The 120,870-nt window shown below is 31.5% G+C and overlaps 3 protein-coding genes across 6 annotated transcripts; all 3 read right to left on the reverse strand.

The window, feature by feature from the left end:
• Positions 1–11,468: 11,468 nt before the first annotated feature.
• LOC107452453 (carcinine transporter) lies at positions 11,469–42,515 on the reverse strand. 4 transcript variants are annotated; one of them, XM_087163666.1, is made up of 11 exons: positions 42,384–42,515; positions 36,294–36,690; positions 33,542–33,645; positions 29,868–30,022; positions 25,606–25,774; positions 24,627–24,756; positions 21,939–22,045; positions 18,903–19,117; positions 16,834–17,015; positions 13,684–13,844; positions 11,469–11,762 (listed from the first exon to the last, which is right to left on the reverse strand). In XM_087163666.1, exons 2-11 carry the CDS (start codon positions 36,657–36,659, stop codon positions 11,657–11,659), a joined length of 1,695 nt encoding a protein of 564 aa, XP_087019792.1. In that variant the 5' UTR covers positions 36,660–36,690; positions 42,384–42,515; the 3' UTR covers positions 11,469–11,656. The 4 variants fall into 4 exon arrangements, with proteins under 4 accessions (XP_087019792.1, XP_087019793.1, XP_087019794.1 ...); XM_087163667.1 differs by lacking the exon at positions 42,384–42,515 and adding an exon at positions 40,717–40,873; XM_087163668.1 differs by lacking the exon at positions 42,384–42,515 and adding an exon at positions 38,692–38,710.
• A 25,256-nt stretch (positions 42,516–67,771) lies between these two features.
• On the reverse strand, positions 67,772–68,179 carry LOC147808921 (putative CENPB DNA-binding domain-containing protein 1). Its single transcript, XM_087162737.1, has one exon. The coding sequence runs from the start codon at positions 68,177–68,179 to the stop codon at positions 67,772–67,774; it is 408 nt and encodes a 135-aa protein (XP_087018863.1).
• Positions 68,180–83,364: 15,185 nt separating this feature from the next.
• LOC107452434 (organic cation transporter protein-like) lies at positions 83,365–110,056 on the reverse strand. The gene is made up of 10 exons (XM_016068910.4): positions 109,474–110,056; positions 104,212–104,315; positions 99,561–99,712; positions 96,384–96,552; positions 94,536–94,665; positions 90,717–90,823; positions 89,270–89,484; positions 88,668–88,849; positions 88,044–88,204; positions 83,365–83,867 (listed from the first exon to the last, which is right to left on the reverse strand). The coding sequence occupies exons 1-10, from the start codon at positions 109,837–109,839 to the stop codon at positions 83,744–83,746; spliced, it is 1,710 nt and encodes a 569-aa protein (XP_015924396.3). The 5' UTR covers positions 109,840–110,056; the 3' UTR covers positions 83,365–83,743.
• Positions 110,057–120,870: the final 10,814 nt, after the last annotated feature.

Consider the following 120,870-nt stretch of genomic DNA (forward strand, 5'->3'; position numbering starts at 1 on the left):
AAAATCTTTGCTTTATTGAAAGATTTTATAAATTGGTCAGCAGCATCTTTGCATATCACACAAACGCACAGCAGGGATGAATCGCACAGGGATGCACCTTTCAGCTCCGGCAGATTTAAAGAGAGCCTCCAGTCGTTTTGTTTTCTGTCAGGATCGAACATATGGCTCCCAGTTTGAATGGCTCCTTCCTGGTAGATAAGCTTGTTTATCCAGCAGACGAAGCTAAATTTATAAGAGAAAAAAGTTAACTTTACATTGAAAACACTAAACTTAAACCTCTATATTAATTTATATTGAAAACATTAAATTAGTTAAAGTAAATTTAAAACTATTAAGCATTGAGTATTTCTTTAAAACTTAAATAATTTTATTTGAAAATGTTTACAATTTAATGGGTAGATTTCCGTAACAATACCTGCACCAAAAAATCTCAGTATCACCAAGCAAGAATAGAAAATTATTTCACTTATAACGGCTTTCAAATAATAGTTTTATTTTTTCTTAATTATTATTTTTTTAAAAAAGAAGAAATTATAAGTAAAAACGCTTAAGCTCTTTTCAATTGAAGTGAATATTCAAGTATCAGGGTTGGGTTTTTGACGTCAAAAAGTGGTTTTTGACATGACAAGGGTATAATACTGGTTTAAACCGTCAAAAACCCGTCAAAAATGTCAAAAACTAAAGTTTGCCAAGAAAATATATAAATTTCAAAACTACCAACAGTTGCCATGCATTATATTGAAATTTAATTATACTATAGGTAATCAGCAGGTTTTAAAATATTTTTTAATTAAAATTAAGGTAAAATAACAGATTTAAAATCTCAGAAATTTATATTCAAATGCATGTGCACAAAATATTGCACAAAAATTGTTTAAATATTTATATTTTTAAAAAAAAAAAATTTTTTTTTGATACTTAAGAAGATTAAAAGTTTATTACTATGCATTTTTGACATATAAGGAACAATTAACTAATATTTATAAGGAACTTACAAGTTATGTTGTATAAATACAAACTTGATATAAGTGTATAAAAAATTTGTTTTAATGTTTTACCGAATATCTTTATTATCCAGTATGTTAATTTGAATTTAAAAGTAGTTATATTTATGAATAATGATAAATGTAATTCATATTGTTTATTATATTTATTTATAATTGTTACACTTATCATTTTAAAACAATTTTTATCTCTTACTTTTTTTTTCTCCACTTGTATTAAGAATACAAATAATGCATATCTTGAAAGCAAGAAGTAATTATTCAACAGCTGAATATTTAGATATTCATCAAAACTATATCGTATTCAGCAAAATGAAATTCACAAGTATTTGGATAAACTAAATTTTCAGCACAGTAAATGAATAGGCTGAATATACTGTAAATCGACACTAACTACTCTGTGTATTTAACAGAAAGCACTTAAATTTGTATTGTCTTATGTTAAAAAGATTATTAAGAAGATTTAAAAGAATATTAAAAAGATTTTTCTTTAAAAGAAGATGTCTAATGTACAAAACTGCTAATGTTTATCTTTAAAAATGTCTAATTTTTAGTATAATCTATACTGTACACTAAATTTGGTTATAAATAAAGTTCTTAAAAATATCACTGCAAATTTTCAATAATACATGAAAATGAATACATAATATTACAAAAGATGTAAGTTTTCAAAAGTACAAGATTTTGGTTACTATTCAAAATATAAGTGTTTCTTCAAAATTTTAAATTTATTTTTTCTAGAACATTTAGAAACACCATCCTTTATAAAAAATATATAAATTTTATGTATTAATTAAATTTTACATATGAATATAGGTTTTTGACATTTTCGACATTTTTGACAGTGAGGTTTTTGACGTGACGGTTTAAACCATGGTTTAAACTGTCAAAAACTGTCACATGTCAAAAACCTGCCAACCCTGTCAAGTATATATACAGATACAAAAATATATCAAATTCAATACTTTTTAATTTTTTTAAAGATTAAGTACAATGACACTTAACTGTTAAAATATTTTTGTCCATTGTATAAGCTCATAGAGCCAATAGGAAATGTTCTCATTTTTTTTAAAAATTTCATAAATAAAAATTTTAACACCTTTTAAGCACTGTTCTTCATTTAACGTTAACACACTTTGAATAGACCATATTGTTGCTTATTTTTTAACTATTTGCTATCATTTATAAATTAATATAATTAATCATACATCAAAAACATCTGTCTATATTCATGAAATGAAAATAAAGATATTTAACTCATCATTTTACAATATATTAAACAGGAAATTCAAATAATGTAACAACAGTGTTCAACTTGTGAATAAAATTTCAAACATTCTAAAATGCAATGGTTTTAACTAAAAAGTAATTGATTAATTAATAATTATCTAAACATGGCAAACTTGTTTACAAAAAATTTATTTTTATCTCTATCGTTGCAATGAAAAAAAATTCAAACTGCAAAACTCTTTTGTGACAAGCCAACAAAAAAAGTGGCGAAAAGTGTTAAATAAACAATTGCTAATTTTTTCCATTGCTTATTTTAAAATTTGATTAATGTAAAAAGATACTATGAGAATTTAAAATCATCAATTCATGGATGAAAAAGTCATATAGAAGGAGAATTCTCTAACAATTCACATATTTCAAAGTTGTAAATATATATTAAATATAGTTCGCCCCTTCCCCAAATATTTTGACATAGCATTCTTTAAAAATCGGTATGCATACCCAACATTTGTCAAATATCTTTTTTCTTATAGTTTAACAAATTTTTACAGCATTAGATTATTTCTAATAGGAATTTATTTAAAAAATACAATTTAATCAAAGCTCTACATTCACCATAATCACCATTTTGAATAGACCATATTATTGTTTATTCTTTAATCATTTACAAATTAATATAAATAATGATGCATCAAAAACATTAAAATAAAAATCAGTCTATGTTTAAATAAAAATGTTTAATTCATTGTTGTACAATCTTTTAAACATGAAATTTTAATTAAAATTTCTTGAAGATGAAGAACTATATGTGAAATTGTAAAGGAAAATTAAATTTACAATGGAAAAACCAAATTTAAAATTATTAAACAATGAATATTTATTTTAAACTTAAATTATGTAATTTGAAAATGTTTTTAATAATAATTTATTATTATTAATATCTTTTACAATGAAATTCAATGAGTAAATTGCAGTATCAATACTTGCATCAAAAAATCTTGGTAGAGCCACACGAAAAGCAAAAAGTAACATAGTGGGAAGGAGATTAACAAAAGAGTTTAGCTCATAAACACTCTCAAGCAAACTATCATATGTTTAAAAAAAAAAAAAAAAATTCAAACTGCAAAACTCTTTAACCCCTTTTATTAGACCTGAAAATAAATACTCACTGTGTGGCAAGCTATCAACAAAAAAAGTGTGAAATAAACGATTGCTTACTTTCGTCCACTGCTTATTTTAAAAATAGTAGATTTTCTTAAAGATGAAAAGCTATATACTGAAATTTAAGAAAAAAAAAAGAAAAACAAATTTTAAACTCTTTAACATTGAATATTTATTTGAAACTTTAATTATTTAATTTGAAAATGATTTTAAGAAATTGAAATATCCTTTACAATGAAATTAAATGGTAAATTTCGGTATCGATACCAGCGTAAAAAAATTTCGTTAGTGTCACACAAAAAATAACACTGAGGGAAGGAGATCAACTAAAAGAATTTAGCTCATAAGCACTCCCAAGTAAACTCACAGATATTTAAAAATAAAATCAAATTGCAAAACCTTTTAACTTCTTTTAATTTACCAGAAAATAACTACTCGCTATGTGGCAAATCAATAAAAAGAGTCCCGAAAAATATTAAATAAACAAATGCTTATTTTAAAATTCGTATAAGTACATCAATATAAAAAGATACTATAAGAATTCAAATTCATCAATTTATGGTTGAAAAAACCATTTCGGAGAATTCTTTAACTATTCACATATTTCAAAGTTGTAATATATATATTGATTATATATTGTCCCTCCCCCCAAATATATTTACATAACATTTAAAAGTCAGTATGCATAACATTTACTTTTTTATTGTTTAATTAAATTTTTAGTCTCAGATTATATTTAATAGAAATTTATTTAAAAACTTTATTAAACAATAATTATTTAATAAATATTAATTAAACTAAAAGAAACATTACAGAATAGGACAAACTCGAAAGGTACAACCCCAGGCAAACATATACATATTTTTGTTTAAAAAAATTACAAGTTTAAAATCTATTTGGCGATTGCACTTGGTGGGACAGATCACGATACTGAAATATCCCCAAGAAATTTAAATAAAAATGTTTAGTTCTTTGTTTTACAATATTTTAGACATGAAATTTTAATACGGTAACAATATTGTTTGTATTGAACGTTAAACATTCTAGAATGTAATGGTTTAAACAGAGCTAAAAGTAGCAGATCATTAATTTTCTAATTGTTTACAGACAATTATTCTTATCTTTTTCACTGTTGCAGAAAAACTTTGTTACAGTCGAATTACTTAGCAAACGTTCTTTTACAAGCATATTTTGAACTAATTACATTACTTATTATTTATAGCTAGACAATAAGTTAACACTGAAGTTAACACTGAAGTCAACTACTATGTGCGAACAATAATGATCACAATTCATAATATAAACTGACTTTATTAGATACATGATTTTTAACTAAAGCAAAAACATTACTTACAATACTTCTTTAACGTTTCATGTAACTATCATTGAAATGTATAAAGTTTTCAAATAATTACTAAATTATAAATACCTTACGTAATTGAAAAGAAAGCAGCAATGGCGTCGTAAGCAAACGAACAGAAGAAACCAACGAGGAAGAAGGGGGACAAGATTCAACAGTTGAAAAAGTTTTTTGAGTTCAATCGTTCGCAAACTACCACTAATATTATTTTTCGCTTTCTTTGCATTGGCTAAAAATGACATTTTAAGTAATATTTAATTTATTGTTTTCTTTCATAAATAAATGTTTATCTATTAATAATATGGGATAACCTTGCGCAAAAATGTGGCGCTGTACCAAAAGTAATGAAATAGATGATTATTTTGAAAGTTCGAATGTTAGATCGAATGCTATTTAATTTTATATAATACAGGGTTCCCACGGTCCTTGAGAATTTTAAAAAGTGGTAATAAAAATAAAAGAAATTTTGACATTTTTATTTCTGTGTAGCCACCACTAAAAGTTTTTTTCTAAAAAATATATATATGCACGAAAATTTCAGCACTTTACGATAAAAAAGTATATTAAAATAAATAAGTATATTGTAGCTCCACCCTAAATTTGCTACCACTTCTTAAATTTTTCAAGGACCGCGGGAACCCTGTAATATTAGTTCTAAAATTAGAAGATAGGATTCAAGGGCATTGCGTTTTCTAGCAGGGCAGTATTATATTGCATCTTTCTAATATTAGATCATATCTTTTTGCTACCTGGGTAGGTTGGATGTCAGTTTTTTTGCGATTTCATCTTTTTGTTCAGTAGTAGGCTCTGAGCCTTTTTCTATTTCAGTCTCAGCATTGGCTGGGTACAGACTTGAGTAGTTGAGGAATAGAATTTTTTGAATAGTATGGTCTTGTAGCTCCCTCTGGCACTTCAAAATCATATAACGTTTTGTGATAATTTCTTCCAACAAGGGTAAATAATCCATATTTATCTTCATAGATAGCTCCAGGTTCTAACCCTTCAGGCCTTTGAAAGTTGGGATAAATCACTGGTTGTCTGTTAGGCGTTAAGGGGATTAAGATATAGTCTTACCTCCCCATCCGGATCTTCGAGAATACATGAGTCGCACAGAGCTAGTCACACCGCAACCGCACTCTGCAAAGGCTTGAGCTGATACGATGACTGTAAGCGAAGCAGGCCTGCCAACGCTATGCTTTTTGCAAAATATTTTGAAGTGCGATAGACAATTAAAAACCTAATTTTTCATTACTTTCAATAATTTTGTCAATATTTACAAACGTTTAACCAAAATAGAACTTGAACAAATTTGCGTTACATGTGAACTTTTAAATCATTTATATGTTGTGGTGCAAAGAAGAAGGTAAAATGAATAAAAAAATATTACATTAAAATGTAACCGTAGCTACCACTAGGTGCAAATTGAACATTTTTTTTTTCTTTAAGGAAAGTAAATGAATAAAATTGGGGAAGTTACAAAAGTCGGTCGAATTGGAAAAGCACCTTAATCAGTGATAATAATGGGTAATTTATTCTTAACTACCACTCTAGGATGCTCTTTACTATATGCAGTTTTACGGCGTGATTGAGGCCAACAAATACAAACTTTTATTGTAATTGTTAGTTTTCATCTATATCTGTCTATACATCTATCTATGATATATATAAACATACAAACAGGGAGAGGACAAAATAATGGAAAAACTTCTAAACTAATACATTTTTTCATATTTTTCACGAAATACTTAAAGAATCATTTTATATCTTAAGAAGTGTTTAGATCATGTGATTTCTCATACATATCAATGAAGAAAGTTTGTTGAAGGTTTAAGGGATTGTCAATAAATTACAAACGAAAAATTATGTTTTGTGCGCCCTATGCCAACAAACGTAGCTATAAATTTGTAACAATTATTTAGGTTCTTATATGCAAGAAGCCCAAAAAAAATCGCAATACTAGTTTAAATATACAAAGAGATATGGACACTTTTTTTTGTTATAAATAAAAAAAATCTGTAAATTTTAATATTAAGTATGTAAAAAAATTTTTGCATAATTTATTTATTTTTCCAAGCAAAAAAAAAACTTTAAATTTTTATAAATACATACATATATTAGCAAAATTCCTATTCGCTTTAAGAATAACAATATAGAGAATTGATATCTGCGCACTGTATATTTAAATATTGAAAGCATATTATAAAATTAGAATAATTTTTTTTAAATTAATTTTTATGAGAAAAATTTTGCTTGAGTCCAAAAAATTATTTCTGAAGACAGTATAATTTCTATTAATTCAAAGAAGAATAAAGTTAAGAATGGATGTGTGTATTAAATACATAATATATGTTCTGGTAATTCGTTTCTTATTCGTTGGTAATTCGTTTCAATTTATTTGTTCAATTAAATTAAAAACAAATTCAGATGTAATAAAAGAAACACTTTGAGCTGAAATAATCTCAATTAAATGACATCACATGAATACTTGAATATTGGCTTATAAATTAAGATGGTGGATAAATAAATTATTTAATCGACTGATCTGTTCTATGGCGATACTGACTGTTTGAATCATAAATCTGATATTTAGTAAACTATTCAGTCCATCTTTTTTTTTAAAATCAAATTAAATAGTTATGTGTTATAAAATATTATAATATATATGCAGTAATTTGTCTTTAAAGGCTAGATAATTGAAGAGACTTAGGCTGATTCACACAAACAGGCATTTTATTAATTGATCTTAAGTTATTTAAAGCAGTGTTCGTTGGATATTTGCATGGATTGCATTGGTGGAGTTTCCCTAGCAGGAATGTTGGGACTTGGTACAGAATTATCTAGCCATGAAAAATATGAAAAGCCACAATTTTTTTCTGTTCCTGATATTTAAACAGGGGTTCTGAAAAGGGAGTTGGTTGCAAGAGTATCCTTATCTTAATGAGACGTCATTCAAATGATAAAATTTGCAGATTTGCTTAAAGGATGGCGCTACTCTGACACTGGGGATTTTTTTGGACTATCTTAATGAGTACTTCATCTACGAATTATTGCCCATTAACTTCAGAAAATAATCTTTTTTCTGGCATCTTGACTTTTTACGGCTCTTTGTGAGGGAACGATTTCTACATCTTAAAATTGATAAGAGATATCTGTTTTAAGCTTATCATTTAATATAGAAAGACTCGTATGATGCATTCTATATATATATATATATATATATATATATATATATATATATATATATATATATATATATATATATATATATATATATATATATATATATATATATATATATATATATATATATATTTAAGTGAAATAAACTAATCATACCTTTGAGCTTTCACTCCTCTGATTTCAGGCGAAAAGAAATGCTGATTTGCTATGAAGAATTACATAATCATTTCATCCGTTATTTTTGGAACATTATCCATCCGGGCTTTTTGATAACCTTCCTTCATTTTACCCACACTTACAAAAGTGTAAATTTTATTCACAAAATTAGTATTAGTATAAATTTCAAGGTGAAAAAGAACACCGTATAAAAAACCACGTTGAAATACGCTTTAAGAAAGGAGTAGACTTACCAACCGTTGGCACTTGTGACGTCACGACCAATCAGGGATCGTTTTTGATTGCATCATCTACGAAGCCTTTTTAGAGCAATTTAAATTGTTAATAAATAAATAAATAAACATTTTTATAAATAAAAAAACTGATTTTCGAATTCGGGAGAAAATTTCCTATACGTTATGACTGAAAATTTAAAATTTTAAGAGATGCTGTAATTGTCCACGAGTCTCGGATCGGTATCGGTCCGTGTTTCAAATGGTACTGGGACACCCAAGGAACAATTCTATTGTATTTACTGTGTTGCATTGCACTTGCGTTTGAACGACTTTTCAGAGACAAGAGATTCATCAGGAGCTGAGAGACGTCATCTGAATTCGTATCAATGCTGCGTATGTAATTGTATTTTATTTTGCAGACATGTTTTAATAGAATTTAGTTAAAATTGTTAAATCAAAACAGTCAAATGTATGAACAATCGAGTCCCTCCCCCCAGTGGTTCGCGGTGAAATTATCGAACGTTAACCGATACGTGGAGATAAAAAAAAAAATCGGAAGACCTGCTGTAGAGAACAAGATATTATAGTACATTTAGTTTCCGTTGGAAATGGAGCAAATCTTGATGCACTGCCGCGAGTTAACAATTAGTCGAGTATTGGCGATCGAAATAGGCTGCAGGTGGCGTAGAGCAGAACTCTCAACCTTATGGCAACACTTCGCATGCTCTCCCCATTAGCGTGTGGAGAGTCATAGAAGAAGGGAATACGTTAATTTCTCTCTTGATTTTCATATAGATTAAAATCTTTTAAGTTGGAAAACTATAAGGAACTGAAAACTACATTAAACATAATTCTAAAGAAAGGCCTCACGGAAATTTAAAAAAATATTTTTATTTAATAAAAAAAAATTAAGAAAAGGGATAATATCGTAGTACATTCCGATACAACTAAAATGAGGAGGAGAGGGAAGGGAGAAGGACCAAAGGCATGAAACCGGTCCTTCCCCAGGTGGTGTATTTGAGCGTTGCGATTATGCAAATTCGGTTGTTGAGAATCTGAAAATAAAAAAGAAAAATCGCAGCAAGCTGTGATAAAAAATTAAAACGAAATAAGGGGCGTGGCTTCATAGATGCTGGCTGGTGATTGGCTGGTTGAGATTCGCTATGCAGAACTGAGTTCGCCATGTAGAATTGCGTTCATTTCGTTTCCACGGCTGCCAACTTTCTGCGCTTTTTGCAAAACTTTATTCTAGTGTGCAGCCGGCCTTCGTTTCACCTCTCAAGTTGGTAAGTAGTTCAAAGGTAGGAAATGTAATACTGCGCCTTTGAAAAGTAGTTTTCCGCTATTTTGGATATGGGGGATTTTCGGATGTATAATAGTATGGATGATTTTATGTTAAATCATATGGATGATTCCATCCAAATTTTTTCATAGGAGTCTACTTCTAAAATCGTACTTTTCACGTAATTTCCAAGTTGTTAACTCTTCTATAACATCATTGAAAGTTAAGTGTTTCCTTTGAAAAAAAAAGTAGCCAAATAATTATATTGACGAATAGAGAAAAATAAAATTTATTAAAAATTTGCAGTGAAGTCTTTTATTTTATTTTAGGAAATATGTTTTACTTAAGTCTACATTTAAAATGTTTCCTTATTCTTTCTTCCTGAATTAAAATTTTTTCTAAGGATTTTATATAACACTTAACGATATTTTATTTAATGAACACTTAATGTATATTATAAGATGAACACTTTAAAAAGTCTTTAAAAAAATTTAATTTTTTTTTATTCAATTATATTTATTAATTATTTTTTGAAATCATACCATAAAATTTATACCTGATTAGTAAATGCTTCAAAATTCATATCAAATTCTAATTTCTAACTAATTCTAAATTCCAATTTTAATAATACATTAGGCAATAACATCAATATATTATTTAAAATTTTAACAAAAGGGAAAACTTAGAAACCTCAACCAAGCATAGAATCTAACAAACAATTTGTTAAATAAGAATTAGGACACTTTCTAACTAAAGTTTGAAAATTTGGATCTAAATAGATAATATATGTGGTGCCAGTTCCTGTGCTATAACCTGATCTCAGTTCTCAGATCCGTCACTTAGAAGTCGCCTTAAGCTAAAAATCCCACCAGTCAATGTAAGCCGCAAGCTGATTCCTGTGCACGACTAGGAAGCAATGGGAATTTCCCTAAGATAAGAGAGCGCGGTGGACAACGAACCGAAAACGACGTGACGTATATGGACTATAAAGAGGAGTTATGATTATACAAAACATTTAAAGACGAACTCTTACTCATTTATTTACTTTTTGTTTTATTTATGTTATTGTTAATCGTCCGTCCTTATGTAAATTTAATTTTCAATATATATTTTTTGTTTTACAAACAGTGCCTATTTATTCTAAAACGACCACTCATACCGTCCCCACATACATAACATGCAGTTGCCAGCAACAATGCATTTAATTGATAAATTTATGAATTGTAACAAATAAGCAATGCTCCAATTTATCAATGCATTATTGCATGTAACAAAATAACAATATGTAAAAATACATAATTTTAGCAACCATTTATTTAATGCATTTGAATTCAATTTAGTTAGTACGTCATTTAATTATTATTTATATGCATTTTAATGAGCAATACATTTTGTTACTAATAACAATGAATTTTTCAGCAATAATGCAGTTAAGTTATTAAAACTATTAGCACGGGTTTGTTTCGTAGTATGAAAATAAGAAAAGAAAAATGCGCAAGTCAGGTAAATTTATTTTTTCTGGATTTCGGTAAAACAATTTATGAAAGATAATTAAAAATATTCTTTAAAAGTTCTCTGCAAAACTTTTAATTTTTTGAGGAGATTTTCTTTTTTTTTTTTGTTGTTGTTGTTGTTAAAATTCAAATGTTACTTTGCTTCTTCAAACTTTTATCTTTTTCATTTGCTAAATTATGATTAATCCTTATAAAATGTCAGGAGAAAAAATTTTGAAAAATGACAGCAATTATCCGCTTTATTTTGAGTTGAACTCTTTTGAGTCTAGTATATATATTGTTTGACTTATCGACTCAATTATTACTTTTTCTTTTCATTAAAACTTGAAAAAAAAACATAAGACATTGCTGAAATATACAATTTTATTACTTTGCATAATACTATTATCACAGCAATTGTTCCAAGAATCTTTAAATCTTGGTTGCGACATTGATGTTAAAAAAAGAAAGACATTTTGATGAATAAATTTTACATGAACGGATGATCTTTTTGAACATGATGCTGCACGAAAAATACGAATCAGTAATATGTACTAGCTGATGGTAAAGATATCTTTCGAACCTTCAACATCAACTTTAGTATTCTGTTCACTTATAGATAGTTTCATTTCTAAAGTAAACTTTTGACGTTTCTTTAACCTGTAAAACAAATAGCATATACGATTATAATTTTTTTTAAAAATAAAATCGAACGTTTTAAACAAACTCCAAAAAAATTGTGGATAGTTCTATGGAAAAATTCTGTACTCGAAAAATTCACCCCATTATATAAAGTTCCAAAAGGTATCGTTGTAACAAAAAAATAATTACATACATTTAACTACCACTTTAATATAAAAATAAAATTTTAATTATGAATTAAAATAATATATGTTTTTAAACTATAAAGTAACAAATACATTAAAACCAAAGATATGCCAGTTTCTTCGGAACAGTAAATAGTTATTAGATTATTCAAAGACTTAATGTGATGTGCTACTTTGTTACAGTTGAGACGCGTTAAGTCTTTTAAAATGTTGGCAAACTGAACCGAAAATCAGCAAATTTTAGTTTGTAGTCCTCTACCGTTTTTTTAAAATATTTTGTCGAATCCAGAGCAGTTGGCATTTTTGTAAAGGCACCAGTTCTATGAAACTAATAGTAAAATTATAATAATAGCCTAAGCCAGTGTTTCCCGAACTTATGAATTTTGTGTACCCTTTCTAAATTTTTCGTAACGCTGTGTACCCCTAATAAAAAAATGATTGTATATTTTACTGTAAAAAATGCACAAAAGTTAAAAATCACAACTGGCTGTTGACACCACTATTGACTGTTAACTCTGCAAAAAATAGCCAATAGAAAAATAAGTAATCGTAAATTTTCATGGCTAGTTTTGTTTTAAAATAAAATTTTTTGAAATTTTCATTTGTTGCAAGATATTTCGCATAAGAACGCGTACCCCCGCTAAACTGTTCCCGTACCACTGGAGATACGCGTACCACACTTTGGGAAACACTGGCCTAAGCAATAGTAGTATTTTGCTCACATCATGAAGTATTGGGGATTCCAAGCTTTTTTTACATCTTTCATATTACGCCAATATGCTAATACTCACCAGCTACGGACTAGACAACGTTTGATAATATCAGGGCTTTGATTTTAGATTGCTTTCATTTAATATTTTTAAATGTAATTAATCATTCCTTCGAAATAAAATACAATTACAAGCGTGGTTTTGGCGTAACCTTAGGAGACGTCTCTCAGCTACCGATTAACATCTCTTCCATGGAAAGTTGTATTAACACCCTTACATTTTCGTTGCCAAGATTTAAATTTTCAGGGGAAAACTTTCTTTAGTGGTAGGTAAATAGCAATAGAATTGGTAAATACGGTCACAAATATAATCATAGTTGTAGTGTAAACAATCAGAAAATAAGAAATAAATCTTGATTTTGTCAAACCAAAGACGAAAAACGTAGGGCGCATCACTTTCCAAAACACGAGGGATTAATTTTCGAGGCTGGTAGAAGCTCATTACGAAAGCGATGGGCCATCCTTTTTTTAATTTTTGTTCAAATAAGAATTGAATCCTTTTCTCCTTTTTAGTCTACTTGAAAAATTTAGTTCAATTTTTTTTTCCAATACAAGCAATTCTTTAGGGCCAAATCAGGGAAAGTTATCGTTGCCAACAGTCAAAACATGCGGACCACATCTGACTGCCGTTACCTTAAACAGTGAAAACGTGACCGGTCGGCCAAAACAATCTCCAACTAGGGGGGGCCAACGGGCAACCACCGCATCCTACTTAAGCATACGACGGATTTTTTTTATAGCCCGCTTCTGTTCCCTACAAAAGTGAAGGAAACCAACGGTGGCCGGATAGCGAACCGAATAATTGGAGCCGCATTTCATCATCGGCCAGATATGAACCTGCTTACTCCCAGAATAATGTTTTTTTTTTTCTACACACAATCGTGTCTGATATGAACCATAAATAGGCTGTCACAGTTTTAAGCTTTTTTTTTCTCCCATGAACTCATTATCTTGCTTTTACTTCTGCAAGAATATTCATACTTACCCACATACTAAATGGTCATTATCATCCACACATCTTTCGACATCTTCAACAGTTTGAGGAAGAACCTTATTAAGGGTCTCCGGTAGAAAACTGACGCAGAAGCAAGACATAACACAGATGACGGCGAATATCAGGTAAGGAATGTAATATCCATATTTGTTCTAGAAAAAAGTAATAAAGCATTTTAACTATATTTTCCTCATTTAAAAATGCATGGTACTTACACATACAATTTCAGGATAATTTCGATAATTAATTTAAAAAAATTATGTATGTATGTTTTTTTCTGATTTGCTCCGTGGAAATCTCTCTGAATTATCTCTCTGAATAGCTTTGTGGGAAAGGCCTAATAAATCTTCTTCGTTCTTAGTTCTCGTCCAGAGATGTATTTACAACAGAAAAAGAAAACTAGAAAGACTATTTAATTTTATTTTCCTTTTTTAGGAGTGAAGTAATAAACTATCCAAGTGCCACTTTTTATTAACTGTTATAAGTGTACATTTATTTGAAAACTTTTCTCAATTTTGCAATTTATTTTCTATAATTGAAAGGCTCAACCTCCCAAACATTGTATATAGACCAGTACGTCACGCGCGAATTTTTTCAGATTTTTTATGCATCATCTGCATTCTCCGCAAAACCCTTAAAATTTAGAACTTTTTCTAAACATAACAAATTTTTATAAATTTTCAAAAGTGGTCGGAAAGAAACAAAATACCTCTGAAACGTTTTGTATTGAATGTAATTTTTTGCTCGTGGATTTTACAAAAATTTTCCGTATTATAGAGATATACGTTGCAGATTTGTTTATATACTAGGAGGATCCGCCCCCTGCTCGCTAACGCTCGCCAACCCCCGAGAATTGCTACGCAATCCTATGTGGTTCACGCCGTGAACCATGGCTCGCTGCGCTCGCTCGCCAATGAACACAATGTTCTAGCACAAAGACATAATATATTATCATCAAAGACATAGTATTTTATCATCAAAGACATAGTATTTTATCATCAAAGACTAGGTACTATTGTACTAAGACTATTGTACTTATGTAGAAGAATTCTACCGATGTTCTTATTGGCTTTTAAAAAAGTATATTAGCTATTTAGATTGTACATGGTGAAAAAATCAAAACATTAGCTAAATAAGAAACATATTAGCAAAATAAATTATCAAATATTGCTTCACTAATATTCTGCATTTTAAAGCGTGAAAATTCAATGCATAAATAAACGCGAAATATAAAAAAATTCAATGCATTCAATACAAACACTTAAACGTTTTTTAGACGTTTAGGTAGCTCCCAGTAGAAAAATATCTATTCAACAGCGGCCTTTTAAAGCATTCTCACTTCAATTAATTAATTAATTCCTAATGGAGTTTAAATTAAATATTGTCATGTTTTTAGTGCATGAATCTGAATTGAACAACCTGATAATGCTCACTCTGGTTATTGTTATCTGGTTGCTCACTACGTGCTCTTGCGCGCCGAATCCAATCAATTAAAAATGAAAACTGTTGCCAGCGCGAGAAAAGAAATATCATCGGTTTTATTGATACATACATACGTACGTATTAGCGTTTTATATAATATAGATAGATATGTATATATATTACAAAATTATCATACGTTATTACAAAAGTATGATAATAACAAAGCTACTCTATATAATCAAATGTATTTTACCATTTTTTTCGTATCGGTGTTTTTCATAATACAGGCTACAACCATGAAAACTGTTTTTAGTTGATTTTTATATACCACTATTTTTAAATAATTCGTAGATTTATATAATTCACCACGTTATAATTCTTTTGCCTTGCTAAACTTCTTCAAAAACAAGCAAAAATAGTCAAATATTTGCAAAATTAATTTGTCCCATTTTTTAAAATTATTTTGACGGGTCCGGAGCAGTTGGCATCTCTGAATGTAGTCTTTATCTATGGAATAAAAGCGCAGCATATCAAAATTGTCCAGCAGAAGAAAAGATAAAGTTCTAAAAAGTGTTTTTTTACATTAAAAAAATTAATTTTTTTGGCCTGTTTTTTTCAAAAAATCTGTGTGTTATGGTTTAAAAATATAAAATCTTTAAAATTTACTACAAAAACAAGATCAGCAGTTTTACGCACCTGTCAAAAATTAAATTGTGTTAGCAATATTAATATAAATTTTTTGATATCATTATGTTTGTATCTACCAGGATGTTTTATTTTCTATATATTGATCCGAAAGGTATGATGATAGCTAATATTAAGAAATTTTTAGCATCGTTATAATAAATCTGATACCTGTTGTTAACTTTTTACAGGTGCGTATGAGCCCTGTTTTAATACATTGCAAGCGGGTTACATAAAAATACGTTTTTGAAATATCTACAATACATACAAAAGTATAGAAATTGGCAGTAAAACAACTTCGTTTCTTCTTTGTTTATCGAAAAAATTATCCATTCGTGATTACTACAAATATAAATGACTCAGTATCTATGTAAGCAGTGCAACACTCGCAAGCCGTAATTTTCTTTTAACTTGAAGTTGTAGCTATAGGGGCAAGTTTGCTCGAGCTTTAACCCTTTCGCGCTGACTGTCACAAATACGCGCCAGCATAAAACCGTATCAATCAGGGTAAAAAGAAAGAAATGGTAACCAAAGTAGTTCTTTAGCAGTTTATTTGTGGGCGGGGTTATAATTGTTTGATTTATTTAATTCACCATTACTTTAGTTCAAAATAAAATTATTTAGTTATACTTTGAACTAACATTATGTATATGATTTAACTAACAATAATTAAAGTAAAAGCAAAGTAAGTCTGTTAAATTAGCAACGCAAATATTTAAGCTACCTTTTTTTATTTATTCACATCCTGATTTTGTACGAATGCTTTTATGAATCTTGCCTACCACCTACCCTAACAGCTGTGATACAAATTTTAGGAAAGTTGTCTTCATTCAATGTGTCAACATCTAAATAATACCCCCTTTAATTTGCAAATACATTTTGGTAGATATGATTTCTCAGAAACAATTGGTTTCTACTAATTTCCTATACCTTTTTCTGCAATTTTTCCATCCTATATTCTAGATCTTTTCCTGTAGTACATCATTAATGTGTTAATATAATAATAACAATTATAGAAATCTAATGAATACTTACCAATCGGACTATAAAGGGAGCCAGCAATGTTGATCCTACGCCAACAGTACTTGCAAATCCCATTCCAACCCCACGCAGCGAAGTGGGAAATAATTCTGGACATAATTGATATTGACCCATAAATGCTGCACTTGCTCCAGCTTTAGCAAGTAATGTAGTAATTACTCCAATGTATGAAGACTCTAGAAAATTAATTAATCTATTAAAAGTACATTTGTTTCTGAAACTACTAAAAATTTAGTAATCTAAATAGAGCATATATAAGATACTTCTATACTAGCTCTATAATAAACACTTTTTTTTTTACTGTTCGCACAATTTCAGATATCATTTTTGAAACTTTTAGAAATGATATGAATGTAGATGATTGCAATATTTATATTGCAATTCTTTTCTTTTTTTTAATTTTAGGGGTATTGACAAAGTAATGACAACATTTCTGAAAGCTTCAAGCATGATATTGCAAACAGTTTCTAAGATTTTGTCATGTAAAATGTTCCAAAACATATGCTGCAAAAAAAGAAAATTGTGTACATAGAGTTATGATTGAAGTGTTTCGTAATTTTTACCAACCCCTGTATATCCAAGATTCACATTTGACTTAAAGAAATGTAAAAGTTGTAGTTAATTCTCTCTCATATTAGTAGGCATCTCCTATTTCTAGGATACCACATTAATGCTTACAAGTTTTCGTAGGGCAGAATCTTCATAACAACAATACTTTCTTCGAAAACTAACATCTAGCAATGGTCATAAATGTATTAAATGGACGAAATTTGTCTCATTTTCATTGCCACTATTACATTTTTCTTAACCAATAAGATATTTATCCGCAAGTGTATAAAATCTATCAGTTAATCGTTTGCACTTGAAAAGTGCCTCTCACGCAAGATTGTCACCTGTAGAATTACTTACCACTCTAAATATAAAGATTTTTTACATCTTAGCGCTAAATGCCCATTTTATTTACTGATGGAGGTTTCGTTCGTTCGTTGTTGTAGAACTGAAAGCCTCCACACGGTTTTTTATAGGTAGTCCGATCGGAATACTGCGAAGGATATTCACTTACCGAACGAGTCATTTAATATAGAATATAGTTAAAATAAGAGAGTGGTAGCAAATATATGACTAAAAATTTGTCTTATTTATGAATATTATTGGTTTGCCTTATTCACTTGTCAACCACTACAGATTCAATTCTCAACTTTATAAGATGAATTTCTCTCAATTACTTTTATAAAAGGTTTTGGGTACATGCGCACAACTGGTTCACTTTTTAAGCAGTCTGCGCGGACTACTTATAAAAGACCGTGAGGAGGCTTCTTGATGTAGGAGGTGATGATCTGATGCCTAAATGGCCCTTATCCCATTCATCATGAAATATCCCAAAGGGACATACGTAGGAAAGTTGTATTGGAGGATTTAGTGATGGGGCCTCCCTTGCCAAGCGGTATCGCTCGTCAAACGGTTTGTTAAGAGTGGAGGTGGTGGGTTCAAATCACACCGTAACATGAGATTTATTCTTTGTGATATCTTCCTCTGTATTGTGCTATCTGTCCTTCTACGTGACAAAGATTTATAAGCCTTAATTGAGAACACAAGCCTTCAAATGTATGCAGGGCCAATAAATAAAAACTATGTAGTGACTTTCGGATATTATATGGTAAGAGTGCTAATACAGATATTTATGTCTTGTAAAACTTCAGTTGCTTTTATCGATATTTTTTAATCATTGCAAAAGCCTCCAGAGCAAGGGCTTAGTTGTTGGTAAAATAGCCTAGTTTTTAGAAAGCTCTACCTACTTTAATTTTCATTCTACCACCACTGTTTATGATCTTTCCAACAACTTTACAAGTTGGCAGCTATGTATTTGTAATTGCAACTTCACAGAGTGTCTGGAATCTATACATTTTGATGTGTCTAGTATCTATACATTTTGATATTTACAAAATGTGAACCTATACATATTTTGTTTTTAAGCATTAGTATATTGTTTCGCATTTTTATGAATCATTCAACAATAAAAACACATATAAAAAATAACGAATAAATAAATATTTTAAAATTACCCCGTGGTGCGAAGGCTGGTATTAAGCAGGATAGGGCACACACTACGTATGAAATTTCAACAGTTTTCTTCCTTCCTATATTATTCAAAAGCCACCAAGTTATTAAGTGAGCTGGTACTTCTACTATCGAAACCAAGAAAAAGTTGATAAACTCATTTCCACTTAAATTAGTCACATTTGCTTGAAGTCCGTAGTAAGGTATGGAGACACCAATCCTGAAGTATAAAAGACAAAATGCTACAACCAATACAGACATGAAAATTGAAAACTGTCTTAATAATGAGGCAGAGAAAGCAAACTACATCTGAATTTATTTTACATTATGTCGAAATAAAGACATAAATAGAAGGTGATAAAGAAGTAAATTTGCTATTTCCCTAAAAAGCAAATTATTGACAAAATGCAATAAAATTTTGTATAAAGGTATTATAAGGTATGCACTCAAAAATAGTGTTAAAAATTATCATTAAGTTCTCTTAGCTATGGTTAAAGGGAAATAATTTTCAAAAATATTCAAATAAAAACACATATTTATTCCAAAGCAACGTGATTCTCCCAATAAAAAAACTTAAAGTAGAGCTGAAAGCTGGAAAAACGGCTGTTCTATAAAAGAGGAACTTAAAAAAGACGGAGGAAAAAAATTCACGTGTTAGCTTTTCTGCTCTATTTAGCGTGCTCTGAGCATCTGGTCAGAGTGTTTTCCTATTAAATTGGAAAAGAGAAAATTATTAAAAAATTGCTTTATTTCAGCTTGTTTTTGGGAGGAGAAAAAAATACGCGAGAACCAAGATTATAACATATTGTTACAATTATTACATACACACGCATGTTACCAAAATTATTATAATTAAAACATGCATATTAAACAGTTTCTTACCCGAGAATAAATATATACAAGGTTATTCATAATTCCCTCCTGTCGGCCACCGGTGACCGACTGAAATTACATTTAGGCTGCGTCTGCCACAGTTTGCTGACACTGACCTTTCACATAGGCCGCGATAAACAGCTGGCTGACAGCGTATAACACGATATAGAACTATAAAATTTACACTATTTTATGGAATTGCAGAAAATTTATTCAAAATTTACTTAATTATTGTGATTCATGGTTTAATAAATTTAATTTAGTCGATTTTTATCCACCACTATTTCTGCTTATATAAACCACATTTGTCAGATGTGTCATGATAAACCTTTAAAAAAAATAGCAAAATCCGTCTAACATTTGCAAATTTAGTTGGTAGTTATTTACCGTGGCCAAATGGGCAAGCCATGTAAAATTAGCATGGCGTTCAGCGTGTTAAGCGATGGTACAGTTACACTAATTTAACCCTTTGTTTTAGAGATTCTTACTACAGTAAAAAAAAAAAATAAATAAAGACGTACACAGCCACTAAGGGTTTACAAGACAAAACTCATTGTTGTCATACTAACCACTTAATAACCATACACTTCTAAATAAAGTGGTTACAATACATTGAAATGTAAAAATTTCAACTTCTAAAGAGGTAGGTAATAAATAATTGGCAGTAGTGGCTTGGAGTCACATCGCGAGTGCAAAGGATTAATTTCTAGACACTATTGCTGTGAAAAATATTTTCTGAAAATACGCAATTGGTTTGCATTGTTGCCAAACTTTTAAGAGTTTGGTGAAAATTTCTGATAGTACTGATTTTAAGGAAATTTTTTTTTCTTTTTAAGTTTGATTTAAAGTCGTTTCCCCAATCACTAATTGCAACTGATTCAAAAGTTTAAGTGAAGAACGCCTTTTTGTTCCAGCTCCTTCGAGGTGAGGCTTACAAAATCACAAAAAATTCTGAAAGCTTTAATTTTTGTCTTTCACTCTGTAAAATAGTTCTTAAAGAGAGTAGTAGTTGGCTGTCTTGGGATACTTGCGAGCGACTTACATGCGTGAGTCAACGAATCAGACTCGACACACATGCGCTGTGGCTTGCTGGTAATTCAATACGATCTGAAAATTGATTCAGTGTACAAATAAATCCAAACTAAAAAACTGTAACATGCCATGGACGACCACGTAATTAGACATAACATGTGACTAGTTGCAAAAACCCGATTGTCAGCTTTGAAAACTATAAAGATTCTGTTTTATTTATAAATGACGATTTTATGATTTCTTATGATTCCTTTTTTTAAAATAACTGTATAAAAATGTAAATTGTTCTATTTATCTTACCATCGTGTCACAAAGGGGAATTTTATTTTCACATTGTTTTATGTTTGCTATTATTTTACTGACCATTAACAGAAACAAAAAAAAATTTTCAGCCTACTTAACAAAGATGTTTTTCTTGTTATGTCCCTCTCTCATATCCAAATTTGTCGCACCGACCTAATCGCAAATTGCTTTTAGTAGAACAATACAGAAGACATTGTGAAAGGAAGAAAAAAATTGAGAGTAAATACTTCCACTTCAAAAAAATTTATTTTACCATTGTCAAAACTGAAAATTAAAATGTAAGAAATATAGCAGAAAATTGACTATGTTTCACTTAAAGCCGAGGTGGCTCAGGTTATAGATCGTTCGTCTCCTAATGAGATGCATAACTATATGCCTCCCAGGTACGAATCCCAGCGATGGCTGGTTGATACGAATTCCGATCCCGGCTCACATTGACTACAGTGCTAACATAAAATATCGCCAGAAGTAGACGGATCATGGGCTAGAGTCTCCTTGCTGTAAGGCTAACAATGGGAGACATTTCTGGTTTTCCTTTCCATGAAACGCAAATGCGGGTTTGTACCCTCGAAAAGTACTCCACGAAGGCTAGTTTGTTCCAATGCTTGTTCAGTCGTTCTATTGTCTTCTGGAATATGTTCAAAATTGCAAGGCTACAGAATTGAACACTGATAGTTGCAAACTCAGAATTGGGTCGGCTGTTCAACTCCAGTTAAAAAAATAAAATATATTTCTTTTACATTACTTTAGCCGCCAACTGTGTTTTGTTGTAAGAAAAAAAATCTCAGAAATTGACACAGTAAAACGCGTGATATAATAGTTTAAATTCTCACCAAGCAGCAACGGATAGTAGAAACCGTTTTCTTAGAACTGGATACTTAAGAAAATCAATAGGTGAGTTTTTTTGACGCATAGATTCCTTTTTTATTTTCCCCAGTGCCTAAAAACAAAACAAAAAAACAATTAAAGAAGCTTTAACAATAATTTACGTAAATTTTATTAAAATATCAATCATATAATATGTAATAAAAAAAATGTATTAAATTTTTTTTTTTTGATAAATACCTTTAACACGAGGTTTACGGACGTTTCTTATATACCTATTTCAACGAACACGCGTCAATTTGACGAATGAACGAATACATATAACAACACTTACAGAGATGCCAACTTGCTCCGGACAGCAAATATATATTTTAAAGTGATAGTTTATCAACTGTAATTCTTGATTTAATAAATTCAATTTAATAGATTTATATCCACCACTATTTCTAAATAATTCATAGTCTTATATAATTCATCACTTACTATTTGTAAAATTTTACTTAGTAGTTATTTACTGTTTTTTTTAAAAATTATTTTGGTATGTCCGGAGCTGTTGGCATCTCTGCACTTAGAAAGCAATGTAATTATATAAGAAAAAAGAAATAAAAATATGAGATATATATTTATGAAATATTCTCAGGGGTGAAAGCGAGACGGAAAAGAGGAAAGGCTGGTAGTAAAACCATTTCAGTTATAGCAAGTTTTGGGGAGGAGTTTACATATTCTTTTTTTAAATTTTTCAACAATATATACTTTATCTTGGAAAAGAAGCAGTTTTATATATATATACCAGAATTATAAAAGAAATCTTGATAGTTACAGATATTTCATTTTTTTTTCGAAAAAAATGCTGGAATGAAATATTTTACGTACCAGGTTTTTCTCTTTTCCGTCTTGCTATATAAGGGCTTTCACCCATGAATATTCTAGTATTATATTTTTCAATACTCGAACAAAGCAACTAAAACCTTCAAAATCTGACATCAATTGACATTCTGCATTTGTTCTTTCTATTATTGCTTATCGGCAACAGTTGTTTATCGATTGTTTCATTTGAGATAACGGATCTAAGTATTGTCAGTACATTCCTATTTTTTATTGATGTGATGCTTGCATGTTTACTCAAAATTTTGTCTAAATTACGATTGCGTGAAATTGATGCACATCCGTCGAGATAGTTATACCACTAAGAGAATTTCAATATTTCAACGCTTTTGAAAAAAATAGACTTAAATATATATTTACCTCGATCAATGGATAAAAGTCATTACAAGAGATAAAATAAAAATGCAAACAGGTTTTGTAATTTTCCTTATTAAATTCGAAATGCGTCAAAATGACGCGTCCCGTAAGCCTATTGTGAAAGATGGGATTACTTTTCAACGGAAATAATTCACTTATTTCCTCAATAGATGGCTGCACTGGTCAGCTTGGTGAGTTTTAATGATAACTTGATTTGCACCTAGGTGGCACCACAATTATAAGTATTAAATTGAATCACAATAATGATATTTGTCTTAAATTTTAATTGAACTATGTGTATTTGAGATTATTCATATTTAATTAGTATTGTTTTTTCACTTTCACTAAGTATTACTTAATTCGTGACTGTTTTTAGACTGTTTTTTGTGACGTTCACTGGTGTTGTGCTACTGCTCGTGGGAAGAAAAAGGTCAGACTACGATTCATTCGCCTTGCTAACACGTGAATAAAAGATGGTGGAGAATGGATGAAAGAGTTGATGAACGAAAGTGGCGAGCGAAGTTAGGCCGGAGCCACTAAGTAAGAATCGGATTCCCTGTCCAAGTGGTCCCGTTGCTGAAAGTCTACTGATCTACAGTTGCTAACTGCCATAATAGAATGAAGCTTGAAAAGAGTTTTGGTGTGCCGTCGATCAGAAACTGGCGTGTTGGCCTGTTCCACAAGTTCTGGCTGCAATACTGGTGAGCGTTCAAAGGATTTGGTCCATAATCTGGTTTGAAGTTAAAAACTCTAAGTTCGATTTTAGTATAGTTTCAAAAGAATAATTTACCTTTATTTTTAATTGCTTTTACTGGATTTTACGATAAATGTGCCTTTTATTTTTAATTGTTTTTACTGGATATAGAGAATGTTGTGCATTTTATTTTTAATTGCTTTTAGTAGATTTTAAGATAAATGTGCCTTTTATTTTAATTGCTTTTACTGGATTTTACGATAAATGTGCCTTTTATTTTTAATTGTTTTTACAGGAGATAGAGAATGTCGTGCATTTTGTTTTTAATTGCTTTTAGTGGTTTTTAAGATAAATGTGCCTTTTATTTTTAATAGTTTTTACTGGATTTGGAGAATATTGAACCTTATATTTCTACTTGCATTTTATTGAAAATATAATTTCGTATTGCTAAATTTTAAACCTGAAGTAACTAATAATTTGTAAATAAGTGATATCGACGTAATAGCATTTGGAAGTGATTTGAGTTTGTTTTTGTTTGGAAATATTTAATGCCAATAAAATTGTTTGTAAATGTTTGATGTTGCAAGTAATTCCTTGATTGTTTTTTTTCGAACTTGAATATACTGTTGCCAAAGTTACTATATTGATCACTAGATAACGTAAACCTAAATTTGAGAGGTAACAGTACAAATAACTGTAAAAAGGATTTTTTTTTTACCACTGAACATTGTTTCACTGGAAATTAATGTAAAGAATGTACCTGAATATTTTTTATAAGCTCTTCAAAAGGTATATGGCGTTGATTGGATATACTAATCTTTTCTAATATTCTAGCTGCGTCTTCATATCTTTCTTGAGATATTAACCAACTCGGAGATTCAGGTAATACTCTGTTGAAAAAAAAAAGTATTTTCTAATTTATCTAGCTATAAAATTTGTAGGACTATAATAAAAGAGCACGAAAGTTTCAACAATATCCAAAGACAATTGTGTAGCCCAAATGCGAAATTTTCTAACTTTTTTCTTTTTGTTTATTATTTTGATCTCCAAAGATGGGCCTCTCTCTCTCTCTCTTTTTATATATATATATATATATATATATATATATATATATCATTTCTTTTATTAAAATTAATCTCAGTGCACTCTTTTCCCGCTTTGAAATTACTCTTCATTTAAATTTTAAATAAAAAAAGATAATAAAAAAGTATAATCGTTAAAAAAGTATTACCTTTTCTTATGCACTATTTACTTTTTGCGTTTTTTCTACTAAAAAGTATTAGATCTGGTCTACAAATTTGTTACAGACTGGAATATTAAAATTTCGCACTGCGGTAAAATATGTAAAGCTGCAAAACCCAGAAGGTAATCAGTTGTTTGAGACATGAAAGAGATATATTTACAAATAAATTGGCCATAGGTTTTAAAAAGTTATTAATAAAAAATCCGCGTAAAAATAACCGTAAAAAATCATGCTTCTTGCCTATAAAAAAAAGAAAGACATGTAGTTTGTACACTCTATAATGCTGAGATAAATGTATAAAGGAATTGGCAAGGTGTACTTAAAATTGTTAAATATAAAAACCTATATATTTTTAACAATAAAGAAAGATGTTGTTTGCTAGGTAAATAATAGAAAATATGTAGCTGCTATAAACATGACATTGTTGACGTCAATGTCTCAATTACTAAGATACATAAAGGGTAAAAATAATTGTAAAAAAAATCATGATTTTTACCTGTAAAAGAATAGAAGACATGCAGCTGCTACAGACATGACAATGCTAAGGTAGACCCAACTTCTTGTAAGATAAGCTATTAAAGACAGAAGACAAAGACCGCCTGTCCAGCAATTCGTAGCGATTCCATTCACTCTCGCTCGAAGATCTGGTTTGACTAATTCCAAAACTAAACAATTTATGAGGTCTTAATTTTTCATCTATAAACAATAAATGTCGGCATTTGTCAGAAAATAATGAATAATAGGAAAAAGTGTAATCAAAACGTTTTTGTTGCACAATATTTTTAAACCACTGTTTGAATTTCAGATAAATATATCAACTTATTTTTTTTACAAATCCCTATAAACTATCTGTTTGTTTCATTTAGTGCAAGCATTTAACTGAGTATATTTATTTATTTATGTAGGATTAAAATTTATGTAATATAGGCTGCTCATTTGAAAAGTGGAGATCAATGACAGGATTGGAAATAAAATAGCGACAACAAGGCCTCCCTTTAGGGTTTACAGTTAAGACAAGAGAAATTCACCTAGACTGATTAATCAGTTCACGTGTGAGCATTTTAAGTGAATGTAAATTCGAGTAGGAATGAAGAGTCGAGAACAAACCAATACAAAGTAGTACGAATTTTAGTGATAGATGTTTATCGCCTTGTTCATTTACTCTATTTGTGTCAAATAAATACACTACACAGATGTCATGAGTCGTAACTCTTTGATTGTCCCTGATCATTTCATCAACTGGGGAAATGGATTCTTGTTAGCTCATGAAATTTGCTAGCCTAGTGTTTGGGCACATCCAATATTGATCTACACTCTTCTAGAAAACTTCTACACTGTTCACATTCATTCCTCCTAGACAATAATCGGTATAAACAGCAAACAGTATACGATGAGCCGCGTTGGCTCAGGGTATAGAGCGTTCACCTTCCAATGCGGTGAACCGGGTTCGAATCCCAGTCAATACGAATTCCGCATCCGGTTTGCACCGACCACAGTGCTGACGGGAAATATCCTCAGTGGTAGACGCATCATGGTTAGAGTCCCCTTGCCGTCAGGCTAACTGTGGGTAGTTCTTGTGGCCTTGCTCTCCATGCAACGCAAATGCGGGTTAGCTCCATCAAAAATCCTCCACGAAGGCAAATTTCTCCCAATATTCGATCTAGGAGTTCCCTTGTCTTCAGGATAGGGTTCAAAATTACGAGGCTATGGAGTTGAACATTAGTAGTCGTAAACCCATAAAATTGGGTCGGCTGTTCAACGACGGTTATAAAAAAAACAGTCTACGATAAATACCAGCATTCTGCTCATCTCCTGCGATTAAAAATCGCACTGGCCTTTCTTTTTTAGGACCAATCAATCCTTCTTAGATCGACTTTACATTCACTTAAAATACTTTCAAGTGAACTGGTAAATCCTTTATACGCAGTCTGTTGTGCAGTAATATTAGCGTAATATATAACTTCGAAGAGTGGTGCTGTTATAGCTCCTCTATTTCTAACGTTATTATTCGTGCTACTTTTCAGTTAGACAGCCTTTACATTAAATAAATATGTGCGCGCTCTAACTTGAAATTGGGTTGACACTTTTACTGTTTAAGGTTTAATTTTATAATAAACAGTAGTAAAAAAGATTGTAATTTTGTGGAATATTGACGTGGAAAGATCAATTATGATTTTCATTATTGCCATAATTATCGATTTTATTAAAATAGTGCAACAGATACATTTCGCATTCTACAGATAAATGTTTATAAGTTAGTTCTGATAGAACGTGGATCATATAAGATTTTTTTTCAAGAAAATATCGAATTATAAAGCTAATTTTTCAGCTTTATGGAATCAATTTATTTCAAAATAACGTTAAAAGAATTTATTCAGCTGAGCATTTAGTTTTTTTTTTTTATTTACAAAAATTTAAAATTGACTAAACTGATTTTCCTAATTAGAATAATTACATTTTTTTAAAATTTCCTTTCTCTTGTGTTGAAAAACTAAATTGTACAACTCAAAGAAAAAAATCAAAATTGCAAAATTCAAAAATCTCTAATTGCAATCACAGTTAAAAAAGCTTATAATCCTGAAACATTATGATTATAATATCATTTGATAGTTGCAGATATATTATTGTCAAAGTTCGTCCTCATCAAGTTATAAATTGATTTAAAGTATGAGTTGACTACTTACAATTGACAACTTAGTTTTTAAAATTTTCTTCTATCAAAATACTTAACTTAAATTAATACTTGGACTTATTAAGATTCATAGTCAAAATGAATGAAAAATAATATCTAATAAAGTAGGAAATAAAATACTGGATTTTATTTCAAAGGCGTTTATTTCTTAAAATACGACTATATATATATATATATATATATATATATATATATATATATATATATATATATATATATATATATATATATATATATATATATATATATATTCACGTGATTCAAATGTTGAAGTATAAAGAAAACACATCATATGACATAGGAGACCATAAAACGCGATCAAGTATCAATCTTTCATTTAAAGCCTAAGGAATGTAATTTTAACAACCTTAAACTTTAATAACCTTGAAAATATCAGTGTAGGGATTACCGGCCAATGACTTCATTTTAATAAACAAGAGAGTTCTGGCAATGGGTAATTTTTTCTGAAGAATAATGAAAGTGAAAATATATGTTTGAATTCCTTGTTGATGAAATATTTGTTGCTAAATATTTAAAAGCAATAAGTTTTACATTTCTCTAGTGGTTTGTAATATTTGATTAATAAGAATTTCAAGCCTAGCTAATCTGCTCCCAAAAGGGCAAGGCACATAGAAAATGCAAAACCTAATATTGTACTCTAAATGTCACATTCATGACTCCCAAGAACTAGAATTTAAATGAATTTATTTTTCAAAATTCGACTTAAAAAAGCAAAAACAATTCCAGTAGAGCATCCAAATTAAAACCGGTAATATTTATTCTTAATAACATTCACAGACCACGTAAGAACGTCGAATGCACCACAGATTGGAATATATTACCTAGGAAATGTGTAAAATGTTTATTTCATACTTGGCCGTCAGACATTATACATATAAAATGCCGATTTGCATACATTGCCGTTGATATACACTTAAATATTTTTTTATAAAACTATTTAATTTAACATCATACCTGCCAACTTTTAATCCTTTCCATTATGATTTTTCTCAGTGGTATTAAAATGGAATTAAAATTTCAATTTTAAGTGAAAAATACGTCGTATTTGAAAAAGCTTAAGCTGACAACCATGAATGGTAGAATGGTAGAAATTGCATAAATCTCGGTGCGCTGCCGCGAAGCGGCATTAACCGATCCATCTGTAGTAGTAATTCGATGATGAGGAGTAGTGAGGTGGAATGGAGATGGCGGGAAGAGGTGGTGCTTAGCACCAAAAATCGAGAGTGTATTTCGTATGCTAGGGCTACGTCATATCCCTAAGGAAAAAGGCAGTGATTGGGCTAAATTTAGTGTTGTCGTCAATTAATTCAATATCTAGGAGTGAGTTAAAGTTGCTGGTGGTACAGGTCTTTGCTTCATCGTAGAAATTTTGGTTTAAATTTTTTATATAGACGTTGATGTCATCAATTTTAAGATCTCTTTTTATACTATTATTGCTAATGCATTTAGGGGCGCCGACGAGTCTTCTTATAATCTTCCCTTCTGCCATAGAGAGTTTATTTTTTAAGTGATCACTTAGAGTGTTAATGGCGGGGCAGGCATAAGCTAGAATTGGCCTAATTGCCATTAGATAGACAGTGCGCTTGCATTTTAAGTCTAAAGATGACTTCGAGTTTAATATGGAGTTGAGGGCCCAATAGGCGCCATTCGCTTTTTCAATAATTTTGTTTATGTGTTGTTTCCAACTTAAATTAGAGGTGATGGTGACTCCTAGATATTTTGCACTCTTTGTGGGTTTAATGATCTGCTTGTATAGGACTATATCAGGAATAGTTCTACCTTTCTTTTTACTATTGAAAATAATCATTTGGCACTTATCCGGGTGTAGTTTTATTGACAACCATGATAGTAACATATATTGATATATGTGCTTAATTTTTGTTAAGAATAGTGGTGATCAAAATCATTTAAAAATAAAGTTTATAAAAGATAAAAATATATATATTTACTGCAACTTTAAATATTAAAATAAAATTTAACGCCAAATGCGTAAAAGTTGGCAGGTATGTAACATGCATGAAATATTCTATGCAAGAAATACTTACCAATAATATATCCTAGACAATACATACTAGACATAGTGCTACCGATAATTAATCGAAAGATGAGAAATAGCGTGAAATTTTGACTAAATGCTGATGCCATTTCTGTTACAGCAATTAACAGAGCAAGTCCTAAAAATGTTGGCTTGCGGCCGCATCTGAAAAAGTTAATGAACTCAACAATACCATTATTTAACTTAACTATACAAACCATGTGGTGACGGCTGCTTCAACAGTTAACAACTAAGTATTTTTTTGTTTTGTTATAAAAGTATTTAATATTAGAGAGACAAAGGTCAATTTTTTGATACTGTATTTGTCTTATCTACAACATAATGTGTCTCTCAACAAAACACAACATGTCTATTATATATTAAATATTTTTATAACAAAAATAAGGGTACAACTGTTGCACCAGCCGTCACCTTAAGGTTGAGTGAAATAATTAATTTTGTTACTGTAACTTTTGTACTCTCAACTGCAAATAATTTTTAAAATAAAACAAACATATTTCTTAAATATATATATATATATATATATATATATATATATATATATATATATATATAAAAATCTCTTGTCACAGTTTTAGTGGTTAAACTCCTCCTAAACGGCTGGATCGATTTTGATGAAATTTTATATGTATATTCAGTAGGTATGAGAATAGGTTTATAACTAATTTTTTTTTCATTTTTTGGACAGATTTAACGTATTTTTTAAATATATCTTTATTTAATCATATTCCAATCCAAACTAGACATAGAAAGATAACAATTAAAAAGTAATATTCACGCACGTTGCAACAATTCACTTTAAACTCTAATACTTATGCTCGCCCTTAAAAGAAGAGCATCAAATATATTTGCAAGTATGTGAATAAAGGCAGTGATATAGCAGTATTTCGAGTTGAAAATACCAATGTGACAGCTCTTCCAGTGAATTGGGTATAATATAAAAAAAACACAACTACTTTCACTTAGTAGGAATAACATTTACCATGACGCAATGCTAAATTCTATGCCATTATCCACATAAATGCCACTATCCACATAAATCAATTATTAATCAAAAATCGAATATCAATTACTTTTCTTTATAATGCAATAAAATCTGGCGAGCAGCTATTTAAACGATCAAACACTTCGTTTGTTTATTTGTGGCTTGAAGTTAGGCTCGCAGAAAATGCCGTTCATGGGTTAAATTTAGTAGGAATAACACAACCTGTGACGTAGGCTATAGTATACCCAATAACAACGACGAAATAACGCTGTACCAAATAGGCCGGTTCATCAGCTCCAATGAAGCTGTTTGGCGTATCTTTGGATTCCCAATTCATGAACGGGATCCAACCGTTAGTCATTTTAGCCGTTCATCTTGAAAACGGTCAGAGCGTATATTTCACGAACGAGACAGCCATTGACCGAGCTGCAAATCCACCGAAAACTACACTCGCCAAATTTTTTGAATTGGGTAATCGTACGGATGCTTTTGGTGCCGTTGCACAGACATTACTCTACTCAGAAGTACCATCCTAATTCACACGGGTTCAAAAAAATGGATAACCCGCACGCAAGGCACACCGGTTGATGCATGACCCGGTTTATTCAAATCAAACGCCTTGGGGAGAATATTTACAGTCAATTCAAGGCAGACTGAGTGCTTTTATTTTCGACTGTTGTTGGTTAATGTCACCGGCTCATTGTCATTTCAAGATATACGTAAAGTTGATGGACATCAGCATCCAACGTATAAAGATGCATGCCTTGCACTCATCTTGCTGGAAGACGACAACCAGTGGGAATGTATGATTGCTGAAACAGCATTGAACTGTACTGCAAAGCAAATTCGTCTACTATTCGCTATAGTATTAACTACATGTTTCCCGGCCTGTATAGAAACGTTATGGGATAATCACAAAGATTCGATGACTGATGATATACGGTATCAACATCGCACACGTTGCAACGATCTAACGATAACATTCAGCGATGCCATGTACAATGAAGCACTGATTGCTATTGGGGATCTTTGCATTATTATTGCCAACTTGCCACTCAGTCATTTCGGTATGCCTTCGCCAAATCGAAGTGCATCTGATTTATTAAACTGACATGAATCGTGAACTTCAATGCAATACGATAGAAATAGCAGCGATCGTTACTCGCAATGTTCCACTAATGAATGAGGAACAAAGGAACATTTATGACCGCATTATGCTCGCAGTTTCGGCAGGGCAAGGTGGATTTTTTTTCCTGATGCACCAGGTGAAACTGGCAAAACATTAATTATTTCGCGTTGGCCGTTGCATCATCTGGCATTGCTGCAACTTTATTGAACGAACCAACGAATTGAATCTGTAGATGCAACAGTTATTGCCAGGTAACTTGGTGACATATAAATCCGTTGATGCAGTTTGCGATCCCATTGAAGCTGCAAATTTTCCAACAGAGCTTTTAAACTCATTGGATTTACCTGGCATATCACCGCATAATTTAGTACTCAAAGTTGGATCTCCAGTTATTTTGCTTCGTAATTTGAACCCACCACGGTTGTGCAACGGCACGCGATTTGCCGTTAAAAAATTTATGAACAACGTCATCGAAGTCATTATTTTAAATGACAAATTCCGGGATGAAAGTATATTACTTCCACGAATCCCTATGATACCCACAGATGTGCCAATTCAATTTAAACGCATTCACTACCATATAAGACTGACATTTGCAATGACAAAGCCAAACAATGTCAGTTTGTGTCTTAGATTTGAGCACACCATGTTTTTCACACAGACAATTATACGTGGCATGCTCTCGAGAGGGCAAACCACCCAGTTTAATTGTGTTAGCTAAAGATGGAATGACAAAAAATATTGTATACTCCATTGCGCTAAGAGATTAATATTGTTGACTAATATTTTCAGAATTCGTTGTATATATAATTTATAAAGAAAAGTTACATTAAATTAAAAAAAATATTATTTGGTGTGTTGTTATTTTCACATTCCGTCATCGTTCATAGCGCTCCATGCCTCTTCCACTCATATACCACATACGCACACACTTACAATAAATAAGATATATTTTCATACTATAGAAATAATTCATGTGGCAAAACAACGTTTGCCGGGTCAGCTAGTATATATATATATATATATATATATATATATATATATATATATATATATATATATATATATATATATATATATATATATATATATATATATCAGGATAACTTGGCATACCCTCCAACTGCTACGGAATTTCCGTAGTTTCAGAAATCTTCTTTTCAGACGGTAGCAGCAAAAAAATTAAGGTCTTAATATTTAAAAAAAATTAATTTTAGTGTAACTTGTCCACTATTACTTATAAAAGTGCAGGCCATATGGCTAGATTCTTAAGTTCTGATAAAAGTTTTATGAGAGATCCATTTGCTTTAAAAATTTCTACTTTGGTTCGCTACCACTAGACAGAATTATTTTCAAAATCCTCATAAGTTGGAGGGTATGACTTGGGTCCATAATCATGAATCTTGGATCAAAATGCATTTCTATTTACTCATTGTACCATAACTTTTAGATTTTGGTTCTCTTGACATAATAGTTAAAATGTCCAAGTGTATATTAGTTTTCAACTTTAATTGAACTTTTAGCCAATTTAACATTGAAATTAGCTTACCTGTCCGAGATGAAACCATAGAGTGGGGTGAAAAATATAACTCCAACAAATACAAAGCTAACTACCATACTTTTATAATAATCATCTTCACAAACAAGATTCCACTAAAAGTAACGATAACAAAAGTTATTTTGTAAAATTTTTAAATAAGTACTTGGAAGAGAATGTATTGAAATAGAATTTGCACTAACCAATAGATAAACATCATTTGTATGAAAAATTCTTAAGGGGAAAAAAAGTTGATAAGCTAATAGTGTTCAAAAAAATGCAGGGCTGTCAACTTCTATGCTTTCTGGGAAAATTTCTTCTTGTTGCAGCGAAGTTTATGTTTTAATGTATGATTCTTTGTTTTGAAAAGTTAACTTGAAGTTATTTTCCACACCACTACACTTAAATGGCTCAAAATATCATATAAAACGCAAGTTTGCTTCAGCTATTTCGTGGTCAAAATTTTAAAAATTTTGACAAAATTACAAAAAACATTCTGATAGCTTTAGTTTTTAATGGTCTAGCACTCTATCAAATATTTTGCGAACAGCGTGGTAGTTGGCAGCCCTGAACATGCACAGACTTTCCATGCAAAGATGCAACATTTTAAACTAATGTAAAAACTCCAATCATGATAAAAAGGGATTCAGCATTTACATTTAAATTGATATTTTATAGTGTTGGGTACCATTTTGGTTTTAAAATATCACAATTGATGGGGAAGATTGGTTTTTTGCAATTTAAAAATAACAAAGGAAATAAAATCAAACCTAGCCGAAATATTATCCGATATAATACCAATATATGAGAAAACAAAAATGGCCACAGCCTGTGACCTAAATAAGGGAACCGCTAACTTGTCCAGCACAGCAGTTAACCGACTCCAAATAAGTCATTGAAAACAGGGTATATGAGTGCCTCTAACAGTTACCATAACTCTCGTATCAGCGACTTATACTGTGTAAAATAGTCTTTATCAATCTCTTTAGCAACATCACCCATTGTAGCACCCAGCCTCCTTTGAAATCACCAATGGTCAGAGCTGTTCTTCGAGATGATACAATTGAGTGTCCAAGGAAAACCCATCCGTTTTCGACTGGATTAAGGTTAGGAGACATCGCAGACCATTCCAGTCGTGCAATATGCTCCCTTTGAAGGTATTCGTTCACAAACTGATCCCTTAGTGGACGTCGATGCAGATGAAATTCGGTGTTTATGCTCAGCGGAAAAGTATCACATAGGGTGCAAGAATCTCGTTTCTGTACCACTGTTACGTCAGAGTTCCTCTATTGAACACGTAAAGATCGGTATGCCCATCAGCCATAATGCCTGCCAGGATCATTTGACCACCTCGACTATAGTGGTCTTTTTCGACAGTATTAGAGGGTCGATATCGATTCCCGGGTTCTCTCTAGAAGATAACAGGTCTCGTGTCATTACCAGATTGAATCGCGAATCATCACCAAAGAGAACCCGTTCAGAATCATCCTATCCAAGACAGTATTCTGAGTACCATGCTAGACGGTCTTTTATGTGGTTTACTGTCAAAGGAATACAGACTACACGACGCCTGGCACTTAGGCCACCTGCATTAAGTGTCTGAGTGACTGCTGTTTGTGAAATGGATGTTTCTGTTGCATTATACAGGTTTCGAAACAATTGCGTATCTTTCGCGCACCTTCTGGCTAGAAGTCTCAAATAACGATGAGTCGACGTTGTTGCCCTTCAGCAGTTTTCACCAGTTCGGCGAACCACTGTTCTTGTCTCTGAGAATTGTTTCCACAGAGTGGATATCAGATTTCTCAAAGCCCCGAGGTCTCTACAACAGGTAGTTCGTGTGTGGACCGCCCCGAGTCTTCAAACTAATGGCAATCTTATGACAATTTTTAGACGATGAATACTAACAATTAGTGTGAACAAAGAAATTCAAAAAACAAGAATTGTTTGGTACTTTAACGAATTGCTTTGATGTTTTAAAATGTCCTAGCGCTTTAAGCCTTGGTGAACTAATGAGATACCTCTACACAAACGTGATCACAGCGCCACTGCCTTGTGACGTCACAAGCAACACTGTGTGGATATGTGTCCTTGAAACGCTTAGCTATCATCTGATACCTTATTTGCAAATAAATGTTACTTATTTTTTTCGTGTTTTAAAAAAAACGTTCATCCATTTAAATGTTTTTCTTAGGGTAATTCGAGCTTATTATATTGATTTTTAAATTAATTATAAAGATATTATGCTAAACACAAATGACTTGTTTTTCCATTTGATTTTTTGATGATTTTGACTTCAGTTTTTAGTTATCGAAATATAGCTAAATGGCATTATGTTAATTTCTTAATAGCAATAATATTTTAAACAATTTGATTGACAGTGTTTCAGTTTTTAAAGTGATTAATCTTTAATGCATTCTATCAACTAACGTGTTGACTGTTTGATTGTAGCAACTTGATCCTATAAGTAATGAAAAACTAATAAATAACATTGTATTAATTTGAGTGTGCATAAAAATTTTGAGTTGTTCGAGCAAAACTATTATTTTCACTAAGGTAATGCGCCTAAATAGTTAATGTGCAGATTATCTAAGTAGATTGCCGATTACCCCGAATCTGCAGAATAATTTATATTTCCTCTATAGCCGTAACATATAGATAAAAAGTTATCAGTTTTTTCACCTTATGGTTTCGACGTTTAGGATCCCTTATTTTGTTACATCATTTTTACAAGCCGCCATCAACAACAGGCTAACATTATACTTACTTTTGTAACAGCTGTTTCATCATAATTTGTTGTATCATAATTCCAACCTAAATCACATTTTTTAACTGGCCAACCAGGATCAATGGTCAAATTCTGAGATGTAAGCAATGCAGAATAGTTTAAGTCGTATCTTGTGCAGTGAGGATCTTTCGGTGGTCTGATTAAGTATTTTTGTTCGTCGATAGAGAGAAATGATGAGGTCAGTTCGGGTACATTGCACCAGTGGTCAGGTGTACTGGATACAAACACAGCATTCAAAGATATCCATGGTATGAAAGTGAATGTTGGGATTAGAAAGACTATGATAAGAATTTTCTGGAAGGAGCCGAAGTCACCAACGTCTCTCAAAATGTCTTCAAATTCCATAGTTTAGGAGGCTCCCTGTAGATACGAACTCCTAAATATAATTTTTCAAAAGCATTATTAGGAAACTGAAATTAATGACTATAAAAAATGAATGAATGAGTCTACCAACAAATAAATATACATATATTTGGAAAGTATCTTTATTCTAAACGTTTAGGTACCTTTTTTACCCACTTACCTATTTTTACTAAATTCCAATTTATGATTTAACCCAATAATTTGGCAAAGCGCAATACTCGCATGAACTCCATTTTGTGCCCTATTAATTTAACTGCTTATCATGTATGTTTTCCTTTTTTATTTCAAGATGAATGGAAAAAGGGCCGCAAGGCCTCAGAGGCCCAGTTCCTATGCAAATGATGATGATGATGACTTTATTAGAGAGGCCTACCTAGCCGAGTGTTATCGCCCGCCAAACGCTGTGCAAAGCGTGGAGGTAGAGGGTTCAAATCCAGTTGTTACCCTGAATGTATCTTAGTGCTGCCCTTCTCTGTAATGTGCTACCTGTCCCTCTATATGACAAAGGTTTATAAGCCTAAATTGAGCACACAAGCCTGTAAATGTATGTACTTCCAATAAATCTTAATTATATTTCTAGAAAATAAAAGTCTGACAAAATCGGTAGGTATTTAAAATCGCGTTCCCACCAGAATCTGGAGCTTTTGAGAAATATATTATCAGTGAAAGCAAATTGAAGTAAATACTTTTTGATTAAACAGAATATTTAACAAAGCTTTTAGCAGGATATAAGAACATGATCAGAAGTGAAGTGTTACATATCTGTTTAAATCATTTATGTACAGTGATTTAAAATTTGTTTTGATATCTAATCTATTAAAATATTAGTACTTTCCCTCTGCTGCCACTGAGAAAAATATTTTAACTATGGAAATTATATTTAAGTTACAGGTTATGATACTGGAAATAGGTGGTTTTGGCTAGATTACTTTAGACATTTGTTAGAAATTACATGAAATAAAATTCATGAGCAAAGGTAAAGAAAAAAACATGTTTTTGGGGGTAACTCATAAAAACCAAATGAAATACTGTTTTTTCAAAACATCAAACTGTGGCACAAATATTGGTAACAAACCGATAATGGAATGAACTCTTTATCATGAATTGATAGACATCGCTGCTCAATCATCTCAAATATGATGTTATTGTTTAGCAACATACTTAAATAGTCGAAATTATGAGATCGCCTATCACAGGAGTTTGAAATAATTAAGGAAACACTTTTATACTAACTCCATGTAAACAATCTTTCTTTTACCAGCCAATGTTTTGGAAGATTTTACATGGATAAATTGTTTGCACCATTCAATTTCAAACGTCATGCTTGGAGCTTTCATAATTGGCGTCCTTTTTACGCAAGCAAAATTTGTTTCCCTCAAAATGACCATACGAAGTTAAAAGCTCATAACCTTTTTCAATACCACTAAAATTCTAAAAATTCTTCTTTCATAAATATTGCAATCCTAATGAATTTGTCCTATATTCCTGGTACTAATTTACAAGAAAAGATATTAACTTCGTCTCCTCATTTTGGTCGGTGCAAATTTTGCATAGATAAAAAAAAACATTTCTAAAAGCTTCAATCGTATTCTTTCAAATTTTGCCATATTAAGTCTTCCAAAACTTTAGCTGCTCAACCCTTTAATGGGCCATTTATTCCTACTAAAGGTAAATCAAAGTATTTTTGGAATTAAAATTGATATGAGAAAAATAATTGATACAAGAAAAAAAAACTCATTTTTTCAAAAAAAAAATTTAAATTTTAATGTCATTTCTTTTGGTGGTAAGTATATTTACCACAGCCTATTAGGAGCTTATTGACTTTTATTTTTCGTTAATTATAAAATAAATTTTATAAATGCTGCAAACTTATACTTTTATACGTTCTCTTAAACTACCAATTTTATTCAAACCCACTTCAAGAAAGCTGAAGTTATTAACAAATGGAAACCTAAATTAAAAGTGGTAAGAAAGTTCACCATGAGCTTCAAAAATTGGTGGTAAGTATACTTACCACGGTCTTCGAAAGGGTTAAAGAAAGGTTGCTTACAATGAGTCAGTACAGTATTGTCTCCCCTTACCGAATACAGAATCCCGAAAGCCTGGAAAAATTAAAGGATGGCGGCGAATATTTTCATGACTGCTTAAAATTTCATAAAATTGACTTAAAATTATTTCTATGAAATTGATTTTGCAGTTTTCACTCCACGAAAAACAAAATGAAGATAATTTCAGCAGACATGAATACTTCAAAGTATGTATTTTTTTCTCAAAATTTAGCCATCTCCTTAATACAATTTCCAGGCCATGCTTCGGGCATGCTGTATCAAGTCTGCTCAGATTAAGTGCACAAATTGAGTAAGTAGACCTAATTCAATTTTTTTAAAGTGTTTTGTCAAACGAGAGAATGAAAACAGAGATATAATATAGAACTGTGTTCATATGGTCCTTAAAAAATTTAAAAAGTTGTGTCAGAATTGTAATGAAGAAATTACAAATTTCTTTCTTATTAGCCTTCACTACGAAATTAAAAATTCAAAACCATGAAATTTCGTAACTAGATATGTTTATCTGGAATTGAGAAGTGTTTAAGTCAGTACAAATTTATAAAAATGCCTATTTTTTTTGTAATTTTGTTACAACTTTTTAAGGCTGTGCGAACTCTGTGGATCTATTCTAGGAATCCAAGCTTCTCCAGTTTGGGCCAAACCTTAAATAAAGATGCTGAAAATTTTTGTAGAATTTCGATTAAATTTGGAAATTCTTTAGATCCCTTACAACGAGATAATTGGTACAAAGTTGCATTCTATGTACATGCGTTAATTATGCGTAGTTGTGGAAAAAGTCACTCTAAATCAAATATATTAAATCAGCAATAAAATATTAATAAATAAATTTTGCTACCACCAAAAACATATAACTTACAAAATTAAATAAATTTTCATCATTAACGAGAATGTGCAACACCTCCTATAACTGAAAGCCTCCGCACGGTTTTTTGAAGGTAGTCCGATCAGACCACTATGGAAGATATCCACTTTCCGAACGAGTCACTTAATACAAAATCTAGTTAAAATAAGAAAGTGGCAGCAAATATATAACTAAAAATTTGTTTTATTTATGAATATTATTGGTTTGCCTCAGTCACTTGTCAACCACTACAGATTTAATTCTCTAATATATATGATAAATTTCTCTCAATTACTTTTATAAAAGGTTTTGGGTTCATTCGCACAACTGGTCCACTTTTTAAATAGTCTGCGCGGACTACTTATAAAAGACCGTGTGGAGGCTTTTCGATTTAGGAGGTGATGGAATGTGTCGATGATTTCTAATCTACCATTGGTTTCTCTCTACAAGCTGCAGTTTTTATACAATTCAATAATATATCCCACGGTCTGGAAACAATCTTCCAATTTTGTCAAGCACAGTGATCAAGTAACGATTCGAGTTCTTCAGCTAGCCCAAAAAAGGGTTAATATTTCAATTCACGATACACTGGAATCGGCCATGACATGACTATAAGCTCTGGTTTAAGCGATCAGACTATTAAAACTTGTGATGCCAATTAATGTAAGTTTTAAAGTGATCAGAAATTCGATTGACGATAAATTGCTGCAAAATGACGATAAATCTTGTTTGCATCGATAAGGAAACGATAGAAACTTGCATGTAGCTTTAATTAAATTTTGAGCTTTCTAATTAGTATGAAACTCGACTGCAAGATTCCATATTTACAAACACTAAAGAGAGTTAATAAAAACTTTGTAAAATATAAGTGAATTATTCTGAATATTTTATTAAATAAAAACATAGCTCTTAAAAAAGTTCTTTTTTTTTCAGATGAGATCAATAATTTTGCGGCGTCAAGTTTTACACAGTGGTTTTGAAAATCATTCAAAATGTACGTTTATTAAATTCAGTTACATAAGAAGACAGGACTAGGTTTTACCAAAATTAAGCAATTCCCTTTTCTAATTCTAATTTATTTTTATTCCCTTATTCTAATCTATTATTTATTTTTTAAAATTATACTTACAGTTATCGATTCAAAATTTCAAGACTACATTTTATGTTAATACCATCGAAATTTCGATTTTCATTAACAAAGTCACAGAAATCGCTACAGCAGGTAATGAAAGCATTGGAAAAATTCGATGCCCCAGCAAAAAATATAGAGGTTCTACAACTCACGCCATACAAATAGTGTTTACACAAGATAAACATCTTATATCATTCAAAGACAACTAAGAAAATATTTAATCAGGAAGCATTCGCAACTATTACTTTATTCTATAATTCAATTATTTCTTCGCGAAAAACTAAAAAATATTTATTTTTGTTATTGGATATGTTATGTATTTTGAGTGTTTCTGTTTAATTTCAACGTTACTAATGTAGAAAAAATGAATACTAATGGCGACAAATATGTGTATTTGAGATTGCTATTTATCAAATTTATTGAACTCAACCAACCAATAATTCTCTGTAAATTTTGAAAGAATTGCAAAATTCCTTTACAATTGTATATGAACACACTTGTTGGTTGAATAACAAAATAAAAAACAAAGGTTGCAAACAAACAAATAAACAAAATATTTAAATAATCATATCATTTAAATAATCAAAATAATCATAGTAATAACTCAAAAGAACACCTTTTAGCTTTGAAAGGGGAAAGCTATTGAAAACATCCTGGAAATCAAAAGTAACAATATAATTAATTCTATTTTGTTTCATATATTTTGAAACAAATTATTAGTAATAATCCAAGAAAAACCTTCGTTAATAGTTTTATTTAAGTAGTTAGAAAAAATGGTAACAGGTTGAATTTGGTAAGTATTAGACCCACAAGTGATTGTTTTAAATTCAATCGAAATTTTATAATGGACTGATAATTAAGTATGGAAAGTGTACATTATTAATTTAAAATTTTAACCTCGTATAGAATGCTATAATTTTTTAATGATAGTATTATTATTTAAATTACTAAGCTTAGTTTACTGATAATTAAGTATTTTTACTAATAAGTATGGAAATCGTATATTATTAATTTTAATTTTTAATCTCTTATCGAAATTTAAAATTTTATTAATCAAATTACTAAGCTTAAAGCTTTAACAATTTTTTAACTCCTTACTTAAAAGTTCAACAGAGAACTTTTTACAGAAGATGGCATAATTATTGATAGCTTTGTCTATGGAGGCAATTATGAAATTTTTTTTGTAGTTGCTTAATTGACAGATCAATTTTAAAAATAAATTTGTTGAAAAAAATAAAAATAATAATAAGTTTTATTTACTGACCCATAAGAACCCATAACAAACCCCCCAAACTCTGACAAAGTCCCCATGAAATAAATTGAAAACACAACGAAAATAAAAGAAAATATGTATAGAAAGTAAATAAGATTATGCAGCAAATAACTTTATGCAGCAAATAAGCTTAATTTACTGCGCGTAGGCTGGAAGTACAAAGACTCCATAAAATAAATTTAAAACACAAAGAAAATATATATATATATATATATATATATATATATATATATATATATATATATATATATATATATATATATATATATATATATATATATATGTGTGTGTGTGTGTTTATCAATTGATATTTTCAACAATAATTATTTACATAATAGTAAGAAAATATGATCAAACAAACAAGCAAAAAGAATGGCATATAATGACTTACAATCTAGATGGTAGAGCAAAATCCCTGTTTCCAATGGAAACGGAGTTCGCATCCAAGAGCCAAACAATATAAAAGACTTTCTGAAGTCAAAATGAGCGATTATAAATGACTTGGGTTTCTAGGAGAGCAACAAGTTTGCGCAACATTGAAACGCAATAGACAATTAAAAGTGTTCATCATCTTTTATTTTACAACCTTCTCCCGGATAAAACTGTAAATTACATTTTTGTAGGCAGTCTAGAGTCGCCTTGAAAATTTATACATTTTTGTGCTATTTTTAGTATGCTATTTATATTAATTTTAATCTGAGAAAAACTGATTTTAAAATACATTTTAAAATAAAAATACGTTAAAAATTACATTTTATTACTTTTAAATTACATTTACATTTAAAAATTACATTTTACGTTAAAAATTACATTTTTAAAATAAAGTGGTTAGCTACATACATTTTCTTAAGAAATAAGTCAAAAGTAATAACAATGTCAAGCTGAGATAAAGCAACGCCTCCTATAACTGAAAGTCTCCACACGGTTTTTTACAGGTAGTCCGATCAGACCACTGACAAAGATATCCACTTACCGATAAAAAGTTATTTTTTTTTTTTAGTTTAGTTTTAAAGTTATTTAGTTATACCGAGGAAAATATTTTACGATGTTCCTAGCCCGCAGGGCTATCTACATCTTCATCTAAGTTTGTATGTAGAATAAGGGAGTAGTGGGGGTCAGAGTCACATACCTGCCAACTCCTCCGGATTTTCCGGAAGATTTCATTTTAATATTTAAAGTGGTAGCAATTATAAACTATTTTTTCTTTTATAATCTTGATTTTTAAATGATTTTGATCACCACTATTCTTACAAAAATTAAGCACATATATTAATATGCGTTACTATCATGGTTGTCGACCACAATGTAGCAAAATTTCAAAATGTTTTTAAACACAATGTATATATGTCACGATGTATGGGACAGTTCTTTTTAAATAAAGCGAAAAGCGAAGCATGGTTGTCACCTTGTAGGGTCCCATCTGGGCAAGCTGTAGGCCTGTTAAATTCAGAACGATGAGCAACCCGGCACGAGCGGTGGACTACCGGGACGGCCGGGTCGTCGTACTAACAGAGACTCACAAATGTAAATAATGTATATGGGGCAATCCATACAAAATTTACACCTATGATACAAAAATGATATAATTTATTTTTTTTTATTGTTCTTTATTGAAAATAAATCGACACGTATTTTTGCGTTTTTGTTTAAATTGCATATTTTTGACTATACGAATTTTTGAAAATTTCGCTTTTTTGAGCACACGACTTTGCAAGTTATTTTTTAACGTATTGCCATCCAACAACAAAAATATTTAAATATACTTTTTTGAAGTGATTTTTCTCAAACTTTAAGAAAATCAACATTAAAATTTAAAATTTTTTGTTTTTGACATAAAAAAATTCATTTTTTTGAAAAAAACAACTTTTTTTGCAATTTGGACATCTTTGATTTTTTTTATATTTCGACAGTGTGAAGTATAATCAATAATGATATTAATTCCAGTTTAGTAGGTAGCGGATGAGTTCGAGAACAGTCGAGCCATATTCTACATACATACGCGGAGTACGCACCGTCACTGTTTTGTTTATATCTTTCGAACAAAGTGTCTTACCATTCCAAAAATTTGGAATTAATATCATTATTGATTATACTTCACACTGTCGAAATATTAAAAAAATCAAAGATGTCCAAATTGCAAAAAAAAGTTGTTTTTTTCAAAAAAATGAATTTTTTTATGTCAAAAACAAAAAATTTTATATTTTAATGTTGATTTCCTTAAAGTTTGAGAAAAATCACTTCAAGAAAGTGTATTTAAATATTTTTGTTGTTGGATGGCAATACGTTAAAAAATAACTTGCAAAGTCGTGTGCTCAAAAAAGCGAAATTTTCAAAAATTCGTATAGTCAAAAATATGCAATTTAAACAAAAACGCAAAAATACGTGTCGATTTATTTTCAATAAAGAACAATAAAAAAAAAAAATTATGTCATTTTTGTATCATAGGTGTAAATTTTGTATGGATTGCCCCATATATTTCCCTTCAATTTTCAGACTTGTACTAATTTTAATTGTACATATTTTTTTATTATTGTTTTCATATTCAATTGTATATTCTTTACCAATATTAATTTCATTATTCATGACTTGAGCTGCACATGCAGATACTTCGAGCCGCCAACTGCCTTGTACTCCTCCATTATCCTTTCCTATGCCAATAATACCAGTCGCCCTAGGGCAAAAATTTCAGATGAAGAGGTCAAGTGCCCGCTTTCGCGGTCAGGCACCTCACCAAATCCAGATCGTCGTCATGGTTGTCAACTTGAGTTTTCTCATATGCAACGTATTTGTTTGCTTAAAATTGAAGTTTTAATTCCATTTTAATACCACTGGGAAAAAAGATAATGGAAGGGATTAAAAGTTGGCAGGTATGGAGTAAGATACCCACTTACCGAACGAGTCCTTTAATACAAAATCTAGTTAAAATAAGAAAGTGGTAACAAATATATGACTAAAAATTTATTTTATTTATGAATATTATTGGTTTGCTTTATTCACTTGTCAACCACTACAAATTCAATTCTCAAATATATAAGATAAATTTCTCTCAATTACTTTTATAAAAGGTTTTGGGTTCATGCATACCCTCCAACTTATGAGGATTTTGAAAATAATTCTTTCTAGTGGTAGCGAACCAAAGAAGAAATTTTTAAGGCAAATGGATCTCTCATAAAACTTTTATCAGAACTTAAGAATCTACCCATATGGCCTGCACTTTTATAAGTAATAGTGGACAAGTTACGCTAAAATAAATTTTTTTTAAATATTAAGACATTAATTTTGCTACCGTCTGAAAAGAAGAATTTTGAAACTACGGAAATTCCGTAGCAGTTGGAGGGTATGGTTCATGCGCACAACTGGTTCACTTTTTAAACAGTCTGCGCTGACTACTTATAAAAGACCGTGTGGAGGCTTCTTTATGTAGGAGGTGATGGATCAAGTCATAAAGATTTATTTTCTAATTTTGGGCTTAACAAGACCTTTGAAAACAACATCATTCGCAATCGGACCTTATGTATCTGTTTAAACTATTTATTTTGTTGTGGTGGGATTTTATTAGTGAAAGTGCCAGGATTGACGTAGGATTAACTCAACGGTAATCTTCTAACATGAAGTGACGCAGCATATATGGAGCCAAAGAGCATGTGCATGCGGGGCGCGTTCATTCCAATTTCCTTAACAGGGTTATTTCCTCGGCAGGGAATTTCGTCGACTGGGTCATTTCATCGACAAGTTATTTCATCGACAGGGTCATTTCATCGACAGGGGCATTTCATCGACTGTATCATTTCTTCGACAGGGTCGTTTCGTCAACAGGGTTATTTTTGTCGACAATTTGAAGAAAAGGTTTTTTCGAAGACAAAGTCATGCATAATTTTGAAAGTACTTTTATAATTTGTTTGATTACGCGTTACGCCCTTGCACTTCTTCGTAATTTAGTATATTTGTGATGAAATTTTTTAAACCTAGCCTGATGCAAAATCCTTATAGTCTGTTGAAGTTACCAGAAACGAAGCATTTTATTTGAAAATTGCTTACTCCTTTTAATTACATCATGTTTCAAAAACGAAACCTTTTTTTACATTTGGTGTTCTAATTGTGTTTTACACCTTTAAGTTGTATTTTGCACAATTTGTTTCTAGTCATATTTAACACATTTATTTCTAATTTTAATTTTTAATGTGCATTATTGTAGATTAGTATCGCAAAAGTAATTGCGATAACTATTGTAAATGATTCTTGATGTAGGGAGTGAATGAAGGGAGAAATTAGCAAGGAAAAAAGACAGTATATAATGAGTGAAAAATTTGTAATAATCCTCTTCTTATAATTTCGTTTACCTTAAAAATAGACAACGGTAATGCAAAAAAAAAAAAAAACTGAAAATGACTCCAAATTCTCTGTGTGCGATGCAATCGTAATGATCATATAAAAAAAATGGTTCCATATGAGTTCCAAATCAGAGGAGGGAAGGAAACCTGTCTAATTGGTTTTTATCATTCTATCATTTATACAGAAAAACAAAGCAAATAATTACGATATGAAGATATTTACCCCGACCTGCCCCAATTCAGGGCATGCGGGTAAATGTTTATTGAAATCAAGTAAAAACAGTAAAGAATATAAAATACATAAAGTGCATAAAATACATAAAATACAAAAGTCATATGACAACAGCCCGTAAACTCTGCGGGCGAGCAAGACTGTTGAACAAAATTAGCTATCTACAATTAGTCAGAATATTATATCTTTAAGAAAACATGACTAATATTTCTGGCATGTATGTCATGAAAAGTTCAGATCAACAGACCCTAAAATATGGATTAAAAGCACAATTAAATTTAAAACACCAGCAATATTAGAAGCAAAATAAAATATAAATTGCTATTCTACGTCAACAGACCCTTATATTGAGGCAATCAAATGGCATAAAATTTAAAAATTAATCATAGGGCAAATTGCCTACTAAGGAAACAATTAAACGTGTTACATACTGTCAAATCACCAAAAATAGTGTTGAAATAGTAAAAGTGGATTAAAATGGTGTGAATGACTGGGACAGTTCAAATCCAACCTAAGAACACCATGAGATTTAAAAAATTTTTAAAGTCACTAAAAGTCCAGTTTAAAGGATAGTCATCAAAACCTGGCTGAGAATCAAAATCGCCGAACCAGAGTCTCCGGTAATGAGGTAATTAAAGCGAAAAAATTAGAGTTGACTCAGGAGAAATGGAAACGCTGATCCATACGGTAGTTGGACGGCCAGAGTTAGTAAATATTTACAGTGGGTTTAATGTATCTTCCAAAGTTGTTTTGATAATGTCTTTGATGATTGATCTGCAGGTCAGGTTAGAGTAAATCTGGTGTTCTGTTTTGTTGTGAAAATTGTTGCCTCGTCGTGTTTGAAATTTAGGACATTGAAAAATTAGGTGATGAATGTCTTGTTGTGAGTTGCAATAAGTACATGTTGAAGATTTCTTAAAAAATCTTGCTTGGTGTGTACCAAACACGCCGTGGCCGGTTAAGACAAGAACCGATTAATATAAAAGTTTGCCTTCATTCTTGTAGTTTTTGGATCCTTAAAGAATTCGTAAGTCTGCCGTCCTTTTGTACTGTTGGTTTGATAAGTGTACTTAAAAAGAAATGTTGCCAAAACGAAAGAAGTGGTATTTTAAATGGTGATAGAAGTTTATTGTGAAATTTTGCCCTTGAGGTTTTTGTTAAGTGTGAAAATTTTTATACATTTATTTTCTCATTCTCAGTCTACTGAACAAACTGGATTTTTTAAATATATATAAATATTTTATTTTCATTTTTTTTACATTTTAGTTTAGAGTCGCTTGGCTTTTCAGGTCGAAAATAATCACAATTTTGATTGGCGATAAATTCTGCTCATAGTGGTCAGAAAGCGTTTAAATATTGTGTTTTCATCCAGTACAGAAAATCAGCAACACATTTGCGCACTTAAACTAGAAGAAAAGTGGCAGAAGATTTAATTGCAAATTTTTTTCTTTTCTTTTTTGTAGAGTAATAGTTATTAATTCTTACGTAAAATTCTAGGTTTGATTTTATTTTTGGTTAATTTTCTTTTAAATAAATTGTGTCTAATTTAAATCCTGCAAATAAAAAGGAATTAATTCATCATTTATTTACTACTATTATTATTTTGAAAATTATCCGTAGAAAAAAATTATTTTGTGAAGAGCAAGCACGATCTTGCTTGTAACATTACGCCTGCTCTTCTGAACGTTTTTGGTCCGATTTGGAGCACTTTAAATATTGTAGGAGTCTGCAACCTCCAGCTTGGTAAATACCTAAACATCATATTTCCGTCCCTGTAGTTCTTAGAAAACTCCAATAGTGGTAGCGAAACTAAGACTAAGCATATTGATATTAATTCGAATAAGTATATTCATTCATCCTGTTAAAGGAGCTGAATAAAGAGAAGAAGAAGAAAAAGTTATAAAAATTATATAATAGTATTTTTCTAATTAATAATAAAAATATTTAGAGTAAATCCCTAAAATAAGTTTCAAAATTAGGCATGACACTGTCAATGAATGCACGCAAAATGGCCTTGTCGATAAAATGATCCTTTCGACGAAATAACCGTGTTGACATAATAACCTTGGCAACGATATCACCCTGTAGACGAAATTATCCTGTCGACTAAAGGATCATGTCGACGAAATAACTTGTTGACAAAATGAGCCTATCGGCGAAATGGCCTGTCGACAAAACAACCCTGTCAAGGAAACGGCCTGTCGATGAAATGGTCTGTCTATGAAGTGGTTTCGATGAAATGGCCAGTCGATGAAGTGATTGTCGATTAAATGAACCAAACCCGTGCATGCATATTCTAAATTATAATAAAAGTTTCCGACAGTAGTAAGCGGCACATTTGATTGTACATTTAAGGGTAAATGCTCTACCGTTTTCCCATAAGGGTACCTTTTGCATCCTTGCGTAATAAGGTGCGTTCTTTTGCGAACGGAATTTTCAGTTAGAACTAATGTTAGCTATTTGTCGGAAACTTTGTGGTCGCTGACTTCTCGTAATATACCATATTCATTATATCGCGCATTTACAGGCCTGACAACTAATGTTTTTTTTTTTTTTCTTGCTAAACATTTTAAAGAGTGGTAGAACATTTAAAAGAACCAATGCTCTCAGAATTTTTGGTGATTCACCCAAACATTTAAAGGCCTCACCATGAAAGGGTTCGTTCGTTGTGGTGGAACTGGGAGTCTGAGGCCTTACGGCCCTTTTCCCATTCAGCCTGAAATTTGACTAAGAAACATACATGACAAAAATAAAGTTTGGGGAGTAAAATGTAGTTCATGAGAGAAAAAAAAGATGACACTTTGCCATTATTAAGTAATAATAAAATTACAAGTAATGAAAAAGTATATGAAAAAAGGTAAAATTAAAGTACAATGGGAAAATAAACACTAATATTTTCAGTATTTACAGTTTGGGAGTTCATACAAAAGGGGGGCGGGTTAAAGGAATGTGAGGATGTGTGTAAGTAAGTGTGGCTCTGTTATAGTAGAGACCCGGCCGACCATGAAATGGAGCAAAGAGGTGAGGTATATAAACTTTTAAATCATTTATATGTGATTGAAGCTGACGAGGCAGACTGCCTCTTCTTTTGTGTTTATTGTCCTGTATCATGTCCTATATGTTATAATAATGTCTTTTAATTAATGTCTATAAATGTCTTTTAATTAATGTCTATAAATGTCTTTTAATTAATGTTAATAAATGTATTTTAATTTAGTTATGACCATTGCTTTTTCCCATAATATTCATATCACAATAAATTTTGATGTTTAAAAAAATTTCAGAGTATTGTCTAAAAAGGCAATGATAAACCCTATTACAAATTTAGACATAAGAATTTAGTTTCTTTTTTCCAAATTTGCTAATTAACAAATATCTATTATATCATGCAACAACATAAAGAAGTGTAACACAGCTTTGCCACACTGTTAAATTTACGTACAAATTTTGAGAGATAAATGATAGAAATATTCTAGTGTCTACTCTAGCCCCATCTCCACACTTACCCTCTTTCCCCTACATACATCAAAATTTTGTACATTATTTTTTTCTGTTCTATGTTTTGTGCACAGAAATTTCTTCTTTATCTTAGGGTATTAAGATTTTGGTTTATCTTAAACAAAATCTTACATAACCTAGCACTTTTCCTAGGCATACTTTGCCTAGACTTGGGAAACACCTTTTTTTTTTTGCTTTTCCTTTTATTTTCGTTTCAGGATCGCTATGACACACTGAATAAAACGTTGTTTGAAGAAATGTTTATCAGCAATGAGTTATATAAATCACTCTGTTATTTTAAAAGATAATGTTACTTAAGGAGAAAGATTTCACAAAATTTGAAGTTACAAAACAATCAAAATTCAAGATGATAAACGATGGTTGTAAAGAACTGATAAAATTAATTTTTTAATTTAGTGACGTAAATGTACACTGAAAGACATCAATTACAAATTTAGGGTACAAAATTCTTGACAGTTTTATGACCTCTTTCAAAGCTTAAAAGTTCTACGATAAAGAACAACAATAATGAACCAAGCGTTCGCATAGTAGTCGGAAGATTATTTGCTTAGTCCTGAAATAACGCAATTGTTTATATTTTGAAACAAATTACTCTACACAAGAATAAAATACTTAAATAAATCCATAATAAACATGCACTTTTTTTAAAAAAAAATATGGCAATCGTTTTTAATTATTGTAAAAATTCTACTCGAGATGTAAAAGGTTAAGTTACAGTTTAAATTAGAACAAGCATTAACCTCTTATCTTTGATTCAAATAAAAAAATTTTTATTAACATGTTGTATGAGTTAACAACACCTTGTCCGTTGGAAGCGAAAGAATGGTTAACCAGATAGTGACCTTTATTTCGCATTCGATGTTTTGCAAGGATATTTCGTCGCTTTGAAACTAAACCGTTGTAACTCAAAAGAGTCGAAAAATGAGATTTTTGGGTCATTTTGTGTAAAAACAGTCACTCTTTTTGAAAAACAACCTGTTATCATTATAGTTCCATAAAGTTAATTTAGAGAGCAGATAAATCGTCATCGCATTGCCGTGATTAGCATTAGCGCGGAAAGTTTGAAATCGCTCTCCTGAAAAACTTGCTTTTTTGAGTTACCACGGTTTAGTTTCAAAGCGACGATTTGAGATAACTAATTTTTAAGAAACAATTGCTCAGAATTCACTTTAAAGCGGTGAATCGGATTTATGGTACTCGTTTTTATACTCTGTGCAATTATCCGACGAATTTGATATTGATACAAGTTACGAATTTGATACAAGTTAGCAAAATATAATAAGTTAGCAAAAACTATTACCAACAGAACCAAAATTACATAAAAACACGAAACGTTTAAATTTTCAGCTAATTATTATTTGCTGAAAATTTTTGATACTAATGTTATTGTTGAACTGACTCACATATCCTTAACATTGATACATTTACCTTTTAAATTTGCTCATGATCGAAAACTGCAACAATAATTCTTAAAGCAATTAAGTTATTAAAATTTTTATCTTTAAAACCTTTGAGCGCAGCTTTATTAGTTCGTTCTTTTTTTTTTGAGAACTGGGCATCTGTGGCCAAAATATGCCCTTTTCCCATTCATCATGAAGTGATGGAAACATACATGAAGACTGGATACACTGAGAGGAGAAGTCATGGAGTAAGGAAAAAATGGCACTTTGCCATCATGCTGAGAAGTTGAAATTGTAGGTGAAGAAAAAACTGGAAGGTGATTGGAAATGAGTTGAGAGTAATCAACAAAAAATGAGATCAGCTGTACTTTAGCTTGAAGTAAACATCTCGCTTTTTGAAAGATTACTAATTTCGATGAGATAATTGGCATCACCAGTCTTCGCTACTATTTAAACCCGAAGGAATCTATCAGCCGACAGTAGAGTTTAGTCACGCAAGACCCCTACTTGTGAAACATGCTTCAACCAAACGGGTTCAAACATAACTGACCGCCATTACTGTTAGATCGGACAGGCCTAACTCAGGGGTGAAAGCGAGACGGAAAAAAGGAAAGGCTGGTAGCAAAACCATTTCAGTTATAGCTAGTTTTGGGGAGGAGTTTACTTATTCTTTTTTTAAATTTTTCAACAATATCTACTTTATCTTGCTGGATGCTGGATATTGGGGTTATCTCGGCGTTTGGCGCGAAGCGCCACTAACCGATTCATCGATTCTGTTTTGTTGTATTCTGGGAGGTCCTATATATCTTTGAAGTTGTAGTATGTTGTAACAACAAGTCAAGTCCTTAAGGAGTAAATCTTTAGTTTTGAAGGGAAAATCATCTTTGGATTGGGGAGATCCCCTTGAGTAGAGTTGTATGATAAAGTTAATAGTATTTTGATAGTATGCAGTCTGAGCATAAAAAGGCGGTAATTGGGCTGAAATTCGAATTATCACTGATTATATCAATATCGAACAATTTATTGAAATCCGATGTGGTGCATGTCCTTGCGTCGCTGTAAAATTTTGTGGTCAATTTAGCTATAAAGCAATTGATATCATCAATGTTTAAGTCTTTTCTGAGAAATCTATTGCTAATCGCCCTTGGGGCGCCAGTCATTGTGCGTAAAAATTTACCTTCAGTTGTAGATAGCTTCTACTTTATCTTGGAAAAGAAGCAGTTTTATATATATGCCAGAATTATAAAAGAAATCTTGATAGTTACAGATATTTCATTTTTTTCCAAAAAAATGCTGGAATGAAATGTTTTACGTACCAGGTTTTTCTCTTTTCCGTCTTGCTATATAAGGGCTTTCACCCATGGCGTAACTGCTACTGCTTGGTGCAACATCTCTACATCACTCCTTAAAAAACTCAAAATATGCCAGAACAAAATCCTCAGGAAAATAACAAAAGCAAGATGGTTTACCCGCAATAAAAACATACATAGCGACCTCAACATAGATTTCTTAGATCACCACATTGCAAAGCAAAACTTCAGATTTTTTGAAAAAACCAAATATTGTGACACCGCAGGATTCAACGAAATTTTTACGTTCGAAAACTTAAGAGAAGACATAAACCTCAGGCCGATTGCAGCTCATTTTTGTAGTGACATAATTTTAACCAAAATACAAAATATTTGATTTCCTCTTATTCCAGTTACCAGAAAGAACCACCTTAAAGATTAAATACAAGATGAATGGGGAAAAGGCCGCTAACGGCCCCAGGCGCCCAGTTATATTTCGATGATGATGATGATGATGACGTAACTGCTACTACCATGTGCTCGATGCAATCATCACGTTCAATGGTCAAAGCAAAACAAATTACTACTGCCAGCTTACACGATGTTTTCACGTTTACTGGATCTGGAAGTTATTAAATTTTGATGTTCTGCCTTTGAACATTGATCTGTGAACTACGTCGCAGAAGTTCTGCAGTCCTCAAACTTCAATCTAAACGGTCGCGAAGGAGGAGAAGAATCGTCAAGAGGCAAACGTTGCATGCATAACCCGCAAGGCACGCCTGTCCTCTAGGGCTTCTTGATCAGGATGCAATGCCAAATATCTTTCTGAATTTAATATATGTTTTTCAATTAATTATGTACAATTGTAGTTAAATTTCTTTTGAATCTAATTTATAAAAACATTAATAGAGGGATGTCACAGGAGACGAAAAAGGTAAAATGTGGTAGAAACTCAATTCATTTTTACTTATTTATTACTCTTCAATTATATTTAATTGCAACTACCACTATGACTTACATTTCATATTATTCATATTTTAAAAAAAAAATTAAGAATTATTCTCTGAAAGTTCCTTCTATAGAAAATTAAAATTAAGCTACCTAATGTAGCTCATTTAATAAAATTTAGAATTTTATTAATCGCTGCCTTTTCATTTTTTGTCGCCCGTGGCAACCCTATACCCAGGTCTGTACACTTTTTGCGGAGTTTCAACTAGTGGTTGCTAAGTTTACATTTTAATATGTGATCCTTCATTTTGTAAATAAATTTTATAAATTTGTTTCAAAATAATTTTCCACACCATCTCATGTAAATATTTTAAACGATCATATATATGAAACACCCACTTTTTCATACAATATTTAAAATGTTGGGAAAATGACTTAAAATACAAAAATCTTCCTCAATAACAGTAATGTTATACTCTGATACTTTATACAAAAACATAATAAATTATTTAAAATTCGGATAGAAGACAAGCAACGTGTATTCCTTATCAGCATTCACCCATTTGTGCCATTAATCCATTTTTAGAAGGTCAGTGTTTCTTTTCAAAAATGGAAGCAGTAATAATACAAAGTGTTTTATAATGAAGGAACATTTTACTTTTTAAGAAATGTGCGATAATCAGTTGTTTGTTGATTGCCTCGTGATATTTTTTGCGAATTCAATCACAAACATGACTTATAACAAGTAAAAACAAACTTGGCAAAAAAAAAGTTACTTTCCGAGAAACAGTAACCTATTTAACGTGAAAAAAGTGAACTACAATGCATTGGTGATAACGATTTTTCACGTTTCTACTAGACTGCACAAAAACATCAGATTTTCGAAGCTAACATGAACAGCAGCAAAAGTAAGTGCAGAAGCAAATTCACCTTATTCCTGAAGGAGGTTCTTTCTTTTATCAACAGATGGCAGTACAATAAGAAGCGTTTATAACTTCTTGATACCAATACATTGATTTACACTAATCTGTACTGTGATTACGTCATAGGAGGACTGCAAGAGACTGGATCAGAGAATCAGAGTATGTCTTTTCTTTAGAACTGCCAATAGTTCGCTTTCGAAAACCTGGTGAATGAAAGTGTGTTAGTGATTCCGTTACGGAAAGAAATTTCCGTCTTAAGGTGTCATTTTCTGTTAAGAAGTATTTACTATGACGGATTCCCCGGGTACGGCATGAAATCGAAACTATTAAAGGGAGGCAGATTAAATTTTGAATTTTGTTTTAAGAACTGCCTGCTAGCAAAATAATTGTGTCTGGCGTCTTCTTCTGATTTGCTCTAAGTAAACGGAGTTTGAATTTTTATATTATTTAATGAACTTTATGTAATGGTAAAGTAACATATCTCACTCAACCGAAAAAGTGCTCTTTCCATCCGAACAGATAAATTGCTGACTTCTCATTTTTCTTGAATAGTTGTCATATATCATATCATATTTTCTAAAAAAGTGAGCATGATTGGGTGATCCTCCACAAGTGCTTAAGAAGAGCTTAAGAGAGCGGTATAATTTGATCACTTTATTGTCATTTAATTGCCCTGTTTCCACTTTTGTTGAAGCTTTAACTTCGAAGAGATTAAAATATCATTTCATGGTTAAATAACGTTAGATTTTAGTTTGATTATGTTTACAATAGTAGAATGAATTAGTTTAGATATACTTTTGTCTTTAAAAAACAATCCGAATTAGCTTTTTGTATTCTGATTTTTATCTCGCGATGTTACAGTATATATCCTCGAGCCGCAAAGCACAAGATTCCTGGCTGTCTTCCTATACTTGTATTAACAAGGGAAGAGTGACCTGCTCCCTAATAATCATATGTGATGGTTATCTTAGCATCAGCCCCGCTAGGGGCTCCAACTAATTCATCTGAGTGGAAATAAATAATAAATCGCCGAAGCGCAACTGAAAGGTGAAACCTGCTCCCTAATGCTTAAGAATCAAGCCATTATAGAATCAAAAGTTTAAATGTAAGCGGTATGCAGAGATAACAATTGCTCCGCTTTCTGCAAAAGTTTTAATTTGTAGGGAAGTACTTAGTGAAAATTATAGGATAAGGATAATTACGCTTACTTTTTAAAACTGCCAAAACGAAATAACTGCATTAAAATTGCATTTCATATGATATTTTGAATTTTAGATAGATTGTGATGAAAAAAATACTTAAAATGAAAAATAAACTAAAAATAACTTAAATTTCGTTACCACTAGAAAATTTGTTTTACAAAGCTGAAAAAGTTTGTAACTCAAGGGATAATGCTGGCTGACCTTTTTAAAACCCGCAGAATATCTTCTAACCACTAAAGCTTTTGTGACTGAGACACCAACAGTTCCGGATTCAACAAAATGTTTTTTAAAGATTTTCGGTTATTTTTACCAACTTTTTAAAACTTACAACACAGCTCTATTGTTTTTTTTTGTTGGAATTACATTCATTTGCAGACTTGTGTGCTCAATTTAGTCTTATAAAGCTTTGTCAATAGAAGGATGGTGGCACAATACAGAGAAGAACAGCACGAAGACTCATCCAGGGTAACAGCGCGATTTGCACAGCGTAGCGGCCCCAACCCCATATACAGTGAATAAAACATTTTGAATTATGTAACAATCTGGTAATATTATAATAAAGTAACCATGATCAGAAGTATGTACAAACTTGATCGGAGATTTACATTAATTGCCATTGAAAAATGAATACAGCCATGATTAGATGGACAAATATAAGTTCGAAATAAACCAACTACTTACGCTTTTTTAAAAATATTTTATAGAGTGGTAGATAACAAAAAACTAAAGCTTTCAGAACTTTTGGTAGTATTGCCAACATTTAAAAAACCTATGTACGAGAGATATGGATCAAAGTTGCGTTCTGTATGAATTTCTTTTTAGATAAATTTCTTTTTAGATAAATTTGAGAAATGAAAATTTATGATATAGAACTTCATACCTGCCAACTTTCACTCTTTCCAAGAATGGAATTTCCAAGTAGTAGTAGAACAATTATCAAAAAACAATCTTACACAAAAGTATATTTTGACCAGGTTGAAATTCGTTATCGTAAAGACTAATACAGAGGTGCCAATTGCTCCATTTTCAACAAAGTTTTAATAAATTGGTAGCGAAATAGATTGTAAAACTTTCAGCATATGGATATTCACGCATACTCTTGCAACCGCAATAAAGTTGATTTTAATATTATACTTCAACCTTTCGATATGTAGTGGTGGAAAAATGCCTATTGATGAAATAAAAACGACTTAAATTTTATTACCACTATAAGATATTTCTTTTCATGGATGGCTTCACTACTAATTTGCTTTTGTCGTAATTATTTATATGCAGCGGTTGTCAATAGTTCAAAAATACCGAAACCCTACGTATAAAAATATAAAAATGTATATAAAAATACCGAATATTTTTATATAAAATTAAAAAGCTGAGTGAAATTTATTATTAAATAGACTCCCATTATACATATTACAACAATTTTAAAAAGTTAAAAAAAAATATATCAATAGAATTTCTTAGATAGTTAAAAATATGTATCAAGAGAATATTCTTAAAAAAGTTAAAAATATGTATTAAGAGGATATTCGTAAAAGGTTAAAAATATATATCAAGAGAATATATTTAAAAGAGTATAAAGATATATCAAGCGAATATCTCTCAATATTATACTTAATTGCAGTTAATATTTTGAATGTTTCATTTTTCAGAAACTGATTCTGAACCTAGAAATTTTGCGCTGTCCCCATTCATTTCCAAAAATAAAGAAAACCTTAAAATTGTGGTTTGTAACTATATAATAGTTACAAATTATTCTTATATTCAAAAATTTTCTACTATGTTATGTTTTTTTTAAATTCAAGTTATCATTCACTCGTCGATATATATATTTAATATTACAAAAGAAATTAACTGCCAGTTTTAAATCTAAACCTTTTTTATTAAATTTATTTTCTATATTATCATTACATTAAATATAAAACTTAACCTCTTAATTTAAAAAAAGTGCCAACCAAGATTGGCACGATCTTATTAATATTATACAAATATTATCTTAACCCTTTTGAAAGCCGTGGTAAGTATTCTTACCACCACGTTGGACCACTTTTAATTTAGGTTTCCATTTTTCAATAACTTCAGCTTTCTTGAAGTGAGTTTGAATAAAATTGGTAACCATTTGTCACTTTTAAAAAACGTATAAAAGTTATGAAATACATAATTCCTTTTGAAGTTTGTATCATATAAGGAATTTATTTTATAAATAAAAAAAAAAAATAAAAGTCAGTAAGTTCCTAATAGGTCATGTTAAATATATTTACCACCAAAAAATGGCATTTTTATAAACTAAATGAGTTTTTTTATTTTTTTATATCAATTACTGTTCTTAAAACAATTTCAATTCCAAAAATACTTTAATTTACCTTTACTAGAAATAAAGGGTTAAAAAAAGTTATCGATGATTGAAAATACACGTACTTTAAAGCAATTGTATCTATCATCAGTTCAGGTATTTTGATGCGGAATATATAAGAAATAAAGAGCTTTTTGTTGCCTGGTGTTACGTCACAAATCAGGCTGATTTTTATTATAAATAAAATAAAAGTGGTGACTCAAGTATTTCATTAATAATATTTATTTCGTAGAAACAATATATCAATATAATGTATTAAGAGTGTAGAAGGTAATAATTGGATATTAAATTAGAGTACAGTATTTTCTTAAGAGTCAAGTGGAAGGTATCAGGACTGCATATTCGCTTGGCATGAACGAATCAGCCCTGCCACTTTTTCATAAATTCTCTTTTTCTTAATTATTTACTGTTTGCAATTTTTACTTGTTCTCTGATGAAAAAACCAGAATATATTGCTAATAAAAAAATTTTGGTTGCCATTGATATTTTAATCTGTCTTTTAGACAGATTAAAATATCAATGACATAGTGAGATATATAGTGAAATATGACATAGTGAATGACATAGTGAAATATAGTGAGCTATAAGGACATGATTTTATTACCAGTTTCGCCTTAAGAAACATAAACTTTTAGACCTGACTGTAAGTAGGAATTCTATAATTCAAGCAGTTAATGAAATAATATTGTCAGGACTTTAGTTTTCATAGTAGTTGTAATGATCATAACATTTTATTTTGTTCGACGAAGATGAAAATAATGTATGCAATTTTTTACCACTATAAAATTGCTGGTACTGAAAGTAAAAGAAAAAAGAAGTTGATGCTCTCACATCATCTTGACTTTATGAGACGAACTTTTTTTTTTCTAATGGCAGACGCTAAACTTTTGCTTCCTTCTCCTAGGAAGATGCCGGAAGTATTACTCATTTAACGTTACCCAGTGGGCAACCAGTGGGAGGCGAGCAACATTACCCACGCCACACTACCACAGATACCCGTTTATAGGGTGGGCCACATTCACACATTATACAATAGAGAACAACACACAGAGAGAAACATCTATGCCCTGAGCCAGGGCTAAAGAGAAGAGACAAGGGCTAGTTCACTCCGCTCTCAGAGCTGAAGCTCGATTTTCCTCCTCATGACGTCACTGTGTACACAGATCTCGGAGGTCGCAAGCAAAGATATGACAACTTCGCACCATTCTCTCTGTACAAATAAGTTAGACTTTTTCTGGTTATTAGCCTTCAAACTTTACACAATTAACACAATATTTTTGTCATAAACATAGTTCAAAAACATTTTCCTGGCCGTAACATTTAAATAAATACCATTTTAAACTTATAAAAATATTTTACTAGTTGTAGTAAATGAAACTATAAATACTTTATTTTAACATTTTTAGTTTTAACTTTTACTGTTACAAAGAAGTAAAGCATATGTCAATACTTTTTTAGTTACATATTGTTCGAAAACAATAATTTGTAAAGTTTTGTTAAATTTAGAATCCTGATTTTAAAATAAGCTGTTAATGGTAATTTGTTTATACTTAATCATTAGGAAACTACAACCTTAAACCTTAATTACTGAAATAAAATAATAAATTTATTTTCATAATAGCATTGGAAATTTTACAATTGCTTATAGATGTTTATATTTTAGAGAATATAATTTTAAAAAACCATAAATATAAAGAATAACTACATTCGAAACTTATTTATCTGTTATGAAATGAGAAGAAATTTAACTATTAATACTTTTACTTTTCACTTTTCATTTAAGTTTTACTTTTCTTTGACTTTATCCATTTCTTAATTTTTTCGCCTGCCTTTCTTTTTGAAGTAACGGGTCGGTTTCTGTTTAGATGACGAATTCTTATAAAAGTTCTTAGACGACAAAATAAGCGTATTGCTGCTTTATTTACTGTAGGATATCGTTCCTCTAATTCATTTATAAGTTCCTTAATGACACCTTTTGATTTTCTGTAAAATGTCCCATGCATACTTTGAAAAATGTTCTCAAATTCCTGACACACTTCCATCCATTCTGCTGATGGAACAAATAATCCTCCCTTAGATAACAGATTTGTCCATTCCGTGTTGCTGCTCCCCTGTTGTTGGATGTACTGAGAAGATGGTTTTCCTAATTTTGAATCAATATTTTTAAGGCGAAATGCTATGTATCCGGCAATATAATTTAGACCTTCTTTTTCTTGTGAACTAATCATTTTGTTTCCCAAATTAAGTACAACATCCCAAGACATAGGAATGGAAGTTAAGTCATGCATTAAATCTTCAATGTTGTCTAAAATATTATTATTTTCGGAAATTATATTTTTTGATGTGTCTTTTTCAAACGCTTTTTCGAATAATTCCGCAGTTAAATAACAACTTATTTCTGAATTTTTTATTTCTGTGCACACCTTTGACGAAAGATTAGGTAGCTTATTGGCAATTAATAGGTGTTTAAATCTTTTAATTACTTCAGTAGGGCTTGGATGGTCATTAAACCTGCCAAGACCTCTAATTTGGCTAAATAAACTCTCTAGAGCATCTTGAGTCAATCTGGTGGTTAAAATGTATCTTGCTCCGAAGGATTTTAAATCTTCTAATAATGAAAATAATGAAGATATAGAAATAATAATTGCTTTTTGAAATGGAAGTAGACATTTTTTACCCCGCAATCTCATTTTGCTTATAACTTCTCGGACTTCATTTAGAACAAGTGATTGAGATTGAAAATAATTTAAATTTCCGAAAGCAGCTTTCATACTTTTTGCTGGAGGGGGCTCTAAGCTCTTGCTGTTCATCACATCAAAAAAATCATCGATTAATTTAAAAAAATCGTGTGCCTTTTTGTTTCCTGTAAACTTTAATATTCCCTTTGCTGTAGTGGCAGAGAATAACACCTTTGCTGGTGTAACTTTTTGTCTATCATTACCTTTGACTAATAGATATGACTCTTTTAGTTTGTGGCACAATTTTATTTCTCCGGTATCTTTTCTCAATACTTCTTCAACAATTCCTGAGTTGATAAAAGTTCCATCATCTAAAATTAATCCAGAGTCCAAAAAATGATTCCGCAGTAACTTTACGTAATGAGGCATATCAGCAAAAACAAAAATTTTTGACGATGGTCGGATAGGATTCAAAAAATAAAATGATTCAATTGTTATTTGGAGATACTTCCAGAGTGTCCCACATCCTCCTAAATCTGAAACAATTGCTTTTACATCGATTTCAATTACTTCCAAGCTTTCTATGACTTTGAAAAGTAAGACTTTATTCATTGTAACATCGAAATCGTAAAAAATTGGTTGTTTCCATTTTGAAAATAGTCCTCTAATCAAAACCAATTGAACTTTTTTGAAAGGACCTAGGATTTGATCAAGTCCAGCATCATAGCAAATATCTGAGGAGACATGCATTTCATCAAAACTAAGGACACATATTTTTTTTAATCCACATGCATTTTCTGCACAATTTTTAATCAAATTTAAAACATCTTTCTGTAAGCCTGGAGCACAAGATAATTTTGCGCACCATCGCTTTAACGTACTAGCACTTGGTAGAGGTAAGCCAATTTTAAATTTCCAAAAATCATATGCTTTTGAAGAAAGAGAACGTATAATAATACATCGGGAAATGTCCTCTGTTGTCCATTTAACATTTGAAGTACCCTTCATTAAAGATTGTATTTGACCTCTTGTAAATACTTTTTTTACACTGTTTTCTAAATTATGCATTTTTGTTCCAATTTCAACAATTCCCTTCTTTGCTCATAATTTTTTTTCAGAATTTTTTTTCTAGATGCGTTCCACCGTTTCATACGCTGAACTGATATTTTTTTAAACTTCATTTCTTCATTATTTTTATTTTTCAAATCCTTTTCTAAACTTTCAATTCTCTCTTTCAGTACTTTAACTTCTGTTTCTAATTTAAAGCATTTATCACAATTTGTACTTAAAAAATTTTCATTCCTTGTATTTAAATTGCTTTTCTTTGGGCTTAGAGTTTTTAATCTGTCCAATGCACGAACCAACACATTGCGTTTATCCAATCTTTCTTGCCGAGAAGAAATTATTGGTAAGGAAGAAAATGGCAAATTTACTCTTGGTATTGCAGAAGATTTTAAAATCATTCTAATCGGCAATCCAAGCAAACGATTTCTCATATCATCTTCATAATCTTCTTTCAAGAAATGCTTACTGCATATTCGTGCATGTTTTATATTAACTGGGTCATTTCGTTTGCAACGTTGAAGCCATTCTTTACATAGTTGTACATTTACTTTAGGGAAAGCATGGAAAATTATATTTTTTCCTTTTGCATTTCTATCAGAGTTTTTGCAAGTTGCAATCGCACAAACTGGCATTTCGTCAATAATTTTAAATTTTCACTTTAAAAGACTGAGGAAAATCATTAAAAAAACAACGAAAGTCTTGCAATATGTCTCAAAAAGGAATACTCCAATTTTAGTTGAGAGTTACTTAGACCGAACGCTCCGTTCTTGAAGTAAAAGTTCAAGTTTTGCGCCAAAGTAACGTCACAGGGGAAAATCGAAGGCTTGGCGCGGCAAGAGCTTCTTCAAAGGAAAGAACCAGCCCTTGTCTTTTCTTTAGCCCTGGCCCTGAGCGGCATTCGATCCCGCGGCCATTGGCTTCGCAGTCAGGCACGCTAACCGCTCAACAGTCTGGCCGGCTTGAGACGAATTTGAATGTAAGTAACAATCCCGTTTTTAACTAGCAGTAATAGAACGGATAATACGGTGCTAAAAATTATAAATAAATACTTAAAAATTATTTAGGTCACAATCATATCGAAAATCCCACATTTTCTACTATAATTATCAAAAGAACAAATTTTGTTTTACTTATTTCATTTATTTTTCAGTTTTTTTTCTCTCTTCTTTTAAAACAAATATCAGTGTATCAAAATATAACTTTTCAGACGGGCTTCAAAGTAAATAAGAAACATATTATTAACAAACAATAATAAAACAGAAAATATAGAACTCAAATGATTAATGAATACTTAAAATTTAGTTATATCACAATAATATCAAAAATCCTACATTTTGCTATAATTCTTATAAGAACAAATTTGAATCGGATTATGATTTATTTAATTTTACATTATTTATTTATTTTTCAATGTTTTACTACGTTTTATTTTTATTTATTTATTTTATATTATTCGTATTTCTTATTCGAAAAAAACAGCTTACATAACGGTGATAAAATATGAAATATCGCACGTGGTTTAAACATTCGTATTTTTTGGAGCTTAGAACTACTGGATAGCTGAATAAATAATAAATTTTTATGTACCATAATAAAAATATAAACCACATTTGATAAATTGGAGATAATTTAATCCTCACTTCTTTCTTTTCTTTCTCTGTGATGTTTGCAGTTTATATTTTCGCGTAGATTTATTAGCTGCAAATCAAGATCCTTCTCACCAGACAAAAAGAAAAAAAAATAGCCCCTACCCCATTCATCATGAAAATTATATATAGTGAATAAGACAATTTGAATTATGTAACAGTGTGGTAACATTATAATAAAGTAACCATGATTAGAAGGATGTTCAAACTTGATCGGAGATTTACATTAATTGCCACTGAAAAATGAATAGAGCCATAATTAGATGGATATACATGAAATACGAGCTTAATCTGTGATATTTACATTAATTGCAGTAGAAATTTGAAATTGAGCATTAAAAATTGATGATAGCATATATACACAAAATCGTGATTCAAAAACATGAAATACATGCTTAATCTGTGATATTTACATTAATTGCAGTAGAAATTTGGAATTGAGCATTAAAAATTGATAATGGCATATATACAGAAAATCGGACTTCAAAATAATGAAGATTCTACATAACTTTTGATAAGCCTTAATGGCGCCATCTAGTGCGATCAACATTCAAAAATATTAATTTGTATAGTAATAGAGATGCTAACTAAAGTTCAAAAAAAGGTTTAGTCCAAAAGTGACATTATTCAAGAGTGGACTCACGCATGATTGTTTGCAGCAGTTGTAAAACTTCTCTGCTTTTTAAAAGTTCTTTTAGTTCTTTGATGATTGAAACCAGTCTATGGGTTTGACCTGTCGTTGTAGATGGAATTGTAGCTGGAGTTGCACGAGGACCTCTCCTGGGGGGGCGGATGCTGCATCCCGTGTAGTTGGCAGTGTGTACCTCTCCACAGTTGCAGCACTTGGGTGGTGTATTTATGTTCTTGTGGCACATTTAAGACATCTTGGTTGTGAGTTGCAAATTCGCTGCGTGTGACCCTAATTTTGGCAGTTGTAGCATTGAATTGGGCTTCTCCTGCCGCGGAACCTTTCATTTTTCACCGGAAGGTCACAAATATTGGTAACTGAGAAGATTTGTTGATTTTGATCTGTTTCGATTAGTATTGCGAGAAAAAGCGGGAGGAGCCTAAAGGCTCCGCCCACTTTTCTCTTGAACTGTATAACTTTTTGTGTTTTAATGCCTGTCTTGGCCAATTCAAGGGAGATATGATCTGTATTGGTGCCAGCTGGAAGTCCACGGACTAGAACTTTAATATGTTTGATTGGTAGTTCTGTTTCTGAAGTTGTGGGTGGAGCTGCAGCTTCACTGTAATCCTCCTTGGGTTGGGCTAAGTCAGGATCTACGTTGGTTTTAGATAGTTGTAAGGAAGTGGCGACATCTAGTAGTGATGGAGGGCTGCTATTTGTAGTCTTGGAGAAATTTACTTCAGATTTCTCAAAGTTGTTTTGCTTCTTTTTTTTTTAGTTTTTTGGCAGGGGGTTCTGTGTTATTTTTGGACGAGTTTCCTGAATCGATGGACGACGCATTCCCAGTCTGTTCCAAAAGTTGGCCGCTTTCATGGATTTCCATGTCAGTGACTTCCGCTGGTGTAGTCGGTATTTCGGGCCTATTTGGCACAGGCATGAGAAACTGCTCCAAATTATTCAGTTTCTCAAGTAGTTCTTTATTTTTCATTTCAACTTCTTTAATTCTCCTTCCCATGTCTGCTAACTCTTTAGCCATTTTGGTTTCAAAATCCGAGCATTCCTCATCCGTAATTGAACCACGTGCAGGTCTTTCGGTCAATCGCTTTCCGCCACGTCCGTGGTGGTGATACGCAGCCATTGTTGCGTGATTGCAACTATTAACTTCAACAGTGATGTTAATGTAAATTGAAAGCTACAATATCGGCAGAATCGTTTAACTTAATTTGCATCTACTTATACTCTCAAGTTAATTCTTGCTAAGTCAAAGCTGTTAACCTTCTACATTGTGCGGGAAAATTTCTTCTAGTGGTTGCTAAGTTTATATTTATCATTCTTTGTTCCTTAAATGCGATTCGGAGTTTTCCGCCGCACTTGATGTGAAGGATTCAAAAGCTCAGCTCATAACAAACGCCAATTTGTTCCATATATATATATATATATATATATATATATATATATATATATATATATATATACAGGGTGATTCTAAAACGATGGGCAAAATTTTAGGAATTGATAGTACACACCCAAGCAAACAATTTTTATCAAAGAATGCATGGTCGAAAACAAAGCGCAAAGCTGCTGGCGCGTTTGGAAAGTTGTTTGATGCAAACGTCTTATGTATGAAGCTTCCACTGAATCTGCAGAAGAACTTGTCGCCAAGCTTTCGGCCGCTGCAGGAAAAGTTCGTGATGTGCCTGGTGTGTGTCAGAATGTTCGCCTATCTTTTCTTCGCCGTTGTACTGCGTGCATAGTCACTGCGGGCCACTGTTTTGAGCACTTATTGTAATCACATGCCACTAAATTTGCTTTTATAACTTAATTTCATCGTTCTTTGTGTGTTTTTGCCTCATATAAGAACATAAACTTTGACGCCCTCTAGCGGTTTTGCGTTTTGTTTTCGACTATGCATTCTTTGATGAAAATTGTTTGCTAGGGTGTGTACTATCACTTCCTAAAATTTTGCCCATCTTTTTAGAATCACCCTGTATGTATATATATATATATATATATATATATATATATATATATATATATATATATATATATATATATATATATATATATATATATATATATATATATATATATATATATATATATATATATATATATACAGTGGGTGATCGGTTAACGAACTTAATCCGTTCCAAGACTATGTTCGCTATCCGAATTGTTCGTTAACCGATCATTGAATCACCATAGACTTTTATGTGAAATCGATTAATTCGTTCTGGAGACCCTAAAAATTAAATTTTAAAAAATGTATAATAGCAAGTTTTTTAAAAAAATAATACATACATATAGACTTGCATATTAATCAGTCCTTTTCATTTTTTGCTTATGGGGCGTTGAAGAACATGTCCAATGTCGATTGCTTTTCTCTCTTTTTCAGGATTTTCCGGAAGTAATTAATAGCATTGTCGTTGTAAAGATCCCCAACCCTACTGACATCAGCTTGGTTTGGGTGCCATTCTAAGACCATTGCTCTGACATCCTCCCACTTTTTCAAAAGATCTTTAATTGCAGATGTCGGCATTGGTCCTCTTTCGTCTTCCTCCTGTTTAGAAGGAGACACATTTCGTTGTGTTTCTTGGTGTTCTTCATTCAAAATTTCTTAGAGTTCTTCTGTCGTCAGTTCATCTTCATGTCCCATTATGAGCTCTTCTATGTCATCCTCGTTCACCTCCAATTCCAGATCTCTAGCAGTTGTCAAAATTTCATCTATAATTTCAGGGGTGTCTCCCTGATCACCTCCGTCTCCTTGAGCGAAGGATGGACACAGCTTCCGCCAAGCAGAAATCAACTGTCGCTGTGTGACTTCTGACCACGCCTTTTGAATGATACGAATAGCTTCAAGAATGTCAAATTTTTCTTTCCAAAACTTTTTTAAAGTCATTGTTGAGGAGAATTGACTTGCTTCAAAACACCGACGAAACAGCACGCGAGTGTACAATTTCTTGAAAGCCGCAATAACCTCCTGATCCATCGGCTGAATCAGCAAAGTCGTATCCGGAGGTAAAAACTGAACTGTCAGCCAGGGAAAGTCTGTCAACAAATTATCTTCAAGATCCTTTGGGTGTCCTGGTGCATTGTCCAATAGCAGCAGTGCTTTCAACGGCAAGTCATTGGTATCAAGGTAGTCTTCGATGCTCGGGGCACAAACTTTAAATAGCCATTCTTTGAAAAGATACTGAGTGACCCATGCTCTCTGATTCGATCTCCACATTAATGGCAGTTTGCCTTTAATTATGGAATTTTTTTTAATGCTTTAGGATTCTCAGAGTGGTAAACGAGAAGTGGTTTTAGCTTCATATCACCACTAGCGTTAGCTCCCAAAAGTAACGTCAATCGGTCTTTCATAGGTTTATGCCCAGGAGCATTTTTCTCATCTTTCGTGATGTAGGTACGGTTCAGCATGCGCTTCCAAAACAAACCAGTTTCATCACAATTAAATATTTGTTGTGGACGATACCCTTTTGTTTCAATGAATTCTTGAAATTTGAGACAGTACTTCTCAGCTGCTTCTTTATCTGCACTAGCCGACTCACCATGCATTAATGCATGTTTAATTCCAGACCTTCTTTTCTCGGATGACGAACTCCTCGGATGACGAACCTGGAGTTTGTTCTTTTAATTTCTCAAAAATTTCTCTAGCCTTCTCTTGAATGATAGGCGTAGTAGTTACATCTCGTTTCATTTCCCGTTCATTTATACAAACTAAAAGCAACCTCTCCATTATATCATGGATGGCACTTCTTTGCTTCGCAGATGTGATTTTCGTTACTCCTTCAGCTGCTTGAATCTTCTTGATGATATCTTTCTTAGCTGATGTTGTGCATACTGTAGACCTGTTCAAGCCATACTGTTTCGCAACATCAGTCAGTTTCTGTCCACTCTCAACTTTGGCTATCATTTCTCGCTTGGTGTTTAAAGTGAGCACAGTTCTTGACACTCCATGCTTTTTGGGACCCATAAAATTGTCAGATTTTCAGTTTTTTTATAAGGGGTTCCGAAAAGCACACACGAAAATTTCAGAGGAACAGGAACCAACTAGTGTACACAATTGACAAAGTTTCGACGCACACTAGCACCGCACGTGTGTTATTACCACATTCAGGGTTGCCAGTGGCGACTAAAAGGCGATTGACTATATTTGGAAAGGAGTTTGCCGTCTGGCAATTCAAGACAATGAATGGGACGGCGAAGGAACGAGGGGGGAAAGCGCTCAAAACGAAATATTTTTCTGCTTTGAATGAAATTAAAACCGAAACTGATGGTCTAATTTGTATGAATATTGTATTGGAATTTTTTTTCAATAGAACTTTGAAAATTAATAGGTAAGCAACATAATTCAAGAGAGATGAAAAACGATTTTTAGTCCGTTTCTCATATTTCACGTATTTTTACGGCGGTAGCGCGTCATTGGCACCTTTATATTTTATAGTCTGCACTGTTCGAAAAAATTAAGAATTCGCTTAATTTATTCGCCATGTCAGCAAATCCACTCGCCCATAACTTATTTGCTGTCAGAAAATATTGATATTCATACTGAAATTGAAGTATTCAAGTGTGTATTGATCTTAATTTGTATGCAAAATTATAACAAATGTCAGGGGTGATTGTGAGCCCAAGTCAAAATTCCGGAAAATTTCTTGAGTAAAAATAAAATAAAAAAAATTTTAAATCGAAAAAAATTTAAACAAGGTTTTTTCCTTTTTCTCAATATTTCTTAGTTTACTTAAAATATATTTAAAAGTTTTCACATACCTATAATGACCTGGAGCAGTAATTGAAATTTACAAATATGTCTTTCTTTCTTGAGTTTATCATTATAATAACTATTTACAGATACAAAATGAATATTAATCTTGAATACAAACTTATAAAGTATCTTTCTGGCTCTCCCTTACAAACAAATAAAATAAACTGTGTTTTTAAGTTCCACCTTTGAAAATTTGATTTCTGGAAACTTTTGTGAACAAGGATTTTTTGAAACGTCTGAACTTTCGATCTCCGGAAACTTCCGGATCACGGTTAGCGAAAAATCCGGATCACTTTGAAACCAATCTTCTAAATTTTCTTCATCAAGAATTTCGAAAACTTAGATTTCTTTTGCTTGTTCAAGAATACTGTTACCATATTTTTCTTGAATATCTAAAAAGGGTTGTTCATCAAGCGGTATGATCCTTCTCCACGACTTTAACTTTGACCATGCTGCTGATATTCCATATACTGTATTCCAATAACGAATATTGCTTCCAAAAATTTGGTAATGTTACAACTTCATGAATCAAATTTTTTTAATCTTGAAAATGTCTCTCTTTATATTTTTTGTGTGACTCCGGAATGAGCACGGATAATCGAGAGTGTACTGTATACATACATATATATATATATATATATATATATATATATATATATATATATATATATATATATATATATATATATATATATATATATATATATATATATATATATATATATATATATATATATATATATATATATATATATATATATATAAACTCCTGTTTGTGAAAATTGCAGCACCATGAAGGAATCGTCATAATTGAATGAAATTTATTACGCAGTTGAGTGGTAGTGCTACAAATAAATGATTAAACTTTCAAAGCAAACAAACAATGACAAGAGATCGAAATTAGTATTTTGTGTAGCCACCACACTCCGCAATAAGTGCTGCTACACGACGTGGCATGGAGCCAAGCAAGCTTTGAATGTCTGTCTGAGGAAGAGAATTCCATACTGTTTGTATGCGTACCCAATGTTCGTCAGTAGAATCAACAGGACGAGGATTACGAGCGACACGCCGACCAACGAAATCCCACACATGTTCAATCGGTGACATATCCGGGGAATACGCCGGCCAAGGAAGAAGTTGTACCTGTCGCGATGCAAGGAAGGATTGAACAGTCCTAGAAATATGAGGGCTGGCATTGTCCTGTAGAAATACAGCACCTGTCAAGGCTTGAAGGAAGGGAACAGCTTAGGGCTGTAGGACTTCGCTGATGTACCGGTTGCTGTTCAGATTACCCACAATTCGTAGCAATTGAGATCGTCCATGATATGCTATGGCACCCGAGACCATAACCCCGGGTGTTCGTCCACTGTGGCGTTCGATAACGCACTCCGGAAGATCGCGCTCACCGGCATACCGTCTGACACGAATGCGGCCATGATGGTACCACAAATTGAAGTGAGATTCGTCAGAAACACGACACGCTGCCAATCAGCACGCCAGTCCCTATGCTGGTTGTCCCATTGCAGCCGCAGGCGGCGAAGGTTTAGCGTGAGGGGGATCCTGTATAAAGGAGTCCTTGCACGCCGTCCACGCTGCAGCAGACGTCTGCGAATTGATAAAGCACGCAATGAAACAACTGTAGCTATTGACCACCGTGCTGCCAGTTGTCCAGAGGGAGCCGTACGGTCTGTTAGCGCAACGCCGAACAGTTGTCTATCATTGCGAGCTGACGTGACATTTCGGGGTCCACTCCCGGATTTCCGAGTTGTCCGACACTCGTCTATCCACTGCTTTCAAACACGCATCACTGTGCTGCTGTTACGCTGCACACGAGCGGTTACTGCACGATAAGATAATCCAACTTCTCGAAGGCAGATGATTCTCCCCCGTTTAAACTCCGTAAGTTGTTGCTCTTTCGTCGAATAGGCGTAAGTAATGGCTAAGCTAACGTTTACCACTAGCAGATAACCACCGATAACCATACTCGCTTGGCAACTGCCTTCTATTTATTCAAATTTATTCGCCGTTCAGAGGGTGCTGCTCAACATACGCATGCGCTACGGGTCTGAAATTCTAATCATTTGCAAATCATGCTCTACTTTGCATTTCCTGAAAATCTCAGCTCACTCGCGTAAGTCCTTCATGGTGTTGCAATTTTCACAAACATGAGTTTATATATATATATATATATATATATATATATATATATATATATATATATATATATATATATATATATATATATATATATATATATATATATATATATATATATATATATATATATATCATAGCTGCCAACTGCTCCGGACACACCAAAATAATTAAAAAACGGTAAATAACTACAAAGTAAATTTTGCAAATATTTGACTATTTTTACTTGTTTTTTAAAAGGTATAGCATGACATTAGCACTGTAAAGTGGTGAATTATATAAATCTACGAATTATTTAGAAACAGTGGTGGATAAAAATTTAATAAACTGAATTTAATAAACCAAGAATCAAATTTGATAAACTACCACTTTAAAACATATATTTGCTGTCCGGAGAAAGTTGGCATCTCTTTTCTCTCTCTCTCTCTCTATATATATATATATATATATAGTGGTAATTGTAATTCTTTGTTTAATAAATTCAATTTATTAGATTGTTATCTACCACTTTTTTTAAATAATTTGTAGGCTTATATATTCGCCACTTTAGAATTGCAAAGTTTTGTTAAACCTGCTAAAAATTAAGCGAAATTAGTCAAATATTGACAAATTTTAGTTTATAGTTATTTACCGTTTTTAAAATTATTTTGGCGTGTCCGAAACAGTTGGCATCTCTGTGTACATATATATCATACCAGCCAACTCTTCCAGATTTTTCGGAAGATTTTATTTTCTTATTTAAAGTGGTAGTAAATATATACTATTTTTTCTTTTATAAATTTAATTTTTGAATGATTTTGATTACCATTATTCCTACAAAAATTAAGCACATATATTAATATGCGTTACTCATACCTTCCAACTGCTACGGAATTTCCGTAGTTTCAGAAATCTTCTTTTCTGAAGGTAGCAAAATTAATGTCTTAATATTTAAAAAAATTTATTTTACCGTGACTTGTCCACTATTACTCATAAAAGTGTAGGCCATATGGCTAGATTCTTAAGTTCTGATAAAAGTTTTATAAGAGATCCATTTGCTTTAAAAATTTCTACTTTGGTTCGCTACCACTAGAAAGAATTATTTTCAAAATCCTCATAAGTTGGAGGGTATGCATGGTTGTCAACTTAAATTTTCTCAAATATAACGTATTTGTTTGCTTAAAGTTGAAGTTTTAATTCCATTTTAATACCACTGAGAAAAATTATAATGGAAAGGATTGAAAGTTGGCAGGTATGATATATATTAATTTGGCTGTTCACTCTAAGTTCGAAATTTTTATTAACTCGGATGCCAAAAAGGTCAATTTTTATCTTGCTAAAACAAAACATGTCAGCTTACCGATGATATATATACAACAAAAAGCATCGAATTCAGGGTTGCCGCAGTCTGGAAAAATTTTAAAAAGTGATGACAAAAATTTTATGAGATTATCGTAAATTTTACAGCCTGTGATGTTCATATCTTTTACCTCCATTGTGCTACAGCTTTTGTGGGCACAGCATAGATGCATATAAAGGAGGGGCATGAGTACGTAGTACCTGGTCTTACCCCGAGAGTAGAAACTAGACAAAACAGTATTATTAATGTAAACAGGATATATTTAGATAAACTGTTGGACTAAATTTTTATTTTTTAAAGTAAGAATCTTTAGCTAACGTATAATAAGTTAGGCCAAAAATAAATTTCGCAACTGTATCAGCATTGGCATGTTTAATATAACCGAATTGATTTTGCTTTAACCTTAATTTCAGAATAACTAGTCGAAAACTGTTACCAGCTTTTAATAATACTTTTAGTTTATAAATAAAGTAAAAATATTTAAATAGTGTTGTGGGCTGAGGCTGATTCCTCACTTTATTAGAGTATGCTGGCGAAAGTTAGTGTATTGTTTAGATTAAAATAAGATAGTTAAGTCTACCCTATTTGTTGATATGCTTTTTCTTGGAGCTGAAGCTTGAGCACTGTACTTATTTTAATGCAAAAGTGTGCAGCGATAAACAGGCTTGTAAGTCACGCTCAAGAACGGGAAGATTAGGTCGTAGGTAGAACTACTTTTTTTCAATAATACATTCTTAACTATCATATGTAGAATGTTTCGGAATTTGCATGTAACTTCAAGTTTGAACGTCTGTTGAATTAAAAATAAACCGTTAACTAAAATTTGATTTTCTTTCTTCAAAACTTACATCGTAAAATAGTTCTTAATTTTCATATTTATTGGCATTGATGATACTTTCTCTGGTTTATTTGACAAAGAGAAAAACAATGTCATATTAAAACTCAATATCAGAAACTATGGCAGTAGAGTGCTCAAAAAATTAACGGGCCTCCCCAATAACTTTTGATCTAATGATCGGATCTTCGCGTAAAATTATAAAATTTGTTTATCCCAAGATAGTTCCATGCAACGAAAAAAAATAATAATTCGTGAGTATTTATTATTGTTTTTTATACTTGTCTAAAAATTTTGAGTTGTAAGGTGTTTAGTTTTAATATCATTTTAAATGACAAAATACAAAACTTGAGCGAAATCAGTCAAATAGTTTCTGGGAAATCATCTTTTGCAAAAGTCGTATATTTAAGATTTCTCAGGAACTATTCCATTGATTTTTCTCGAATTTTGTACTTTGCCATGTAAAAATGTATTCTTTAATTTGATGTAAAAAATTGAATGTTTTACAATTTCAAATAAACTAATAAAATAACCAGTATAAAATGAAATAATACAAAATAATAAATACTCACTAAAATATATTTTGCGCATGAAATTATCTGTGGCTAAACGAATTTTATAATTGTGTGCATAAGTTTTTCTATTCACTGAAAAATTTCTCGAAATGAGACGAAATACGAAAAAAGTCAAATTAACATTAAGGGGTCCAAAATTTGAACCGCCCTCCTGCTCTATGTAGACCATATTTCCCAGATGGCAGATCTATATTTTGGGGATCAGAAATTCGAATCCGTCGAAAAAAAGGTATGTTTATTCAAAGAAAGTAATTTTTTGTGTCTGATTTCGTAACTTAAAATATCGCCTACACTCATTAATTTTTTGAAGTCTCCCCCCCCCCACCTCAAACCATTAAGATTGAGTCCCAGAACGTGAGAATCATTAGATCAAAAGTTATCGAGGGTGGTTCGTTCTTTATTTTGCGAACTTACAAGTTTATGCTAGGTGGACATTTCTTCCTATTACCTATCATTCAAGCCTTAAGAAAATACCATAACATCACTTAAAGTCCAAATGTAGATTTTCAGATCTTAATATCATCTTTCGTTATCGATATATTAAGATAGTTTGTACTATCTTGTTTATGTGAAACAATGCCAGTAAGGAAACATTTGCACCACCAATTTTTTTTCCAAAGAAAGTAAAGTATTCCTTTAAAAGAACGCTTTGCGCAAGCTATGTACAAATAAGTTAAACAATTCCCTGTAACGTTGCATTTGTTCATTCACTGAGATGCCAACTTGCTCCGGACAGCAAATATATATTTTATGGTGCCTTTATCGTGCTATGCCTTATAAAACGCAGGCAAAAATAGTCAAATATGTGCAAAATTTACTTTGTAGTTATTAACCGTGTTTTTCATTATTTTAGCGTGTCCGGAGCAGTTGGCATCTCTGCTAAGACCTGCCAACTACGTGTTTAACATGTACAATTGTCTGCTCATTACAAAAACGTCTTACAAATCCTTGTCAAGATGAAGATCAGTTGCCACAATTGAAGAGATTAGAGGATGAAGCAGGTAAGTAACGTTTTCAGGATTATTAATGAAGGAAAATAACACAAAGTGGTTGCATCAATTTGGGTATGTTTAATGTAGCAGAATAGTTCTTATTTTCACTTTAATTTTAACATATCTATTCTCCGTCAGTTATGAGTATGCTTGCATGAATTTTATTTCAAATGAAGTAGTGGTAAATAAAGTAAAGTCAGAAACTTCTAGCCCACCTTCTTATAAATCTATAATGCAATAGCATACCCTCCAACTGCTACGGAATTTCCGTAGTTTCAGAAATCTTCTTTTCAGACGGTAGCAAAATTAATGTCTTAATATTTAAAAAAAATTATTTTAGCGTAACTTGTCCACTATTACTTATAAAAGTGCAGGCCATATGGCTAGATTCTTAAGTTCTGATAAAAGTTTTATGAGAGATCCATTTGCTTTAAAAATTTCTACTTTGCTTCGCTACCACTAGAAAGAATTATTTTCAAAATCTTCATAAGTTGGAGGGTATGCAATAGTTCGGATAATACTTTCTTAACTCTTATTCTGCTCGTAACCACTGAGAAAATGTCTCTTATCTGCAAAGATGTCAACTGCTCCGGATTGAATAAAATATGTTTAAAAATTAGTTGGGAACGACTACAAAATAAAATTTGCAGATTATTAGTTAATTTTGTAAACTTTTTAAAGGACTCAATACGATTTTACTGTCTTGTGGTTCGAGCTGGGCACCCTATCCCTATGGTTGCTGGTGACATTTGAGCACTTACTTTCTTACTTTATTTAAAAAAACAGCTGGGCACCTGGGCCGCGCAGCAGCCCCTATCCCATTCATCATGAAACTACAAAAATGAGTTAAAAACATTTTGAATATAAGCAGCTTTACAATAATATTACCATCATTAGAGAAAATACAAACTTGAACAGAGATATTTACAGTAATTGCCATGAAAAATGTACAGAAAATATAAACTTGATTAGAAAACATTACAACTTGAACAGAGATATTTACATTAATTGCCATAAATATGTACAGAAAATTGAATATGAGCATGAATAAATGATGATTATATATATACAAAAGTCGTGATTCATAGGCGTGAAGGTTTTACATAAATTTTGTCAAGCCTTAGTGGCGCCATCTAGTATGATCAACTTTAATTTGAAAGGGCAGTATGCAGTATTTATTTTAATAATCTGTATGGAAAATTAGAGTTCTGAATAATAATAAGAGTTCAAATAGAAGTTCAAATCAAGTAAAAAAAAGACGTTACTGAGCAAGAGTGGCTTCCCCCATAATCCTCTGAAGCAGTTGAAGCACTTCTTGATTTTTTAAAAGTTCTTGCAATTCTTTAATTATTGTAACCAACCTTTGAGCAAATTAGGTGGTGTATTTTCATCTTTTTGGCACTCGTATGATCGGTGTTTGGCGGCGCACTTAACACATCTTGATGGTGAATTACATTATCTTTGACTGTGTCCAAATTCTTGGCAGTTGTAACACTGGATTGGATTTTGCCCGCCTCGGAACCTTTCAATACTGACCGGGATACTTTGTATATTGGTGATAGAGAAAATTTGTCGATTAACATCTGTTTCTGTGAGAATTGTGAGAAAAAGTGGGAGGAACCTGTAGGTCCCGCCCACTTTTCTCTTAAACTGAATTATCTTTTGCGTTATGATGTCTGACTTTGCCAGTTCCTGGGAGATATGATCAGTATAGAATCCAACTGGAAGACCACGAATAAGAATTTTTATATGCTTAATTGGTTGAACTTTTGCTGGAGTTGTGGGTGGATCTACAGTTGAACTGGAATCCTCCTTGGGTGGAGCTAAGTCAGTATCAGATATAGATTCAGATGGTTGTAAGGAGGTGGCGGTATCTATCGGTGAACAATGTTTACTATTTGTGGTCATGATTAGATTTGCTTCAGCTTTTTTGACATTATTTTTCTTTTTCTTCTTCTTCAAATGGGGTTCTGCAATATTTTTGGTTGAGCTTTCTGAATCTCTGGTTGACTCATTCCCCGTCTGCTCCAAAAGTTGGCCGCCTTCATAAGTTTCCATATCAATGACATCAATTGGTGTTGTCGATATTTCGGGCCTATTTGGCACAGGCATGAGAGACTGCTCCAAATGATTTAGTTTCTCAAGTAGTTCTTTATTTTTCCTTTCATCTTCTTTAATTCTCCTTCCCATGTCTGCTAACTTTTCAGCCATTTTGGTTTCAAAATCCGAGCATTCCTCATCCGTCGTTGAACCACGTGCACGTCTTTCGGTCAGCCGCTTTCCGCCACGTCCGTGTTGGTGATACGTAGCCATTGTTGCGTGATTGCGAATATTAACTTCAGCAGTGATGTTAACGTAAATTGAAAGCTACTATATCTGGCAGAATCTTAACTTGCATCTACTCATACTCTGAAGTTAATTCAGAATTCGAAAAACATACATGATTGCAAGAGTATGAAATAGGTATTACTCACTCAAAAGACACCAATGATAATCCGAAAGTTCTACGACCTCCTCGCGTCTCGATCAAACGCTTTCCACATTTGAGCACTTTCTAGTCCTAGTCCTAGTGTTTAGATTTTACTGGGCACCTGGGCCGCGAAGCGGCTTCTATCCCATTCATCTGGAATTTTTGAACAGTTTTGGTTGAGCAATGAGGTAAGCAGGCAATGGAGTTGCTTTTATGAATGTTTCAAGCTCTTTTGCTTGAATAACTAAAAAGGAATCAAAAATAAATTGAGCAGCTTGCTCTAAACTGTGTTTGTTTGATTTTGGAGTTGTTCAGAATTGTATCAGCATGAGTAAACGTTATTTTCAGAAAGGTTGATGAAATTATTTGTTTTGATAGTTATGGTATGAGGCGTCGGAGGTGAAATGTGCAGCTATTGGTCTGTAGTTTTTATCTTTGATATAATTTTCAAATTTAAAGATTTCATTAAAATTTGCTGTTTTACATTCTATGGCTTTATCAAAAACATCTGCGTTTAGCTTGTATATATGCTGTGATAGAGTTGGTATTTTTAGGTCTGCATGTATATTGGTATTCCGGATGAACCATCTTGCACAGGTTATTTTTCTAAGGATCTTGTTTTGGCATTGGTTTAGTTTCTTCAGTAGATGTTGAGGTATCGTTGTCCAGGCAGGTGAGGTGTTTGAGCACTTTCATACCTGCCAACTTTTAATCCCTTCCAAAATGATTTCTCCCAGTGGTAGTAAAACAGAATTAAAATTTCTATTTTAAGCAAAGAAATACGTTGTATTTGAAAAAGCTTAACTTCACAACCATTTTCTTTTCTTTATTTAGCTAAAATTGGGTGCCAGGGCCGAGCAGCGGCAGCTAAACCATGCACATACCTGCCTACTCTCCCGGATTTTGCGGGAGATTTTATTTTCATATTTAAAGTGGTAGTAAATATATACTACTTTTTCTTTTATAAATTTAATTTTTAAATGATTTTGATCACCACTATTCCTACAAAAATTAAGCTTATATATTAATATGCGTTACTATCCTGGTTGTCAACTTAATTTTTTTCAAATACAACGTATTTGTTTGCTTAAAATTGAAGTTTTAACTCATTTAACTCATTTTAATACCACTGGGAAAAATGATAATGGAAGGGATTAAAAGTTGGCAGGTCTGGTAATTGATACAAGAAAAAAAAAATTTAATTTTAATGCCATTTTTTTGGTGGTAAGTATATTTACCACGGTCTATTAGGAACTTATTGACTTTTATTTTTCGTTATTATATAAAATAAATTTTATAAATGCTAAAAACTTATACTTTTATACGCTTTCTTAACCCCTTGGGGACGGGTGATTCAGAAAAGCATTCGTACAAAATCAGAATCAAGTTGTAATTAAATAAAAAGCGGTAACTGAAATGCAGTCGTTGCTAATTTGACAGACTTACATTGCTTTTACTTTAATTATTGTTAGTTTAATCATATATATAATCAATGTTAGTTCAAAGTATAACTAAATAGTTTTATTTTGAGCAAAGTAATGGTGACTTAAATAAATCAAACAATTATAACTCCGCCCACAAATAAACTGCTAAAGAAATACTTTGATTACCAGTTTTATCTTTTTACCCTGATTGATACAGTTTTATGCTGTCACGTATTTGTGACAGTCGGCGCGAAAGGGTTAAACTAACAATTTTATTCAAACCCACTTCAAGAAAGCTGAAGTTATTAACAAATGGAATTCTAAATTAAAAGTGGTAAAAAAGTCCACCATGGGCTTCAAAAATTGGTGGTAAGTATACTTACCACGGTCTTCGAAAGGGTTAAAGAAAAGTTGGTTACAATGAGTCAGTACAGTATTGTCTCCCCTTACCGAATACAGATTACATTGATTTAAAACATTTTGATTTAAGCACCATGATAGTAGGGCAATTCCACGAAAGTGTCAACTTTTAAGTGAAATTTTTTTTTTTATAAATTGCATATTTTAATTTAAAAAATATGTTCAAAAATAGCCGAAGTCTACATATTGCTGTTTAATTTTTGATAATTTTAAGTTATTTGAATCTGGCAGCATTCTAAAGTAATCACATGGTTGACAAGTGAATTCTTCACATTTGTGCTCAAATTGTTTTCTTGAAAAATACTTATAAAATAAAAGAAATGTATCTTTCGTTTGCAATAGTTTGATAAAAATATGCATATAGTACAAAATTTAAACATTTAAAACCTAGCCTTTAAGTCATTTTAAGTTTAATATATTAAATAAAAGTAACTTTTTTTTGTGTCATTCCGTCACATGTTTTAGTATATTTTTTTAAATAGCAACTGCGATTTTGAATGAAAATGTGTATATTTTGGAATATAAAGCAGATGTGGCATAAGAATCAATGAGGAATTGTAAAATTCTATGCATTTGATTATTAACTTCCAATAATTAGCGTGACGGAATGACACATCTTCAGCGATGGAATGACAAAACGAGTCCTTGAGAAGCTTAGTCAAAAACTAGGGAATTATTTTTTTTTTCCAATTAACTTAATGGCTAAAACAGCTGTTGAAAGACAGATAAAATGTTGAAAAGACCAAGATCCCCATGATATGATGAAGAAAAAAAACAGAGAAATAAAGGCAGAGAAGAAAGCTTCCGCGACAAAAGTTGGACTTAAAAAACTCAGAAGTGCAAACGCTGTTGTGCAGAGATTGTGTAAACATAGAAAAAATCAAATTCTACCAATCTCTTCACATACAAATAATTTAAATTCCCTATACAAATTTCTGCAGAGTCTTGGTAAAGCCATAAAAAAAATTGTACACTCACTTCCAAAATCACCAATAGAGGTAAAAAAATTAATTCAATCTTTATGTGAGAAGTATTTAACATCGAACTCAAAAGAAACTAAGTGAGAAAAGTAATGTTGATGAGCTGTTTAATTTGGTTAAAAAAATTTTACTGTCAAGATGATGTTAGTTACAAGCCCCCAAGTATGAAGGATTCAGTCATAATACAAACTCTGACAGAGTAACGAAGAGTGCAGATGCAATATATACTTATGGCCTTAAAAGAGGCTTTTCATAAAGAAGCATATATTGATGTAAAGTGTGTCTTATCTCATTTTTGTTCTTATTCTCATTTTTGTTAAGTGTATTTCATTAATACCTCACAGCACATGCACCTATAAATACCATGTAATTGTGATGTTGTTCCAAAAGGCCAAACAAGATGTTGGCTGCTGTAAAACGGCACATAATATGTAAAAGAATTTTATGATTTCATAAAGGCGAAGCAACAAATCATTGAAGTTTTGTTTTTGTCCAGCTATTCTATTTAAGAGAGGGTAAAGGAGAATTACTTCAGCTAGACACTTGCTACATTAGCATTGCCAGGAACAAGAGACCTGCACTAGATGCTCATGTAGTTGAGAAGCGAATCATCAAAATTGGAATGCTTTCTAATTTTAACCAAAACCAAGTGTATGATTTGAAAAGCCACTGTTTTGAAGAGGAAATGGAAAATATGATTGAGGAGTATGCGGTCGGCTCTTTAATCATTGTCCCATACTGCTAAAAAAAAGAAGGCACATTTATATGCAGCGCAAATTACTTTGATAAACAAAGACGATTTAGATGTTAAAGTATTTAAAGAACATGGGACAAAAATTGATTTATGCATAAATTTCCTGAGAACGAAGATAAGATGTGACATTGGCAAGTTAGATATAAAACCTCTTCTGAGACAACGTAATTTTCAAATTGTTGAAATTTTAACTGATTCTTACGTAAATATTAATTCTGTTTATCTGTTACATTCTGTTTATCATTTTCATATTAATAAAACATGTTTTAAATGAAGACTTTCTTCCACTAAACTTTTTGTCATTCCGTCACGGTCATTCCGTCACAGCAAATAGATGTTAATAACTGCTAGCCAACCTGAGGTTAATTTTCCAAATTCACAATTTACATTGCTTACACATTATACTAAAAGTAAAAAATAGTTCAGGAAAATAATAGTTGCAAAATTCACAGAAACTACCAGTTCTAAGCGGCATGCCGAAAGCTTGGTTGCCAAAATGTCATTCCGTCACACAAGTAAAAAGTTCATAAAATTAAAAATAAAAAAAATACAAAATTCTTTTTTTTTAGTTTATGAATCACATTATACCAATAATAATGATATGCATGAGAAAAAACCATGTTTATTTGAAATTAGATGCATAGAAACTTCAATTAATTGTCATCATGCAAGTCAAAATGTCATTCCGTCACATATGGAATTGCCCAGTACACATATGAATATATATGATAATTTTTTGAAGAATAGTGGTGATCAAAATCATTTAAAAAGTAAGTTTATAAAAGAAAAAGTAGTATATATTTACTACCACTTTAAAAATAAAAATAAAATTTTACGCCAAATGCGTAAAAGTTGGCAGGTATGCACAACACTATAAATCAAATTTACTAAACCAAGAATCATACATGAAAAGATTACCACTCGAAAATATTTATTCGTTGTCCGGTGCAAGTTGGCACCTCCGAGTCATTCATTTGTACAAAATCGATGTTAATATATGTGGAAAAGTTCTCTGACATACCTGATAGCGTTTTTTTTTCTCGCCGAGAATGATTGACCAAAGTAATAGTGTTCGTCCATCAAGAGTTCTAACTTGGCTTCGCTTTCGTCACGTAGTATTCGACGATACAATTATTCGGAAGAAAGATGTGAATGATCTCGAAAAAGATAGCCAGCTGGCGATTGTATGACAAAAAAATAGATATTTAATATTTTTTTATTTGAAGTATTTCTGGTAATATTTAGAATATATCGCAAAAACTAAGCCAATATGCATGATTATTATTTTTATTTGACCCCAAACACCTAATATTTAAGAACTTTTTCTAGTTTCATTAATGTTCTATTCCCAAAAATTTGACTGCAAGGCAGTTTTATTAAAAATAAGTTTGAAATAGCAAATTAAAAAAAAATTATAGGGGTGGGGAGGATAAGTGTAAATGAAATTAATAATTAATTTTAACTAGCGTATAGTATTTTTCATTCTATAAATAATTGAATCATTGAGTTCGAAAATCTGTCATCTCCAACAAAACTAATTTTATAGGAAACACAAAAAAAATGATTAGATAAGTATTAGCTTGATTTAGATAGTGCTTATTTCACTGCACAAAGTATACTATAACAAGTAGGTAGACATGATTTTTTTATGTCCCAGCTATGTAACCACGTCAACTAAACTTCTAGAATGACTAATATAGAATAATTCTAAGATTCTAGAACAAGAATCTCAATTTTGAAAAAAAGTGGGAATACCTGGTTTTCGACTCATCGATTCAATTTTACGTTTGCAAACAACGAATTTTATCGTATTTTTTTATTTTAAAAAGAAATTCGAATAATTTCTGATTCAACTGAAAAAAGTATAATAGAAATACAATACAGTTTTATAAAAATACTCATTAATGCAAACTTGAATAAAATACCTGGTTGCTTTTTAGCTGGTATACATCACAAACTTCATTCACTTGTGAATAAAACCAAATACATTGAGCAATTTGGTAACTGTCTTTCAAAAATAATAAAATAAATTAACAAAAATATTAGGTATTACAAACAAAAATGATAATGAAGATTTTTTTTTCTGAGAAATAAATAGATCTTTTTCACATAAAAACATAAACACTTCCTTAAATAACTCCACCAATAAAAAAATATCATTTAAAAAAATTTTTATTCTTCTAAAACCGCAATCTTTAAACTTAAAATATGTTTAACAACTTACGTAATTATGAAAGATATAACAGCAGAAGATAAAGCTAAACAAGTGAGTTATATATATATATATATATACATATATATATATATATATATATATATATACATATATATATATATATATATATATATATATATATATATATATATATATATATATATATATATATATATATACAGTTATATATATTTATAGTTATATACAGTTATATATATCAGGGTTCCCGCGGTCCTTGAAAAATTTAAAAAGTGGTAGTAAATTTAGGGTGGAGCTACAATATATTTTTTTGTTTTAATATGCTTTTTCATCGTAAAGTGCTGAGATTTTCGTGAATATATATATTTTTTAGAAAACATCTTTTAGTGGTGGCTACACAGAAATAAAAATGTCAAAATTTCTTTTATTTTTATTACCACTTTTTAAAATTCTCAAGGACCGTGGGAACCCTGTATATATACAGTTTTGAAAGATGTGTTTTTTCCTTAGTTTACAGAGACTACAATGTTTTTGTGAATTTTAAGTTTATTCTGAAATGTTAAATGAATGTTTATGAACAGATTCAGAAAATACTTTTTGATCAAAGCATCCCAAGATCATGTAAATGTAATTCTTGCTCAATTCATTGTACTGTCATAACTGATGATAAAAACATTGTTTGAAGCTGTCGAAGCAGTTTCTCCGGATTGAGGATTAGATGAAGTTTTTTCGTTAAGTTCATATTCTTCTCTCATGTTTAAACTGAAAGAGAGGAAAAAAAGATTATTTCAAGCCTTTTCATTAGAATGGAAAAACTTATATGTATATTGTGAAATTAATTTCGACAATAATATAAACATACTTAAAGACACTTTTAGATAGTTATTTCAATGAGGAATAGGTGGAAAATTGATTTAAAATTGTAGGAGCAGGACTCAAAAAAACTCAGAAATTTTACCTGTCCCCGAGGACGGCTAGTCCAACAATATACCCATCCTCCTTTGAAACTAACCAGTAGCTTCTAAGTAAATAAAAATATAATTTTCTCTTATTTATTACTAACATTTATATAAATTGCTCAATGAATTAGTAGTTACTAGGATTACATTATACAGTAGAAGAAATACTAGGTTACTAATAGTAAAACCTAGTATTTCTTTTATGAAATAGTTTAAATGACAAAGGTCAAGTTAACTGGAATGTCAATTTATACGAGGGTACTGCGTTTTCTAAATGAATCAAATAGGACGTTTGCCAGTTTCATACTCAAGCCAATGATTAACAGAGGTTTCTGCACAGAAATCTGAAAGAGGTTTTCCATTTAGGTAGATGTTCATAATTGCGTTTAACGCTTCTTGCTTAAGACTAGTACGTAATGTGTTTTTTTGTAAGTTAATTGCTGAAAAACCTCTTTCAACCACTGCAATACTCCCAGACAGAGAAAACATAGATTCCACCATGATCACTATGTTGCTCTATTTCTAGATTAGAGGGTCATTTTAGAAGTGAGGCGCTTAACTCTTGAAAGATAACAAAAATTGAAAATGTGTCACGAACATTAACGGGAAAATGGCCATCCGCGCGGACGTTGGATTCGAGAAATTTGTTGACCGCGGGGAATTTTTGACCGCCGAGAACGGGCGGTTTTTTGAGCTCTGTGTAGGAGGAATTTTTTTAATGTATATACTTCTAAATTTCAGACAAACTATCATATATTTTTCTTGTCTACTGAGCAACATACAGTTTTCATCCTCCCAAAATCGTTTTAAGTTATATTTATGAAGAACCATGAAAAAAGTCTATTTTAGAGTTCAACTAAATGCGATGGGGCGATCACGTCCAAGGGGCTACCGAGATTGCTCTCATATTAATCTATTTACTACATTATAAATATAAACACACATCTCATTGTGGTGTATTGGTTAATACAGACAGTATGTTTAACTTGAACTAAAGGAGCAGAAAGTAAAAATACAACGAGCCACGGTTTTAAATTTTGACTTGAAACTTCTGAAAGAGAAGCAAGGCTGAAGTTAAGACGGAAAAGTTAAAAAACTGGCAACCCAATTCTAGTTAAGAAAAAAGAAGTTGAAAGAAAAGAAGATTTTGAAAGGGCACAAGTACGATTCAAAACGAGGATTTGGATGCCAACTTGCTCCGGACAGCAAATAAATATTTTAGCGTGGTAGTTTATCAATTTTGATTCTTGGTTTAACAAATTCAACTTAATGGATTTTTATCCACCACTATTTCTAAATAATTCGTCGGCTTATATAATTTCCCACTTTTTAATACATTTGTCATGCTATTTCTTTTAAAAAAGCAAGCAGAAATAGTGAAATATTTGCAAAATTTACTTTGTAGTTATCTTCCGTTTTTTTTAAAAAATTATTTTGGTGTGTCCGGAGCAGTTGGCATCTCTGTATGTACTGATTTTTTTTTAATTATTTCGGCGTGTGCGGAGCAGTTGGCATCTCTGTAATTAATTCCTCATAATACTTAAATATATAATCTCAAGAGACCGAAGTGGTAAGATATAACCTGATTGAAAACTGGCTTACGACACTGTTAACGACAAACCTTGTTAACGACCTTTAGTTCTTCCCTACCTCTCCCCAACGCACGTGAATGCATTTACTTTCTATTACTAGTTCTAGTAGAATGCATTACTAGTTCTGTTTCTCACCTTTATTTTTTTCATTTTTTGTAGGCAACTTTACGTTTTTACTTCAAACAAGTGGGCTGCGCCCCCTGCTCGCTAACGCTCGCCAACCCCCAAAAATTGCTACGCAATTTTATATGGTTTGCTTCGCTCGCTACTAACTTAGGTACATTGTAAATGCACAAAATTCTAAGAATTCAAAACAATCATTCAAATCCATATAAAAACTTTTTTTAAAAAAATAATTACATCTTTTTAGTAAATTCTAAGTCATTAAAATAAATTTGAGTTCAAATAAATGACATGTAATTCGTTAAACCTATTAGAAATGTGCTATAGTATAATTCGTAATATAAATCAAAAATCGTCAAATAAATTCGTAATATATAAATTCGTGAAAAAAAGCGCTTTCGACAAAATAGAGATATATCGACAAAGATTACTCACTTCTGCCTAGCTTAATAGTATGAGATTGCCGCAGCTGATGTTCTCTGGTTATTTCAGTTTCCGTTTTTAAAAGTGCTATATGTTGAGCCACCTCAGCTAGATATGGCATATGACATTTTTAGCGGCAATCATTGGTCGATTCGCCGTGTAAGAGAAATAGTAACGTAAACAAAACAATGCAAACGTTGCCACCGGCGGAAAAGAAATACAGCCAAAATTTGGGAGCCACGTAAGAGAATTATATATATTAGATTATATTTTTTTCTTTACACTCAAGTCTTGAAAATGGAAGCTTATTTTTAATGCACTTGTAACACATTTGTATATTTTTGAAGCAAACGAAATTTTCAATGAGGTAACATCATTACGTTTGTTGGAAACCAAAATTGAGAAACCTACAACTGGTTTTTTTATAAAGTGGAAAAAGAATTTAGTGAAGCAGCTCCAGTTGGAAAAAAAATTGGAAAATGATGAGCTAAGAGAGAAAGTCAAAAATCCAGTCACGATTATCAGCAATTGGGCCTTTTAAGTTGGTACAAAAACACTTTGAAGTAGCAATTCCAGAAGATAAGTTGGAAATTGGGCTGAAGAAAGTAGAAACTAAAGAATACAAAGTCATTCACTGTTTTATGCATTCTTAGAAATTTCAGGGTGTCTCTGCTAGTTCTTCTACCGTTGCTGTCTAGTCCTGACTTCTTTTGACATTTTGTGAATGTCTGGAAAATGTTATAAATATGTAACATTCTATATTTGTATGTGCATAGATTTTTTCATTCTGTCTTGTTTAGAAATGTTTTGGTCTGCCTGGTATTTGCTATACATCTGTGATTGAATGGTGCTGCTCCCTTGTGGCTTTAGACTTTTTGCTCAGTTAAACTTTTTCTCCTTTACTTGCCTTTTTGTCCTACTCGTTCTTGACTCAGGTGCCTAGTGCCTGAAGTATCTGCATTACTCGGGCCTAATGCATGTTGTTGTTGTTGCTTATCCTCACTGTCTGACGGAGTCAGACGAGATCCACGAGCTCATTGACTGAAAGGAAGTCGAAGACTAGGAGAGGATTGCCAAAGAGATCCTCCTTAGAGAGTCCCATGCAATCCAAGAGGTGCTCAGGAGAAGCCTGATGAATTTGGCACTTGGTGCAGGTTACGAAGGTTTTCCTGCCCTCTTTGAAAGTGAGGCACTTGATGTGACCGCTAGCAAGCCTTCATAGAACAGTCCGGGTACGTCTGTCTCACGGGAGGTCAAGGGTCGAACCCGGTTTTGATCCCTTGCAGCAATTGTGGGTTGGGAGTGTTTTCCGCTCCTCTGAGATTTTTGACTTTTTCAGAGAGTTTAACTCCAAAAAGTAAGTGTGGACGAGGGAGTTGTTGTAATCCTGCAACCCTCCTTAGAGAGAATATCGGTCATTTCATTACCGTGGGAAGGTAGGCATTGCAAATGAATATCACTATTAAGTGAAATGAGCTTTAATTTAAGCAGGATAGCCTAATGCCTAAAGTATCTGCATTTCTCGGTATCTTTCGTTGTTGCGTGTCTATGCCTTCGTGTATGTGGAACAAGGTTAAAAACTTGTTAAAATGTATTTATAAATCTAAGAGCTTAAATGAGAGCCAATGTTTTGCTACAACTTTTACAAAGTTTTCGTCAAACTCTGCTGATGCAGACCACTACTTTAACAGGGATGCCACTGATTTTTTGTTAATGTCTGATAATTAAAAAAATTATAACAAATATTTGTTTATGTTAGTATCAGTTTTAGTTAGTATTGAAACTTAATACTGTATAATTTATAAAATCTATTCTATTGGACAAAAGCTAAGTATTCTTACCCTCGTCGAAAACAGTTGGTGTGTAAGACATAATTCTCAATATCATGAACTGTTTGTGGCAAATTTTTGTTCAAAGTCTCAGGTAGAAAACCAACACAAAAACAGGAAATTCCAGATATCATAGAAAAGATCAAATAAGGTGTAAAGTGGCCATATTTATCCTAGAAAAAAATTAGATAAATAAAATAGAATAAAAAAATTGTATTACCTTACAACGAAAATGTTATAAAGCTAATGTAAACAAGTAGTTAGAAATAAGAGTATCCGTATTTTTCAATCATTCCTTACCAATTTAATTCAAATTTGTGTTTTTAAAGTTAAAAAAATTATGTTAAATTAGGGGTGTCAACTCGAAAGTTCGAGCTCTTCACAATATTTATAGTGACAGAGATAAATAAACGAACAATTTATTCGTTCTGCATCCTTTTCGAATTTGTTGTGATAGAGAAAATCTTACGATATTAAATTTCTAGGATATTAAATAGGGAATTAAAATACTAATAGATTCGTCCGCAAATGAACTTTGCTTTGTGTGACACGTCCTACCAGCACAAGCGGTTAAAAACAAGGTTGGGGTTAAATAAAAGTTTTGGCAACCCTAGAAGAATAAAGAACAATACATACCAGTCTCACAATGAATGGTGCCAAAAGAGATGAACCAATCCCAACTGTACTCGTGAGTCCCATACCAATCCCACGATGTGAAGTGGGAAAAAGTTCTGGAGTATGCTGGTATTGGGCCATGAAAACTGCGCTTGAACCAGCTTTTGCAATTAAGGTGGACAAGATATTGAATTGAGTAGATTCTACAATAAAATTCGGCAAATTTTATTCTTTATCATAACTTATATATCCTTGTGATAGAAAAGAAACATTTTAAAAATATATAAAAATGAATATTCTAATAAATGAAATATAATAGAATGAAATATAATACTATAGAATGTTCCCCTAAAAAACAACTTCTCTATGCAACAACCTTTCTATTGACCTCAAAGACACTTCAAGTGTGAATAAACAATTTCATTCAACTTTAAGAGTTGATTTCTTATGATTTCTTTAGAAGTCAAATTCTAATAAACCTCGAATCAATCTTAACATCTCAAAACAACTTCAAAAATACAATAAATTTGTGTAAGGGTAAATGATTAGAGCATTCATCTCGCAGTCAAATTGATGAAAAGGAGAGTTTTCCAATGAGAAATCGATTGTAAATATCTACTTACCAGAAGAAGAAAATACTGGTCCAAGGCAGGACACGGCACAAACTATAAATCCTATTTGTATGCTTTTTTTCCTACCAACATTTCCTAAAAGCCACCAAATAGTAAAATGGGCTGGAATTTCAACAAGTGAAAGAAAGAAGAAATTAAGAAATTCATTTCCACTCAAATTGTCAACGTTGTCTTGCAATCCGTAGTAGCTAATTGAACTACCAATCCTGCAACATTAATGAAACTCAGTAAGATAATTTTATTAAAATCTAATTGAACTATCAATTCTGCAATATTATAAAATCAGTTCATTATTTTTGTCGAAAGCTAATTTAACTATTATTCCTGCAGTAATAATAAAACTTAGCTAATTAATTTTAATAAAAGGCTAATTGAACTGCAAATCCTGTAATACTAAGTTAAAAACTAATAAAAATAAGTAAGTGTTATTAAACACTAATAAAAATCCTAGTGTTTTAATATTACTGGGTCGCGAAGGTGGAATGTTTGCAGTATTTTGGTTGACAGAGATATAGTTCGTTCACCAGGAGTTGAGACTTGGCTCCTCCTCCTCGGACGCAGAGTTCATTTCAGCGCGGGAGTTAGAAGAGAAACATCTCCGTTGTTGAAATTGAGACAACCCTTAATTTGCGCCAACACAAAAAGTGAATTCTTTTTCAGTCACTTACTTTGCTTTATCATCTGCTATTATATTATATCATCTGCTAATTAAATATAGTTTAAATTTAAAAACTGCTGTTCTCCCAGCGAAATGTCTCATAAAGGACGAACTATTCACTTAAAAGAAAGAAATATCATAAAAAATGGCTCAAAATATCATCAAATTTATGAAATATTTATTGTTAAAAAAATGCAGATGAAGTTTGCGAAATAAATATTTTTGCCAAACGATCGCCAAATAGCAACATTGTTCAGGATTGCTCACAACCTTCTCCCAAAAATAGCGAAATAGTATCGTCGCATACCACGTGATGAAGGCGGAGCTAAGTGCCAACTCCTGGTGAACGAGCTATACCAAGTGTTTCGGACATGCCGAAATAATTAAAAAAAAAAACGGTAAATAACTAAAAAGTAAATTTTGCAAATATTTGACTTTTTTTTGCTTGCTCTTTAAAGAGCATAGCATAACATAAGTATTATAGAGTGGTGAATTATATAAACCTACGAATTAATTAGAAATAGCGGTGGTTTAAAATCTACTAAATTGAATTTATTAAACCAAGAATCACAATTGATAAACTACCACTTTAAAATATATAATTGTTAGTCAGAGCAAGTTGGCATATCTGAGTTGAGCATTGAAGTAAGCAGGCAGAGGGGCTGCAAACAATAATAAACATGGAGTACGGGAATTGATTTAACATTTAGAGAAATCCAAAAAAAAACTACTGTTAGAAATATACAAATTCTTTATCATTTTAAATAAAAAAATTCTTACCACACAACAACACAGAGAAAAAATCTAGACCGCAAATTTGGATAGATTAAGAAATCCATAGGAGAAATTTTTTCTAAATTCTTCTCTTTCATCTGCTTTCCTAAAAACTACAACAAAAAAAAAAAGCTGAGAAGAATTTAACAGAACATCAGGTATAATGTAAAAAGTTTTAAATATTGAAAGAATAAAATACAGGGTTCCCGCGGTCCTTGAAAAAATTAAAAAAAGGTAGCAAATTTAGGGTTTGCTTCAATATATTTCTTTAATATACCTTCTTATCGTTAAGTGCTGGAATTTCATGCCTGCCAACTTTTACGCATTTGGCGTAAAATTTAATTTCTTTATTTAAAGTGGTAGTAAAATGTATGCATTCTATATATTCCTTATATTTATAAACTTAATTTATAATCTTCTTGACCACCACTTTTTTTAAAAAAATTAAGCATATATAATAATATGTAATACTATTGTGGTAATCCATTTTCAGATATGACTGTAAGTTTCTTACAGAGGCTACATTGCCACCACTCTAACCACTTCACAACCCATGCCAATAGACACAACTACTATCATAAAGACCAGATGAAGAAGTGAGATGCCCGCTCCGCGGGCAGGTACTTCGCTCCAATTCCTATCAAGTCAAGTTGTGGTAATCCGCATAAGCTTATTCGAAATACAGCGTTTGTTTTGTCTAAAATTGTAATTTAAATGCCATTTTACTACCACTAGGGAAAATCATCCTCGAAAGGATTAAAAGTTGGCAGGTATGGAATTTTCATGCACATATATTTTTTTCAGAAAAGAATTTTTACTGGTGGGTACACTGAAATTAAAGTATCAAAATTTGTTTTATTTTTATAACCGCTTTTTAAAATTCTCAAGGACCGTGGGAACGCTGAAATGGTATTAAGCGTTTTATCTCAATCAAATATGCTTAGTTTAGAAGGAAAAAAAATAATCTTTGTACCTAACATCTTTTCGAATTAACACGTTCACACCGGGGTGACCCACCGGTGGGTCACGCTTGATTGTCTCATCTTGGCAGCGCACCAGAGTAAAAACTGGTAACAATAAATTTCATTTTTTAGTTTTTTCCGGGCATAATAAAAATCCATACCAATTTTTTTTAACGGATGCAATTTTCATATTGAATTGCTTCTTCGCCGTGATAAATTTCCTTACATTGAATTGTTATTGTTGAGAATAGATTAACTCCTCCCGACTATTATCTAATAGTGAAATAGTTCTTCTACCAGTATTTTCTCTTTTCCCGTACCAGTATTTTCACTTTTCCCGGCGTGAACGTGTTAAAAGACTATCACTCAAAATTATTTACCCACTGTCCGATACAAGTTGGTAGTAGATTTAATACAAAAGCATTGCATTTCGACTTGAGGTTCAAGTATATCAAATTACTATGGTTAACAGAACTTTCTTGTTTCTGAAAGTAAAATCCAATTTTTTTCCTTCTCTTTTGTAAAAAAAAGACTGTTTTTATAAAAAGAAGCTAGAGCAAAGGTGTTATGTGCCATAGACGCATGTCCAATTTAAGAAGTTTTTTCTCAGTGTCCAATTTGTTGCGCATTACGGAAACAATTTTTTTTAGCGATTTCAAAAATAAAGTTTTAGTGTATGATTTCTACTTTACAAACTTGATTTATGTTTTAATGTACATTTCTTAGCTTTGTAAATCTAATTCAAAGTTATTTTACACACCACTGCATGTAAATGATTCAAAAAATCATATAAAACTTCGCTATGTTTATAGCTCCCTCGTGACGAGAAAATTATCAATAACACAAAAATCTGAGAGCTTTTTGTTATTAATTTTCTCCCAGTGAAAAAACTGTTTTGCAAAAAACATAGTAGTTGGCACCCCTGTAATAATTTACATTGAAGTTAACTGAGAAAGCAATCTATCTTATATAAAACTCTAATACGTACGTACGTATGTATGTATCAATAAAACCGATGATATTTCTTTTCTCGCGCTGGCAACAGTTTTCATTTTTAATTGATTGGATTCGGCGCACAAGAGCACGTAATGAGCAACCAGATAACAATAACCAGAGTGAGCATTATCAGGTTGTTCAATTCAGATTCATGCACTAAAAACATGACAATATTTAATTTAAACTTAATTAGGAATTAATTAATTAATTGAAGTGAGAATGCTTTAAAAGGCCGCTGTTCAACTGGGAGCTACCTAAACGTCTAAAAAACGTTTAAGTGTTTGTATTGAATGCATTGAATTTTTTTATATTTCGCGTTTATTTATGCATTGAATTTTCACGCTTTAAAATGCAGAATATTAGTGAAGCAATATTTGATAATTTATTTTGCAAATATGTTTCTTATTTAGCTAATGTTTTGATTTTTTCACCATGTACAATCTAAATAGCTAATATACTTTTTAAAAGCCAATAAGAACATTGGTAGAATTCTTCTACATAAGTACAATACTATGTCTTTGATGATAAAATACTATGTCTTTGATGATAATATATTATGTCTTTGTGCTAGAACATTGTGTTCATTGGCGAGCGAGCGCAGCGAGCCATGGTTCACGGCGTGAACCACATAGGATTGCGTAGCAATTCTCAGGGGTTGGCGAGCGTTAGCGAGCAGGGGGCGGATCCTCCTAGTATTATATAAAACGCTAATACGTACGTATGTATCAATGAAACCGATGATATTTATTTTCTCGCGTTGGCAACAGTTTTCATTTTTAATTGATGGGCTTCGGCGCGCAAGACCACGTAGTGAGCATCATATGGCTAATCTATATTACATAAAACGCTAATACGTTTTAATTGATAGGCTTCGGCGCGCAAGAGCACGTAGTGAGCATCATATGTCTGATCGGGTGAATTCTCACCGAATTATCAAAAAAATTCTCACAAAACTATCTTCATCGAAGCTTTACATCCGGCGTTCAGTACTATTTCATATTGTTTTACAACACATGGTTTTAGCCCTCCGGTGTGAAAGATTTTAAAACAAAACTTACAACAGTTACTTCTCTCAACAACTGAAATTTAGAATAGTGTTATTAAGAAAAATATGTGAACTGTTTGCAATTTCAAATTAATATTGAAATGCACAGGTTTAGAATTTTCAACAGTGAAAAGTTTTCGGAACTTCAGTGTTCAAAAAAGTATACAAAAGCTAGACGTTAAGAACATATCCAATGAGCGAGCAAAGCGAGCATCGGATTGCGAAGCAATCCGAAATGAACTGCGAAAGCAGTTCCGGGGGTTGGCGAGAGCCAGCGAGCAGGGGGCGAAGTCTCATAGTTCTTTTTATTCCTTTAAGATCCTAATTATTTTCAAAACTAATTTGAATAAATAAAAAAGTAACATTCTATTTTTTTATTAACGTTTCTGTATATTGTAGTGAGATATAAAAAGTTAAAAAACAACGTTTTTTGTTTCCACAATACTGTGTTTTTACTTCATGTTGACTTTTTGTGTCATTTTCAGATATAGCATAGATGGTGCTGACTAAAAACAGGCTAAACTTGACATATCATTGAAGTTTAGCTTATATTTACTATAGCAAACTCCCATATAATATGACAGCGTTATTTCATGTAATGACAGAAATTTGACATGGCAGTCAAATTTAGTCTATTTTTATTGTTGCAAACTCCATAATAGTAGATTATTTGCAAGAAAACGTTATTAAATGTTTGACTACACCGAGACTGGACCACAACGCAGTAACGGAGAAAAAAAATCAACTATTCTATATCTGCCTGAAATCTACAGATTCATTTCATGATTACTGGGATAAGTTATAATAACTCATGAAGCATACCTGGACGTTTTCCAAAATTTGTTCGAATGAAATTTTTTTATGATTCCATCTACTTATTTGTGCAATGATTTTCGCTGCATCCTCATACCTCTCTTGCAAAATCAACCAGCTTGGAGACTCAGGGAGAATGCTTCAACAGAAAATGTAAAAATGATACAATTTTTTATGAAATGAAGTTTTAGTAGTAGTAATTACTATATTTGTGTGAATAGGCTATTACAAAGTTTCGTACTTGATTTGAAACAAAATTAAATAAGAATCACTTTTGAAAATAAATACTAATTTTTCATCTCTAACGTGCTTTGCATAATTTTCTATTCCGCAACTAGAAAAGCCTTGTAGAGTGAGAAAGAAAAATGAAAAATAAAATAGTAGTATTACTGAATAATGTCTTATCTTGTAGAAATACTAAAGATTTCACAAAGTAGAAGAGAAGTGAAATCTATAAAATTATTAATTTTTATTCTGAATTTGACAACATTTTTAACACTAGGCTATATTTGCATTCTCTCATCTCAACACTAAGTACAATTAACATGTTTTTTTTTAATATATTGAAGAATCATCAAAACCACCTGAAAAATAATAGGAAACTGTAGAAGAAAATACGATTCACGACTTACACTCCTTTGGCTAGATATTAACAAAAAGGCGAATTTACAATTTTATCGATGTGGTATAAACATACCTGCCAACTTTTAATTCTTCAGAGGAAGATTTTCCCCAGCGGCAGTAAAATGAAATTTGAATTACAATTTTAGGCAAAAACATAACATTCACTGTATTTTGAAAAAGCTTATGCTGATTTCATAAACAGTATCACTTATTATTATATATGCTTAATTATTATAACAATAGTGGTGGTCAAAAAGATTATAAATTAAGTTTATAAATGCAAGGAATATGTAAAAAGCATACATTTTATTACCACATTAAAGATAGAAATAAAATTTTACGCCAAATGCGTGAAAGTTGGCAGGTATGGGTATAAATACAGGGTTCCCACGGTCCTTGAGAATTTTAAAAAGTGGTAATAAAAATAAAAGAAATTTTGACATTTTTATTTCTGTGTAGCCACCACTAAAAGTTTTTTTCTAAAAAATATATATATGCACGAAAATTTCAGCACTTTACGATAAAAAAGTATATTAAAATAAATAAGTATATTGTAGCTCCACCCTAAATTTGCTACCACTTCTTAAATTTTTCAAGGACCGCGGGAACCCTGAAATAAGAATTTATTGATTGCATTTTACAGCAACAGTTTCTCTTCTAGACTCAATTGTATGGACAACACGAGAAAAACTCTCCCAGAGAGTTGTACCATTAAATCCTACATCAAGAAGCCTCCACACGATCTTTTATAAGTAGTCCGCGCAAACTGTTGAAAAAGTGAACCAGTTGTGTGCATGAACCCAAAACCTTTTAAAGTAATTGAGCGAAATTTATGTTATATATTTGAGAATTGAATCTGTAGTGGTTGACAAGTGAATAAGACAAATCAATAATATTCTTAAATAAAATAAATTTTTAGTCATATATTTGCAACCACTTTCTTATTTTAACTATATTCTGTATTAAATGACTCCTTCGGTAAGTGGATATCCTTCATAGTGGTCTGATCGGACTACCTATAAAAAACCGTGTGGAAGCTTTCAGTCATAGGAGGTGTTGGTTGCAAAAGCAATTTATTGTAGCTTGTTTCTGAGGGAAGCATTCAAAAAACGAAGTAGTTTTACTGCCATTTTTTTTATATTTTCCTTGTAACGGTTCTCGCGGGAGTTTTTCTCGTGATTGTAAATCGGTATCTAAACAGAAAACGAAAAAAATGACATATTTAGAACTTACAACCAATACAGAACGAAGGAAGCTGCTATAGTTGCTATTACGACTGTTAGTTTGATCCAACTCCTGGTGAGATAGGCAGCTAAGGGTAACAGGCACAAACCTAGAGTCCAGCAATTTACTGCTATTCCATTTATCCTAGTTTTTAAATCTGACCTCACTAATTCCAAAGCTTCGCAATAGAAAAAGTACAAATAATATATTATTTGTATAATTATCATTAAAAAAATATTAGCAATTTTATTAATTCATAAATAATTGGTTTAAATTCTTAAGGTTGCAAATTGAATAACAAGTTGATCATACATATACTGCCTAGAAGTGACGAAGTCAAGTGTGAAATATTGTGAATAACAGTAATTCTAGGCCACTTTCAGATGTGGAAATTTTAATCATGTTTGACCCATGTTAGTAGCGGAGTTAAACACCAGTTATCAACCAGTAATATTTCACCGAGTAAAACTTAACTCTGTGAATATTTTTGTTTATGTTTTTCTATATTTTATTTAATTTTTTATTATCCGTGTTAAACAGCCAACTGAGTTTACGAATATCAATGTTCATCTCCCTAATCTTGTACTTTTTAAACTAGACCCAGAAGACAGGGGAACTCCTGGATCACGTCTTGGGACAATGCTAGCCATCGCGGAAACTTTTTGATGTAACTAGCTCGCATTTGTGTCACATGGAGAGGAAAACTACAAAAATATCTCATGGTTAGCTCAAGGGTAACGGGATTTTAACCCGTGATCCATTTAGCATTGAGAATATTGTAAGTTAGCAATAAAGACATTTTACGTCAGAATTTGCATCAACCAACCATTGCTAGGATTCGAAACTGGGTCACTTCATTGGGAGGCAAACGCTCTAGCCTCTGACAGCTCTATCTAATTTTTTAATATTTGAAAACTTACTACAATGCTCAGAGCCTGACTAAGGCAAGGGCATACGGGGCAGTTGCCCCGGGCCACCACATCAGAGGGGAACCCCAAATCGAATAAAGGGCATATTTTACGTTTCCTTCTTTAATGAACTATTTTTTAAACAATATATCAATACAGTGTAAATCCGTCAATTTTATGTTTACTGCTTTATTAATCTATCATATGTACCCAATCCATATTTCGTAAATCCATGGCTTTCTGGTGGGAATTCAGCTAAATTTTAAATTTTCGTAATTACGGTGGATAAATTTGGTCAATCAAAAGCCTTTTTTTTAAAATATCGAAAAATGTGATATGTTTACAAAAATACAGGCTTCTGATTGCCTTAATTGAGCCATCGTAATTGCGAAACTTCAGCTGAATTCCTCACTAATGTCAGCAAGGATATGAATTTTTCGCAGCTATATGACAAAGTTAACAATCAGAAAACTTCATTCAGCTTGTTGGGCATAAAAATATCAGAAAATTAATAAAATGGACAGAACGCATACCAGGGTTGCCAGACTCTGAAAATAAAAAATACTACGACTTCATCCGAAAAAATATTACAAAATACTACATGTCTTAAGCGCTATCTACAGGACTTATTTGAAAGCTTATGCAGACGAAAACTGAGACAGACGACTATTATTATTATAATTAACATTATTTATATCGTCTGGCTAAAGTTTTTTAGAATTATATTTAAATTTATTTTAGTTGAGGATAAAATAATATTATAATTGAAAAACAATTATCCTTTAACAATTATCTTAAAACAATTATTATCCTTTTGTGCAATTATACTTCAGATATACGTGTAGTAATTAATATTTTTATCAGCAACTTTGTCTTTTGAAGAATAAACAAAGAGTTGTGTGTATCATAATAATGTCTCTTGTGTATCATAAACGATTTATTTCAAAGTTGTATAAAATTGAACCTAAATGAAAATATAAAATCTCATATTTTGTCTCACATCCTACATAGAAAAGAAAAGTAAAATATACTTAATCAACGTGCATAAGAAACAATTTATATTATAGTCTACTAGCATAAACGAACTTTTATTTTTCACAATCATCACTAGATACAGTGACTAATAGAAAATAAACTGTTGGATTATTTCAGAAATTGTTTTTTACTTCAAAACTAGAGTGGCACTTTTCTTTGTTTTAGGAAATAAAATAAATAAATAAAATTAAAAAAAACTGAAAGTACCACATTTTAAAAAAATACTACGAAAAATACCATACCCCTTTTTTTGGTGAAAAAATACTAGTGTAGTATTAAAAATACTACGTCTGGCAACCCTGACGCATACCTGCCAGCTCTTCCGGATGACTTCATTTTCATATTTAAAGTGGTAGTAAATATATACTATTTTTTCTTTTATAAATTTATTTTTAGATGATTTTGATCACCACTATTCTTACAAAAATTAAACACATATATCAATATGCGTTACTATCATGGCTGTCAATTTAAGTTTTCTCAAATACAACGTATTTGTTTGCTTAAAATTGAAGTTTTAATTCCAGGTTAATACCACTGGGAAAAATTATAATGGAAAGGATTAAAAGTTGGCAGGTATGAGAACGGTATTTCGCCTCACCATTTATAGCTATTTTAGGTTCTAGACAATTTTCTTGTTATATATCTATAATTAGGCATGGGTGAAAGCCCTTATATAGCAAGACGGAAAAGAGAAAAACCTGGTACGTAAAACATTTTATTCCAGCATTTTTTTCGAAAAAAATGAAATATCTGTAACTATCAAGATTTCTTTTATAGTTCTGGCATATATATAAAACTGCTTCTTTTCCAAGATAAAGAAGATATTGCTGAAAAATTTAAAAAAATAATAAGTAAACTCCTCCCCAAAACTAGCTATAATAACTGAAATGGTTTTACTACCAGCCTTTCCTCTTTTCCGTCTCGCTTTCACCCCTGTGCTAATGATGTGCAAAAACGCTGCATACTGCTGAATCCAAAATTTAAACATTAAAAAGAAAGAAAAGTTGCCGATAGGTACATAAATACATATTTCCCTATAAAACACTCCTTCTCATGGGTTAAATTTGTTTTGTGATCAATAATAAATTCCTACTCATTTTGCGCCTTTTTAATTTTAGTACATGCATTACAATTTAAAACAAAAAAGATTAAACACATAATCATCATGCTAAATTTGGCTGATAATTATGCACTCTCCACACATTTGATATTTCTCTTCAAACTGGACATTAAATCTTACCTATAATATATCCAAGGCTGTAAATGTACACTGTACTTCCTATGACGACTCGTAAAATTAAGAATAATGTGAAGTTGGTGCAGACAGCTGATCCTGTTTCTGCTAAAGCTAATAGAAGAGCTAGACCAATAAAAGTTGGCTTTCTGCCACACCTAAATACATAAGCAATTCAATATAATATTATTCACGTAATTTATAATTTTATTAAAAGCAATGCTTTTATTACACAATTTTTGGAATGCATTTTAATTCAAGCGTTAATTACTAATTCAAGCAATAAATTAATTGCAGTAAGTAAATATTCAAGCCTTTATGTATAATTTTAAAAGATTTATTACGAAGCAATTTCAAGTCACATTTTCTAATAATATTAAAAAAAACAATATTCCTGTTGATTTGGTTTATATACTTACGGGGGTTGAACAAAATTATGGCAAACACTATTATACTAACTCTATGTAAACAATATTTCTTTTAAACAGCAAATGCCTTAAAAAATTTTACATGGCGAAAATGTTCGCGCAATTTAAGAGATCTTGCTAAAAGCCTTTAGAAACGTCATTTTTACACAAGCAAAGTTTCAGACGGACCAAAATGAAAAGAGATGATTTTTCTAGCTTTAATACAAACAATTTTGAATTCATTTTATAGAATTACAATATTAATCTTGGAATGCATTGAGGCCTTCTATTTTTTTAAGAGGTATTGGTTATCGTCGAGTTAGTATGCATTGCAATAAAAAAAATTCTCAGGAAAACTTGAGCTCAGTACAAATCGTCAGTGTAATTTATTTTATCTCATTTTTTTTTCGGAAAAAAAATTATAGTGCATGAATTGGTAGTTTACGAAGTTTTTTTGGCTCTTTATTTTGCCATTTTTCCTATAGTAATATTATGATAAAATAAATTTGGGATTGAGCATGATTCATAAAAACAAATTCATTTAGCTTATTACCTAAAATTAGTTTAAAACCTTTATTTGTCAGAATGTAGATGGAATAATTAAAATTTTACCTACTGTCAAGAATTAGTCACAAACTTGTGATCTTATGAATAATCGAATTTACAAACTCTGTGGTTATAATTACAAATTAACTCGAGGAGAAATTATCAAATGAGCGGACGCATAACGTACAAGAGAAAATAACAGTGTTCACCTCCCTTCCTGACCCTACGCTAACTATCACTAGAATCGATGGCTCAGGGGATAGAGCGTTCACCTTCCAATGAGGCGAACCGGGTTCGAATCCCAGTCGATACGAATTCCGCATCCGACTTGCGCCGAACACAGTGCTGACGTGAAATATCCTCAGTGGTAGACAGATAATGAATTAGAGTCCCCTTGCCGTCAGGCTAACAGTGGGAGGTTTTCGTTGTCTTCCTCTCCATGTGGGTTAGTTCAACGCCTCCTATAACTGAAAGCCTCCACACGGTTTTTTTATAGGTAGTCCAATCAGACCACTGTGAAGGATATCCACTCATACTCATACTCATATGTGTTGGTTATCTTAGCATCAGCCCAGCTAGGGGCTCCAACTAATTCATCAGAGTGGAAATAAATAATAAATCGCCGAAGCGCAACTGAAAGGTGAAAGTTGGGGTTCAGTATCTTTTACTGAGAGAAAATTAAAATGAAGTAGTGAGATTGAACAAACAAGTTTGAGAGAGAGAAGAGGTTTTGTGGCAGACTGCCTCGCCTCCCTTCTCAGGTGCACAGTAGCCACATAGCCCCAGGGAAAAGGAGAAATACATAATAAATGCACAAAATTATTTACAAGTATTTACAGCTATTTACAAAATTTACGGGACAAAACTCCGTCGGATAGGAAAAAGGCTGTTGCCGGGCTATATTTTATGTTGTCTTTGATGAGCTCAAAATCAAAATTTTTAAAGTAATTGCACGTATGACAAGGATATCCACTTTCCGAACGAGTCATTTAATACAAAATTTAGTTAAAATAAGAAAGTGGTAGCAAATATATGACTAAAAATTTATTTTATTTATGAATATTATTGGTTTGCCTTATTCACTTATCAACCACTACAGATTCAATTCTCAAATATACATGATAAATATCTCTCAATTACTTTTATAAAAGGTTTTGGGTTCATGCGCACAACTGGTTCACTTTTGAAGCAGTCTGCGCGGACTACTTATAAAAGACCGTGTGGAGACTTTTTGATATGGGAGGTGATGGTTAGTTCCATCAAATTGTCCTCCACGAAGGCGAATTTCTCCCAATACTCGATCCAGGAGTTCCCTTGTCTTCTGGATTGGGTTCAAAATTACAAGGCTACGAAGTTGAACATTAGTAGTCGTAAACCCATAGAATTGGGTCGGCTGTTCAACGACGGTTATAAAATATTTACAACCAGTTACATGGCTACTAATTTTTAACACTCTATGGGAAATGTTTTTCGAGTGGTAGCTAACTTTATACTAAAATGCATTATTCTTTGTTTTGTAAATTTGAATTAAAAGTTATTTTTCACTCCACTATACGTAAATGGTTCAAAATTTAATCTTAAACTCATTATGGTCGATCTCTCTCGATTTGAGTCTTTAAATATGCTGGCAAAATTACCAAGTATTCGGAAAGCTCTAGATTTTAATTGTTCATCACTCTATAAAACATTCTGGAAAAACTGTATTAGTTGGAAGCACTACATCTGTAAGTAATAACTTAATTAAAAATAATATTGCTTAACAAATACCAATTGCTAAACTAATTTTACATAACTAGTGGTTGCCAAATTTTTGACCTAAGTTGTAGTTGGCTGGGCATATAAAGCTGAAAATGGTTATATTTTATGTCTAGTTTTATTCACTCATACTTAAAAATAAAATAAAAAATTTGATTTTTTATTTATAGGAAAAAAAACCTGGCATAAGGAGGTGGTTAAAATGATATTTCTAATCAATTTCATAGTTCTTTGGATTTAATAAAGATTATTAAAATAACCTAATTAAATTTTATAGTTTTTACCTTTTAATCATAATTCCATTTAATAAAAAAAGATGATGTAAGATATGAAGCAAGATGAAGTAAGATATACAAAAAAATTAAAAAAAAAAAAAAAAAAAAAAAACATAATATTTATGACAAATTTTTTAAGCGTCATTTTTATTACTATTTCGTAAATATTGACATTATTGTGATCAAAAATGTTTATGGCGAACAAATATTTGCTAGGAAAAGTTATTAACTTATCCAAGGTTCTTTGGAGGCATGGCATCTAAAGCTATAATATGTAATTTATGTCACTAATAAGTGTCAAGCTGAAACTTAATTTAAAAATCGTTTTAGATTCCTGTTGTTGAAGAATTCATATACAACGTCATTTGCATAGGATAGAAATAGGCGACTATTAATTAATCTAATAGTTTCTGAAAGTATTATATGAATTATAAAACCATTAAATATGATGAAGATTTTAAACTAATCACAAGGTTGAGTATGATGTGTCGACGTCATGCATATGCGTCGAACAAGATTGGCTGACCCGCAAGGGATATCACTTACAAGCATTAAATTTCCTTCGGCTGACGTAATAAACATTGTACAAAAAAATAGCTAATACCCTGAAACTTAGATTTAAAGAATGGATTTTTACGTACTATGACTCAGTTAGTTCGAGAACCTACCTTTACACATGCTAATCAGTTGGAACATCCGATTTAAAGTATTTGATTCTATCTCCATATTTAATATAATAAGGAAAATAAGAATATTTATTTTCAGAAAATGGGTTATAAGTTCCAAGTCTAAAGAAATTGCACTAATTTAATTCAAATTATGTGTCACGTACAAGAAATTTACAAAATGAAACGTGAGATTTAGTCTTATAGATGAAACTTCATTGTTTTTTTTTTAAATCAAAAAAGTTTAAAAAAGAAAATATTAACTAAAAATGTTTGCAAAAATGAAAACTAAATTATGTCCCCGATCAAATTATTTTTACCCATAAATGCTCAGCCACACGAAGTGCTCTCTGTATATAAAACACCTATATAATAAAGATATAATAGATATTCGTTTATACCAAATAGAAAATTCTTACGTTTATTACTTGTTTGGTAAAAATGTGATGTGACTACAGATTTAAAGAAAATTAAATATTTATATTGCTAATTCGAGATACAGAACGAGCTTGTTTCAGCAAAATAAATCCTAATAATGAAACGCAGCTGTTAATTAAGTTTTTTCTGTTCATGTAAAGAGGAAATGCAATTTTATAAGTTTGTTAACACGTTGAATGCCACGCTAATTTTATATGGCTTGCTCGTCTGGTCACACGGTAAATAACTACAAACTAAATTTTCAAATATAGTCAAATTTTGCTAGTTTATAAAAGGTTTAGCATGACATATCTGAAGCCACCGGTGGTTGACGCTGCCTAAATGTAATTTCAGTGTCAGCCAACGGTGGTAGACGCGGCCTAAATTTAATTTCAGTGTCAGCCAACGGTGGTTGACGCTGCCTAAATGTAATTTCAGCGTCAGCCACGGTGGCTGACGCAGCCTAAATGGAAAGTCCAGCGTCAGCCACCGATGGCTGGCGTGGCGCTGAACGTGTTAATAGTTTTGTTAAGCGCAATTGGGTTACTAAGACAGATAAATCTACATTAGTTCTGAAAATATTTTCACATACCTGTCAGAGAGAAAACCATAAAATGGTGTACCAATAATGACTCCCACGAACACAAAACTTACTACCATGCTCTTGTAATAGTCATTCTCGCAAACTAAATTCCACTGAAATTAAATATAATAATATCATTATAATTTTATACAAATGAACATTGCTACTACGTATCTATTAAGAAGACCAGCCAGTATTTACTGTTTCTCAGGAGGCATTTCTTTTTAAAATTGCTTTTGCAATCTAGTCATCCGTAACTTGAATGGATATGCATAATTGATTTACTTGAATTTAGTGGCAGTCAAAATCAAATTAAATTAAATTAAATCAATCTAAGAATGAAAAGAAATTTATAAGATTTATTACCACTTCAAACATAAAAATGAATTGCTACGGTCAATCAGCAGATGTTAGCAGTTATTATTCATCAAAGATAACTTAAAATATAGCCCGGCAACACCTTCTTCCTATCCGATGGAGTTTTGCCCAGTAAATTTTATAAATAGTTGTAAATATTTGTATATATTTTTGCGCATTTATTATCATGTATTCCTATTTCTCTGAGGCTATGTGGCTACTGTACACCTGAGAAGGTCGGGGGTAATACCTCCAGGGGAGGCCACAAAACCTCTTCTCTCTCTTAAATTTATTTGTTTAATCTCGCTACTTAATTTTAATTTTCTCTCGGTAAATGTTACTGAAATGCATCGGCGATTTATTATTTATTCCCACTCAGGTGAATTAGTTAGAGCCGCTCGCGGGGCTGATGCTAAGATAACCACCACATATGAGTATGAGTGAGCAGTTATTATATTAATTTAAAAAAAAAAATTGTAAATACAGACATATTAAAAAGATAACCCTTCACGTTTAGTCGGGTCACGACAAAAGACCGGCCATCACGTGACTTGCAATGTATTATCGTAAAATCATACCAGTGAAGATTTTTCAATGTGAATGATGGAAGCGTTTCCTCGCTATAAAATCCAATTTGGCCCATCAATTCTTTCAGCAAACGACAGTATATGAGTTTCTGGCATTTTCTAGGGATCGGTAACCGTCGTGCCAAAGAATATAGAAAGAAGATGTCCAGCTCTCCGAATACGTAACTAAGGCGGGGAACTGCTCAGTTCGATTCCGTACGCTTTACAAGAAAAGCAACTTACAGGGTGAGCAACAGCATACTCAGATTTAGCAGAGCATCAGATGAACTAAGTTCGCATGCTATGCGCATCAGAAGCAATGTAACATTCAAAATAAGAAGTCAAAAGGAACGTCTTCTGTGAACTTTACATGCATGGTTGGTTACGCTGCTTCCGTCAGCAGCCATTTTATTCTTTCTTGATTTCTATGTCAAAATATGTTAGCAGAGTTAAATGTCCAGGTAAATCTGAAAAATTAGAAGCCAGATATGAAGCAACTCTTTTCGAACTAACCCAAATAGAGACATTGCTTAACTCATAATGATTTGGCAAAAGCTATTTCAACTGACAAGGAGTTAAAACCAATTTTAGACTCTAAAAAAAGGGTTGTGATTTTATGGGGAAGAAAGATAATATTGAGAAATACGCTGTAGGAGGAGATTGTATACTTCATGGTTCAAGGGTTTGTGTTCCAAGGAAATTTCTAAGACAAATTTTACAACTTTATGCAGGACACTTGGTAGTGATTAAAATGAAATTCATTGTGTGTACTGGAACAATATTGATAATATTGGCGCGAAATTGTGCTGATTGCGTGAAAAATTAACTAAATCGAAATCGATTTAAAGTGCATTACTGGGAGTATCCCTCGTCTCCTTGGACCGAATGCGCATAAATTTTACCGGACCGTTTTTCGAACATTATTTTCGCATAATAGTTGATGCTTTTTCTAAGTGACTTAAAGCTTATCCCTCAGGCAATCGAACTAAGACGACCGGCATTTCAGAGTGGTTACATCAGGTTTTTTTTAAACCTTCTGAAAGACACTTGAGTGCAAAAGGGTTAAGAAACACAGTATTAAATCAAAATTTTAGGGATTAAACGTGAGCATAAAAATATTTAAAAGTTGTGACCAATGAAAAGCTAAATAACTGAAAATAAATTAAAACATACAAGATTTTCATCAAACAGGATAACTTGCTTTACTTTAAGGGGAAACTTTTCTAGTGGAAACAAAAAATTAGGTTTTGATATCGAATTCTTGCCAAGTCATGCAACAGAGTGGCAGTGATTAATAATACTGGGGTACAATTTTTTATTGCATTTATATAATCTTTCAAATCTATTTAGTTCCGAATCTGTTAAGTTAGCTTTGTTCCGAAAGCTATAGATATTTTTCAAAATGGTATTTTTAGTTCTTTCTTTTTCGTCTGAGTGTACAAGTTTATAAAGAACGTATAGGTTAATATGTATACACAGGTCTACCAACTACTACGTGGTCGACAATTTAAAACTAAAGCTTTCAGAACTTTAGGTAATACTGCCCACATTTTGAAATCTTCACTACGAGAGAGCTAGTACAAATGGGGTGTCATGTAATCTTTCGAATTATCTACATGTAGTGGTGTAGAAAATAACTTTAAATCAAATTTGCAAAATAAAAACAATACATTAAAAGAAAAACTTAGCTAACACATATAAAAAAAAATTCCTAAAAAGCGTAGAAAGATGGCAGCCCTGTACATGCATATACACTTGTAAGCTCCTCTGAAAATAACACTTAAGTTAAAAAGCATATGACTTTCAGGAATTGCTTTATGAACTGGAACGCATTATCTTCTTCTTCCTACCACTCCCTACGTAGCTGAGAAGTGTAGACACTTAGCATTCACTCGAGTGAGATTTAAAAAAATTCTGGTTCACAATATATTATTAAATCGTATAAAACTATATCTACAGAAAACAGATAGCAGATTTGAAATCAGTGATGTCAAAATATCAAAGAACTTGAATCGGTGGGAAGATATCTACCACTCCGTACACAGCTGAGAAGTGGAGTTTCTTAGTATTCTCTCTGGTGAATTTTAAAAGATGTCGGTTAGAAATATATGGTTGAGTTGCATTAAAATTGAACCTTGTAAGGAGAAACCGATTGCAGATTTGAAATTGGCGACTCGAGTATATCTAACAGGGTTTCCACGGTCTGGAAAATGTTTTAAAGTGGTAGCAAAAGTCAGATATATTTAGATGTTTGAAGCTATTAATAAATATTTAATTTAAAGAAAATATTTTTGGGTTCAAAAAATAAATCGGGAATATTTTCGTGATTCACAAATGAAAAATAAATTTAAGCATTTTTCAGTAGTCTTTAAAAATCTTAGTTACCACACATTTATTTTTTTCCAAGTCGTCAGGATTCATTCAAAATTTTCTCGAAACCGAAATAAAAACAATCAAAATTCGGATCCCAGTGTTATTTAATTCTTGCAATATTTGCGAATTGAAAATAAAAACTTGTTGCAAATCGGTGTTATTAGCAAGCATCGTTAACACTAGGTTTACCGGACGCGTCATTTTGACGCATTTCGAATTTTATAAGGAAAATTCCAAAACCCGTTTGCATTTTTATTTTATCTCTTGTAATGACTTTTATCGATTGATCGAGGTATTGAAGTCTATTTTCTTCAAAAGCGTTGTAATATTAAAATTCTCATTGTGGTATACCTATCTCTACGGATATGAGTCAATTTGGTGCGATCAGAATTTAGGCAAAATTTTTAGTAAACATGCAAACGTCACATCAATAACAAATAGGAATATACCGACAATACTTTGATTCGTTATCGTTATCTCAAATGAAACAAGCGATAAACAACTTTTGCCGATAAACAATAATAGAAAGAACAAACGCAGAATGTCAATTGATGTCAGATTATAAAGGTTTCAGTTGCTTAGTTCGAGTATTGAAAAATAAAATACTGGAATATTTCATAAATATATATCTCTCATACTTTCATTTTTTTTTCTTATTGTATATAATTACATTGCTTTCTAAGCGCAGAGATGCAAACAGCTCCGGACACGCCAATATAATTTTTTTAAAAAACGGTAAATAACTACTAAGTATATTTTGCAAATATAAAGTGGTAAATTGCATGAGCCTACGAAGTATTTAGAAATAGTGGTGAATGAAAATTTACTAAATTAAATTTATTGAACCAAGAATCACAATTGATAAACTACCACTTCAAAATATATATTTTCTGTCCGGAGCAAACTGGCATTTCTGTAAGTGCTGTTATATGTATTCGTTCATGCGTCAAATTGACGCGTGTTCGTCGAGATAGGTATATAAGAAACGTCCGTATACTAGGGCTGGGCAATGTCAGAATTTCGATATTGTGGTATATTGTGAGCTTCATATCACGATATTATGATATACCGCGGTAATTAAATTGTTATGTATATTATAAATGCTAAGACTATTTTGCAATTAAAAATTAATGTGTTTAAAGAGCATCATTTAAAAAAAATGGGGTACTTATCCTATATTAGCTCGCAGCATAATTATCCCATGGAATCAACTAATTATAAAGCATCATTATTTTTAAACAGAAAAATTTTATTAATATAAACATCAATTACTAATATAAACATCAACACAATTATAAACATCAAAACAGTTATAAACATCAACACAATTATAAACATCAACAATTATAAATATCAACACAATTATAAACATCACAAGGAGATCCGACAATCTCGGATATTTTTAAAATCAGAAGCACGCTATTCTCAAAATGAAACCAAAATCAGTAACTAAGTATACCATGGAGGGTTGATATAACGCGCGGGTGTTTGAAATCCGATATCGCCAATACCACGGATATGACGCATGCGCTTTAAAGTCAAATGATACCACAATATATTGTAGGAGAAATTTCTAGCTGCCGAGAGGAGGTACCGTAAATATTACGCGCAAGCCTTTGAGTTCTTCACCCCTAAATCAATCACGTGCCATACCAATACCTCCTAGATACCATACCATACCGCCACTTCCTCGCCGCCGGTCGGCCGAAGATATTGGCTAGCGGTGAGTACCGAGAGGTGCAGGCATACCGAAGTTCAATAACTCGGTATTGCCGAAGAATATACTTCCGAATATCATTACCGCGGTATCAAAGAAATACCGGTAAATGACGGTATTACGGTATATTGCCCAGGCCTACCGTATACCTAGTGTTAAAAAGCAGACTTTCCATGGTATGCAAGCGGAGAAAAAGCTACTTCCTGACACATTGAAAGAAAGAAAAAGGGAGAGATGAAAAACACATTTTATACTTACTTCCGTAACAGCTGTTTGATCAAAATCTTTGGTATCATAATACCAACCTTTGTCACATTTCTTCGAAGAAGAATTTGGATCTACTGTGTAGTTCTCCGTATAAAGTAAGCTGCTAAAATTCACGTCATATCTAGAACAATACGGATCACTTGGGGGTCTCATGAGGTACTTTTTCTGTTCTATAGTCAAGTTAGATGAAGATACTTCAGGCACATAGCACCAATGCTCTGGTGTGTGAGATATGAAAATAGCACTGAGGTTGATCCATGGTACGAAAGTTGATGTTGGTACTAGAAAACCGATTAGCAAGATCTTTTGAAAAATTCCAAAATCGCCAGCATGTTTCAATATATCTTCAAATTCCATGTTTTAAAGCAACCTTTTAAATTTATATTCATTCATAAGGATGTTGTATTATAAATGTATAGAATAAGAGAGTTATAACATTTTTGACATCTTACTACACTAAACGAAGCTTAAAATAAAAATGATTAAATTGTGTGATTCATAACTTTTTCAACAGAGAAGAAAGCTTTTAAATATACCAGCATAATAAAATTATCAGAAATTATTAGAAATGTCGTTCCAACATCAGGTTACTGAGCAAATCGACTTAAAGACGTAATAAAATTTGTCATTAAAAGTTATCCAACTGCGACATTAGCTCAAAATAATAAATATATATTATCGCTTCACATTTTTGTGCAAGGCTGAATCAAAACAAAATAAATATAAATAATTTTTTAAATGCAAAGCTTTACAAACAATCTTAATAAAAAGGTTCCATCTCTTGAAATGAACACTTGAATAAACATTTTTATGAAATTCGAATGAGAAAGAAGCCGATGAAAATTGTTATTTAACTGCGTTAATCTAATGAAACAGAGAATTAATTAAACCAGACTTCATCTTAAATAGCTGAAAAAATACGCAAGTGAATTTGATTTTTAGGTATATTTACCATTTTAGTTTCTTCATGAGGAAATATTTATCATATTTCCTTTTAGTAATTTAGGATGTTATTTATCTTTTTAATCATTATAAAACCTTTTTTTTTATGTCATACCGTGACATAACAGAGTTCCCGAGGGCTTTGCAAATTTTAAAAAGTGGTAGCGAAAATTAAGCAAATGTCGATAATTTAATTTCTGTGTAACCACCACTAAAAATTGCTTTTCGAAGAAAGTATATAAGCATGAATATTCCAGCTTTATAGCCACAAACCTAAACGATAAAGTGGTATGTCAAAATAAGAAATATCTTCTAGCAGTAATCTTAATTTACGACCAATACTGAAATTTTTCAAGGACCCCAGGTACCCTGTATAATCAATAAGGAATAAATGATACGAACAATAAATTATCTTATTATAAAAAAAAACCATATTTATATTTTCGCATGCATATACAGAGATGCCAACTGATCCGAACACGCCAAAATAATTTTAAAAAAACGGTAAATAACTACAAACTAAATTTTGCAAATATTGAACTATTTATGCTTGCTTTTTAAAAGGTATAGCATGACATGAGTATTGTAAAGTGGTGAATTCGATAAATCTACGAATTATTTAGAAATAGTGGTGGATAAAAATCTACTAAATTGAATTTATTAAGCCAAGAATCACAATTGATTAACTACCACTTTGATATATATATGTATTTGCTGTCCGGAGTAAGTTGGCATCTCTGCATATATCATCATCCTGGTAATACAATCCTTGGCCTCCCTCAAGTTTTCGGATCAGCCTCTTCTGTTTGTCGCCTTTTTCTTGCAGTTTGTAATTTTTAGTAATTTCAAATCCTCCAACCTGCAGTAAAAAAACCATGCTTCCTTTTTCCTGAGTATAGAGAAGGCCACTGCACGAGTTACTATAAACAAGAAGCCAGAACCTTTAGTAGTCCGAACGTTATGGCATCTTACTTATTGCCAAATGTCCATGACTGCGCAGTTTAGTAATCCGAAAGTTTTGACATCTTACTCATTACCCCACTTCGCAGTTTTTGTTCATTACGTCGGACTACTAAATTGATCCGTGAAGAGGACTTCTCACTTCTAGAAGGTGTTGCTGCCACCCTCCGACATGGCTATCAGAATCGAGTTACAACAGTACGATAAGGTTAGAGCATCGTCTCTTTTTGCTACCAGAAATATAAAATTTTACACTTGGATATTTTACACTTACTCATTTGTCTACCGAAAAACATTTACAAAATATTTTTCATAATTTTGTTCGGAACTGAATTTGGCAATTAATAAAAAATTTCCAATTTGTTTTTGTTTTGTTTCTATTTTTTCTAAATGCAAAAAGTTTCTAGCTAATGTCTAAGTAATTTTTGTTAATTTAGAATGAAAATGCTTTGAATGGTAAGGGGTTTTCCACAACTTTAATTTTTTACTACTTACCAATAAGTTTAAATCTTTCCGATAATAATTTTATCTAGTGGTAGTAAAATAAAAAGAAGAAAATTAGAATTATATGTAGATTTAAAATTTTTAATTTTTCACGAGTTCAAATGCATCAAAAGTTTAGAAATTCGCATACCTGCCAACTTTTAATCCTTTCGAAGATGCTTTTCCCCAGTGGTAGTAAAATGGAATTTAAAGTACAATTTTAGGCAGTAACACGCGCTGTATTTTGATTAAGATATACGTAACGTATACGGTATGATACAACAGTAAAGCATAATTATATATATGCTTTTTTTTTAAATTAGTGATGGTAAAAAAAAAAATTATAAATTAAGTTTATAAATTCAAGGAATGTATAGAAAACAAACATTTTACTACCACTTTAAATATAAAAATAAAATTTTACGACAAATGCGTAAAAGTTGGAATGCAAGACAACTATGTTGGTTTGTTCTTAAGGTAGTTTGCGCGGTCTCATATAAGAGATTTTGTTAAGGTCTAGTGCAAGTCTTCTTCATAGTGAGAAAAATGCTGTTAAAAAGTACTAACTGTTTCTGTACAGGGAATTCTTTCCTTGGTTTATTAATTTCTAAGAATTGAGATTTTAGTGCATCAACTTTCAATCTAGACACCCAATTTCTATCTCGTAAATATTGTCTTGCAACTTCTCTATTATGGGTGATTGACCGTGTAAAGCAAAGCACCGATGACGTTGGGGGTTAATATTCGTCATAAGAGTTCCGGGTTACTATTTCCAACTGATTTTTAAGCCTAAGCTAGAAAAATTGCGCTATCCAATATTTATATACTGTCTAGTGTTTTCAAATAACGCTTTCTTTCAATTTAACTTTCAATGAAACAAGCAAGAAATGAATTCAGAGGACTCAGTAAGCTTGCTATAATGTAATTGAATAATATTATATTAAAATAATATTATATTTAAAAAATAATATACTAAAATTAATTTTTGCTACCACTAGAAAATCATTCGTGAAAATCGCTAATGATGCAAGATTTGCAATTTAACACGTTCACGCCGGCTGTTGCGCCTGAAAGCGGGACGGAAAAGAGAAAATACTGGTAGAAGAACTATTTCAATATTAGATAATATTCGGGAGGCGAAGAAGCAATTCAATATAAAAATTGCATCCTTTATTCTTTCTTTATTTAAACAAAACTGGGTGCCTAGGCCGCGCAGCGACCCCTACCCCATTCATCATGAAAATTATATACAGTGAATAAAACATTTTGAATTATGTAACAATGTGGTAACATTATAATAAAGTAACCATGATTTGAAGTATGTACATACAAACTGGATCGGAGATTTACATTAGTTGCCATTGAAAAATGAATACAGCCATGATTAGATTGATATACATGAAATACGAGCTTAATCTGTGATTTATTTGTTACCAGTTTTTACTCCGGTGCGCCGCCCGATGAGACAATCTAGCGTGACCCGCCGGTGGGCCACCCCGGCGTGAACGTGTTAAATAGGTCAATGTGAGGCTAAAATAGAATCCCATTTGGGTTCTATAAGCAACCTTAATTCATTCCTAAAATGAATTCATTAAAAAAATTAGTTATTTTTTATGTAAAAGACTATATTTTTGTATCTATTCTAAATAAGTTATTCGCAATTTAAAATTTATTAAAAGCTAAAAACTAGTTAGTTATTTTTTTAAATTTATCCACGTAAATTTATAGACTGAAAATCGTTTAGATTAATTTGCAGAATTTCGAACTTTATACTATTGTAGCATTACACAATGTGTTAACCAATAGTGAGCATTAAGTATAAAAGTATAAAAACAAAAATTACATACCGTTTCTGCTTACTTCTGTAACAGCTGTCTCACAGGTTCAACCTTTTTCACAATTTTTCAAAGATGACTTTAGATCTAATGTGTAATTCTCCGTAAGAAGTAAATTGCTAAAATTCAAATCATATCAAGAACAATATGGATCACTAGGGGATCTGATGAGATACTTTTTTTGTGTTCTATGGACAAGTTAGATGAATATACTTCTGGGACATAGCACCAATGTTCAGGGAAACGAAAATAACTCTAAAGTTTATTCATGATACGATAGTAGAAGTTGGAAGAAGAAAAACAGTCAGGGCAAAATCTTTTAGTACATTTCGAAATCTCTAACATTTTTTAAAATATCTTCCAAGTCCATAATTCAACGCAACTTTTAAATGAAAGTATATTAATGCAGAAAATTTTGCGAACGGAAAGTGAGAAAATTCACAATGAAATCATTAAAAAAATGAGATTCGAAACCGGCACTAGCCTTGATAGCTCTTAAACTTCCTAATGTAATAATTCTATCACAAATGACCTTTTCATTGGTGATTACTACATCAAGGCATATTACAGTTTTGAATTAAAATTAAAATAGCTATTTAAAAAAAACATGATAATAAATAAATATATCACATCACATTCGGCGACTAAATGCTGAACTAAATCAAGTGAATTATAAAGGTCTTATAAATGTGAGCTGTGGAAGGAGCTTAAGGGGGGAAAAAAGAAACTTATTCTTTTGATATTCACACGTGAACAAACATATTTTCGAAATTCGGTGAATATCGCTGCTGATACAAAATCTTAATCGCTAAGGAAAAAAAAATATATTATCAACCAGTGTAAATCAGAAATAATAAGTTGATGTTTTTTTATATTAACAATGATTTGATATTTCTTAGTAGTAATAAAAAATTCTTTCAGCATTGAAAAAAAAATATCGCACGTTATTTTTCCAGATATTTCAGAAATTTAAACGTTCCATTTGAAACTTCGGAAATTTAGGAAGAATTTCAATATTAAGGAAATTGGTAATAAAAACAGTGAATGTAGTATATACGAGAAAATAAATTTTTTGAAAAATATTTGATTTCATGAATTTTTTTTTTTTTTTTTTGATTATATTTACTGAGCATTTGAAAATATGAACTAAGAAATACATTGTTTTTCAAACTGCACTTTTTAATAACCAATCTTCAGAATAATAACGTTGAAAGATTATAACATTTTTATTTCCAGTCGCAATGACAATGTCTGATAAGGAAGAATTCTGCTGTAAATTCATTTATTTTTTCATGCTTATTGGTTATGGGAGAAATTAACATTTTATTTTAAAAGTGATTTTCAAATGTCATCGATGAGATTTTTAGTTTGAATACAGCTTGAAATGTGTATTTAAGAGAAAGAAAATGGACACAACAAAAAAAAACAAGCGAAAATGCGCCTTCTCAATGTTTAACCCAGAATTAATAACTAAACTAGAAATTCCGTTCTTATTTTTCCGTACTTTCTTAAGCACAAAACATAATTATTATGGAGCGAAGTCTCGCTCTTCAAAGTGGTGAGTGTGCTTCCGTATACTATAGACGTAATTTTTCAGGCATTTCTTCGAATTCAGAACATTAAATAATAAAATGGTTTTAAAAACTCTAAGCTCGTACAGCGCAATTATAATTATATAGGAACTGTGAACAACCGCGTAAAGGGAACTGTTGACTTTTAATCTCTTTAAAAAAATATAATAAAATGTTCCAAGTAATTTGAACAAATGGACGACATCGGATTACAAATTCATGTTGATCCATTAGTTTAGCTTTTTTTTTTAAAAAAAAAAAGAAGAAAGAAACACTTTCCATAAAAAAAAAGATTGAAAAACGGAATCAAAAGTCCATTTTTTAAAGACCGATATTCACAATGAAAATCAGTAAAAATAATATGAAAGTTTATAATGCTATTTATGTTCTTTTTAAAAACAAGGCATGATGAAAAAGTAATAAATTCTGCCCATTTTCGAGGGAAATTAAACCAATTTTTTTGTGGCAATAACCAGGGGCGGATTAAGCGTACTCAGGGCCCTTAGACCATTCAAATTTTTGGGGGGCCCTTAGATTAAATTTTTTTCTCGTATATTTTTTATTTATTCAAATATAAAAGTATTTATCTATCTTTTCATTTAAGAAAGCATATTTAAAATTAAAATAAATAATAATAAATTAAATTTTACTTTATTTTATTAAATTAAAACTAAAAAATAATCATAACATTTTGAAAAAATTTGAAAAACCATTGTTTTGCTTAATTTATTTTCAAAAAATCCATTTTAAGGGGGGCCCTAATTATTAGGGGCCCCAAACCATGGCCTAATGGGTAATCCGGCCCTGGCAATAACAAAATAAACACTACAACACCGTTTGTCCAGCAAATTGTCATAACAAAACCACAAGCTCAAAATTGTTTACAGCAACTCCGGCTCCTGTTAAATAACTATGTTCAGCTCAAAACTCATTTATCGCACTTGCTTGTTTATGAATTTTATTGTGCGATAAGCTTTTCTCTTTAATTAAATAAATTAGATTTTTTTTTTATCCTCATTGAAGTTTTATTCTATAGGAAAAAACTATTTGAATGAATAGTTTCTTCAAGATATTTTTATTATTATGAATTCATTTATTCCGCTCATCACTCTTTTTGTGGGGAAATAAACTGATAGAAAGAAAAAAAATAATGACATGTTCAGGCCGAAAAAAGCACAAAGAAACGATTATATTCATCTTAAAAAGAAACCCTAAATTTCTTACATGGCTGATCAAATAAAAAGGAGCAAAAAATCCGAAGGAAAAAACACCACCGGTGATAAAGCCTCAAAAAACAAATTTTATCAGTGCCATGAAAAACTGTGTTTATAAGGTGTCAATCAGATACAAATAGATGAGAATTGTGTTAGAAAGCAGTTAATTAGATAGAATGATACAATTAGATGAAAATTGTCATTATAAGATGTTAATCAAACACACGATTAAGTGAGAATTGTGTTTAAAAGCTTTCAATTAGATACAATAAAGGGAAAATTGTTTTTAAAATAAGTAAATAAAATACAGTTTGGTGAGAATTGTGTTTAAAAGCTGTTAATCAGATACTATAGGAGAAAATTATATTTATTAGATATTTGATCAGATGCAATAGGTGAATATTGCTTTTATAATACATTAATCAGATAACGTGAGTGACAATTGTGTTAGTAAGAAGCTGTCGGAAAGAAAAAAAGTTTTTTAAAATTCCGAAATTTTCACCAAAGCTTTTAAAGTGGTAGCAAAATTTAATTAATAAAGTATATTTCTTGTTTAAAAAAAAATAAACACAAAAAAATCTTGATCACCATACTAATAAAGAAATTTATTTCTTCTGTTTAACTAAGTGAAATACAAAATGAAAATTATTCAAATTTGATTGGATAAATTTATCCCGATGAATTTGAATGCTACTTCCCATGCTATGAAAGAATATTAATTCTACTTCCTTTAATGGGTATCTTACTCAGGGCTAAAGAGAATAGAAGGGCTAGTTCACTCCATTGAAGACTCTCGCCACAAACCTCCGATTTTCGCGTGTGACGTCACGGTGGCGCAAAGCTTGAGCTTTTACTTCAAGAACGAAGCGTTCGGTCTAACTAGCTTAAACTAAGATTGGAGCAATCCATTTTCCGACATATTCCAAGACATTCCTTGTTTCCTATAATGATTTTTCTCAGTTTTGTGTAGTGAACTACAAAAATTTAAAATTATTTATGAAATGCCAGTTTGTGCGATTGCAACTTACAAAAATTCTGTTAGAAACACACAAGGAAAAAATATAATTTTCCACGTGTTCCCTAAAGTAAATGAACAACTATGTAAAGAATGGCTTCAGCGTTACAAACGAAATCACCCAGTTAATACTACATATGAACAAATATGCAGTAAGCATTTCTTAAAACAAGATTATGAAGATGATATGAGAAATCGTTTGCTTGGATTGCCGATTAGAATGATTTTAAAATTACTCTAACTTTACCAAATACTCTCTTATCTAAGGGAGGATAAATTATTCCGTCAGCAGCATAGTGTGCCAGGAATTTGAGAATATTTTTCAAAGTGTGCATGGGACAGAAAATCAAAAAGTGTCATCCAAGAACTTATAAATGATAGAGGGACGATATTTCGCAGTGAATAAAACAGCAATACGCTTATTTTGCATTTCAGAACTTTTATAAGAATTCGCCATCTAAATTGAAACAGCCCAGTTAGCTCAAAAAAAAGGCAGAGGATAAAATTAAAAAATGAATAAGTCAAAGAAAATAAAAACTTAAATGAAAAGTATTGATAATTAATAGTTAAAATTCTCCTAATTTCATAACGTAGTTTTTAATATAGTTATTCAAAATAATTTTTTTTTAGTTATTATATAATTATTTTTTCAATATAATTATATTCTTTTCAATTTAAATATCTATAAGCAATGGGTATAATATAGCCTACGTCACAGGTTGTGTTGTTCCTACTAAATTTAACCCATGAACGGCATTTTCTGCGAGCCTAACTTCAAGCCACAAATAAACAAACGAAGTGTTCGATCGTTTAAATAGCTGCTCTCCAGATTTTATTGCATTATAAAGAAAAGTTATTGAAACTAAATACAACTAAATAAACAACAACAACTAAAACAAATAACAACAACTACTAATAACAATCACTAAATAAACAACAACTAAATTCCATTCGTTTAGCATTGCGTCATATGTTGTTCCTACTAAATCGAAGTAGTTGTGTTTTTTTCATATTATACCCAATTGTAAAATTTCTAACATTTTTATGAACCTAAATTATTATTTTGTTAGAATAATTAGCGTTTAAGGTTGTTGTTTCCTAATGATTAAGTATAAACAAATCGCCATTAACAGCACATTTTAAAATCAGGTTTCTAAATTTAACCCAACTTTACAAATTATCGTTATCGAACTATATGTAGCTAAAAAGGTGTCAATATATGCATTAAATTTTTTTTTTAATAAGAGAAGTTAAAACTGAAAATTTTAAAATGAAGTATTTATATCGTCAATTACGACAACTAGTAAAATACTTTTAATAGTTTAAAATGATATTTAATTTAATATATTGGCCAAGAACATTTTTTTAAACTATGTTTTTGAAAGGAAATAATATGTTAATTGCATAAAATTTGAAAGCTAATATCAAGAAAAAGTCGAACTTATTTTTACAGAGAGAATGATACAAAGTTTTCATAATATCTTTGCTTGCGATCTCCGAGATCTGTGTAGCGTGCCCTCATGAGGAGGGAAACCGTAGCTTCAGCTCTATAAGAGCGGAATGAACTAACCCTTCTTTCCCTGTAACCCTTTTCCCTTCTTTAGCCCTGTAGCATATACTACCACTTAAATACTTTAGGTGGATCTTTTAGGTTGAAGCTCTGAATAAAAAAAATTGTTTTTATAGATGTTGTTCTTCCGCCTTTTTTCTCGAAAAACTGTCATGGCGTGATGCTCATATTTTTTATTCATAAAAACGATGAATTCTGAAATACTCAGTAAACACGATGAAAAAAGTTCCTGAAAAAAACATTTAAAAATAAACAACTTATTGATGTTTTTGCTGCCTCATTATTTTAAATCTTTTTACTACAAATCTGTTTCATTTTAAATGTTTAGATACATATTATCGAAATGAAGGAAATTGAGAAGAATCTATTATTGATTCCGATATCAGAGTTCTTTATTATTATTATTGTTATTATTATTTTTCAAAGTTCCTTTTAAGGCTGAAAGAAATCGTTATAAAACTCCGATTTAAAATTGACTGAAGCAAATTAACATTATTGACTACATCATTTTTCGTTATTTCATTATTTCGTATCTGAAGCTACGAAAGTGAAAATTGACTGATTTTTGAATCAGTGTTTTCTAATGTTTTACATTTTATTTTTTTACTTCTTGTTCTTAATTGTTTTGTTATATTGATTATTTTATAATTTTACTAGCTGAATACCCGTTCGTGGTAAAGGGAGAAAAAATAATCATCAATAAATCAACACTTAATACTAGAAAATCATGCACGAAACTATAAAACAAAAACTGACACAAATAATGAAATAATAAAAGCTTTAGTTATAAAAAATAAAAGCTGAAAAAAAATTCCGACGTTTTTTTTTTTTTTTTTTTTTTTTTTAATTTTATTATTTTTAATTTTGTGGCCTTTCTCGGTTGTTGTTGTTAATTTACGTCGCACTAGAGCTGCACAGTGGGCTATTGGCGACGGTCTGGGAAACATCCCGGAGGATGATCCGAAGACATGCCATCACAATTTTGATCCTCTGCGGAGGGGATGGCACCCCCGCTTCGGTAGCCCGACGACCTGCGCGCGAAGTCGAGCACTTTACGGAAACACAATTTAACGAGGACCAATACCGCACACCCTCGGTCCCCACGCAGACTGATCCAAGTGGTCACCCACCCACACACTGACCGCAGCCAGTGATGCTTGACTTCGGTGATCTGCTGGGAACCGTGTCTTAACGATCAGTCCACTGCGGGACGTTGCCTTTCTCGGAGACTTTACGTAATTAGGTTAAGCAAAGCATGTATTTATTAGTTCATCCTATCAAAATAAGGCAGTATTTAGTACTTTCCTGTTGCCTGAGACAACTTAGAATGTGCAAATCTACACTAGGGAACGCTGCAAGCTCGGTACCGCCTAAATTTCCGGGTTACTGTTTCCGTTGCATTTTAAAGCCATTCGGCATCATTGTGTTTTGAGATTCTTGCAAACAATGTATTTGATTACTTATTACTTGCGTTTAGAATGCTAAAAGTGTTAACACTAACGTAAGATGGCGCACAGCTTGCAACAAGAACAAACAGTAATAAACTTATGGAAAGAGGCTAAATGAAGACTGCCAAAAAAGCGAGTTATTCAAAATCAAGCAACTATGTCACCTTTTTTAACAATACATCTCTAAAAAACTAAAACAAATTTTCACTTCAAACTCACCAGAATTACATATTAACATTAATATCTTATGAAATATGGCAGATTTGAGCTCAGAAATTATCTAATTTATTTCTTTTATTGAAAACAAAATTATCCGTTTGAAAACATCGCCTATCAGAATAACATGTAGT

This window comes from Parasteatoda tepidariorum, chromosome 5, assembly GCF_982258835.1.
Source record: "Parasteatoda tepidariorum strain Cologne lab strain chromosome 5, Ptep-v5.0, whole genome shotgun sequence".
NCBI lineage: Eukaryota > Metazoa > Arthropoda > Arachnida > Araneae > Theridiidae > Parasteatoda > Parasteatoda tepidariorum.

What these genes read in the sequence shown, in the direction of transcription:
- LOC107452453 (XM_087163666.1), bottom strand. Translation starts at nt 36,659, where the DNA reads ATGGAATTTGAAGACATTTTGAGAGACGTTGGTGACTTCGGCTCCTTC. An exon ending in ATGAAACAGCTGTTACAAAA is followed by an intron (nt 33,646 to 36,293) that starts GTAAGTATAATG and finishes CGTTACTTTTAG; the next exon opens with TGGAATCTTGTTTGTGAAGA. An exon ending in AATGACCATTTAGTATGTGG is followed by an intron (nt 11,763 to 13,683) that starts GTAAGTATGAAT and finishes TTTGTTTTACAG; the next exon opens with GTTAAAGAAACGTCAAAAGT.
- LOC147808921 (XM_087162737.1), bottom strand. Translation starts at nt 68,179, where the DNA reads ATGGGTCCCAAAAAGCATGGAGTGTCAAGAACTGTGCTCACTTTAAAC.
- LOC107452434 (XM_016068910.4), bottom strand. Translation starts at nt 109,839, where the DNA reads ATGGAATTTGAAGATATATTGAAACATGCTGGCGATTTTGGAATTTTT. An exon ending in TATGGTTTTCTCTCTGACAG is followed by an intron (nt 99,713 to 104,211) that starts GTATGTGAAAAT and finishes TTATGTATTTAG; the next exon opens with GTGTGGCAGAAAGCCAACTT. An exon ending in TTTCTCTGTGTTGTTGTGTG is followed by an intron (nt 89,485 to 90,716) that starts GTAAGAATTTTT and finishes TTAATGTTGCAG; the next exon opens with GATTGGTAGTTCAATTAGCT.